Below are 144,179 nucleotides of genomic sequence, written 5' to 3'. Positions count from 1 at the left end.
GTGATTCCCAGCTTGTGGTAAATCAGCTGTCCGGCGAGTATGAAACTCGAAATAAAAAGATGTTGGCTTACGTACAGGTAGCCAAGGACTTGCTTGATACCTTCGAAAGAGTATACATCGAGCAAATTAGTTCTGGACAGAATGCTCATGCAGATTCTTTAGCTTGGTTGGCTGCAGCTGTACCAACCGAGTTCAAACGAAAGGCGTCAGTCGAATATATGAATAAGCCGAGCATTGGGAGGAGTGAAGACTTAGTCTTGGACGTGAACCAAGGACCAAGTTGGATGGACCCAATCATGGAGTTCTTACGAGACGAGATACTCCCTTCTGACAAAAAGGAGGCCCACAAGATAAGGGTCAAATCTGCTAGGTTTTGGCTGTCTCCAAAGGGTAAGTTATACAGGAAATCCTTTACAGGCCCATATTTACTATGTGTACATCCTGAGATGGTACAAAGGTTCCTTCATGAAATCCACGAGGGAACATGTGGGAGCCATGCTGGAGGTAGATCAATTGCCCACAGAGCAATTACTCAAGGATACTGGTGGCTACACATGCAAGAAGATGCAAAGGTGTATGTCAAGATTTGTGAGAAGTGTCAAAAATTCTCACCAATGATTCGAACACCCGCCGAGGATCTGGTGCCTTTGACAAGTCCCTGGCCTTTTGCTCAATGGGGGATGGATATCATGGGTCCATTGCACAAAGCAACTGGGAATCGAAAATTCCTGCTTGTAGCAACTGACTATTTTACAAAGTGGATTGAGGCAGAACCACTGGCCAAAATCACTGAACCTATGATAGAAAGGTTCGTGTGGAAAAGCATCATCACTCGCTTTGAGGTCCCTTATTCATTGATCACAGACAATGGATCCCAATTTCAGAAGAAATTCAAGGCTTTTTGTGCCCAGTATGGAATAAGAAATTATTATTCCACCCCAGCCTACCCTCAGAGTAATGGGCAAGCAGAGGCGTCTAATAAAACTATCCTTGATGGAATCAAGAAACGACTGGACAAAGCTAAGGGAAAGTGGCCTGATGAGTTACCTTTAGTTCTGTGGGCTCACCGAACAACGCCTAGGAGGTCTACGGGAAAGACCCCCTATTCATTGGCCTATGGAACAGAGGTTGTCATACCTCTGGAAGTGGGTCTGCTAACCAACATGACCGTTTTGGTTGAAAGTGGAGGCAATGACAGGGCCCTTCAAATTGAGCTTGATCTCGCCGAGGAGAGGAGAGAAAAGGCCTTGGTACATCTTGCTTCTTACCAAGAACAGCTGATGAAAAGCTACAACAAGCATGTTCATCCTCGGGAATTTGGTGTTGGGGACCTCGTGCTGCGAAAAGTGCTCGGCAACACCAAAGTGGCCAACAAAGGCAAGCTGGGGGCCAACTGGGAAGGCCCGTATAGAGTAACTGAGATTGTAGGCATAGGAGCCTATAGATTGGCAGATTTGGATGGTGATCCAATCCCAAGGCCTTGGAATGTTCATAATCTACGAAAGTTCTTTGTTTAGAAGTATTAAAATCTGTCTTAGATTTGCATTACGTGATTGTGTGGGAATTACGAATATAATTCCCTTGGTCTAGTTTTGATTATTTTTGTTGCAAGGGGTACGAATAACACCCTCTTGAGTTTTGCAGATTATGAATAAAATCGCTTTCTTAGTATAACTGTTGTGGTATTTGTTTTTAATATGAACTACGAGTTTAGTTTCCCTCATTCGTATTGGGGAGCAGGGTATACAGTTCAGTACGTGAAACTGAAACACAAGTATGAAACACTTGTAAGATTTTCAAAACTTTAAGTACGTGATACTTAGGCGTTTTTGTGTGAATACATTCAATACACGAGTAGTTTTTTTTTTGGCTCGGCAAAACGAAAACTTTATTGGCTCGAAAAGGGAACATCGAGAGAGTACTCAATAAGCAACAAAACGCTTAATGAGCATCAGATACAACATAAAACAAAAGAAAGATGGGAATGACCATCCAACAGAAGATTGGATCGCATCTATCCTCACGAAAAAAGAGCTTACACTTTGACCTTCCTCATACCATCAAGGTAACTCTAAAAATCCTCCACCCCAATACACGAGTAGTTCTAAGTACGTGATACTTAGAAGTTGTTGTGTGAGTACGTGAAACTTAACGAATGCAAGTACGAGACTCTTGTAAACGTTTATTGGCATGGCTTGAAAACATAACGAGTATATGTTAGCCACATTTGTTCAAGTACGAGAAACTTAAAAACATTAAGTACGTGAAACTTATAAATATCTGTTCTTAAGTATGTGAAACTTAAACGAACACCTATATGATTATATGAACCTTACAAGTGTTTGTACGAAAAAACTTAAAAGATTTGAAGACGAATACAAGTATGAATACACTTGTATGTACTACACTTGCAAACAGTACGAAAAACTGAGAAAACAAATGTTTCTAAGTACGTGAAACTTAGATTCAATACAACGAAGTCATGTTTGTAGGATCTGTAGGATCTGCTAGAGTACGAAATACTTATGCAAACAACGAGTACGAAATACTTATGCAAACAACGAGTACGAAATACTTATGCAAACAACGAGTACGAAATACTTACGATTAAACTATTTGCATCCGAACAAATGCAAATACGAGGGTAGCCGAACAAAACGTAAAAGGTTATGCCACGAATGGCCGAATAGCTGTGTTAATAAAGTATTGATAGTACTGGTGCCTCACAGGGCCAAAATATGTTCATAGTCACGCAGGACTGGCAATCAAATTCAAACAGTTTAACTCCTTACCAACTCAGTCCACATTTTGGACCTCTGGAGTGTTAGTGTTGATCTCAATATCAGCACCATCTTCGACTACATTCTCTTCCAAGTTAATGGGCTCAATGGATACATCCCGAGCAGGAGTTTCAGTAGGGTGCACATCCGTGGGAGTATCTTCCTCAGCATTGGCAAATTCTTCAATTTGCTGTTCAAAGTCTTCCTCTGGATGTCCTGCTGGCTCTTGAATGTCTTCAATGTTCTGAGCACGGGTGCTAGGCAGCTCATTGTCAACCCAGAAGGGTGAATCCTCTGCAACCCCTAGTTTTGTCAGACAGGCTTCCCAGCTGGCAATCCAGATCTGGTCCTGTATAGTTGGCATCTGTTCCACATAACTAGCTGTTGTGGCATCATAGCCTTTCTGGTAGCCGTCATCATATGATGCTTTCTTGGTGCTGTCGATTTCAGATAAAGCCTGGTTTAGGCTCTCTTCGGCAATTTGCAGCTTGCCCTTAGCACCATTAAAATCCGCCTTGGCTTTGTCTCTTTCTCTTTCAAGACGAGCAACTGTCCGAAGAAGTCGAGTGTTGTCATTTAGCAATCTGATCTGTTCGGCCTCAGCTTCTTGGTACTTTTGAGGGTTACCATTTTTTGAATGAACTGGTAAAAACACCGAGTGGTAAGCGACAGGTGTAGCAGTATATGATATGTGGTATACGAAATATACATAAAGACTTATATGAAAAGATTAAGTCACATTATCTTGATACCACTGACGAGTCCAGTGGAGACAAGCCGATCAGGTGTAGCCTCAGATTCCTTCTGCATGTCTACAGGAAGAAGTAGACCTTGGGCAAGGGCGAGTGCTGTTTCCGAAGAGCTGGCACTGTCCCCAATGTGAACAGGCCGATCACCCCTAATGAGATTGGGGGTCCAGCTTTCAGGAAGCACTGGAGTACTCGAAGAAGGGGGTTGTTGGACTAAAGTAGTGGATTGGGTAAGGGCGTCTCCAGTTTCTTCGCTCCTGGGACGTTTGTCCCGATGAGCATCGGTAGCCTCGACGGGACTATCTTGTTCCCGAGGAGAAGATGACGATCTAGCAGATCCCCCCCTATTGCGACGTGAACGTGGGGGATGGGCGCCAGTTGATGCTACCCTATTGGTAGCACCACGTCCTCGTGAGGAGACAGTAAGTAAAGAACTGAGGTTAATGGGTTGGTGCGTCATCGTACTTGAGGTTGAAGGTGATCGAGAATATCCGGATGAGGACGACTGACTGGTAATTTGGAGAGGAACGGGTTGTTGTTAGGCAATAACTTGCCTATGACCAGATCTTCTGAGTACCACCCGTGTTTGAGGTATACCGTCAGGAATAGCAATTTCGCCTGACTGACCGGCAAGAGTGACACCAGCTTGAAGCCTTGAATTGTGTGGTTGGGGAGCCGTGGATGTAGACGCAGCACTAGTGCTAGGGTGGGCAAGTCTTCTGTCGATGACCCCTCTGTACGAAGGATCGTATCCCAGCAGTATATCAGCGTCTCGACCCCGACCAGCAGTTCGGGTACCTGGTTCTCCTTTGTATTTTAGGATCCTGTTTATATCCTCTGTTCGGACGTAGCTCGGCTCACGTCTAGGACGTTTGTTAACGTTCTCAGCTACAAGATTGGAGTTATAAAACCAAAATTAGGCACATGGAAAGCTACGAGAAAGCAGTAAATGAAGAAATTGCAAAAGATAAAAAGCAAGAGCATACGTGGATAACCCCATATGTGGGGGCAATGGAGCCCTAGCACTTGGCCATCCTCTCCTAGTGGCTCAAAGGCTCCAGTGACATAGAGAAAATCAATCTCATGATCCCGAGCGGAGTCTGGCAGGTTGAGCACGAGACGCTTTTCCGCCCTTCTAACTTTGAAATAGTAGGTATTGTATTCAGGGTTTAGTACAATACTGTACCACCACTGAATATCCCAAATTCCTAACTGGGTCCCCAGAATCCTATTTAAAGCTATTACACCCATTATCAGCCTAAAGACGTTTGTCGATACTTGCATGGGAGTCAGACGATACCAGTTTAGGATCTGGCGGAGTAATGGGTGAAGAGGAAATCGGACTCCACCTTCGACAATGGCCACAATTAGGATACACATTCTATCCCAAGAGCCACCGTCCCTATCTGCTCCTAAGGGGGCGAGTTCGAGCCCAACATTATCAGGAATGCTATACTCAAACCTAAATGCCGTCATGGCAGTTGAGGTTTCGCAGAGTCTCCTAAACTTACTGGGTCTAGGAGGGTTTTCGTTGTCATCCGCCATGGATATATTCGAAGAAAAAACTTAAAGATGGAAATGGGGGCGACTGAAACCCTAGAAAGCGACCCACGAAACTGAGAATGGAGATCTCAGATAGAAACCTAAACAGAAGAAATGGAGTAAGAACGAGGATCTTACAAAGATGTTGTGACGATTTCCTGGAAAGTAATCGGATTTGCAGATGGCAGCGATGGCGGATAGCGGGATGCTTTCGCCTGGTTTCTAGAGAGAGAAGGAGCGCGTTTAAATTTTGGGTAAAAAACCAAAAAGAGCCCTTTCAGGGGTTTAAGGGTAAGAGACGGAGACGAAACGTCTCCTCTCACGCCGTTGCTGGTTAAAGCAACGGAAAGCAGAAACCGTTCTGACGCCGTTACATAGAACGTCAATTCGAAATTAATGCTAGGCATACGAAACGTGCCACGTGGAGTCATTCACCCCGAAATGGTATAATGACAGAGGTGCCAAAAGGCATCAATGAAATATTGAAAATATGACTGCACGGGATCAGAAGAGTCTGGTCTAAATAAAATTATGTTTCTAAGCATCATATATTGCCCCCGAACAGTGGTAAATAGATGAAGCTGGGGAGCAATTGTAGGGAGGTATTCCCGAACACATACATTTAGTTGCCGAACACGTGATAATCGGGAGCACGTGATAAGCATGACAGGACTTACCGCCGGGCAATATAGTGAACAGCAATATGGACCAATGATATGAGAAGTCATTGATCCATGCTGTTTGTTCGGCAAACTAAGGGTCAAGTTACATGTGAAGTAGATGGTCCAAAACAGACTGTTCGGTTATAAACAGCCGAACAGATGAAGCAAAGAACCAAGCACGTGATACGAGGGATCACGAGTTAAAAAGCAATGCAAATGGTACGTGGGACCATAGTTTGAATATAGGCAGGACAATCGTCATGCTAAACAAATGTTCAGCAAGATGTACCAGTGACATGAGAAGTCAATGATCCAAGCCGTCTGTTCGGCAACGAGATGGCCGAACAAAAGAAAGAACTTCAGTCAAGTATTGGAGCATAAAGAACATTCTGGAAGAGTCCAGAAACAATAGTATTCCGTTAAGGAATAAGATCCCGAGAATATAGAATCTGATAAAGATACCCAACGAGTATGGGATGTTCGGCTTGTTATGGAAAAGAGTCCTACAAGGATTAAGGTAATGAACTGATAAAGGAAACGAGAATCCTTGATATCCTGAGATTCCTATACGAGTTAGGAATCCTAGGGCAACACGGATGCTTAGCTAGCAAGCATACGCAAATCTATAAATAAGAGGTAAACCTAGAGGTAAAAGGTACGCAATACTTTGCATTCTTGCTTTCCTACTGATAATTAGGGTTTAACTGCTAGTACGTGATACTAACTTTGGCATCGGAGGGCCTTTGCCACGAGAGGCAGAGGTACGCTCACCCCTTGTCTATTTTGCAGATTAGGGTTCCGACGACGAATTAGGGTTCCGGTGAAAAGGCACGAATAAGCCGTTGCAATCCAGTTGATCCGAAGCATCAATTGTTTTCATCCCCCTACACCTAGGGCACACCACGCCTCTCCCCATATTCCACCAGTCCAGAAGAGAGAGAGAATTCGGAGAAAACGGAGCTCCAATCAATGGAGTTCTAGAGAGAGAAAGAAAGAGAGAGAAAAGTGGGTTTGCATTCCAAAGCCACCCGAAACCCGAATTGATCATTCCAATCACTTCCCTCAACCCTAAGCACCCCCGAGCATCGTTCAATTCGAGCCCAAGGTCCCCCGATCGCCAAAACCGAAGTCATCTTCCCCAAAAGTTCAAGTTTCGGTTTTTAAATCAATTCAATCCAATTCAAGGTATTATAATCCCTTCCAAACACTCCTCTAAGTATATTTATTGTTTTTATGCGTAACCCAATAGCCCGAACGAACCCATGCATCAAAACCGAGACCAAAAACCAAAAAAATCGAATCTGACCCGAACCTTGCGGCCGCAACCTGCGGACCGCAAGAACCAGTCGCTGAGTTCGCGGTAGAGGTCCTAGCCGCAAGGTCAAACCGGTCCAACCTTGCAGTTTTCACTGTTATCGTTCGAAACGACTTTTCGACCTTCCGAACATTGTTTTCGACCCCCAAACTATTTTTCCTAGGCTTTTCACACTTCAAAGATCATAACTTGTTAAGATCATATTTTTTTTATTTAATTATCTATTTATTAAATTATTTGTTCGTTATCCATCAAAGTTTACAAACGAAAAACATTTGCGACCTTTCAAATAATATTTTTAACACCCAAACTATTTTTCCTTGATTCCTCACACCTCAAAGATGTTATCTTGTTAATTGCATATTTTTTTATTTAATTTACTATTTATTATTATTTCTATAGCGTTTCCAATCAAAAAATTCTTTACGACCTTATAACCTTATTATAAATGCCCGAATAATTTTATTTAGACTCTCTATATTCTAAAGATGAAATTTTGTTAGCAGTAGCATATTTTAAATTTATAAATTATTTATTATCTATTTACTTCACTTTCGGCCACTTTATTTAAACGTCTTTATGTAAATTAATCCCGTGACCTTCCGAACCGAACTTTTGACACTCAACTGGTTGCATAGGACCTGTAGGACTCTTATTAAGGTCATGATAAATATTTCAATATTTTATTCAATTAATGTATTTAATTAGTTTTGAATTAATCTATTATCTTAGAATTAATTAATAAGAGCCCAGAAAATTTTCCTTTTAATTTCTTTTAAATATCTTACTTTATTATTGACAGTGTGACCATACAAGATTAAGGGCAACGGCCCGTCCATAATGAGTTGCGTGATTACTTTGTTTAGTAATTGTTTTAATTATTATTGATTTGTTGTATATTGCATCACTGCTTAATTGAATGCTAGATTGGACCCTAGAGACATGGGTTGGTATGCGAATAGAGTTCGCTTAGACGATGCTAGGTAATGGATGAATTGAAAAGTTTTGTTTTCTTTAGAATGCCTGCAGGCGGGATTTTGAGATGTTATGAGTTGGATGTGATGGTTTGAAACTGGCAAAGTAAGCCCAGTGTTGATTGATGAATGATGATTGGCAAAGTAAGCCTAATGATGAATGATGTATTGATACTGGCAAAGTAAGCCCAGTGATGATTGTGAAGTGGTATATAAGATAAGCGAACCCTAGTTATGATTCGGGCATGATAAGCTTTCTTTTGTTGTAATGAGAGGGATACACGCTAGGTACATAACTGAAGTGCAATCCGCGACAACAAAAGAAAGTGAGCTCATGGGACAGGGCATAGCTAGCGGTTGGGGAGGAAAGATCCCGCGGAGGAGATCTTAGATTACACGTCAAGTTAATGGATAGTAATAAACTAATTTATGTGGAACAAACTCTGTATTACTTTTCGCACTATTATTATTCTGTTACATGCTAACTGTAAAGTAAGAAGGGTAGTTGGGTTGGATTATACTACGGGGTGAACTTGTTCACTCAGGTACGGATTGCCTGGCTTCCGTGCCAGATTTTGCAGATAATCAAGAAGAGACACCAAATCCTGAAGGTGAACAGTTTTATGCTGAAGAGAACCCAGAGGTGGGAGCTGAGCCAGAATATGCTTGAGATCCGTATCAAACTTAGAAGATGGCTCTGTTATTTTGTTTAGTTTATGACCACAAAGACTATTTTCAGTATTTCTACGATAATTTGTAATAGACGAAACTTTAGGATATTATCCGTTTTGGATTTTGAATTTTAATTCATTAAATTTTTAGAAATCAATATTTAAAACCTCCGATTTTATTTTCAAAAATCGGGGCGTTACAACTTGGTATCAGAGCTTTAGGTTCAACCCGCGGCCTTGGGTAGTTTGGGTAGATCAGATCAAATTGAGTATTTCACTACAAGTTCAAAATGACACTGTTTGAAATATACCGAAACCTAACGATAAATATATTTTTCTTGCTTTTATAGATGGACCCCACGTTTGCAGACCGACTAGCCGATGAATGGAGCAGATTGCAGGATTTCTTGGAAAACACCGTAGGATCCGACTTCTCTTTTCGAGACCCTTACGTGCCAGCTGAGTTCCCTATTATGTACGGCCAGTATTAGCAGTTAAGGGCGAATTCGCCAAACCAGAGAGAGGTATACACGGCTCAACATCCAAGCTCATGGAGAAGGGCTAATCTCGAGAGGGAAATTCGTGACATACTAGAAAGTATACCAGGCTTTGACATCAGGAGCGAACCCTATTACTCACATTATAGGGATATGGATAACCAGCCCCCGATTCCTACCCCAGACCAGAGCCATAGCCATAGCCCTCCCCCCACTCAGGAAGAGGATGAGATGGCCCAGCTAATGGCCCAGCTGACTACGGAAGTAGCAAACCTAAGAGCATTCATGACAGCCACCCCAGATTTTCCGATGGGAGATGATGATTTGGCAGGAATGTTCCCTACCCTCTATCGAATGAGATAGGCCCACCGAAGGATTTCAGCTCTCGCCGACGCCGTCACCTGCTCCATCGTTGAAGACCCCGAGATACGAGGCATACTAACCTACATCCTCGGAGTACAAGTGGGACCGCGAGAGAATCCCGAAGAACCCCCTGAGGAAGAAGAAGATCCTGAAGAACCCCCTGAGGAAGAAGAAGATCCCGAAGAACCCCTCGAGGAGGAAGAAGATCCAGAAGGGCAAAATCAGGATGAAGAGATGGACGATGATGAGCCGGAATTAGAAGAAGATGCGGGAAACAGCACTGACAGTGAAGACGGATTCTTGGCAGAGCCGGAGATGGATGATTATGGCTGGCTTCTACCCATAGATGCACCAAGAGATATGGATGCCGAGCTGCAGTGGTGGCTGACTAGCCAACGGCTCGAAATGCAGGAACCTTTACCTCCTCCAGCTCCCGTACCAATGGTCTTCAGATAGTGAGTGTGAAGTCATAGATGCTGACCCTCCACCTCGTCCTAAGATGACTCGACCCGCAGGAATCCCATGGGTAGGACACCATTCTGACTATGATCCAAACACTTGGGTCTATATACAGCTGGAACCGCTATACCCTTGCCCATTCAAGATCCGATCCCAGTCCGCCTACCTAGGGCCAGTAAAGATCCTAGCCCCATACTATAATGGATACTATCTCATCGCCGTACCCCCAGGATTTCGGGAACACTACACCGACCGCATCCATTATTCACGAGTCGCAAGGTCCCGCCCCGAGCAGGAACATCGCATCATTACAGAAAATGCCGACTTCACCGATCACGTTACCTATGTAGAGGTACCCATCCGCCTAGAACCTTATAACTACCCCAACCAGCAGGAACCACTATGGCGAGTAACATGGCGTTGCTACGGGCTCACAAAGGACACAGTCGAGAAACAGAGTGTTCTGGCGGAAAACTTTCCTATGCTTTTCGATTGATCGTTTTCTTTAACTTTTTTTAGTTAGTTCACGCACAGTTCATTTTTTTTAGGAAAACAATTGTAGTAGTAGGAATTTTCTGGACATTTTTTTAGGAAAATAATTGTGGTAGTAGGATTTATCTCGACTTTTGGTAGCTACACATCTAAGTAGTGTGTTTTGTCATGATTGATGTGTTTAATTCGTTTTGTTAATAAAATAAAAGTTTCTTATGATGTTTTGTTTCCATGTATTTAGTAAATATACAAATATATATGTTCTCATAATAAATCCCCCCTTACTAAATTATAACACAACGATATCTAGATGGAGGAAACGAGAGACAACCAGAATAACGAGCAAAACAACGGACAAAATGGAGCCCCTCAACTCAACAATCAAATTGGGGCTACCGAACTAGTCCAACTCATGCAAGCGTTCATTACCGCTGCGACCGCGAATAACCAGAATCAGCGCGGAGCCCCGCACACACCTCGAGGACCAATGACTAGAAGTCAGGCACTAAATGAATTCTGCAAGCGCCGCTCGCCCTACTTTCAAGGAGAACCTAACCCCACAGCTGCGGAAGCTTGGCTAGCAGAAACCAAGAAAATTCTTGAAACCCTAGACATTCAAGAGGCCAGCAATCGAATTGCCCTAGCTACCTATCAGATGCAGAGTGAAGCTCAGCATTGGTGGGACCTGATGAAGAACACCCATGATGTGGCAACAATGACTTGGGACAGGTTCGAAGAAATTTTCCTTGACAAGTATTTTCCAGCACCTGTCAAACAAGCACTGGCCTCGGAATTCATGAATCTCGAGCAAGGCACAATGACTGTGACCCAGTACGCAGCACGGTTTGAAGAACTGTCTCGCTATGGCACAAAAATCATACCTACTGATGACGACAAGGCGAGAAAATTTGAGTGGGGACTCAATGAGACACGCCGAGCGGTAGTGGCGCAGATGCTTCCCACCTACTCACAAGTGGTGCAATGCGCACTTAAGATGGAGAGAGAAAGCTTGGATTTCAAGACAAGACGTGAGCAGAAAAAGACAATACCTGCAATTGGAGGACCTATCCGCACCAACCCTACCAACCGGGGTACCTTAACCTCCCAACCCTACCACCAAAACTACCCTCGCCTGCAACCGATACAACCCAACCCAGCTTGGAGAAATCCCAACCCAGGGCTCAAACCGAAACCCTAACCCTAATCCAAACCAGATCCAAGTATTAAACCGAGGTCCAAACCCTAATCCTGGACCAAACCACAACCTCTTTCCCCAGAACCAATACCCAGTCCGCCGTTGTTATTTCTGCCATGAAGAAGGACATATCCAGATCAACTGTCCCAAGTTGATCGGAGTTGGAAGCCAGGGGGGATAGTCGTCGCAAAACCAAGTCAGGGCTGCAGGAATTGGGAATCAGAATCAAGTTAGACCGGCTTGGAATGGTAACCAACCCGGAGGACAGAACTAGCCTCGTAGTGGGTGGAACCAACCACCAATTCAGAACAAAGGATCGAACGGGCCAATCCAGCCCAATGCTGGAAGGGTGTTTGCGCTACAAGGGACGGAAGAGGAGATGGACCCTGCAGTAATCCAAGGTACCCTCACTCTTTTTACTACATGCGTTCAAGCACTATTTGATTCTGGAGCTTCGCACTCATTTATATCTGCCACATGTGTATCTACACTTGGGTTAGAAACTGAACCTCTAAAGACAACTATGCACGTGACCTCACCATTAGGGGGTAAGATTTCGGTAGTACTAATTTGTAAAGGGTGTGAACTAGAGGTATCGAACTTACGGTTAACATGTGACTTACGAGTAATCAAAATGACGGACTTTGACGTCATACTCGGAATGGACTGGTTGACTGCGCATCGAGCTGTCATAGACTGCCATCGAAAGGTGGTGACAGCCTATGCACCAGATGGAACGAGCTTCAAGTTTAAGGGGGATAGACAAGACCCTTCTGCACCCCACGCATACAAAACGAAGTGGCATAGGAAGCTTGCTGGATGGTTAGCGAGTCTCACATTGGAGGAAACAGACCGAATGGAGTTGGGCCTCCCTCACGTTGTCCGCGAGTACGAGGACGTATTTCCAGAGGAATTACCGGGATTACTGCCACCAAGGGAATTGGATTTCACCATCGAGCTACAACCCGGCACGGCTCCAATCTCGATGGCCCCGTATCGAATGGCTCCAGCAGAACTACGAGAGTTGAAAACACAATTGCAGGAACTCTTAGAGAAGGGTTTTATCCGACCTAGTACCTCACCATGGGGAGCTCCAGCGCTTTTCGTCAAAAAGAAAGAAGGAACGCTCCGACTTTGTATCGACTACCGCCAACTCAACAAAGTCACCATCAAGAACCGATATCCTCTACCGAGAATAGACGACTTGTTTGACCAACTGAGAGGGTCGACTTGTTTCTCAAAGATTGATCTGAGATCTGGATATCACCAATTGAGAATTCGGGATTGCGATATACTCAAGACGGCGTTCCGCACGCGTTACAGACACTATGAGTTCATAGTCATGCCGTTTGGTCTAACCAATGCCCCTGCTGTTTTCATGTGCCTGATGAACCAAATTTTCATGCCGTACTTGGACAAATTTGTGGTAGTGTTCATCGATGACATCCTTATATACTCTCCAACGGAGAAAGAACATGAAGACCACTTGAGAATTGTCCTCCAAGTACTTCGAGACAACCATTTGTATGCAAAGGCCAGCAAGTGCGAATTCTGGATGAAAGAAGTCAAATTCCTGGGACACGTAATGTCAGAAAAAGGAATCTCAGTCGACGACAGCAAAGTAGAAGCCGTCATGGACTGGAAAAGACCTTCTACGGTATTCGAGATTAGAAGTTTCTTGGGATTAGCCGGTTACTACAGAAGATTCATTCAGGATTTCTCCATCTTAGGAAAACCATTGACACGATTGACCCAAAAAGGGGTTAAGTTTGAATGGAATGAAGCATGTGAGAGATCATTCCAAGAACTTAAGAAGAGGCTGACTAGCGCTCCTATATTGATCATACCTGAACGGGACGCAGGGTATACCGTGTACTGCGACGCATCCAGAGATGGATTGGGAGCTGTACTCATGCAAAATGGAAAAGTAGTTGCTTACGGATCCCGACAGTTGAAGCCGCATGAAAGGAACTATCCAACTCACGATTTGGAACTAGTAGCAGTAGTATTCGCCCTAAAATCTTGGCGACACTATCTATACGGAGAGCAGTTCGAGGTATTTACGGACCACAAAAGTTTGAAATACTTATTTACCCAAAAAGAGCTAAACATGAGACAAAGGAGATGGGTGGAATACTTGGAGGATTTCAACTTCACAATGTCCTATCATCCTGGAAAAGCAAACGTAGTCGCTGATGCGCTGAGTCGCAAGAACCGAGGACAAGTGGCTAGTTTAGCTATAAGAGAATGGAAGATGATGGAAGATCTTAACAGATTCAAACTGCAGCCTACCATAGAGGGCACCGACGCGTGTCTCTTCGCTGTAGTCGCCACCCCAGCCTTACACCGAGAAATCCTGTTAGCCCAAACCTTTGAACAAGAGTGTGATTTCATCCGACACCAATTCTCAATTGGGAAAGCAGCAGTTGGGTGGGAAATTCACGCTGACAAGAGCCTCCGCTTCCAGGGAAGAATCTTTGTACCGGACATCGGTACCCTCTGAGAAGCAGTACTTAAGGAATTCCACCATTCCAACTTCGCCGTCCACCCAGGGAGCACCAAGATGTACCAAGACCTCCGCCGACAGTACTGGTGGGCTGGAATCAAGAGAGATGTGGCAAAATACGTCTCATCCTGCCTCACCTGCCAGCAAGTAAAAGCGAAACATCAGAAACCCGGTGGGACCCTGCAACCATTACCTATACCTGGATGGAAGTGGGAACATATTGCCATGGATTTTGTGACAGGATTGCCAAGGTCTCCACAATCAAACACCGCCATTTGGGTGATAGTTGACCGTTTAACCAAATCCGCCCACTTTTTACCCATGAAGATGACGGATTCGATGGACTCTCTCAGCACACTCTACATCCGAGAAATCGTGCGATTACATAGTGTACCAGTATCCATCGTGAGTGATCGTGATTCACGATTCACATCGACCTTTTGGAGTAGCTTGCAGAAGGCTTTGGGAACCGACCTTCGTCTCAGCACCGCATTTCACCCACAGATGGATGGACAATCCGAAAGAACAATCCAAATCTTAGAAGACATGCTCCGCGCCTGCGTTTTGGACTTTAAAGGAAGTTGGGAACGACACTTATCCCTAGTTGAGTTTGCCTACAATAACAGCTATCAATCCAGCATAGACATGGCACCATACGAAGCTCTGTATGGGCGACCTTGTCGATCGCCAGTTTGTTGGGCTGAATTGGGAGAAGCAAGCTTACTAGGACCAGAGTTAGTCCGAGAGACGACAGAAAAGATCCAAATCATTCGCCAACGGCTCCTAACCACACAGAGTCGACAAAAGAGCTACGCTAACAAGAGGACCAGACCATTGACCTTTCAGGTTGGAGAACATGTGTTCTTGAAGATTAGACCACGAAAAGGAGTTATCCGATTTAGAAAGAAAGGAAAACTGTCACCACGATACATTGGCCCTTTTGAGATCCTCGAGAAAATTGGAGAAGTGGCGTACCGCTTAGCACTACCGCCACAACTGGATCGAGTTCACAATGTATTCCACGTGTCAATGCTCCGAAAGTACATGGCGCATCCTTCCCACATCATCAATTGGGAAAACATCGAACTCAACGAGGACGTCGCTCTCGAGGAACAGCCAGTGGAAATCCAAGACTATAGTGAGAAGTGCATTCAAGGAAAAACCATTCAACTCGTCCGAATCCTTTGGCGACATTGAGGAATTGAGGAATCAACCTGGGAACGAAAGGATACTATGCGCGCCAACTACCCGAATCTGTTTCCTCCTAAAGGTATACTCTAATTTCGAGGACGAAATTTTGTTAAGGGGGATAGGTTGTAACAACCTGATATTTTCTTTTAATAATAATATCATATAATTAATTTTATTGATAATAAAAATTAATTAATTAGTTTTACTGATAATAAAATTAATTAATGCCTTAATAGGATTTATTTTACAAACACAATTATCCTATTCTAATTATCTTATTTTAATTTCTTTTTAATTGCATGCATGCATGATTATAATTCCTTCTATCTCTCCCTCTCCTACTCTGTCTCAACTTCCTTTCCCTGATCGTATCTCCGCCCTTATTTTCGTCCATCTCAAGCCAAGAGTTTGAATCCCATTAAAACACAATTTTATTCTCCTTATCAAAAGAATTCTCTTATATATACCCTATAACCCCGACCCTAGGGCACACTACGCCACTCCCCATATTCCACCAGTCCAGAAGAGAGAGAGAATTCGGAGAAAACGGAGCTCCAATCAATGGAGTTCTAGAGAGAGAAAGAAAGAGAGAGAAAAGTGGGTTTGCATTCCAAAGCCACCCGAAACCCGAATTGATCATTCCAATCACTTCCCTCAACCCCAAGCACCCCCGAGCATCGTTCAATTCGAGCCCAAGGTCCCCCGATCGCCAAAACCGAAGTCATCTTCCCCAAAAGTTCAAGTTTCGGTTTTTAAATCAATTCAATCCAATTCAAGGTATTATAATCCCTTCCAAACACTCCTCTAAGTATATTTATTGTTTTTATGCGTAACCCAATAGCCCGAACGAACCCATGCATCAAAACCGTGACCAAAAACCAAAAAAATCGAATCTGACCCGAACCTTGCGGCCGCAACCTGCGGACCGCAAGAACTAGTCGCCGAGTTCGCGGCAGAGGTCCCAGCCGCAAGGTCAAACCTGTCCAACCTTGCGGTTTTCACTGTTTTGGTTCGAAACGACTTTTCGACCTTCCAAACATCGTTTTCGACCCCCGAACTATTTTTTCTAGACTTTTCATACTTCAAAGATCATAACTTGTTAAGATCATATTTTTTTTATTTAATTATCTATTTATTAAATTATTTGTTCGTTATCCATCAAAGTTTACAAACGAAAAACATTTGCGACCTTTCAATTAATATTTTTAACACCAAAACTATTTTTCCTTGATTCCTCACACCTCAAAGATGTTATCTTGTTAATTGCATATTTTTTTTATTTAATTTACTATTTATTATTATTTCTATAGCGTTTCCAATCAAAAAATTCTTTACGACCTTATAACCTTATTATAAATGCCCGAATAATTTTATTTAGACTCTCTATATTCTGAAGATGAAATTTTGTTAGCAGTAGCATATTTTAAATTTATAAATTATTTATTATCTATTTACTTCACTTTCGGCCACTTTATTTAAACGTCTTTATGTAAATCAATCCCGTGACCTTCCGAACCCAACTTTTGACACTCAACTGGTTGCATAGGACCTGTAGGACTCTTATTAAGGTCATGATAAATATTTAAATATTTTATTCAATTAATGTATTTAATTAGTTTTGAATTAATCTATTATCTTAGAATTAATTAATAAGAGCCCAGAAAATTTTCCTTTTAATTTCTTTTAAATATCTTACTTTATTATTGACAGTGTGACCATACAAGATTAAGGGCAACGGCCCGTCCATAATGAGTTGCGTGATTACTTTGTTTAGTAATTGTTTTAATTATTATTGATTTGTTGTATATTGCATCACTGCTTAATTGAATGCTAGATTGGACCCTAGAAACATGGGTTGGTATGCGAATAGAATTCGCTTAGACGATGCTAGGTAATGGATGAATTGAAAAGTTTTGTTTTCTTTAGAATGCCTGCAGGCGGGATTTTGAGATGTTATGAGTTGGATGTGATGGTTTGAAACTGGCAAAGTAAGCCCAGTGTTGATTGATGAATGATGATTGGCAAAGTAAGCCTAATGATGAATGATGTATTGATACTGGCAAAGTAAGCCCAGTGATGATTGTGAAGTGGTATATAAGATAAGCGAACCCTAGTTATGATTCGGGCATGATAAGCTTTCTTTTGTTGTAATGAGAGGGATACACGCTAGGTACATAACTGAAGTGCAATCCGCGACAACAAAAGAAAGTGAGCTCATGGGACAGGGCATAGCTAGCGGTTGGGGAGGAAAGATCCCGCGGAGGAGATCTTAGATTACACGTCAAGTTAATGGATAGTAATAAACTAATTTATGTGGAACAAACTCTGTATTACTTTTCGCACTATTATTATTCTGTTACATGCTAACTGTAAAGTAAGAAGGGTAGTTGGGTTGGATTATACTACGGGGTGAACTTGTTCACTCAGGTACGGATTGCCTGGCTTCCGTGCCAGATTTTGCAGATAATCAAGAAGAGACACCAAATCCTGAAGGTGAACAGTTTTATGCTGAAGAGAACCCAGAGGTGGGAGCTGAGCCAGAATATGCTTGGGATCCGTATCAAACTTAGAAGATGGCTCTGTTATTTTGTTTAGTTTATTACCACAAAGACTATTTTCAGTATTTCTACGATAATTTGTAATAGACGAAACTTTAGGGTATTATCCGGTTTGGATTTTGAATTTTAATTCATTAAATTTTTAGAAATCAATATTTAAAACCTCTGATTTTATTTTCAAAAATCGGGGCGTTACACCTCTTTTTACCTGTTCTCAGCTTCATATCTGGTTTTTTTTTTGGTCTACTTACGGCTGTTAATCGTTGATTGTTGTGGTGGATGGGCATGTCGACGAGGCATTTCACTTGTGGGGTGATTGAATATGCATACCCAAGATAGTTATGATTTTAGTTTGGTCCTTTTCTAAAACCAGCTTCCGCAAATTGTACATGATGTAGTTTGGTGCATTGTTGTAACTCTGATTTTTTTTTTTCTAGGTGTGAGTGATCTTGAGTTACTGTTTTGTTTAAGTGGTTCGAATGTGTTAAGTTTATGTAGTGAAGTAGTGGGGTCAATCTTAAGTAAGAATAGAAAATGAACCTTTTGGTGAAGGGCGAGCCTGGCTTAACGGTAAAGTTGCTCCATTGTGACCTGGAGGTCACAGGTTTGAGTCGCGGAAACAATCTCTCTACTTGCAGAGATAAGGCTGCGTACATCAATTCTTCCCCAGACCCAGCAATGGAGGGAGCCTCGTGCATTTAGTTTGCCCTTTTTAGAAAATGAACCTCTTGGTGACCTTATCGTACCCATCTTGATAAATTACATTTCAAACTTTTGATTTGATCTCTTCTTTTGTGATTTGTTGGGACTCTATGTCATGCCCTCGATTTTCAACATAATTAAGTAATACATTTTAAATAAAGGGCCTTGCCTATCATACATATTACCCAAAAGAGTTCCCACCTGTCTTAAATTACAAATCAAATCCCCACGATCAAAGGTTTACACTTTGGCGCTTTGGCCTCAAAAATACATAAATGCAAGTACGATCCTGTTTAGAATATTACAAACGTTTAGTCAAAAGGATTAAGATAATGAGTTACAGTTACATCTCTGTCAAAATAAAGTTAATACAAAGATGCTAAGTAACTACGAGAGGTTAACTTCCAAAAAGTCTTTCATTCCCAAGCATACATAGCATGCGAGCTATTGTCCAACATTTTGTCCTGAAAAGAAAGATCAGGTTGAGCTACACTAGCCCAGTAGGAAAACCTTTACCAGTTCTATATGTAAACATGACGAAATGTGCAGGTGAAATGAAGGCAAGAGGTACAGCTCAAACAATGGAAACAAGTGATTTAAGGATATTCCCAACGTTCAACATGACCATTCTATCACATGCATATAGCTTAAAATGTCACTAAGTTCACTCAAAGTCAAACGACTCAATAACCTCGATACGATTCACCATTGCCCTAAATCCCCTCCATCGGTATTTCCACCCCTTGCGTTACCGTATAACACCACGAGAATTACTGTGTTACCACCCCTTGCGTCACAGTGATCCCTACAACTCGGGTCACCGTATTACCACCCCTTGCGTTTCGAGACCGTCTAAGTCTTCGCATTACCACCTCTTACCTTACTAGACTTCCTAAATTAACACCCGACACAAACGACCATTTCCTCACTCGACTTACAAGTTATGACTCTCCCAAGACCACAATCCAACATAAAATATGTTACGAAATGCCAACCATATCATGAATATGTCACAAACATTCATAAACATTCAACCGATCAATAATATGCAAAATAACAAGTTTTAATTAATTAGTCCCTTATCATTTCTTACTAACGGAAGGCCTAAGGATCACGAATAACATCAATTAATCATAAGATGTCAATTAGATAAGCAAAAGATGGGCTAAAAGGTATCCATAAGCGTTTAGAATCGATTGGGGTTGAAACGATCGAAGAAAACACAAATAGCATCAAAGCTGTCCAGAACAACGAGGGGAATTGATACCCTGAAATCAGGTATCAATACGTGGCCAGCTAGAAATCCAGAGATACCCCGCTGTTTTGAGGCGATTTTCTACAGTTTTGACAGACATTCAAAACACCAAAGGGGAACGATCCAAGCACGATTTCTACACCATTTCAACATATATACACACAAAAGAGGTAAAGAAGTCCCTACCTCAAGACGATAACAAAGATCTTCAAGATTTGAACAAGCCCTAGCTTTCTTGAGCTCTAAATCTTCGATTCAAGCTTCAAAACACGATCGGAAGGTTGGAAGGTGGTCAATCCTTGAAGGTTTTGCAAGATTGAGTGAGGCTTTGAGTGGGAGGAGAGGAGAGAGAGGGAGGGATGGTGGAGAGTGGGAGGGGGACGGTAGAGAGAGATGAGGAGATGGGAAAATGTTCCCCCACACCACACACACACCCCTCATATACACATGTATCATTTAAACTACACATTCACCCCTCAATTCTCAATTCTTTCACTTTAGTCTTCAATTCAATAAATCACCTAATAAACCATATTCTTCCAATTAGTCATTTAATAAATATTTTAAAATTTTAAAATTATTTGGGTCTCTACATTCTAAGACTAGAAGTGTGGTTTTAGAAACAATAGGGTTGGATCTGCTAAGACAAATTGATTTTTATTAGTTTCAAAATTTTTGAGATGTTTCGTATCTTATAGTTGCTTTAGTAATTTAGTTGTGCATAATGATTTTGGTTTTGCATTACTTATATGCATTTATGGCCCATTATTTGCAGCAATTTTCGGGGAGGATCCTTGGAACTATCCTCATGTCAAAGCATTTATAAAATGCAATGGGTAACTAGTAATGACACATTTAGAAAAAATTGCTACTCACATACTCATTTGCTCTCCTCCCATATCACCATGAGCATTTTATAGTCTGATATAGTGAAACCGAGATAGACAAGTCATTCCTTTTCCAATTACGATTGGTTGTTATATAGGTTAGGGGTTGGACTATAATCACCCACTCTTTAAGGGTACATTTCAACGTGGTTATACTTTCATGTCTTTTATTTCATACTTGCTAATTTGAAGAGATTTCTTTATCATGGATGACATTACAAATTTTGTCCATGGATGACATCCGTTTTTTATAGGTTGCATCGGCTAACCAGTAACAGATACCGCGTTGGTTGGAGTATGAAGCTTAGAAAGTCTACAACTTTGTTATCAGTGATCAATTCAATTAAAATTACATTGCATTTGCTTACGCCACAACCTCGCCTTCAAATATAAGGTTGAAAACCCCAAGTGTAGGGCTAGATTGTCGATAGCATAATAACCGGAAAGTTTGGGATCGTAACCACAAAGAATCGAAAATAGCTTAATCGGATTGTAGGTTTTATATGGTGGATTTCGGCGTTTAAGACGGCCAACTTGATTTTACTTTAAATGGTGGAATTAGTAAGGAAAAAGGCTAGAAATGAGCTTTATAAACTAAATGAGGCAAGTCTAGGGATTGTCTTTCCCTTGACTTAGGCCGTTACCGGTTCTCAATTATAACTCAAGCGAAAGACACGACCGCGTGTTCACACTCGGAAGATTTAGCTTTAAAAACTATGTTTAACGAAAGATGTGATTATTTGGAATTAAACCAACTTATTTTTGCTAATGTATCTAACACGTAAGAGGCCATGAGCCCTCGGTATGTTGCTTGCCAAGATCGCTTGACTAAACGACATATCAAGGAGTTAACACCCCTCACTTAGACCAAAATGGCTAGGTTTATTTAATTCCGAAAACCATGATTTTAAGTCCAAAGGTTTAAGAACCAAATAACCACCTAAGTCATTGGGAAAGAGTAGCCAGAGACTTAGCCAATAACTACTCACACATAGCTAAAGAACTAGAAAGTATGCTAGAAATTATAAACATATTTAACCGATGAAAACGAAAATAAACTTGATATTAAGGAGAATCTGGTCCATAGCTACAACATTAACAAACGAGAAAATAACATACAACGATTACCTTAAGGAGTTCTTGAAAGAAATGACTATAAAGCTTGAAGAACAAAGCTATGGAAAATTAACTAGGAAGAAAGACTTAAAGCATAAATATCTACATCATGAGATAAAGCGGAGAGAAGGGTATTTATACATGTCCACTTCTCTCTCCACGAATATCTAGAAGCATACTAAAAGTAAAAAGTATTCTATAAGTGGAAAGTCCAAAAAGTAGCAAAAATCTGCAGAAAAAAGGTCACCGTATCAATACGACCAAAATGCTTGTATCGATACAGAACTCTTACGACACTTTTTCCAATCTCTCTGTTTCCTTATGGTATCGATACGACAAAAATGACTGTATTGATACCACGCTGTTATGGCAAATTTTGGCTGAACTTCGTGGGCTCGCTTCAGACACTCCCGAACTCAAATTTGGGTGTTCGTTGGACCGTTGGAAAGCTCGTTGAGTCTACTTTCTAACCCAAGTAGTTTGGATCCAAGATCATTTTCACATCAAAAAATATGGCCATTCTACCATTAGTTGGTTGAAAAATGAACAGCTTTGGTAAAGTTCTCACATCTCCTTCAATTTCTTTGACCCTTGGGCTACCCGGGCAACCTCCAAATCATCTCTTCATAACCTTTTGGGCACCACAACAGGGTGGCACATGGCCTTGAGCACTTGGTTGCACCCGGAGCATTCCTTGGCGTTCAAACGCGTCTTATTCACGTGGTTTACCTGAAAACACTAAAAACACATCTTATGTGCAAAATCGCTATAAAACTAAATAAACGCAAGTTAAAACAATACAAAACGAGATTAGTCGCACCAAATATCTATAATATTGGGTGCTCATCAGCATTATGTTTTGCCTTGTCCCCTTGATTTTACTAAACTTGATGAAGAAAAGTTAGATGTTGCTATATTATCATTAAATTCAATTACTGGTTTTGTATTCTGACATTCTGAAGCTTGATTTATTTTTAAATTCATAAAGTGAATTTTGTGATAACAATTGGATTTTGCCAGTTGTGATCAGTAGTTGGTAGCGTGGCCAACATACTATTGCTGACGATAAGTGCCTTCAGACATGAGCTCTACAATTGTTAGTTTGTTGTGTGTGGATTCAATGTTAACTAGTGAATATTATTGAGCTAATGTTTTTTGCGTAGTTCGAATTCCGCGAATGGTGCCTTGGCTTTCAAGATTTTAGAGGAACAAAACTGGATAATTTGTTGAATACTAATTTCAAACAAGCACGGGAATGCACTAGTATTCTATATATGGAGGATGAAACTCAATCATGTTCAAAAAAAAAAAAAACTCAATCCTCCATATATCTCAATCCTTCAAAGCGATATATGATGGAAAAGAGATGGAAGCGTAGCCTACTCCCACTCATGTTTATCAATACTATAATAACTCCAAATTTTAGTAAATAAAAATTTCATTAAATATTTAAAATTCATTAATTAATTCTTGGATTGCTTTATAAATTCCGTTTTACTTTCTAATAGTCCATCATAATTAATTTCAATCTTCGTAAAATTGAATTACTATGCATCGGGCTATCTAGCCATTTTCTAAAGACAAGTGGGCGTATATACACACACACACACATACACACACTTGTATATTTACTTGGTGACAAAAAAATTAATTTATAAAATTACATTTATTGGCTAGAAATCCTACTTGGCAAGTCTAGTTAATTCCTAACTAACTAGTTGGGCCAATCCAGTTACTTTTCATGGCTAGTCTCATCTAGTTGAACCTTATGATTCTTATGAACCCTCCTAATTCTTAAATGAACCTTTTCACCCACCCTTGAACCTTATGAACCTTTCCACCCACCCTTGAACCTTATGAACCTTTCTATACCCTAGTTGAATCTTTTCAACCCTAGACTAGAAAATCATTGCACTTTCATAACTAGTCATTTCAAGACTTTATTACTCATCATTACTTCTTCCAAGAATATCTTTTCTCATCATTACCTCTTTACCCATTAAATAATAGTTCATAGGGTAATTTTTATCCTTTGAGTAATAGAAATAAGACTTCCTATTGTCTAGAAAATAGTGCTGCCATGGACTTGTCTAATCAAGACCAAGACCAAGTTTGTTTTTTCAAACAACCATAATTATGCATTGTCACAACAAGAAGGCCATGATTCATCATCATATCTTTTTCTTCCATAAGTTAAGCCTTGCATAGTGTTGTCTTGTCCAAAGTCCATAATTCATCATCATTCCTTCTTGCATGGTGTTGTTAAATCACATACAAGCTTTGACCAAATAGAGAAAGAGAATTCGAATGGAGAGAGGGAGAAAGAGGTCGAGAGAAGGAGAGTTGTGCTAGCAACCCATCATTCCTAGTTAGTCATCATTCCTGCCCTAACTTGTAAGGCTTGCTATAATCCAATGAGTACCTAGATTTAACAAGACAAGTCATTAGAACCCTTCATCATGACCTAGATTTGACTTAGACTTGAAATGACAAGAGAAGGGAAGACCATGCCTTGTAATGAGTGAGATTTGACTCATCAAAAAACAAGGAAGGAGAGAGGGGGGTGTTTCGGCCATAAGAGAGGGCGGGAAAGCTTCACCTTTTGGCTATAAATAGAACCTCACTCTTGCCTTCTAACTCACACATTCAAGCATTCCCCACCTTCTCCTAGAAATTCTAAGTGTTCTTGCTTTTTCTTGAAGTTCTAGTATTTCTTAAGTTCTTCTTGAGTTATTCAAGAAACTCATCCAAAATCGCCACTATACCACCACCCTCTCGGTGGGACCTGAAATACTTGTTGAGCCAAATTGGAGTGTCTACAGTCAATAGTTTCGTAATTCATTTTAGTTGTGTTAAAAATGAGTTGCGTCGTGTCTTCAGGCACGAGCAAACCCTAGTTATCTAATACTTCCCCTCAAGCTGGAACAGAGAGGTAATTCATGCACCACTTAAAAACCAACTAATAGAAAAAAGAACGAGTTAAGGGCTTCGTAAGAATATCACTCAACCGATTTGAGCAAACATGCAAGGTAAAAATGTACTTGTGCAACAACGAACTCTAAATAACATAACAATAAACTTTAATATGCTTTGTGTAACGTCCCGAATTTTGGAAATGTTAAATAGACAATTTTATTGAAAATCTAAATAGAGTCTGACTCGTTATTACAGCATAACTCCCGTAAGAGTACATTTATTACACAAAGGGATGGGAACTAGGGTTCCTATCTACAGCCCCTCCTGCTCTTTCATCATAGCCAGCTCTTTGGCTCCGAAAGCCTCTAAGGTGTACAACTCACCCTGATCATCTACAAAGTCTGACACATTATACCAGCGTCGCCACCAGTATAATATGTCAAGGTCACCAAAGGTAATACCATGAGCTACGAGAGCTCAGCAAAATAATCACATACCCTCTAACCCATAAATTACAAACAATAGGTCATAGAATTGATATGTCAATTAGAAATTTCAAATAGCACATGCATACTTAACAATGACACATCCACATTCGCTATGCGATTAACGTTGCTTTCTATGATATCTGTGTTTCTCCTACGTGACTCATTGTAGACCGTGTCTCATTTTCTTTACCAAATCGACATTTCGAAAAGTACTTTTTAAACATGTTGCCAATGAAACTACCACGTCCGGCTCCATTGGCAACACACACACAATAGGCTACCAAGTCCGGCCATATTGCGGTTTCCAAATCCATACACACAATAGGCTACCACGTCCGGCCACATTGCGGTTTTCATAATTCATATAATGGGCTACCAAGTCCGGCCACATTGCGGTTTCCAAATCTATACACACATGGGCTACCACGTCCGGCCATATTGCGGTTTTCATAATTCACACAATGGGCTACCAAGTCCGGCCATATTGTGGTTTTCAAATCCATACACACAATGGGCTACCACGTCTGACCACATTGCGGTTTTCATAATTCACATAATGGGCTACGTCCGGCTACATTATGGTTTTTTTTGGCTCCTCTCCATGGACAACCAGAACACACCTCGAATGAGACTACCACTGTAACGACCCTGATTTTTGGTAAATAAAAAAAATTCGTTAAATATTTGAAATTTTATTTTAATTACTTGGATTGCTTTAAAATTTCTTTTTAATTTCTAATAATCCGTCATAATTAGATTTTTGACTTATAAAAATTATATCTTTTCGTACCGGACAATCTAGTCTTTTTCTAAAGACAAGTATGCTTATAGAAGCACTTGTATATTTTCCTAGTGAGTTTAATAAAGTCTTTAAATTATATTTTTTGGCTAGAAATCCTACATGACAAGTAGAATTAGTTTCCAATCGATTAGTTAGAGAAACTGAACTCCCACTTCACCTAGTTACAATCTCCTAAAGCAAGGTGGATCTTTTTGACCATCTTTGAGCCTTGTGAACCTTTTCAACCCTAATTGAACCTCTTCAACCCTAGACTAGGAAATCATTGCCCTTTCGTGACTAGTCATTTCAAGACTTTATTTCCCATCATTACTTCTTCCAAGTGTATCTTTTCTCATTGTCGCCTCTTTACCTATTGGGTAATAGTTCGTAGGGAAATGGTTATCCCTTGAGTAATAGAAGTAAGACTTCCTATTGACTAAGAAAAATAGTACTACCATAGACTTGTCCAATCAAGACCAAGTTGTTCTTCCAAGCAACCATGATTATGTATTGTCACATAATCCATCATTATTTCCTTTCTCCTTCCTACAAGTAACCTTGACATACATGTACATATATGTATGTATATCACCCTAAAAATTTCCTAGAAAGCCTACTTGGAGGCCTTATGCATTCTTTTGCATTAACAAGTCACTTTCCTAGAAAGTGTCTTGTCTTTTCTCTCCAATAAAAGGTCACTTTCAAAAGGATATTTCTTCCAAGAATATTACTTCTCATCATTTACCTCTTTACTCATTGGACAATAGTTGCTAGGGTAATTTTTGTCCAATAAGCCTTAACCATATCTCTCATTGTGTTGTCATTTCAAGGGAAAGACTCACTATATCATCATCTCCTATTTCCTAGACCTAGTGAGACTAACTTCTTATTTAAGCATGTATACTTATATATTCATAGTACTTGGGAAATAGGAGAGAGAGAGAGAGAGAGAGAGAGAGAGAGAGAGAGGCCGAAAGACTTGCCAACCTAGGCTATAATCACCTAGATTTACCCTAGAAAGCATAAGATCCTAGTTAGTTTATAGCCTTAAGCCTAAAAGGATTGGACAAGACAAGTCATGGAAGGCTTGCCCTATTTTCAAGCATGATTTGACAACGCAATGAGAGGTAGAAAGAGAGAGATGGCCAGCCATGAGAGAGGGAGGGAGAGCCCAAACTTTTATAAATAACACCCCATCCTTGCCATTCAACTCACACCTTCATCCTTTCAAATTCTCTCTCTAGAAATCCATGCATTCTTACTTTGTTCTTGCTTAGTTCTTGAGTTCTTCCTAAGTTCTTCAAGAAACTCATCCTAAACCACCCTTTGATCCATAAAGTTAGTAGTTTTAGTCAAGAACTAGTTCCGAGAGAAACCTTTCTCTTTTGAAGCTACCGAAAGCTCACCGTAAGAGGTTACTCCATCCGACGTACTTACTTTTTCCGTAGCCATACCTACTGCCAAGAAGAACGGTAGAATATCTCTACTTACTTTCTCCAAGTATATATAAAATTGTATATTACTTATACGTTTGAAATGCATGATAGTTAGTAAACTTATTTTGCTAATGGAAGCATGAGCATGTTGAATAACCGACTTTTACTTCAATAAACATATGTTGTTTTGAACTTCCCACAAAAGAGGAAAGAACGGATTTTGAAAGATAGAAACTTATCGTTTGTTTAGAAGTATTCGTTTTTGATCTTATGATGGTTATGAGCATGTATACATAATTGTTAGAATTACTTGTCTTGTAGTGTGCTAGAGTATACGTGATTTTCACTCCAAAGGCATCCGTGCATGTGGCGTTATGTTTTTAGTTGTGATTTGAGCATGATAGGTAATATGGAGTTGGATGATCTTGCTAGTTTAATTTCAAGATTACAATGAATGATTTATATTTACTTTTGTGAAAAGTCCTACCGCGGAGTCTATGCATGAAAACGTGACACGAAAATCGAGAAAGTTAGAAACATGACACCTAGGGTGTGGTTAATGAAAATGTGTGTTTTGAAAAGGTGAAATGTTTTGGAAATCGCAATATGGCCGGACGTGGTAGCCGATTGTGTGGTGTGTGTTTTGTGTGCCAATGGGAACCCGATGCGGCGGAACGGCGGAACCAAGGTTGGATGTGTGGCTTGGTTATCCGCGGAGAGGAGCAAATGCAAAGTTTGTGTGCCAATTGGAACCCTATGCGGCGGAACCATTGTGAGGATACTCGGGAGACCGGAAAGGCGGAACCGAGGTTGGGTGTGTAAAAACGATTTTGGAAATGATGATGTGGTATATGAAAAGTGGAATTTTGTGACACGGTCTACGACAAGTAGCGTAGGAGAAACTCAGAAATCACAGACACCAACGTTAATTGAATAGTAAATGTGGATGTGTCATTGTTAACCGTTTTGTCAAATATGCATTGTACTTTGTGGAATTATTAATTTATGATCTATTGTTTGTAAGTTAAGGGTTAGTGGGTATAGATTATTTTATTGAGCTCTTGTAGCTCATGGTGTTACCTTTGGTGACTCTGACATATTATATTGGTGGCGACGCCGGTATAATGTGTCAGACCTCGTAGAAGAACAGAGAGATCTTTACACCTTCGAGGCTTTCGGAGCCGAGGAGCTGGCTAGGATGGAGGAGTAGGCGGAGCTGTAAATAGGAACCCTAGTTTCCCCTCATTTTGTTGAATAAAAGTACTCTTTTGAGAGTTAAGTTGTAATATTGAGCCAGACTCTATTTAGTTTTTTAATGAAATTGTCTATTTAACGTTCCCAAAATTAGGGGCGTTACAACCACGTCCGGTCCCATTGGCAACACACACCACACAATGAGCTACCACGTCCAGTTACATTGCGGTTTCAAAACATTAATCTTGTCCTAGGGTCATGTTTCTACTTTCTCAATTTTTGTGTCTCATTTTCATGTAAGACTCCGCGGTAGGACTTTTCATGTAAGTAATTATAAATCATTCATTGTAATTTTGAAACTAAACTAGCAAGATTATTCAGCTCTATATTACTTTATCATGCCTAAGTTCACAAAATCACATTTATCACACAACGTAAAGCATAGTGTCACATGGACGGACACAATTAGAGTGGAAACCACTTATGCTTTATCACACATCAAACAAGTAATCCAAGTAATCACATATACATGCTCATAACCATCCTTAAGATCAAAATACGAATATTTCCATTCAAGTTTATGTTTCCAAAATCCGTTCTCTCTTCCTTTTTGGGAAGTTCAAAACAACATATGTTTTTTTCAGAAAATAAAGTCGAGTTATTCAATATAGTCATATTTCTTTTCAAGCCTTTAGTAAAATACTTTTCAAGTTCTCATGCATTTCAAACAATACAAATAATATACACTTTTTTGTTTATACTTAGAGATAGTGAGTACGGAAATTCTACTTATGCTTAGAGTTAGAGTGTAAGGATAATCTACATGATCATACAAATTTTATATATTTAGAATTAATGAGTAAGAAAAAATCTACCGTTCTTCTTGGCGGTAGGGTGGCTATGGAAAAGTAAGTTGACTATCGGACGAAGTGACTTCCTATGGTAAGCTTCCGGTAGTTTCGAAAGAGAAAGATTTCTCTCAAAACTAGTTCTTGGCTAAACTACTAAATTTTTTTGGATCGAGAGGGTGGTCGAGTGGTGGTTTAGTGGCAGCCTTTAATGAGTTTCTTGAAGAACTCAAGAACAAAGGAAAAACAAGTAAGAACAAAGCAAGAACACAAGGATTTCTAGAGAGACAAGTTGAAGGGTGAAGGTGTGAGTTGAATGGCAAGTGAGGGGTCCTATTTATAGCAAAACATTGGCTCCCTCCCTCTCTCTCATATGGCCGGCCCTCTCTCTTTCTCCCATGGATTTGTTCCATGGTCTTGTCCAATCAAGCCTTCCAGGCATGCCATGACTTGTCTTTTCCATTTTTAGGCTTAAGGCTATATAAGGCAAATAGGATCTTAAGCTTTTTAAGTAAATCCTAGGTAATTATAGTCTAGGATGCAAGACTTACAAGTCTAATGATGCTAAATGAGTAGACTTTCCATGTTTAGTCAATCCTAGGCTAGGTTATAGTCAAAATCTAGGGTGATTAGGGACTAGGTTCTAGGATGATTGAAGGCTAGATTTTGTGTCTAAAGTAATCTAGGGATGGGTTGTCAAGTTGTAATTAGGCTTAAGGCTAATGGGGTAGCTTGTGTAAGTGTACAAATACAAGCACACACCTCACTCTTTCTCTCTCACTCTTGGCCCCTCTTTCTCTCTCTCTCTCTCTAGTACTATATATATATATATATATATATATATATATATATATATATAGCTATATATGTACACTTAGGTATTAAGTAGTCTAATTAGGCCTAAGAAAGGAAAATGATGAGTGTAAGGCTTTCAAGTGTAATCTATTGACCATTGGTTAAGGCTTTCCTAGAAAGGCTATATATGCATATAGATACGATTATGGTAGGCTCATTTACATACAGCCATGTGTACTTAGGTATAAGTAGTCTTGCTAAGCCTATGGAAAGGGCAATGATTATGGTAAGGTTTTCAATGACAAAAACATTGTCCAATGGTTAATACTTTTCCTAGAAAGTGTATATATGTACATAGTCATGATTTGGGTAGGCTATTATATATATATATATATATATATATATAGAAAAATCTAGGAAATGCTACTTATAGGTCAATAATAAGTTCAAGGCTATTACTTGTGGAAGAAAAGATATGATGATGAATCATGGCCTTCTTGATGTGATAAAACATAATCATGGTTGTTTGGAAGAACAAATTTGGTCTTGGTCTTGATTAGACAAGTCCATGGTAGCACTATTTTCTACTCTCTCCATCCCGATTTGTTTGTCCACTTTTTGACTTTTGTTTGTCCCAAATTGACTGTCCAGTTTCAAAAATTATTGGGTCAGATTATGTACATTTCCTTTTTTGCCCTTTCTCTTTGTTTTTTTGGAGTAAGTTGGAATTCAAGTACGGAGTAATAAAAATTCAAACTTTCTACATAACTAAACAAACTGAAAACTTTTCATTGCATTTTACAAATTAGATACATAGACTCATAGAGCCAAAATATACACCAGATTCTAATAAAAGAGTTCCTATCTATAATGCCTTCATGTGCTTTATCCCTTCACCAACTTAAGGACTTTGGATCAAACACATGCATCCAAAAATTTCTTCGGCCGAAGGCTTTGCAAAAAAGGTGAAGCAAAATGTGGAGAGTCAACTTGGAGAGAGAAACAAAAAAGACAGAGTGAAAACACCTTATTGCACTAACCTAGCCAGTTAAAATTTTTCCTACTTTAAACACTAAAAACAAAAATATAAACAATTGGTTGTTTAACAAAGGGGAAAAAAACTATCCTTCTAGTTCCAAATGAGCCAATGCATTTTCCATAACATCACAATCACATTGAATATGAGATGTAAGATTACCAATTCTAACTAGTTGGCCTTTCCCTAGATGTGGCAACTTGTAATTGTTTCCACCATAAACGTTCATCACCTCAACCATACAAGTTTGTAATGTTAAGAAAACATGATTAAGAGTTTGTGACGACAATTCTTCAAAAGATTTCTCCACGACAGAAACAAGCTGGTCGATTGTCGAAGGTGCATGTTGATGTTGCAAAGATTGAATTGATGTAAAAAACCCTAGATCTAAAACATTCATGTTCGGACTATTGGGAGGTTGAAAAGATAAACAGATATTAAGCCCATCTTCATGTGCAGCTTCAAGAAACTGGGGATCCAACGGATGAATGTGTGCCTTCGCATTATCTTGTTGAATGACTGTTGTTCCATTTCGCCAGAACGCGGCCACTTAGCTCTAATTGCGGGCAGAACCTTCTCAATCAATCATGATTGTAAACATCCCAATCTGGGCTTCCAGATTAGTTTACTTACGGTATTTGATTCCCCAATGATGAATTGGATTAGGAACACCCCGGGAATGATAAGTGTTTGAGCTTTGAGTGTATGTAAAACTCTTGAACCTAATCCTAGCTTAAGCCACTTTAAAAGGCCAAAAACCCTACTGACGCGCGTTGATTTGAAGCCTGCGCGGGTAGATCAACTTGACAAGTGTTGGTCAATGGTCAAAGCCTGACCGTTGACCAACGCATGAGTAGGTGGTACACCCGCACCAGGGCACAACCATCCCACGCCGAGGCGCATCATCGCGCGACGGGCCGACTCCTGCGCGCGACGGTCAAACCGCCAGGTGGTGGTCAATAGTCAAAGCTTGACCGTTGACCATCGCGCGCCAGGGCGCACCATCGCGTGCCAGACTGACTCCGTCACGCGATGGTCCAAGATGTCCCCATCACCTTTATCAGCTGGGAAGCTTAACCACCAAGCAAACCTCAGCCAGCCTCGTGGACTGGCTGAGCTCCTCTCCTTGCACCAACCAGATTCACCTCCCTCTCCTCCCATAAATTCCCCTCTCCTTCTTCCATTAAAAGGGTTAAAAATTTTACACATCTTGTCCATAACCTTGCCTTCTTCTTTGCAAACCAAAGAGATACAAGGGCACCCAAGAACAAAGCTTGTTCTTCCATCTCACCTTTTCACACCTAAATCAAGCCTTCAAACATCAAAGCTCAAACACGTTTCAAACTCAATCTAGGTATAGCTTACTTACTGTTTTCTATTCTGATCCCTGATGGGGGTTGGCAGGGCCAAGGTTGGTAATCAATACCAGTCCTGGTCCTAAAGTTGGCAAAGTTTCAAAAATCGTTGAGGCAAGAACCAGCGTGCGATGGAGCCACTCACGCGCTCGATTGTTCCAGTTTGCGCGCGATGGTCCGCGTGGGGATTGGTGTCTTGCTGTTTTTGTGTATTTATTTACATATAGATCACTGTTAAGCATGTTAATAACCAGTTTACTGCTTTCCTTTGTTAGAATTGTTAGTCTTAGTTCAATATGTGTTTCTGCTGTTTTGGAGTACTCCTGGGATCATTCTGGACATGTACCAGAACCCAGAAACGTGTAAAATATTTAACTGCAGGGCCAGGTCTAGAACCATCCACAAACATGTTAATTCTCGAGGGAAAAATAACAAGATGGGTTGAAGATGAGGCAGTGGTTTCTTTTGGGAAAGTAATTTCCACGGTACCATCAGGTTTGGTGATGAAAGTTGGGTTGGATGTTTGGACAGGTATGGGCTTGTTTTGGTTTTTCTCATAAGCTGTAACCCAAGATTCTGGGAGAAGCTTGAGAAGCTCAGGACGGGAAATTTGTCGGGGTACATGGACACAAGAAGCTTGGTGAGGTGCGTTTATGGTGAGGAAAAGGGCTTCATCTGTGGAGGATGGTAAGGACATGTCAAAGGCATGGTTTTGGAGACGGTAGGCCATTTGGTAGTGAAGGGTTGCGGCATATGTGGAGGAGATTTGGGAGGCACCACCAATTTGGACTTGAACGTTCAAGGCAGATAGCAGATGAGGATCTGCTAATGGCATGTTGAAATTGGGGTAGAAGGTAAAAATCACAGTTCCAGCATTTAGAGTGGTTTGGACTGTAGCGATGCATGCGTGCTGATACTGTAGAAACCTGGTATCGACCAGAGCAAGTCTGGACGTAACAGGCAAACCTTTTCTACCATGGAAAGTGACAGCAAGTCGGATTGCTCCAAAGTGAAGATGGGTAAATCCTTGTTGTTGCCAAAGATGAGACAAATCAACCGGGATTTCCAAAGGTAAAAGTTGTTCAGCTTCAGTGGCTGCTATAAAGCACTGATCAAATTTAGAGGCTTGAACATACTCTTTTACGGAGGTTGGGCGTTTTGTGGAGAAAAGTTGGGTGACGGTCTTTTTTACAGAAGTTTGTGGTCTGACAAAAACATTATAGGGATTTAGGAAAGGGAGATCAGTAAGAGGAACCTTACTATCATCAGGTAGGTATTCAAATTCATACAAATATTCTAAATTAGAAGAAGAAGATGAGGAATTTCTACTGGTGGAGGAACATGAAGGGACTAAGGATGACGAAGCAGAGGAGTGGGTGGTAAACAGGTGATTCATTTTTAAGTAGAAATCTGGGTTCTCCTTTTCCTAAGTACAGCAAACCTTTTTCTTTTTCAACGTAAAAGACTTCAACCAAATTTTGATTAATAAAATTCTGTATACTAGGGTAGATAAACCGAGACACACTGCTCAATAGCCAAAAGCCTCAAGGTACTTTAACCCACTGATACAAAATTCTTTTAACCAAAATAGTTGATGAAGTTTCTGATGTGGAAGATCCTTAGAAGGCAACCACAGAGCATACGCTTCAAGTTTTTCTTTTAGAAAAGATTTGAAGTAGTTTTGGAAAAGAAGTTCCCAGAAGAGGGTTTAAGCTAGAATGGAAGACATGGCTCTGATACCAAGTTTTTCAGACACGAAGTGGGTACAAACACTAAGTAGGTTAGGATCAAAGAGAGAGAATGTAAGACACAGGATATATTAGGAAAATACACTGGCTTTCATTAACTTGGACTAACTTGATTTCATTACGGGGAGAGTCCCCCTTTTATAGGCGTAAAAGGGACCTCCGGTTACATCATGAAGCCTTCCGCTTACATCATAATACAGTGCAACCATTATTATCGGTTACTATTACGTAGGACTATTTCTACAACTTCTGACTACTAAAGTTTACAGACTACTTTTACATTTATTACCATCCTGACTTTTACCCCTCTCCGGAAAGAGGATAATACTACCACACTTTATATTACAGTACACACCAATAATATGATACAGGAACAAACAGTAACCACCAATAATTTACATCACATAAAAGAGACAGCTGGTACGAGCACGTGATTGTCACTCTGGATCATCTGAACTACTTTCTTCATCTCTGTCAGTCAAGTGATACTGGGTCAAAAGATAGCGAATATTTTGGCGTCATTCTTCCGGATAAGCATCATTGAATTTCCAGTTTGCAGACTCATAATGGAGGAGAGATGAGGGAACGTCGGCAGGTGTTAATCCATTGAGTGAACACATTGTTTGAGTCATGACCAGATAATTTCAACTGTGGATCTCAATGCTTGGGGACTCTTGATATGCTGAAAGGAATATAGTGTGATACTCCTTTTTCCAGGTGATAGAACCATCAGGATTAGGAACACATCTGTTGTTACGAGTTGTCCAAAAAGCAAATTGGAGATCTTCATCTGGACCTGTGGGACTTGATTGAACGCCGCATGAGCCAAATAAACCAAGACTGCTGATTTATTAAAACAGACACTTATAGTATACACATCGACTAAATACCATAAGAGGAGGTAAGCTTCTTTTTTAAAATAAAAGGTATTATGGTAAGAAACTTCAAACTGAGTGAGAAAAGGATAGACAGGATGAAATGGTAGACCTTTTATGGGACCTTCATCAAGACCATACTTGAAAATACAGAGATGTTGAAGGTTTTGACACATTTGGACACATCTAGAAAGAAGGGTTAACTCTAAAAGATGACACTGAAGGTGGACAGGAAAATTGACCGGATGGAAACAGGAAATCATGGGAAAACAACCAGGAACATAGGGATGTGGTTTTGTTTTGGAAAACTGGTTGATTTCTTTTTTGAGCCTTGATAAAAAATCAGGGAGGACATTTGTTTTTCCTTTTATGTGAACAGCATCAAAACTCCAATTGGAAAACCAATTTGCCCATCTGAGTAACTGTGCCTTTGGAAGGTGCTTCTGTTTGAACTTGAGCATGCTGGGGAAACTCATCATATCAGTCTCAATTAGGAAATGATGACCGATTAGATGAAATTCAAACTTCTCAATGCTCCTTTTGATTGCCAGAATTTCTTTGTAAGTAGAGTGGTAATGAAGTTCTGGTGGAGAGAATGCACCACTCTTGTATCCACAAATTCTGCGCTTTTGATTTGAATTTTCTTCCAAAAGAACTGCTCCCCAATATAGATCAGAGGCATCTGTCTGAAGGACTCTCTTTCCATCTAAATGTATGGCTAATGGAGGAAGAGTTTTGGTTAGGGCTTTGAGGTCTTTTACAGCTTTGGTACAAAGGGCTGACCAAGGAGGAGGGGTTTTCTTTAGTAGAGCTGAAAGAGGAGTTCGGTATTGGGCCAGGTTGGGAATAAAATCAGCCAGATAGTTAACAATTCCAAGGAACTGTTGGACTTGTTTGATTGTGAGATTTTCATCTGAAAAATGATCCAGTTGGGAGGCTATATGAGGCTGGAGGGTATATTGACCTTTAGAGATATGCATCCCTAAAAAATCAATTTCTGGTTGGGCAAGAAATATCTTTTTCTCTGAAAGCATGATGCCATGGGTTTGGACTAGGGAATGGAAAATTTGTAGTAGGACAACATGAGACTCAATATCTGGAGAAAAAAGTAGGATATCATCTATATAGACAAGGGCTGAGGATAGTATAGGAGCGAATACCCGAATCATGGCCTTTTGAAACAAGGATGGAGCTGTCTTCAATCCAAAAGGCATGACTGACCACTGGAAGTGGTGATGTGGAATGCAAAAACCAGTTTTGGGACGATCATCTGGATGGATGCCCAGCTGCCAAAAACCTGCTTTTAGGTCAAACTTTGAGAAAATTTGAGCTTTAGGCAAGTTTGCAAAAAGAACACTTCTCCGAGGAAGAGGGAATTTGTTATCCTGCAAAAAATGATTAAGAGGCTGGTAATTGATAACCAGGCGAAGCTTTCCTCTTATCTGCTCTGTTCTTTTGTTGACATAAAATGCTTCACATGCCCATTGAGAGATTGTGGGCTCAATCAAACCTTCTGATTGAAGTTGCCGAAGTTCTTGAAGAGCAAGCTGGTAATGTTCTGGGTTCATTCCATGATGGGTAGCTTTGGTAGGGTTGATGTCTTCATTTTTCTTAAAGGGAAGAGAAATGAAGAAGTCTGGATTTTTTCAAAGTGGGTTGGAGCATTTGGTGAGAAACTGGGAATGGGATTCAGCACAGGAAGTTTGGATTATGGCTTCTTTAATGGTGGAGAAAGTTTCTATGGAAAAGAGATTTGGTTGGGTGGTCCAGGGTAACAAATAGTTTTTGTATTTCAAACCTTTTTTGAGCCAGGAAACTTTGCTGAGATTTTGGAGAATATCAAAGCCTAACAATAAATCTTTCCCTGGAAGATCAGAACCATAGACTTGATGTTTTATGGTGTATCCAGGAAAAAGTTGAATGGAAACAGGCTTACTTATCAAAGTGATAACAAATGTTTCTCCATTGGCTGCTGTAAAGGGTCTGAAACAAGACTGCCAGTAAGACCTGGGGAGAATTGCTGGGTTGAGAATGGAGGCTGCTGCACCAGTATCAAAGAAAGCGATAACTGGTATGGGTTTCTCATATTTGCCAAGCAAAATTTTGACCTTGGCTAAAGGCTGAGCCAGCATGATGTTGGAAAACCCAATTGTTTGGACTTCATAAGGGAATGAGTTAGGATCATCAGAAGAGTCACCTGATTCTGAGGAATCATCAAAGGTAAATGCAAGGACTGCTTCATCTGTTGCTTCATCGTCGATGGAAAATAGTGATTCTACATCAGCATTTATTAGATCATCATCAATGAGAGCCAAAGAGTTCACCATTTTGTCTCTTGCTGCTTTATTTGGACACTGTTTTGCATAGTGCCCCTTCTTTCCGCATATGTAGCAGCGATCAGACTTTCGCTGCCCTCTGAACTTTTTCTTCTTGAAAAATTTCCATTTTCTCCGGTGTGGGAACTTGCCAGATTTTGGAAACTTTGAAAACTTGCCAGGAGATTGAAACTTCCATTTCTGAAAGTGTTTAGACTTCCGGTATGAAGGACGGCAAGTGCACTTCTTGTCTTTGCACTTTATAGATAGGTCAGGACGATCACATGCTTTACTAAGAAGTTTTCCCTGTTCTTCAAGAGTTCTGAGGAATTTCTGGTGATTGCACAATTTTTCCAAGGCAATCAAAGAGTGCTGGTAAATACCACCAAGAGATGTTGCATTCAGCGTCAATCCTTTTGTCTGAAGTAATCTTGTTGTCTCATTTCCCAATGGTTCTGGAAGGGAATTGAGAAAGGCTTGCTTGAGATTGACATCATCCATGCCGTTGAGAAGATAAAATCTCTGAGACATACGATCATAGTGAGTCTCAAGATCTTTCCTTTTGAATGAACAGCACTTCATGCTGAGATATTCCTCTCGAACAAACTCTTTTGTGTTGTTGTGGTCACCAAGAAACTGAGTATGCAAGACTGAGATGAATTGATCAAGGGTTGGCAATTATTTGAGCTGTAGCTGTCGGTATTCACCAAGAGCTAAGTACCATTGACGTAGGCGACCAAGAAATTTTGCTGTACACTTAGTAATGACATCACTGAGTGTAGCATTAGGAGAGAGCATAGCAGCTGTGCACCAAGCATGAATTTCATAAAGTTTATCCAACCATTTTGATGGGGGAATGGTGTCAAAAGAGAAACCTTGGGTATGCATATTAGAATGTGAGAAGGAATCAAAGGTTGGAATTTCAGGGGGTGTATCAAACTCAGGACCTTCTTCAATGATGGGATCTTCAACTTCTGGGTTTTCAGGGTTCATCATGAAAACAGTAGGAATTGGCATAGAGTTTGTGGATTCAGTATCTGAATCAAACTCGATGGTTGGTCCAGGAGATGAGGTTTCTGGTATAGTGGCTAAGGTATGTAGGAGAGTGGAGATTGGATTTTTAGTGGGGCTAGATGTTGGTTGAACCATTAACTGAGGTGACTTCGAGTTTGGATCGGATGGGTTAAGAGGAGTGGAGGTAGTTGGAGTAGAGGTCGATGTAGATGGTGGAGATGGAATTGTTGGAGACGGAATGTAGATGGTGGAGATGGAATTGTTGGAGACGGAATTGTTGGAGGCTGGACAGGTTTTATCTGGGGTTTTAGGAAAGGAAGTTTTGGTGGAGATGGTCTTTTTGGTGGAGGAAGAAAAGCTGATGAGCTTCCAAAGATATTGGACTCACCAAATCCTGAAGTAGGATTTATAGGTAAGGGTTGAGACATTTGAGGATACCCAAACAAACTTTGTTGAGAAGAAGATGTGAACATATCAAACGGGCTTTTTTGTTGAAAATTCTGCTGAGCTTGGAGAGAATGAAGCTGGTTCTTGAGATGCTTCATTTCAGCATCCTTGTGGGAAAAGGCTGCTGAAAATGCTTGGTTGGCATAGGCCATCTGGAGAAGTTCCTGGTGAACATTCTGAATTTTCTGCTGCAAATCTCTGATAAGAAGTTCCAAGGTAGATAACTTCTTATGAACTGCATTCTCCAAATTTTGTTGGGAGTTAGCAATTCTCTGAAGAATTTTGTTCTGAGCCAGAGAATTTGCTGACTGCCAATTTATTGCTGCTTCTGCTGCTGACACTGCTTTGGTACTACCATCAGGGAGAATGGTAGTAGAGTCTGGAATTTTATGCCGATGGGTCGTCCTCTCTTGGGAATTATGAAATTCCAAAGGAGGAAAATCTGCTTCTGTCCAGGAAGGGGATGAGGTGAACATGAAACATCCACTCGGTTGACTCGAAGAACCATCATCAGATGAAGGTTGAGGTGGAGGTGGAGATTTACAAGGAGTGGGAGGTGAAGAAGGACATATGGGACATGGTTCTTCAAAATCCTCGTCATCTTCTAGGAGACTGTCTTCTAGACAATCATCACAGTCACAGGTATCAAAATAACAATGACCTGTTTCTGGATTTTTGAAATAGAAGACTGGAAGGCCATAAACCAAACACTGGTTAAAAGGCTCAGACCATCGCGCGCCAGGGCGCACACTCACGCGACAGACTAACTCCATCGCGCGCCAGAGCGCCTCTGACCAGTGAGTGGCCTTGCACGGGTAACTTGGTTTTAGGCCATTATTTTGTCCCCACACTGTTTATGGGGTATTTTGTTAATTTGTAAGGCTTTTCACCCTTTAAACTGCTTAGAACTGTATATTATGCTACCTATAAACTGCTTGGTTTGTCCTGGGTGTGCATTGGTCCTTCCAGAGCCCAGAGGGTTTGAGAATAAGAGTTGTGGGTTTGAGCTCACTGGCGCGCACGTGTCTTAGAGTTGCGCGCGCAGGAGTGAACAGCATGCAGTGACTTGTTCAGTGCATGCTGGTTTCTTCCTGCGCACGTCACTCCAAAACAGGGGCCTCCTAGTTTGTTTAAACTCCCACAACAATTTGTTCTCATCCTATACTAACTGCTCATCCATGCCGTCATTCACATCCTGCAAATTGTTATAGTTTTAATCCCATTAAACTGTTCCCCCGCCCCTAATTAGCTAAAGAATTGATTAATCAAACAGAATCGCAAATATTTTTGCAAATGCCTAAGTAGAGATCGATCTCTGGATTGGGCGAGAAGGATGCCTTAAAACCCTTCCTCTCTCGCAACCTGGCTCCCGAACCCAGATATGGTTATGACAGACTGGTGCCTTCACCTTTTTCAAATCAAACAGCGCAGCGAGCGTTTCAAGTTCGGTTCCTTGGGTGTCAGACCTTCAAAACCCAAGCGGCGACTCTGAATTGAGCGCTCGTCTGCCTAAGAAAGCGCGCTCATCGATCCGCCCTCTTTTTCTGGGCAAGCTGCCCACAACGATCGACTAACATCTTTGGTTACTGTTATAGCCTTTGTTACCAAAGTACCAGCAACTCTATTCTTACTCGTGCGTTTTGCAGGTACCTTACAAGTGAATAGAAAAATTCCAATTTTCCCGGAAAATACCTCATTCCCATTTGCATCAAACTGTGGTCGAGCTACCGCCGCTAGAAACATGACTTTTATGATGAATTTTTTGCTTTTGCAAGTGCAATGCAGTTCTTCCTCTTCTAGTAGTACATAATATCTCTCCGATTCTCTCGTCAAATAAAACCATTTTTCATCAATATGCACATAGTTGTACATATCTTTGAAAAATGGTTGGCTTTCCAAACTACTAGGCTCAAGCATTGATAAACAGAAACGGAGCCTTGATCTCTTACCTTCTTTCGATAAATTTGGCTTCAATGCATTTGTATGTGGCCTCATTAAGCCTTCTTTGATTTGCCTATGCATTGTTGATTTAGGAACTTCCAAGGCTTTTGATAATGAGCGGATATTAGTTCGGCGTTTGAATTCCAAGCTGGAAATTTTGCTGAGCTCGATTTGAACTCGCTTGCGGCCAACTCTCCCGAGCAATTTCGAGGAAACATCAACCACGGACCCATTAGCAATACAAGCCTTCCCTTGTTGCCAAACTCGACTAACTATTTTCGGATGGACAGAGAACAATGCAGCAACCTCACTAATAAAACCCCCTCTTGGTTTTCCATAATCAAATTGTAGCAAAAGAGCATCAAAAATTGCTTGGCGTTGTTCATTGGTGAGATTTCTTTTTGATCGACAATTGCTTGAGGATTTCTCAGACAAAGACTCCATTAGTGACTGGAAATAGTAGTGGACAGAAAAAAAGGATTGGGATATGGAATAGGTGGAGAGGATGCAAATTAAGGAAGGGAAGAAAACGTGTTACCAGAAGAAACAGAGTGCCATGAAAAGCGAAGGATTTTTATTGGATACTTCGAGTTGCAGTGGGAAGCCAGTTCTTTGAGAGGAGTAAGAAAGATTATGACTTTTTAGGTGAGAGTTGAGTTTATTGTGGGAAAATCGCTGTTAGAGAAGGAAGTCTTTAAAATGAGGGAAAGTTTAAAATTAAATTCAAGTTTTGCCCGCCAATTAGTTTAATGGAGTAAAAACAATTTGCTCCACTGATTTTTAGCGCCTATTTTTGAAAATACTCGTACTGTACAATCTTTCTCCTAGACTTATTGTATCTAGAAGATTGCAAATTACACAAAAAAAATTGTAAATTCAGAATGATGAAGGGTATTTTTGGAAATCTAATACATTTTAGTAGCAATCATTTGGTCCCCTTAAAAAGTTGAAATTTCGAGGTCGGACAAACAAATTGGGACGAAGGGAGTAAACAATAGGAAGTCTTATTTCTATTACTCAAAGGATAAAAATTACCCTACAAACTATTATTCAATGGGTACAGAGGTAATGATGAGAAAAGATATTTTTAGAAGAAGTAATGATGAGTAATAAAGTCTTGAAATGACTAGTCATGAAAGTGAAATGATTTCCTAGTCTAGGGTTGAAAAGGTTCAACTAAGGTATAGAAAGGTTCATTAGGTTCATCTAGGGTTAGGAGAATGTAACTAGGTTGAATGGGTACTTAGGTTTCTCTAACTAATCGGTTGGAAACTAATTCTACTTGCCAAATAGGATTTCTAGCCAATAAATATAATTTTAAGATTTTATTTTACTTACTAGAAAAATATACAAGGACTTCTATAACACACTCGTCTTTGGAAAATGACTAAATTGTTCGGGACGAAAAAATATAATTTTATAAGTCTCAAATCTAATTATGACGGATTATTAGAATTTTAAAAGAAATTTTCAAGTAATTAAAAAAATTCAAATATTTAACGAAATTTTTATTTTTCAAAAATCAGGGTCGTTACACTTTGTGCGCTCATGCAAAATGCTATTTTTTTTCATAAAAAGTAGAACAGTCTTGTTAATCCATTCTCTAGGTAGAGGCTAATGCACAAATAATTCCAAACAATTTCTAATATCGATACATATCTCACGAATATTTAATCCACTTTTATAAGTATCAATACACATTTTGTGGATATCAATGTACTTTTTACTTGTTACTCTCACGAATATTAATACACTTTTACAAATATGAATATACATATTTTGCAGATATCAATGTACCTTTTTACCTAAAGGAAATTATATTAAACCCCCTTGAACTATCACACGGTGGCACTTTGTCCCCCTTAACTTTAAATTTAAACACTTAACGTCCTTGAACTATTCATAATTGGAATTCCTTTGACTATGTTAACAGATTGAATGAAGTTACGTAATTACCCTTACCTAAAATCTGTAGGTGTGTGTATACACACACACACACACAGTTGGTTTCAAGTCAGGTCTCCCGAATGGGAGCTTTGGTCCGAACCTCACGTGTAAGCCGTTGGATCTAATCCAACGGTTGGGAAACAAAACTCCATCTCGCGAGTAAAACAAGAGGACGGGTCGGGTATTTCGGATTACCCACGCTCGAATCCACCCCCTTTCCCATTTCGCGTAGAGAGAGAGAGAGAGAGAGAGGAGGTGATTTCCAGAATGGCGACAAAGAGGCAATTGAAGAACGACGACCACTCGAGGTACCTTCTCTCTCTCGAACTTGATAGAACTCTCTCTCCAACTCGATCGATTTTTAGGGTTTCAATGAAATCGAATAGTTTAGGTTTCTCTCGATCTCTCCTTCACCACTGATTTCGATTAGGGAACGTGATCACCATGTCGCTGATTTTGGGGAAATTAAGGCTTTTTTGATTGAATGCGAAATTAGGGCTTGTTTGGGGATCTGATTTTGATTATGCTTTGGGGCAAGAAACGTGGAGATTTAGGTGAGTTTAGAGTGTGTAAAATGTTTTCTTTTTTTTTTTTAGCATCAAGGGCTAGCATTTCCAAATCGTTCACAACAAAATCGTCAATATATTCATGTGTTAAGACTTACAACCAGTTTTGGTGGAATTTTTGAACTTGAGCTCTCAACAATTATTTTGCAATGAGTGAATTTGCAAACTTACCCAGTTAATTTGGTGCTACGACAAAGTTCAATTTACATTCAACTCTCTCGATCCTAACATTTTTTTAGTATGAGTTTCTTGCATTTCTTTGAAAACTCTCAGAGTTCACCAACTCACATTTCAGAGTTCACTAACTCACATTAGGTTTGAATGCTTTCTTGATTGTCTTGTGACACAGCCTCTTATTTTGTTTATTGGTGGCTACACTAGTTGAATGTTTGATGTGGTTTGTCTTTGAGTAGTGAGCTATAATTGAATAGAAATAAGGTCACAACTCTAAGATTTGTTCATTGGGATTGGGCATGGATGAGCCTCCTTTTCCCCTTTAACTATGTTAATTCTTGAATGAACATTTTGTCACCTATTTTGTGCTTTGCAGATTTTTGATTTGTTGGGTTCTGTAGCTTTTTTCTCCCGCCTGGTAGAGATGCTATGGCAGAATAATTAGTTATGGTTTGATTCACAACAATTACCTTTCAAATAGAAGTTTACTTTTGAATTTTGCAAAATGTGCCTTATGTCTTTGTCCCTTCAAAGCAAGCCCTTGGACGACCATGTGGAGTCACAAGACCAGTTACTTTGGTTTGGGGAGATGAATAACAAGAATTTGAAGTTTATCGATGAGAAGAAGTTGATGGACTCAAAGCTCAAAATGATGGCCAAAAGGGAAAAATAGTTTTACGTCACTTTGGTTTGGGATTTTGCGGCTATTGCGATTTCTGTTTATTTGGAACATGTAATGACTTCATTTGGAACATGTAATGACAGAGGACATATGAGCTAGTAAAGTACTCTTAAGTCTCAAAACTTGAAATCTGGTTGCATGCTTTTTTAGCTATTCTCATTTTTTGCTATGAATGTTAACATAAGCTTACAGCAGAGAAGAGAGAGGACTTGCTCCTAAGTTAGTTTTTTGCGAGTAAAGACTACAGAAAATACAATGGTTTGATGAAAAAATGGAGCCAAAAAATGGCTGCCTAATGGTGCTCTCTAAAACAGCAAAAATTGAGCCAAAACTTGTTGCTATTGACGTTTTTAAAACTTCACAAATCCAATTTTTGGAACAATGACACTGTCTATTGCCTTGCCATTTCCTTTTTGGCCACCCAATACATACATACACATTAAAGGAAGGAAATTACTAAATCCAACATACAAACCACTATTAAATGCCGAACTTAAAGTATAAAATACAGTTTGTCATCACACATTTCACACTAAAGAACCTACAAACCACAATCTCAATTCTACAAGTATGCTAGGCAGATAAGTTAAGTTATAACTCCACAATCTCAATTCCAATGAGGAACCTCTCACTTCCTTGAAGCAAATTTACCAAAAGTAGTTAAGTTACAATATGAAGAAAGCTACAAAAACATAAAATTCATCCCCTTTATATCTCTCTCATACAGATTTTCAAGAACCAAAACCCTTCAACATTAAAAGAGGCAAAGTGACAAGCATGCATGAAACAAGTTCTGTCGTTCAAAAAAACAATGAAACTAGTCTACTTTTCCAGCGAGTAACCCATACCTAATACAGTTATCTTTCCAAAATAAATTACAAATCACATCAAATGTATCTAAATTACAGTTCATTGATCTTCCAAATGTTCAAATACAACCTCTCTATTGCCTTGCCATTCCTCCATCTCTATCTCCGCACGTCGCCATCTTGTCAACCTCGCGTTTTCCCATCCTGAAACACAATGAACTCATAATATAAAGAAAGCTACAAAAATGAAGACGACAATTATATTCATAAAAATAGTCAATTACATTCAACCCCCTTTTTTTTTATACACATTTATATTCATCATCATTGTTGGACACCACGTCGTCGTCGTCGTCATTCAACCTAACATCTTGCAAAGAGCTAAGAAAAAAAGACAACAAGTAAAACTTAAACAAATAAACAATTAAATTGAAATTACAAATGAACAAAGTTAGATGCATAGACAATTAAACAATTAAATTGGTGAACTTTGAGAGTTTTCAAAGAAATGCAAGAAACTCATACTAAAAAAATGTTAGGATCGATAGAGTTGAATGTAAATTGAACTTTATCATAGCACCGACTTAATTGGGTAACTTTGCAACGTTTTACCCTCGAGATGGAGTTTTATTTCCAAGCCGTTGGATTAGATCCAATGGCTTACACGCGAGGTCCAAACCAAAGCTCCCATCCGAGAGACCTGACTTGAAACCAACTATGTGTGTGTGCATGTGTGTGTGTGTATATATACACACACACACACATATACATACATACACACACATATTTCTGGCAAGATTTTCCTTCATGGCTACCACAAAAAGCCCAACCTCCGAATCTTACCCCATTCTCAGCTACCTTCTCTCATTCCCCTGCAACCGCCGACCCACCCACCACCTATCCACGACTGGGTCACCCACCTCCTTTCCACCCTCACCCACCCATCCAAGTCAACGACATAATCGGCCTCTCCCACAGCGTCTGCACCGCTGACCCCATCGTCGTCAACCACCTCTTCCGCTCCAATTTCTCCAACATGAGCACCATATGTCAAAAAGAAGTCAACAGCAAAGAATTCTGGTACCAATTCGGGCATCCAAACAGCCATTGCCATCCCCTCATCACCGAAGTCTAGTGGTCAATCGACAGTCATTAAAGCCTTCGAGGCCTTTGAGAAGTCTATAGCAAAGCAAATCAGAGCCAAATTTGTTGACCATCGGAATCGTCAACGAAATTATGTTCATAGAAATCTGACGGCTCCGGACACTGTCCTTTCCGGCCTCTAAAATGTCTTGTGGAGATAGAACCAAAAGAAAATGTAAAGCAGTAGCAACTAACTATGACAATTACATTAAGACAGAACCAGAATGGATATATGCATATATTAGTCTTTATCCCACAAGATATTTTCGAAACGTGTTGTGAACTTTACCATTGGTGCGCTCTCTTTCTCTCTCGCACACACGAGCCCATCTTCCGCAAAAAATCTGCAACTTATAGGAGAGGACCATCCAACGCTACCTAGCTGTTTTAGAGAGAGAGAAAGAAAGAAGGGTTGTCTGGTATGGATAGAAGAGTGAGAGAGGATGTGAGAAGGGAAAAGACAATAATGTCTCTATCCTCCAAATAAGTGAACATGTGACTTGCATGTGCTCATTTCCATCCAAATTCTAACTGAATGCTAACGGAAGTGAGCTAGGAATGGATTTCTAGTAGTTAGAGGGGGTTAAATGTCCAATTTAACAGTTAAAGGAGGTTAAGTGTCTCCGAGTGTTAGTTAAAAGAGGTTAACTGTAATTTACCCCTTTACCTAGGGCGCTGCTATTCGCAGCCCTCTATTTACTCTCATAGCTCGCTAAAAATTTTCAATTATACTCAACAGTTAGTTACCGAAATTAAGATATATTTTCAGCATCCAATTACTGAAATATAATATTTTTTTCAACAGATGTTTACCGAAAATGCATGTTCGGCAGTTGTTTACCGAAAGTTGAACATATTTTCGACATGTAGTTACCGAAATATAATCTTGTTTTCAATAGCAATTTACCTAAATGTTATTTATAATTTTCAACAACCATTTACCGAAATGTAATGGGCTACGGAAGAAAATAATGGGCTGCGAATAGCGGCACCCTTTACCTATTATCCTATGCCTTCCTGGCGTGGGTTAGAATTTTGTGAAAGTCGAAACGATAATGGGCCGGGTATGGATTTGGGTCGACTGCTGTTATCTAGGGCTCGTGTACTTCTATCACTTGACCCAGAAACCAAACCTAGCTGGTCCAACTGGCCATGGCAGCTGCGGTAGCAGCAAGGAAGCTCCTCCTCCTTCGCCCCCAATTTTCTCACCCATCACTGAAAACCTTCTCTAATCGTCATTCTATTCTTTCTGCTGCTACCAATTTCTCAACTCCTACCCGTTCCACCGCCACTACTTCCTCCGCTTCTACCAGTATTCGCAATTGCAATAGCAAACGGAAGAAAGTCAAGGAAAATATCAGAATCAAGGAAGCTGCTGCTGCGGTGGTGAAGAGGCGAACGCGGTCGGACAAGGAGTTCGACGAGGATGCTGTTCTGAGGTACGGAGACAGCGCCACCCATATCCCCGTCATGCTCGGCGAGGTCCTCGACGTCTTCGCTTCGCTCCAGCTTCGTTCCTTCGTCGATTGTACCCTTGGCGCCGCCGGACACTCCTCTGCAGTTAGTACTTTTTCTCGTTTCTCATTCCCCACCCCATTTGGTTTCTTCTTTTCTAGTTGGGTCTCGCTAACCACCGCAACGCATGGCGGGCGGTGGATAATGTGCACGAATAACATAGAAATTTATGCTTTTTCGCAAAAATGATACTCCATTCGTCTCAATTTTTTTACCCATTACAGGAATTCTTGCTTTTTACTATTGACTAAAAGTTTTTGAGTTGAAAAGTGTTTAAATTTTCACAAATACTCTTTTGCTTGGTTTTGAGTTAAACCTTAGTATTTCCTTCACCTTAAAACCAAAGGGGAAAAATTGGAACTTTGGCCTTTTGGTGGTTCCTAATTTTGGAAAATTGCAAACAATTTGGGACGGCTCAAAAAGGAAATGTAAGCAAACAAAATGGGACCGAGGTAGTACATTTTTATGCGCATACAATGGCAAGCATGTTAGGTGTGTCAGCGCTTCACAGCTTATGCTATTGCTAGAAAATCTAATTCTTTTGTATGTTGTGTTTTTCTTATGGCATGTTTTTGTTAATTTGATTTTTTGCGGTTATTGGCCAACTAGTCAGTGATACCACAACTGGATGGCTGTCCTTATCGCGAGATGTGAGTGTTCAATAAGTCGCTTTATAGTCATGTTTACGGCACTTAAATACAACATCTATTGATTCTGCTACATACTTTTCTTTCACTTTGCTACATTACAGAACTAGCAAAAGTCCACCGAAAAGTACAAGCATGGTTATGGATGTGGAATTGATGTCCAAGTTGTGTCTTGTGTTGGTTAATCTCTTCTGTCATTGTTGTCTTCACCTAGTTTCTTTTTAACTAGCATCGGGCATGTGCTTCGCATCTGCTCAATACCAGTCATCATAAGATATTAAAAACACTCACCCTACGCATGATCATATCAGACTAAAAAGGATGTAATCATTGTCTGCAATTGATTTCCGTTGATATCATTGATCATCTCTTTACCATTAAGAGAAAGAAAGATTAAAAATAGAATTTTTTTGTAGCTGTAATCCAACATCACTTGTGATGTCCGGTGTCCACTAACATCGTCTGAAGCACGATAGACACTATTTTCTCTGTAATTATGATATTCTTGTATGTATGAATATTATCATTGTTATGGATCATCTTTGTATATCAAAATAGTTCATTCTTTGTTTATTGTTTGTCGCTTCCATAGAGTTTGAAATTTCTGTTCGCCAAACAATCTATTACATATTTAAATTTAAGCAACACTATATTTGTTTTTTAGTACAACCAATCTTCTCCATCAGCATCGATGGCTTCCATCACTTTTTTTTTTAATTTTACTTTGCCAGTACCTTATTAGAATGTTGTGGGTCAGCCTACCTCGTTAAATACTAAGTAAAAAGGTAGCGTTGTGGAAGGAACCAGGCGTGCACTGTGTGCAAGAACAACCGCAGGTTGAAGTGGTGAGGCGGTGGGCGGAGAGACCACATTTGGGTTTTGTGATTTGGGTTAATTTTGATAAAAGCTTGAAAGAAGAGGGATACTCGTCTTTTAGTGTCTCTGCAGGAGATGCCTCCCACTGTTTCTTTCATATTTGGTGGTAGATTAACCATGTGTTTCTTCACTTTATCTTTCCCTCTTCTCTTTGATTGAAATTACCATTCACTTGTCTTTGAGTCCTGGTGACTAATTAGCCAATCACACTACAGCTGAATGGCTGCTATTCTGTGTGAGTGGTCAGTAAGCTCACCTACAGAAAGGTGTCAGTTGTCTTAAAAAGTGAATGGGTATTTGATTTCACTCATAGACTATTGACTACATTTGTATTATAATGGTTATTCTCAAATAAATCATTTTCTTTTGCTGATTATGTTGAACTTAAAACAAGTGAAAGGTGATATCTTGACTTAGCAGAACAGTAGAAGCTAGTACAATTGGTTAAAGTAATGGAAAACTTAATGGGTTCTGGGTTTGAAAGGATAGGATGAAGGCACCGAACTTGTTGATGTAACCCAGTTGCATGCCTCAACTTGAATCTTACTAGTCACTGTAATTTCAGAAAAATAAGCTTCTGGGTTTGCTTCCTCCTTGAAGAGCAGTGGCTCTCGTGTTTTAAAAGCCTATAGAGAGAAAAAGGGTCGACCTTATTCTTTTCCTACCTACTCATATGGTGTAAAGTTGCTTATCAAGTTCCACCCGCCGCTCATCTATATCTCTCTCTAGATGCTTTTTTTTTTGGGCCTCTCTTTTTCTCACTCTTACGCAGTTGCTTTCTATTATAGAAAAGCAAACCCGGTCACTTAATGGGTCTTGGGTTTTGCAGGTCTACTATTTTTTCTGATGTTTCTAATTTTGGAATTCTTGCTTTAAATGACAGATAATTCAGGCGCATCCAGAAATGCGGCTGTATGTTGGCCTTGATGTTGATCCTGTTGCATTTGACCAGGGTCAAGCTTTGATCAATACAATGTTGCTTAGTAATTCCTGTGGTTCAACTTCAGAACTGAAAGCACATACCTTTCTGAAGAATTATAGGGATATCAAGCATGTGCTGGATGAGGTTGATAAGACATTGTTGACCTCCAACGTTGATGGGATCTTAATGGACCTGGGAATGTCATCCATGCAGGTTTTGGTTTCTAAAACATCCATTCTTATTCTATTTCTTAGCACTTTACTTCATGACGGCGATGTTATTGCTTATTAATGCAATGATTACTTTTGTAGACTTCAATGCATTTTCCCCTCCACTCTTGTGATTCAATTTTAATATGGGGATGAAGGGCAACTCATTTCTTTTTTTTTTCCAGACAAATCCAAATAGATAAGGAATAATGGACTAAAATTCGGGATGGAGGGAGAATGAAAAAACTGCCACGTCCCGTCAGTCCCCACTTTGCCTGTGTCCTCATTTTTTGAGAATTGCCCTGTCGCATGTCCGTGCTACATACAAATTAGTGCTGGCCACAAGCCGACAACACAGATTACTAATGCATATCCTATGTAGTCTAGATGTTCCAACTTCCACCGGTGTTAAATAATGTGGTTCCTTCTGATGTCTCCTCTATTGTTGTACAGGTAAATAATGCGGAAAGGGGATTCAGTGTTCTTAGTAATGGGCCTCTTGATATGCGGATGAATCCTCAGGTATTGTGAACCACAATTCTAGTTTTGCAAAATGTGAATCGAATCAGATTGGAGATCGTAAGATACATATAGACAATGTTAAACAATTCTTATATATGACACATCATTAATTTTATGTAACGAGTCATATTAGGGAAGGCATCTGCCTTTATCTCAACAAATGCATGTCCAAACCACCAACCATATTTCCAATTGAGGATAGGTTATTTCAGTGCTCTGATAATGGTAATGTATGCATGTCTTATTAAATATATTTCGCATAGATGGGTTAGTAGGACTTGCTTTTCTCCCCTATGTTTACTGTTATTTCTGACTCATTAACTTCTTAAATCCTCCTGACAGTTGTTTTGTGTCCTCATGAAGTTTATTCTGACATAGATGTATCTTTTTTCCCTGTATTATATATTTATATTGCTTCATTGTGATATAATTCCCTACTTTCTTCACTTAATTATATGTGTTCCGCCACTTGCTTGCAGCAGAACCTCTATACACCTCTCAATTAACTGATTTGAACAGGAATGTGACAGGCAAGTCTTAAAGCAGAAGACATACTAAATTCTTGGCCAGATAATGAAGTGGGGCGAATACTACGTGATTATGGGGAGGAAAGCAACTGGTATTCTCTTCAGAATAAGATTCTTAAGGCCCGTCTAAAGGGTGGATTGCACTCTACTGGTGATCTAGTACATCTTATTCAGGGTTCAACTTCCAGGTCAAAAGGTGGGCTTCCCTCTCTTTTTTTTTTCCCAATTTTTTTAGTTTTTTGTTCTGCGATTACTGGTATTTATTCGATCTAATATTGAGATACCTATTGCGGACACATTAAAACACCTCATGCTTTATGGGCATTGGATTTCAAGGTGGCTTTATTTTCTTGGCATCTACTCGAGCGCTTTATTTCCGCCTCAACAAATCATCTTTTTGCCACAAGGGCTCATAATGTCTTTCTATGGGATTGCGGGTCTATTTATTAGCGCATATTTGTGGTGCACAATTTTGTGGAATGGAGGTAGTGGTTATGATAGATTTGATTGAAAAGAAGGAATAGTGTGTCTTTTTTGTTGGGGATTTCCTGGAAAAAATTGTCATGTCTTCCTCCAATTTCTTATAAAAAATATTCAGTCCGTCAGAATAGAAGTTAAAGATGGTATTTAGTTATACGATTATACTAAGGAAAATCTCGAATTTGGATCCCAAATAGACGGCTTAGTGTGAGCTTATCTATGTGCTTATGCCTTTAGCCATTCTTTTTCTGAAATATTCGGTCTTTCGTGCTTCCCTCCGAGATCCTTTCGATGACTTCCTCCTTCAGAATTTCGAATAGTATTGTATTGAAGATCCTCTGTATTCGATTATCTAATTTGTTCATTGACTTATTACATTTTAGTAAGCAAAAGTATGAAAATTTGAAATTCTATCACGGTTAATTTGTTTTTGTCAAAATTTTCCTTTCTACCATTTTTGTGACATTGTTTCCATTTGTAATGTTTCATGTTGTTTGTCTTATCCCTAAAATCCTAGGAAAATGTTAGTTTCAAGTAATATATAAAAGTTGTACACCTATTTATTATTGCCTCACTACGATATTTTGTTATTTCCGCTGCGTAATTTTCATATATATGCCCATATGTTTGCGATCTTCTTTAGTAATGTTTTCTATATTTAGGGACTTTCTTTAGTTATGATTTTGGATATTAGGTTGTCAAATAGAGAACTTTCATGTTTATTGTTTGGTTTGGGAAAAAATTCAGAACTTCTGGCTCCGCCCTTGCTGCTTCTATTATACAGTAACAAATTGACGTGGATTATGAATATCTCTGTAAAACAGGAGGAAGGCAAGGCTGGATAAAGACAGCAACGCGAGTATTTCAAGCTCTGCGGATAGCTGTTAATGATGAGCTCAACACGCTAAAAGAAACTCTTTATGCTTGTTTCGATTGCCTTGCACCTGGGGGCAGGCTTGCTGTGATCTCTTTTCACAGTTTGGAGGACAGAATAGTGAAACAGACATTTATCGACATTATTAACAATGGCAGAGGAGGTGGTGATGATGAAGACGACCAGAAATACGAAGGGGAGTCTGGGGTCATCAACGAAGACAACGATGATGATAAAGAAGCATGGATTAGACGGAAAATACAAGGATCGAATGGAACAATCTTGACAAAGAGACCCATAACACCATCGGAAGAGGAAGAAAGATTGAACCGCCGGTGTAGGAGTGCTAAACTGAGGGTGATTCAGAAGCTTTGAAGAATTTTGTGTCTATAGTAAATCAAAACGGAAAACAAACACCTAAGAGAGATGTAGCCTATAACCAACCAACCAAATACATGTAATGTCCCTGAATCTGTGTCCTGTTATTGATGATGATCATCATCATTCTTATTGTTATTTCTTGGATGACATCATTTTACTTGTGGGTTTTTTACCTTTGCCTCATGTAACAATAGCTTGTTGGCTCTTCTCCCTTGGAACTGTTCATCCCTGGGACCTCGAGGCTGTGTTTGGTTGGCAGATTTGAGGAGCGTTTTCCAATGTGATGAATTTCTATGATCCTTTACTGCTGCTTTTCTGCCCACAGACCTTCTACAAATCCAATAACCAGTTTGTTGATTGATTCAGCATCGTCTGTTGGGAAAGAGTCTTTCCCAATGGTAAGTTGGGGGCCATAGTTGTGAAAGGCGCACCTAGGCCTGAGGTGCATCAAGGTGCAGGTGGTTGCCCAGACGAGGAGGTGCAGGTGGGTGCCTGGAGGAGGAGGGCAGGAGATGACGAAGAGGCCCAGCTAAGGTGCACCAGGCGCGCCCTGCATCAGGGGCGCTAAACAGGCGCAAGAGCGTCTTTGAAATCAGCGTGGATGCCTCAATTTTGGATCTCAACCATTGAAAGGGAAGCCAAACGGATCCTCCAAATAAGAAAACAAGGATTGAAATACTAAATAAAACGGCTTGCTTGAACTTTTCTATTGATATCATGCTTAAGGATGAGTTTGGACTTCCGTGGGTATCGAGCGTTTGAGCTTTGGTAGCACCTTTTTGTGATTGGGATGTTTTCATTCTTGGATGTTCTATGAGGTGTCTCATTGACTTTTTTGAATCTCGCGCTCTCTACTATTTGTAGGCATTCTCATGCAACTCGTCTCTTGTGATGTGTAATGTATCTTGATTCATCTTTTGTGGAATTTTTTTGTGATGCTCCACAGTGGTATTAGGGCATGGATGTCCCATAAATATGAACCTTTAGATATTAGGGCATGGATGTCCCATAAATATGAACCTTTAGATTGAAAAATGGATAAATCTCAACCATTAGATCAAAACCACACACAAAAACAAGGTGATTTTATGATTTTTTTTTTCACAAGACTTACCACAAATCTATACTCCAACGGTTGAGGAAAAATGGGGCATGGATGCCCCAAAACCGGATTGGGACATCTTAGCCGGATCCTCTTTTGTGCCAAATGTGAAGCTTTATCTACCCATTAGTGTTAGTATTATCTGTGACACTCATAGTAGAAGGCTTAGCATTGGTGTTGGACACACCAAGACTAGCAGGCATGTCCAACTTGTTTTCAATATTAGTAACTACTAAAGTAGTAATGCTTGTGCCATCCGAAAAATTACGTGGTAGGTCTTGGAACACTGCCACGTGTTGCCCAACACTCTTATTCACCACACATTTTGGGCTCATACCCATTGTATTAGGCCCACAAAAATATGTGGTGGACAAGAGCTGTGGTGCCCCAAAGCCACTGAATGATTACTCGTACCATCCACCACAAACACTATTATTCCTTTCCACCACCAATAACGAAGACATCAACTGCAGTTGTACCAGGTTTATCCAAGGGTATTTGACTAGGATAATATTACAACCCTAACAATAAAGCTCTTGCACGTTGTCAGGAAGAGTGGTCCCAAGTATGATCTTTCGTTTAACCGGAAGGTTTAGTCACTCTTAATCTCTACTGCATCCACACTTTTAACTATCCAATTCGTGAAACACACTTGATGAGCCGTTGCGAGCCGGAAAGCGGACCGGTAGTTTGAGTCGTGAAAGGTCGGATCTATGAAGCTTACCTTATTCGAATTAAATTGATTTTCACCAACATCCACAGACAGATACACTCATACAAATAAATATCCTCATAAACTATTCACACTAATCAATTTGGTAGAAGCAACTCTATATATGTATGTAAGAATCAAAGTCACACATGGAACATCAATAAAGAAGGAGAATAAAGGAAAATAGTAGTGAAGAAGCACTGACCCAAACTTTCTTCTTATGCTCTGCTTTCAAGATACATCTCTAATGTGTTTGTGCTTTATAGAGTATATATACTTACACACTCCACCAGCTTAACACAATTCAAATTCCTTACATGTCTAACCCATTCCTTTTTGATAACTAGATCTTTGGGCCAGTTTGCACGCATCTCGGCTAGTTTCAAGGCCTTAAAGTTAACGACGAGGTAAACCCTGCAGTGGGTTCAAGATTTGAAATGTTTGGCCTCCATGGGATTCAAACATGCGATCTTATGCAAGACAAGCACTTACTTTCTCATGTCCACTCGGCCGTACTTCTCGGTTATATGCTCCTATCCATTTCAATATGGTATATGTATGATGTACATATACAAAAATAGCCACTAGTTCAGCAAAGCAAAATTGCCCAAACATGTACCAGAAATAAAAAAAATATATCATCTTTGCAAGGATAATATTGGTTCCAAGTAAATGTAAATAGGCTTGTTGCAATATCATAAGCTTGCGGGCAATGCACCAGCTGCAGTAATCCTTCTATTTGCACTAATTTGAGATGATTTATAAAAGAATATCATACTCTTACTGTATGTGAACCTCACACACCATGTGAGCATGCGTGAAGTGTACGTGAATACGTGAACCAAACACACCATTGTGAGTGAGTGTGAGTGTGAGTGCTTGTGAGGCGTCAAGTGTTTGTCGATTTAGAGTTTTCGATACTATTCAAATTGCGCCAATAATACTGATAGTCAAATCATGGTCTTCGAAGTACTTCATGCGGTAGACTGAACAGTTCTGTTGCGTCTTTGGCTGTTCTCCTTTTCAATTGCGTAAGTAAGACCGAAGCAAAAAATCCATACGAGGACTGCGTACATCTGGTCATCCCCTCTCATGTACCATTTGAAAGCGAAGTTGTGGATATACGAAGCTTTGCAAGTGTCGCAGTTGTAGCACAATTTTCCATTTTCACTGCTCCACATGACACAATTTGCATCATCAGAATACAGTCCAGATTCCGGGATCACCCAAGTTTGATTCTTTTGTTGGAATCCGCAATAAATGGGTGGAACACAGCAACCTCCCTACAAAGGAAAACATGCAAGAATAAATTTGATTGACGAGATTTTCAACAAATTGCCCATGAACCTTGTTTTTATTTTTTTTATTTTTTTTTATCGGCAAAAATAAATGAACCTTGTTTTTTTTTATTATGAAAAGGCTAAAACATGGTCACATTATGGGCTACAAATCAACTCGTCATTGCTCATAACCTAACTAGAATTGCAGGTGTAACCATGCATCCATTACGTTTAACACACCGTCAAGGCATACATCACATGCAGGAAATTATTAAATACTAAATTATTTGAAATTAAAGAATTGTAACCCGGAAATATGTTCTTAGATGGACGCGATTTGAAAATAAATTCACGATATACAACAAACTTGGTTTAATGCAAAAGTGTAATCAAGACTTATGCGATGATACCTGTAGTGGCCCGGAGTAAGCTGACTCGGGCCGACCCCAAGACGCTTCACACCATGCATCCCGATTCGGATCCTGGTGTCCAACAGCGCATAGGCTCAAGGCAATATTATTAAAGGCTTGGGCAGCCTTTAGGATGTCACCCGGTACATCACGAAGTGACCACGCACGGTGCCTCGGGAACGATCCCCTGTCTCGGTGAACCAAGTCCCTCGGGCAAACGCGTCACCATGACGTAGGCTGAGAGGGTTACTGCACGCGCGAGGTTCATCTTTGGAGCTGACTGGGCCATGTGCTCCGTAACCTCCTTATCCCATACGTCGCCTATGAAGTCACCCGAGGCGGTTACCCCAGCGTACCCTCCACGCGCTGGCTTAGAGACCAAGCAAAGCAAGGTCTCTATAAATACAAAGGGACTCTAACCTAGAGAGGTATGTCATTCTACCCTAACCCTAGACCTACTCACTTCTCCCTACATCTATCTAACTTGATCATCGGAGGGTCACTGGGCTTACACAGCCCTAGTGACTTGTTGCAAGTCCGGCGGCGGGCACGCGGAGCAACGGAGGAAGGAACCAAAACCGACCCACGGTCAAGATCCCGATAATCCGAACCCCCACAATCCCTTTTCTCGCCATATTTGTTCCTGAGTATGTCTATTTTCTCGCGAAAGAATAGTCAAGAAGCCGATGATTTCGAATCAGCAAAGAAAAATTTCAGTCTTCATGGCTCATGAAGTAGTTGAACACATCGTCAAAGACTTGTATCATAGGAATCAGGAAGGACATACAACATAGTCGAAATAAGGATATATGTTGTTAGACGAACGCGATTTGAAAATGCAATCACTATTAACAACAACAAAAATATTAATAACTGAACACTCAAATTTCATAGCAAAAAGATTTAGAGACGAAATATTTGGTCAACAGTTTTCCTCACGTAGAGGTCATCGCAGAAAGATCCTAGCGATGAAAAGTGAATTTCTTGCCCTTTTAAGGATCCTGAAATGACAATTTTTTCTTAATGCAATTTCTCAGCATGCTTATTTCTTTGCTAAAACCAATTGAGAAACTTATGGTTTCAAAATGGGCAGCAGAAAATTTTAGCGCAAATTAGCCTCAAATAGGCGAGGAAATTATTTCGACACAAAATGATTCGCAAATGGATATATGAACAATGATTTCCTCGCAAAAACCTTGCTCGATCTTCCAAATGGAGCTGAAAGAAAGAGAGACGAGGAGAACCTGAAATATCCCTTCCTTGTCAACGTCGTCACAAACTTTTCTTTCGATGATACAGTTTTGGAAGGCACGCCAGTCATTGTCCTTCAACAGAAACTTCTGGGACCATGACGGATAAGTTTCGAGACGATAGTACTCCTCTATCTTTTTGGAATCCTTAGGTTCATTTCCACCGAATAAGACATTCCTACTCACCCCGCCAATCAACGCCATAGTGAGAACCAACAATGCCATGCAAGCTATCTGGAGGGCAGTCACCCTCCATGCAAGGCTAAGCGTTCCCAAGAGGAAAAGAGTAAACAGGAAAAACCCGAATGCCAAATCCCAACCCGAATGTGGATCTGTACAATCGGGTTTTTGGCCAAGGAACGAGACGTTTTTCAATACAAAGTACCCGGAGAGGACCATCGGAATGGCACTCACGGTGACAAAGAATATGTGAACACCTTGCTCTGGAGATATTTCTGTAGCCATGATCCCGTGAGAGAATATGAAAAACAAGGTACGAGAGAAAGCGGATCGAATGGGAATGAGGAATTACATGCAACATTGTGGAGGAATGGTTTTATAGAGTTTTTTGGAGACTTCTTAATTGAGGATGTCCAGAGTTTGCATTGACAGATTTGGAACGCAATTCAAGCTGGACCGATGTCTTATTTCGCTGAAAGTTGAATCTTTTGGTCATGGTCATCGCGCGAAAGCAAGAATAGTATCTTTTGGTCTTGGTCTTGTAAACAACTTTGACATGCTATAAATATCTATGGTCGACGATTAAAATTTAATCGTACCTTTTAAAGTATGCCAACGATTAAAATTTAATCGTACATGCCAACTGCGCATATCTTTGTTTGAGCTTATAGGGATTTTGTTATGGAAGGTTTTTAGCAAACAACGGTGAATTGCCATGGTATATTTTTGGCTAATTACATGCTACCTAATGTAAAATTCCATGTACTACACATATAATGTCAATATATATAAATTTTCGTAGTCACATAATACTCATCAATTTGATCTAATATCAGTACCCATGGGCTTTTTCTCCTCCAGACTAGTTTGCAGTTGAGGTTCCAACCTTCCATCCGTTTTCGCCTGAGTTTATAATTCTTTCTTTGACTCCGTGAGTGCATATGGTATTAGAGGGAGGAAGCTATAGTACACAAAGTATACCGTATGTCTAAATTACGACAATTTGTGATTTTCATTATGCCGATTTTTGGTTTTTGAATGCATATTTATGATTCTAGTTACGACTTGTACATTAAAATTTATCTGTTGAACAGGTCATTAGCAGATTACCCATAATTAAAAAATATTGCTATTATGTAACCATAATTATTCGTACCGAAATCCATAATACTTATACCCTAACCAAATATATGCATACAATATCAAAAATTAAATAATGTTACCCACAAATGTTATAACAATACCATAAATTGGCATTATCTTACCACAATGAATCGTACCAAATTTTATTTGACTCGTATGATATTCCGTAACAAAATCAAAATATGTCGTACCAGAATCAACAATTGTTATACTCAAGCCAAAAATATTTGTAAAATGCCACAAATTTTATAAAATATCCACAATTATTATGACAACACCTAAAATTGTCATTTTCTTAACACAAGGTGTCGTATCAAAAGAAAACATATTTAAATACCACAAATTATATAACAAACCATAATTATTATGACAATACCATAAATATATTGACGTTTTCTTACCACAATGTGTCGTACCAAATGAAATTAATTAAAATATTCCGTAATAACACATGTTTAAAATACCACAAATTTAGTAATATAATCAAATTTGTTATGACAACACCATAAATTGACGATTTCATACCCACAACGTGTCGTATAAAAAAATTCAATCAGAATATTCAATTAACGAGTTATAATCAACAAAATATGATACCATAAATTGGCGTTTTCATACCCACAACGTGTCGTATAAAAAAATTCAATTGAAATGCTCAGTTAACGATAGTTATTATTAACAAAATACCATACCGCAAATTCAATAATATAACCAAATTTGTTGTGACAACACCATAAATTGATGTTTTCATTCCCACAATGTGTCGTATAAAAAAATTCAATCAGAATGTTCAATTAACGATAGTTATAATCAACAAATTCAATTCCCGCCACATTATTTTTTAAAATTTTATTAAAATTTCCACCATATTATCTTAATTTTCGATTCCCTCCATACTATTTTTTCAAATTCTTATTTGTCCCTACACAATACCTCAATAATTTAAACTAAAAATGAAGTTCTCGCATAAAATTTTCATCCAAGAAATTCACCAAAAAGTAAGTACTATACCCAAATTTTTTAATACAACTACAATTTCCTCTCAAAATATTGTCTAAATCAAATTATTTCTCCACAAAATTTAATTCAAAAAATCAAAATTCCTTCGTGGAAAAATGAGAGGTCACTAAAAAAATAATTATCCTACTGTTTCAAATGCATACACTTTCGACACTAAAATGGAATACAAAAAAATAAGTGTGAATATCAAAAAATAGATTGTGAAAATTACTCCCCTTTTTGTAATTGGTGAAATTAATTACTCCCTCCGTCCCTTTTTAAATGTCCTACTTCGTAACTCCAACTTATTAAAAAAAACATCATCATTATACCTTTCACATCAACTTTTTCCTCCACTTTCCCTACTTATCCATCATCATTACACTTTTTACTCACTAACTTTTCAAAATAGAATCTACTTTTAGGGACAAAATAGATAATATACCAACTTTTACCCACTAACTTTACCAAATGGACACTTATTAAAGGACAGCCCAAAATGGAATACTGGACTATAATAAGGGGACGGAGGGAGTACATTAATACCCAATCTTATTAATATTCAGGGCGGTGCACTTAACAATTGGCACTATATATTTGACACATAGATCGGTGTCAAATCTTCACCCTATGCATACCAATCAAAATTTAATGGTGGTCCTTGGAACTAGGTCGTGGAAGTAAAATCTAAATAATTTTGTAAGTTTATTGTCATTGTACTTTCTTTCAAAAAAAATTATTATAGTCGACATATTGATTTACATCAATAACATAGGCTATAATATGATCTACAAGTGTAGGCTTAGCACTAGGACAGAGGCATTTGAGGTCTCTATCTTCTCAAATTTTTAGCCTGAAAATAAAGCTCCTACATACAAGAAAATATTATATAACTAATAGCCTTTAGAATTACAAATTCTAAATTGTATACCATAGTGATAAAGTGTTGGAGTTTGGACATTTATCTAAAAGATCTGGGGTTCATGTCTTACACCCTTCGTTCCTCTTTTTTTTTTTAAAGAATGTTGTTATTTTTTAGAATAAATTACATAGTTAGTCCTTAAATTTTCATACTTCAACAAATCTCGTCGTTCAATTTCAATACAACATTAAAATATAATAATGCACCATCTGAGCCCCACGTAAGGTGTTTATTTTATTTTATCAAAATCGTCTATCTTTTACATAATATTAATTAGGTCATTCGTACCAAGAATGAAGTTGATGGTTTATAGCTAGACACTTAATTGGATGGAAAATATCATTCTATTATTCAATTTGTGTGCCAATGATGGAGCTTTCTAAACCTGATTGAGACAAAAATTTACGTAGGTGACTTAATCAACAAACATAAAAAAATTCAACGGATTTGATCGTTATTATTGTGTCACAGTCGCATGGCTACATTACATTCAACTATAACAGAGGACTAGGTTTCATACCAAATACTATAAATTGACTGTACAATCTAAATGTTGTTAGTGAGTGTATTTTTAAAATGATCAATCAGGATTGTTAGGACGTTAAGTTATACAATATTTAATTTGTGATATTTTAGACATGTATCTTGTTTGGGTATAATAATTATTAATTGTGCTATGATATATTTTGGTCGTGTATCTAATATCTTTTGATCGATTTCTTCTGGTACGGCACATTGTGGTAAGAAAGTGTCAATTTTTTGTATTGTCATAATAACAATTATGGTTATGTTATATAATTTGTAATATTTTACACATGAGGGAAAGGGAGAGAAAGTCAAGGAGGAGTGAACAACCTGTTACTTGCTGAGCCCTTGTTTTATTTTATAAATTGATTTAATAAATGGGTGGTTCGGATTATTTACTTTGAAATCCAATGGTTTAAAATCATGATGCGTACGGTACACCCCCTAATAAGGGATGAGTACCATAGAACTACCCTTGATTATGACTCTTATAGTGTTGTGAGTTGCAGCGTTAGAAGATTCTTGTGTACCCCTTGAAACTCTCTATACAATTTTGCTTTCTTATTGTACTAATTTCATCATTTATCTTTGTGATAATAAAATTTTCTTTTGCCGATAGAAAGAAAACATGAGCATTTTTACAACCAATACATGCAGTACAATACGTTATGAGTGTTAATTGAACTTGGTCACCATCACTTATCTAAAGCTGCCCAAGCTTGAAATACAACCTAGATATGGTACTCCACTCATTTTGGATTTGTTTTAAGTTGCATATGCCTAAGAAATCTCATGGTCTCCCTCTTACTCCTCTAGTTTATTTGTTCCCACTTGTTTTTTCTAAGCCAGTAAGGTTTTTATTTTTTTCCCACTTCGTTTCTAACCTTTAAGCGCTTTGTCTCCCTTGGTTTGTTCAAAACTGTTAGACTTTATCCCACATCCATCGCTTATTTAAAACACCCAAGATTGGTTAACATAATTTAAATGCTACTCCACCTATAGCCAATTGATTTTAGGTTGGAACCCTCAGAAAAATCTAATATGGTATCAAAGCTAGGTCTTTGGTAGCCTCATCAAGTGGTCTCTATCGCCCCCAAGTCAAATCTTCTGGTCTCCTTAATAGCTCAATTTGTATCTCCACGTACATCCGGGCAATACGTGAGAGGGAGCGTTAGACTTTATCCTACATCACTTGTCTAAATCACCTAAGCTTAACATATTCTAAAGGCTTCTCAACCTATAGCCAATTGATTTTAGGTGGGAGGTTGGAACCCTAAAAGAAATATAACAGAAACAATCTAATTTGAATGATGACCCTGCCTATTCTAGTCTCGTGCTCATCTTGTCTCGACCTCGCCACTGTTCCCTCTCATGTCTCTCAGCTCACCCTCCAGCTCTCTCTATTAAGAAGAGAAATCATGAGTTTAAATTCTTTCCACCATTGTGGGCTCCACCGTTCTTTTTTTTTTTTTGGGGGGGTTATAATCTCAACCGTTTATTTAGTAGGACCCGCAAAATAGTATAAACACGCAAAAATCAGCTTCATCAGACATCAATTTACCAAACCAAGCCTTACGTCCCAATCACTTGGAGTCGGCCACATGAATCTATTTCCTCCATTGGACTCTGTCAAGTGCCACTTGTTCACACAGACCCATTATACTCATATCTTTGCGCACTATAGCATCTAATGTCAATTTAGGTCTACCCCTCCCCATAACATTGCTACCTAGAGTTATCCTATCCGCTCTCTTAACTACTGCATCTTCTGGTCTACAGTAGATATGCCTAAACCACCTTAGCCTATTTTCCTTCAACTTTTCCTCTATAGATGCTACACCTACCATCTCACGAACTGTTTCATTTCTAATCTTGTCTCGTCTAATCTTACCACACATCCACCTCAACATTCTTATTTCTACTACACTCATTTTACTCACATGTTGTTTCTTAATAGGCCAACATTCTGTCTCATAAAGCATCGCTAATCTTATGGCAGTTCCATAGAATTTTCCCTTCAATTTTGTAGGTACCCTCTTGTCACATAGTACACCAGTAGCGCTTCTCCACTTGAACCACCCCACTTGGATCCTATGGGTCACATCATCAGTAATCTCTACTAATAATTGAGCATAAATACCTAAAATGATCACTCCTTAGTATCTCCTGGTCTTGGATCATCACTCTTTCTTTATGCGCATTACTGATACCACTAAACTTGCACACCATATACTCAGTGTTACTCCTACTTATCCGAAAACCCTTTGACTCTAATGCTTCTCTCCAAATTTTTAGTTTCGTATTAACACCTCTAGCGGTTTCATCTACGAGGACAATGTCATCTGCAAACATCATACACCATGGAATATCCTTTTGAAATTGTTTAGTCAATTCACCCATAACTAAGACAAAGAGGTATGGGCTCAGGGCTGACCCTTGATGCAATTCTACAGTGATAGAAAATTCACTCGTTTCCCCTACTGGTGATCTAATGGTAGTGACGGCACCTTCATACATGTCTCTAATCACCTCAATATACCCTTTGGTCACTCATTTTCTCTCCAAAACCCACCATATGATGTCCCTAGGCATCCTATCATAAGCCTTTTCTAAGTCTATGAAAATCATATGGAGATCCTTCTTCTTTGCTCTGTATTTTTCTACCAATCTCCTTAATAGGTAGATGGCTTCTATGGTTGATCTTTCTGGCATGAACCCAAACTGTTTCTCTGACACCGTAGTCACTATCCTCAAGCGATGCTCAATAACTCTTTCTCACAACTTCATCATATGACTCATCAATTTAATACCTCTATAGTTGTTGCAGCTTTGAATAGCTCATTTATTCTTATAGATAGGTACTAAGGTGCTCCTTCTCCATTCGTCAGACATCTTCCTAGTTATAATAATCTTGTTGAACAACTTCGTCAACCAAGTCACCCCCAAGTCACCTAGACTTTTCCACACTTCAATAGGGATACCATCTGGTTCTAGGGTCTTACCTGGTTTTATCCTTTTCAAAACTTTAACCACTTCGAACTTTTGTATTCTTCGATAAAACTCATGTTCTATATTCTCACTAAGTACATACACTTCCTCCCCACCAAAGCCTCATTCATATTTCTTGTTTAACAACTTATTGAAATACGACTTCCATCTATCCTTGATCGCCTCGTCTTTCACCAACTCAACCGAATCAATATCTTTTATACACTTAACTTGAGAAATGTCTCCAACTTTCTTTTCTTGTAGCTTAGCAAGTTTATAAATAATCTTTTCTTCATCTTTACTGTCGAGTGTAGCGTAGAAATTTTCATAGGCTTTCAACTTAGCATCCCTAACGGCTTTCTTAGCTTCCTTGTTAGCTTGCTTATACCCCTGAAAATTTTTCACATTTCGGTCCTTTTATCACTTTTTAAAGCACTTCTTCTTTGCTTCTATCGTGGTTTGAACCTCGTCATTCCACCACCATATCTCCTTAGAAATTGGACATTTTCCCTTGGACTCGCCAAGAACTTCTTTTGATATTCTTCTAATACCATCAGCTATCGTATTCCACATATTGTCACTATTTTTAATATATAAATTGATCAGACATCAATTTATATATCAAAAATCGAATTTAATTTTATAAAATCTACGGTCATGGACTGTTTAACTTCAAAATCTATAACCGTCCCTTCTGTAAATCACCAAAATTCAATTTTTGATACATCTATCGACATCTAATAAAAATGATTTTTTACATGGAGATACTATGTAATTACTATGCAGGTTCTACAAGATGACTAGTTCAACTTATAATAAAAAAATCTAGTGGGGCCACAAGTTGTGATGGAGACCATGGGGTTTCCACCTCAAGCGGATAGATTTTTCTTCTTTTTGGCCAAGTGGTATACATCAACGGAAGTTAGAGGGTAGTTAGTAAGTTAGAGGGTAGTTATACAAACACCCTGACCGGGCTCAAACCCTAACCTTCCACAAGGAAAAGACCAAGAAATACCATCGAGCTACATGCCCTCTGGCAGACTTATAGAATTTAACCCCGAGAAACATGTTTGACATGCTATAAATACTACGGTCAACGATTAAAATATAATCGTTCATAGTAAATTACGCCAACTACACATATCTTTGTCTGAGCTTAATGGGTTTTTGTTATGGAATGTTTCGGCAACAATGGTAAATTGCCATGATACATTTTTGGCTACTTACATGCTACCTCGTGCAAAATTCCATTTACTACATGTATAGTTCCTGTCAAAAAGACGAAGTAGACTGCTTATGCATAGCACCAAAGAATACTAACTACTAATTCTCCCACGATAAATGTGAAACCTTTGATAGTTTACGTGCTCCAGCTAGGCACAAGAGAGAGATCTGGCATATCAAAAAGGTAAAAAATGTAATCCTACTTCCAATGAAGAAAAAGGGCAAAACATAAAAAGATTACATTTCGCAAATGGCTTTTATAAGTTAACGAGGATTTTACAATGGTATGCAAAATCTGCAACTCACAACCGCATGACCCACTTTTGGGTACCTAGTGAAATTCTTCTATTGAGAGTCCTAGAGACCAACCCAATACGAACGGCCATTGCTGTTGTGAATAGGAGATGTGCTTGGACAAGTTACACACCATTCATACCAAACCTGTATTCCATTCAGAAACCCAAAATACTGGGTCATATATCAATTGCCAGATACATACATACATAGATATACATACACAGTCCCCTTCTACTAAGGGATCCCTCATTTGTTCACCAAAAAAAAAAATGGATCCTCATTTTGTTAAAATGCGGACTTTCCATTTTCGAGTCATATTGACCCAAACCGTTCAACTTGTTTAGAACATATTTTTAAGGGTACTCGCGAAAAATCATATCAAAATATGACCGGGAAGTGCTTGATCCAAACAGTTTTTCATAAAACTTGACAAGAACTTTCTATGTAAAAACTATTTGGATCAAACACTTCCAGTTTATATTTAGGGCCGATTTCTCAAGGATAACCTTAAAACCATGACAAGTTGAACGGTTTGAATCATCAAAATATGACCCGGAAGGCTCCAAACTATGAGGTTTGCATTTAAGGTTCTTATTAGAAGCTTGCTGATACATATACATATATATATATATATCGGGACGGTTCAAAGAACACCCAAAAAAACACCCCAAATCTCAATCTCATAGTTCCCGATCAAATTTTTATGATTCGAACAGTTCAATGTGTGCAGAATGTGATTTTAAGGGTGCCCGCGAGAAATTAGCAAAAAAAATGACCGGAAAAGGCTTGATTTAAGCAGTTTTTATTTGAACCATTTAATAAAAAACTGTTTGAAACTATGAGGTATTTTTTTAGGTGTTTTTTTGGATATCTTCGGAACTGCCCCGTATAGAGGAATTTTCAAGTGAGGGATCCCTCATTTTGTTAAAATGAAATACTTTTATTTCCCGATCAAATTTTGAAAATCCAAACCGTTCAATGTGTGCAGAACGTAATTTTAAGGGTCCCCACGAGAAATCAGCAAAAAAAATGACCGGGAAGGGCGTCATCCGAGCAGTTTTTTTTGAACCGTTCAATGAAAACTGCTCGGATGAAGCCCTTCCCGGTCATTTTTTTTGCTGATTTCTCACGAGAACCCTTAAAATCACGTTCTAATCACTTTGAGCGGCTCGGATCATCGAAATTCAATCGGGAAGGGGAGTCCCGCATTTTAATAAAATGAGGGATCCCTTACCGGAACCTAACTCTATATATATATATATATATATATGGAGAGAGTTCTTCCAACTCTTCTGTTTTAATGCAGTTCATGGACGAAGCTAATGAATTTTGCACAGCCATGCAACGTGTTTTACCTTGGTTGAACCACAACACCGCCAAAGCTGTAATTCTAAAGGCGAACCTGGTCGTACACACACTGGTGTCCTCAATGGGAAAAATATAGGAAACCTGATTTCAGAGGAAGAGGAAACAACCAAAATCCAGTTATATTCGGGAAAGAGCCATGGTATATCAGTGTAATCTCACAACACCATGGAGATTAATGAAGTAATTGAGCCACACTATGTTCAAATAGAAGCCTACAACTTTGAGCAGAAATTTTTTTTTAGATGTACCTTCTTGCCTACAAACTATACACCACTAATCGCAAATAAGTTCAATAGTTTGGCAATTATAGTGTCATGCAACATTCCCGAGAGAGAGAGAGTCTCTGTTAATCAAGGGTATTGGAAGAGGTGGACTAGGTGCGCTGTGAATACTGGAAATATTAAGCACAGGCATTCTTACACTTAACAGGCTGAGCATTAATGATCCAAACTCACCCAATAACACCCTGTCCGGTACATTATTTTTCTGTTCTCTTTACATTTCTCCACCTCCCCCTCAGCCCCATATGCTGGAAGTGCCTGTAGTCTGCCAAACTGGATTGGGTCAGACCAAATGGGTTGAGCCCATGAATAGTTGGCCAATTGGCCTTGGCCCTTGCCAGAGCCCATGAATAGTTGGCCAAGTGGCCTTAGCCCTTGCCATTGCAGTGGACTATCAATGGGTCAGGCCAGACTCAATCAGGTCCGAACCAGGAGATACACTCCCTACAGGTCGGCGCCATGTGGACATTGAGTGGCATAGCTCGGCCATGTGATAGTGGCCCACGTGTTATTCGGTGTTATTCGGCAATCGTTGCCATGAGGGCACGTGCTCGACACAGAATCACTTGGTGCCCAAGTACAGGTTCTCCATAAAAGGTACACTATAAACCCAAGAGAGACACGTCGTGACTTGCTATCTTAGCACTGCGTACTTTCCTCCCTTCTGGAATGAGAACTGACTTGTGGCTGGAATACCTTGGCACTAAGGCACTAACCAGTTCTCCCGTATTGCAGTTGTACTCAGACAGTGAGAGCAGCCTTCAGCATCATCCAATCAAGAGGAATTGTGAGGAATGAAAATCCGAAACCCCACAGCCTGCCCCCTTAGTTTAGTTTATCTCTTGTTCAATAAAGTTTAACCCCAAATACATCCCATAAGCTCTCGAAGGTGAAAGATCCGGCAACTGAGGTGATTTCAGTATCGGTGGTGGTGGAGGTGAATACAGAGGAGGCGGCAGGGGTCCTAGGAGATATATAACGAGGTCACTGGAAGATTGGGTATAGCAAATCGAGTATTTTCAAGGATCTGGTGAGGTTTGAGAAGAATGCAAGGCGACGGTCGTAAGTGGCGATTAGGATGTCAACGAGCAAGTTATGGAAGCACGCTTTTCTCTAGTAGCTTTTTGTTTTCTTGTTAAAAGCTATGTTACATAAACTCAGGAGCGAGTATCGGGTGCAGGTGCAAGTCCAAGCATCGGACCTTTCTAAACTTAAATCTTAGGATACGTGAATATGTGTCCCCAACTTGGGTACAGGTACAGAAACACGTCCTGAACTCTTGTTTGTATTATATATTGCATAATTTTCTGAGATTATGTACCATAAACTATGTTTACAAATGTATTTAAACAAGAAAGGGTTAAGAAAATTATGTTTTTGTTATTTCCCTATTTTCTGTCTATGTGAAATACTCAAATTATCGGTTTTCTAGCTAATATGATCCCCTTTTCTGTAAGTATCTTAACAAGTAGAGGATCTGAGTGTCCAAAAGGATACAGGTGTCGGACACATCGACACGGGTACTTGAGCCAAAATGAAGGATCCATGTTTAAAAGTCGATTGCTTGAGGGGAAGGTTGAGATTTTACCAGTAGCAGCATTAGAAGCGTTATCTTCTCCCGAAAGCCACTCATGCATTTCTTTGGCTATTGTACCAATTTCAAGTTTCGAAACTTTTGCAATAAAGATACCTTTTTTTTACCATTAAAAAAAATATGTATAGATACAAAACGAAAGAGAAACTAATACCAGCTGAACATGTTGGGCGTCGCAGTTGATGGCTCAATACCAAGATGGACATCTTCGTAAAGTGTTGCATCAAAATACCCCGCAAAACCTATTAATCAGGTACAACATGATAACAATTAAAATCTTTGCATGAGTTTTGAGCATAGTTATGCAACCTAGGTAAACTAAAAAGAGCAGCACAGAGAGAGAAAGAGATAACAGTCTGCTCAGTCCTGCAGTCGATGGCAATAAAGGAGCAGAACAAATGCCACATCACAAGCTGTTTTCAAAATCAACTACTTTAACAATTTGAACTTTGAGGGAAAGTTAAACAAAGGAATCTTTCTTATATAAACTAGTATTTAATTCCATGTGGATTGCAGGGAGATTTTCACATTCACCCATTTAAACTTATTTTCCATAAAGTGGCATTTGCTTCTCATTATGTTGGTCGTGACATTATGGATGTTGAGAAGAAATAAAAAGTAGAGGAATACTCAAACAGGCAGTTCAGTAGCTTTATTCATTGTAATCTGATGAATTTCCTTTGTAGCCAGAATGCTAAAACCATCAAAGAATGGTAGGAATAGACATAAATTCTCGAACGACCAATCGAAAAGATTAAGAAAAGGTACCGATGAAATTAGTAGCACTTATCTGTCAACTTGAGTCACGTGACAGGACTTCTATGGGTGCTTCTTCGAATAATTTCCACAAAGAATAGTAAACCTTATCCATTTTTAACAGAGTTTTAACTCTTGAACCATGAGATGAAATGAGAATTAGGGTTAAACCTTGTCCATTTTTAACAGAATTTTAACTCTTGAACCATGAGATGAAATGAGGATTAGGGTTAAACCTTGTCCATTCTTAACAGAGTTTTAACTCTTGAACCATGAGATGAAATGAGGATTAGGGAAAGGTTTACCTTCCAACTGGATATTGTTGGACAGGATGGAGCACCAAATCTTTGTGTCAATATCAGGGATCCAAACATGGTTTCAAGTATTTTAGTGAAAGCCTTGTGGAACTAACCATCTTGCTGGGTTTATATGGATAAAAAAGAGGTGGCTACCAGTCAAAACCACATTGGAGAAGCAAGAAGCACAACTAGTCTTCTCGTCTATGCACGTTGAGGATAAAACCTAATGTTATGCTTAATGTTACCATCCATAATGTCCTTGGATGTTCAAACAAAAAAAATCCATAATGTCAGTAATATAAGCTAGCCTTGGGTGAAATAGGCAATGGGATGTTGAGAGAAACTACAAGACTAGGTTACCTTGTATGGTAGCTTTAATTAGGGATGTTTTATGGTACTTAACAGCACATTTTCTGCAATTTAACAATGCACTTTTGGGGTGATAATATCGACAACTTATCACAATCGGATAATCAAAAAAAATTAACACATATGGAAGTTACCAAGCATGTTCTCCTGTTTTGGTTAAAATTAGTGCACGCAGACCGTCCTTTTTTATATATGATGAGAAAAAAGTGTTTTGGTGTCTTGTTGTACAAAGATTCTGACACCAAAAGATTACATTACCCAATATTTTGCTCAAGTAGCACTATTTCTCAGGTACGTTATTTTCTCACCCCATTTCAGACGGATTATCTGCACATATATGACTGTTTTCTAATTTTTATTTGTTTATTCTCATTTATTTAATCTGTTCTCCAAGAGTGCAAACAATATAACTTCAGAATTCATCCAATCCCCACTTATCTGTTAGCATGGCAAGATAAAACCTACTTTTGGCTTTGTCTCTCCACTTATCTGTTAGCATGGCAAGATAAAACCTATTTTTGGCTTTGTCAAAATTTCACAGTTGCCATCCTATATTCCTAATCGAAAGAATACCGACATTCAGTCCAGCAGTAACCATGTATCAGTGAGATTAGTATTGAAGTTCCAAATCTTCTGTAGGTGATACAAACATTTTCTTTTAGTAAACTCCTTTTGCATACAGAACAGTGATAAGGCTTAGGCCCGCATACCATGAACCATGACTGATCCAGAATCATGGGGAATCTCAAACTGAAGCTTTTTATAGCGCTGATTGTCTTCTGTGGTTGAGTACTTGGGATGAGTAAATGTAAAGACCTGCATAAGTGCAAGACAAAATGTAATTTGCAGAAACTGGTATCATATGCTACAAACCAAAAACATCTTACAAATTTACAGTGATGTCCTCCAAAAGGAAAACTCACAGGTTGAGAGGGTGCAAGCCTTGCAACACGGTGCAGTTTGACAACATAAGCAGTTTCAAAATGCACAAGATCTTTGTGTGACTTAACCTGTAATATAAATAAAATTAGTGCCTTTGACATGCTTAGAATGAGAGCCGTTGACCAATTACAATACAAAAAGTCAAAGGATTTACATCATTGTACAGTTTTGATGTTGTAACTGGTTGGATGAAACTTGTATAGCTGCAGTGGGCACACCAGCAGAAAAGAAAAACTGTATTAGCAGAGGAGAATATGGCTGGACATCGGGCATTTTGAACAGAAAATCAATCTTCTTTTAGCATGACAATACCACATTAGTAGGTATTTAAACAGAAATCATATGACATGCAAATCGGAAGTGGGAAAGCAGATCCATACAGCAGCTATGCTAATTACTCAACCATTATGTAAGAGAAACATTGACACGTACGATGATGGAATTGAGATCCCGTCCGCCTTCAAAAATCTTTGAGCTCCATCAAGGCACTCAGGTGACAGTTCATTGTCACCAAAAGACCCCAGCAATTCACTAACCTAAATAAGTAGGAAAACGGGAAAAATAAGCAGCTGAAAAAGAAATGAGCAAAAAAGGAAACAAGACAGAGTGTCCACAAGATAATCTAAGTACCAAAATATCAGCTTTCTCAGGAGCATCCCAACAGCGCATGTCGCAAGATACTATTGTAACAATGTTTTCCCAGCCTTCTAGTTTAACCAAGTTCTGTTGCAAAAAATATATATATATCAGTGTCATTTCACCACAAGAATCAGTGGGGGGAAATAACCAAATATGTAATCTTCTGCACTAAAAAAGTGTCTTCAGCATTAAGTAAATAATTCAGCTATCAAGAGAACATGAGGGTTTTAAATGACAGAAAGCCATCAAAGAGCATCAGGTGAGGAAACACAATTTTGACAATCACAGTAACATGTGGACTCACACCAATAGCCAGCAAGACCATGCTAAAATCAATCTGATCTGCCTGGACATTCACAGAAAAGCATCATCGTGGCACCACAAAAAAAGCAGACCATGTTCTTGAAACAATATCTCATGAATGCTTTCTGAAATTTTCTTATGAAGTTCTAATGAATGTAATCAGTACATGTCAAAATGCAACATTGCAGAATACATTTGTTTCTAGACTTTGGTATTGCATTTCTACATACACATGAATGTATATCAATTGGCATTCAGTCATCCAATCACCTTATCTTGACCATTTTTATAGTATGACAAAGTGGGCATCAAGAAGGGGTTGCACCCAATTATAAAAAGGGAAAAGCTATACCGAAAGAGCATAGGAATCTTCCTTTCCGGATGGGCCTGTTTTTCTAAATCCCATAACAGATTCCCTGCCCTCTAGGCTCCAGAACTTAAAAAGGGTGCTGTCTTGATTGGAAAAAATTACTCCCTCCGTCCCAAATTGGATGTCAATTTTTGATATTCGTGCAAATTTTAATTTCTTATATCTTTCAATATGGATCTCAAAAAATATGCAATATGAATCTTGTTTGATTTGGTTTGGTTATGAATCTTGTTTGATAGTTCTCGATTAATTCTATTATAAAGTTTTTAAATTCATGAAACACATTATAGATCGAAAGATATAAGCAATAAAAATGGCACGAATTTCCAAAATTGACATCCTTTTTGGGACAGAGGGAGTACAAGAGAAAGATACAAATAGAGATTCTAAAAGTAGACATATTTTTACTACCCTAAAAAAGAAATGAACATCTTTATTCCTCAACCCATGTAAATTTAACTTCAACTCAATCCCAGGCATAATTAAATCTAAGCACCATCTACCGGATTATTAGATAATAGCCAAACTCATTATCTTTCTATGAAGTTGGTAAACTTACAAATCTTGCTATGAAGTTGGTGGCACACAGCTCGCCGTTAATAGGGGCAAGAGGCACGTATCAAAAGTGTCTCATACAATTCGTACATCTTTAGTAATCGTTAAGTGTCCAATTGCATCATTCCATATTATGTATAATTCTCAAAATAAGAGATATGTCTCGTTTTACGTCTCAACTTTTGCTCCACAATATTGGCTGGTTTACAATATGGTTTATAAAATGTTAGTCCAGTGAGGGCTCTTAATTCTTGATTTTTTTATTTTTTATTTTTGTTTCATAGACAAATATTTTTCAAAAAATCACAAATAGTACCATCTCATACTAGAAACCCTTCAAGGTCAAGTGTATAAATATACTTTAGAAATTGTATTGATGAATGTCTAGGTTTATGTGCTTGTTTTCAGACACTTTTGTAAAAAGTAAGCATTCCAAACTTTCATGGTTAGTAAACATTATCTTGTTGCGGTTGATTATTGAAGCAAGTCCAAGGGTTTGATTAATAGGGTACCCCCATTATGTTAAATTCTTAAATCCACCACACTGGTCATTGACTTAGAGTAGAAGAGAAGGTTTTTGCTATAGAAATGCATAAAGTGTAACTGCATTATCGGAGAAGAGATTGGCGATGTCTTAGTTATGTGAATTGGAAATATATACTTAATGAAATTGAGAGTGTTGTTAGCACGTTACTATCAAAGTTGTCAATCCCGTACCAACAAGCATACCGTTTTCTCTATTGGGACAGTACAAGTGCGTCTCTCGGTACCGTTCCGGAATGACCGCAACATATATTTTTATATTTTTATATATTTTTAATATATTTACGAATAACCAAAAAACAAATCGTAACACTTTGATATATCTTAACATTAGTCCTACTAACAAATTAAGGTAATTACTAATTACTGATTAACATATTATAGAGTCATAGACTCCAAGTTTTGTTGAATTGTCTTAAAACTCAACCTTTTTTTAGCAACAACAACAACATAACATAACCCATCTAGTCCCCAATCATTGGGGGTATGGGCGGGGAATGATTGGAGACAGACCTAACTTTTGGCAATATATGCACAAAGTGGCTGCTCTCAGAATACCACTGAAACAGTGGCCCCCTAAACCTCCTAGAACCGAGGAGCTACAGGGACATTTTGTTGTAGAACCATGCCCCCAAATCAAAGCCAAATGACATCAGAGAGAGCAGGCATAGAAACCCAAATCAATTTATGTGCACATTATCATGCTACCTTCATTGATAGTCCAGAGCATTGGTATGCACATAAATTGATTTTATTTTAGCAAGATAAAATAAAATATACAATTTTTTTTGTACCGGCCGAGATACCGATACAAGCTCGGTATCGGCTGGTACAGCCCAGTATGCCCAAGATTGACTGGAACAGGTCGGTATTTTGGGCACTACGGAACACCGAGGCATGTGTACCGTTTTTCAATTTAGTAACTTACTATACAATAACTTCGTGACAAAATGTAGGCAAGGGCAATTGTAATATTTCTCATCGCATTAATGCCAATACTTTAACCTTTTCCTTGGTTTACCATCTCTAATAAAAGTGAAACTTTTGAGCTTTTAAAAGACTGCAATATCCATAGTTGTCAATGGCGACACCTAGGCGAAAGGCTCCTCAAGGTGATGGATTGTCGCCTTGAAGGGCGCAAGGCAATGGATTGTCGCCTTGAGGGGTGCAAGGCGAGGCAACTTCAACTAAACTCTACCTAGGCGAGAAAGGCGAGACTGGCGATGAGGCGACAAAAGGCTTGCCTTTTTCAAACTCAATCACAGCTGTAGGATTTAAGGGTTTATGTTGTTACCTTTAAGTGATTGAGTCATCAGCTAATCGAACAATAATCTATCTCTGTCGGTATCTCGAACAATAGCAGTCGAGTCAATCTCTGCAGCAAAACTCTCTCTCTCTCTCTCGACTGAAGATTTCATTACAGTCAACTTCATCAGTCGAGACTTCAACAAATTTCTCTCGATCAAAATCCTCCTTAGAATGAATGGAAGGCCAAGTGGGACAATTATTTTTTCTAATTTTAAGTGGGACAATTACTTTTTCTAATTTTATTTCGAAAGTATAATGCTTGCGTTTTGTTGATTTTAACGGTATAGTTCTTCTCTATGTGAGAATTGTTCACTATTTGACATTTGGTGGATGTTTTTATGCATCTCTGGGATGATACACTTTCTAAAATTCATTTGCTTAGTGTTTATTATTTGTAAGTATTAGTGTACGCTATTTTTGCTATTTCCCTCGTTTAGGATCGCCAGCCTTCAAAAAGGCTTTCACCTCGCCTCTCGCCTAAACCCCAGCGGACTTTATTGCCTCAGAGCGCCTTTTGCCCTTGACAACTATTAGGGCTGTTACGAACCCGACCGGACCGAAAAAACCGACCGATCGGTTCGGTCTTCAGTCGGTCCAAGGGAGTTTTTTTTCGGTTCGGGGTGGACCGAACAGAACCGAACTTAGGTCGGTTCGGTCTCGGTTTTTTGGAAATCTATACCGACCGAACCAAACCGAATGTGGACCGAACCGACCGAGGACCAAACCGACCGAACCGACCGAACCATATATATTATATATATTTATATAAATTGTTTTAATCTTCTGGCTCTTATTGTTTTGAATTGTTAACTTCAAACAAAATTTTGAATGGTTAACTTTTGGCTCTTACTTCTTTTTTTTTGGAATTTCATTGCTTGATTTATTTACGTTTTTGCAAAATTTTCCAATCAATTGCTCTCTGTTCTAAATTACTTTAACTCCTCCAAGTTATACACACTAGTGTAGAAAATATTTCCAATCGATTGAAAAAAAAAAAGGTGGAAGAGTACTTGTGAAAGTTGTAATTGTTTGAGCATACTTGTTGTATTTGAAAAAAAAAACAAGTACAAATTACAATGGCCCAAATGTGAAAAAATGGCCCAAACATGGGCGATTGACTTAAGGTTGAAAATTGCCCAAATATGGGTGAGAAACATGTGAAAATGGCCCAAATATGGGTGAAAAATGGCCCAAACATAGCCCATAGTCTATTGTTAGTTTTTAAAAATGGCCCAACTAAGGCCCATTTCGGGCGGACCGAACGCCCCAAAATCCCCGAACCGAACCAAAATTAATACTGGTCGGGATCGGTCTCCGGATTATATACCCCGAACCCGATCGGGGTGCGGCAAATCCACCCCAAACCGAACCGACCGAATAACACCCCTAACAACTATGAGTCTATGACCATGTGGTCCGTCCCCAATTATGATGCATTACCCTCCCTGGATACATGGTGACTGGTCTGACTACATGCATACCGAATGGGGATCGGTATTCAGCGCCCCGTCCTTACCCAATGTCTTGAAGGCTCAAGAGTAATGGTTCAAAGAGCAATCGATAACAAAGAAAACCAACCACCATATTCATCACAATCTTCGGGTTTTGCTCTTGGGTCTTCCCATTTCGATTTGTGTGTACCAAAATTTTTCTGAAATACATCTTTTTCTAATAAAAAAAAGGACATCTTCTCAACTTGAAAAGTCGTGGATGAAATTACTGTTTTCCCGAAAGAGAATTGATTAACCATTTTGGTGTAATTTATTGCAAGATGAATTGATATGAAAGTCAACCCATGGTACCCACCTCTGATGCATTTGATGATCCTGACGATATGTGAAGGGGACAATAGGTTGGCACCCCTCGGGACAAAATCCAAGTTTAGTACCGTGTCGTCATACTAATGAGTCAACAACTAGGTATTTTAAGCTTTTGCCTGGCTGGCCATTCCAGAAATTTTCAAATTCAAGACAAACAGAAAGTTTGGTAATTCATGCCAAAACTATACCACAGTATCTGCGAGCCGCAATGAGAATTACCTCATCTAAGTATCTTATTAAAGTGTTAACATTCCAGAAACATAAATGACGAGAATTAATGACTTACATGTAGTGTGATAACAGCATTTGGATTTTTCTCCACTGCATAAACTCTCAATTTGCGTCCAGTTTCTTCAGCTGCCTATATTACAATTACATAAGAAATATAAGGTAATTAAAATTAAATGACATGCCAAAAAGCGAGCACTGTTCGTCCCTTTTGTAAGTCAAGAGGAGGTGTAACACACAAGTGGCGTGAAGTGGAATTTTGAGTGAACTGGATATTTCCTAGTAGGGGTAGTAGGCAAGTTGTGGGCGTCCCACATGTCCTTGACCAAGTCTCTTTTTCCCTTTACTACGTGTTAAAATAAACAAGAAACCGATATGTGTCCCTTCAACCCCAGCTTCCCGAGCAAATGATGGAATCACACTTCTTCAAATGCCACGTGTCCCAACTCACTCCTTGGCCCCAAACAAAGAAATAACGACTAACATATATACACGCAAACAAGTATCATCCCCATTGACTAAGGAATGTAAAATGGCCATATATACATGCACGAGCAACTCACCCCCACTCCACCAAACGAAGCACACAACCGTGTGGAGAGAAACCTGTAATAACTTCCCGTTTTTAAGGGATGTACGGTTAAGAGATGTCAACGTATCTCATAACATCCCAATCCCTATGAAAGACAATAATTATCTTTATGACCCATAATCCGGTGGAAAGAGAAATTGCAACCACCAAAACAAACCCTAATGACTACTCATGCCACCAGCACCTTCCCAAAACCACAGAACTACCACGCGGCATAAAATCACAGGTGGGTCCAATTTTGGCGTGAACAGAGATGTATGCCAAAAACAGATTCTCAAAAACAAAAACAGTTAAAGTACTGCAAGCACCACTCTCAGGGCTCTAAATATTTTCAGTTTTTTGAACAGCAAGGATTTGAATATTGACATGGGGGTAATTAGGACACCTCTGGCCGTGAACAGAAGAACACCAAGATGTGTAAAATAGCTTGGCTAGAAAAATCAAACACATTAATAGAAACTTTTCCTTTCCACTTTTGGACATCTGTATGCAACATAGACACAAGGGTAAACCTGTAGCGAAGCTCTAACAAGAGGTCCCCTTCCAGCTCCCACAACCATCAATACCTGCAGCAGATGAGAATGGAAAGCCCACAACCTTAGCAGCCGAAGTGCACCATGCCATAATTTGATTCCTACAGAGGAATCCAGGGCTTAAAATCAGAGAATAACACACAGCTTACTGTAGTTTTCGTAGATGCTTCCTCGTCCGAGATCCTGTCCAGCAAAGCTTTAGAGACTGCTCTTTCGTACTACCAGAAGACAAGTAAGATACATGAGAACATAAAAAGTACACTACTAAGAAGTGGTTTCCAAAGTAGCGAATTGACAACTACATCCCTAACACGTAAATTAAAAAAGAACAATTGACTACAGTTTCTGCAAATTACAGAACACAATAGGATGTACCTGGATATATTTAACCGTATCTTTTTCAAATGTTTCATATGTTTGGGCCTCTAGGTTATCCATAAGAGGCTGCATTGAAAAGGTCAGCAAATACATCATGAAACTCATTTTCTATAACAAAAGATTACACAATCCTAGAAAGTATGGCAACAGGAAACTACGATATTCACATATTAACACTTACTTGCAAGGGCGACTGTAAGAAATCTCTGTAACCAAGCTGAGAAAAGAAAAGGAGAGATCATTATAAAGATATAGCAAAGTAAAATTAAAATCAAGCATGAACCATGCAATATCGGGTGGGAACTGGAAGGCTACCTCAAAGCGTTCTTGTTCAGGAAGGGGATCCATCTTTTGATATAGATAAGAAACATAGTCCAAATATGGGCGTAAGGAATGTCTCTGAGTACCTGAATGACAAAGGCAGCTTTATACTGTAATCTACCAGACAACATACCAAAAATAGCAGAACTGGAAAATAGTGGAACATCAGTTAAAATAACTCATTCTTTACACAGTTTGTGCAGTGACAATGAAACGGGAAATAGGCCGACTTTTACGCACACGCGCACACACACTCATGAAGTCTTATCATCTTGTAAAAGGAAAATTGGGCACCATCGCTAACGGCATTCAATCCAGACAGGAAGGAATTAGAAGCATGTGAACCCCACATGTCCCCTCTTTCAAACTTGGTCCCATGTTTGGTGCACAGCAATATTAGGGGGGTCAAAGGTTCTATGAACAATTTAGTCTGTTATAAGACAGATTAGCTAATACCATGGGCAAGGTGGTAAACCTAGCCACTCCCCCCCAGATTATCTTTTCTTCCAGTCCAAGGGTCAAATTAAAAATCTTTTTATCCCAGTTAGGCAATCGTAGTAAAACTAATCCAAAATTAATTTATCCTAAAAACGAGGGATATAGATGCTTAGTGATTCTTTGTTTACCTTTTCGTAGGAGTTTTTGGTTAATTATTTGTCTTGACAAGAGAAATTGGAGAAGTACAAAGATATGCACTAAAATTGAAGAAAATCCAGATAAGACAATTCTTAAGAGTAAAAAAATTGTCTTTGGAAATCTTTTCCATCCTTAGCGAATATTTTGTGACTTTTGGTAATAATTTTTACTTCTGAGATTCTATTTGTCAAGACGAGAATGACTAATCCAAAAACTTTGAGGCAAATGAGACAAACATTCAGAAAAACGACCAAAAATACAGAGAGAATAATAGCAAATAATTTTGTTCAAACACACCTGTACACATGATACTTCAATTCTTATACTCGTAAACATGTCATCAAAAAACATAGAGAAGAACAAAAAGTTGGTAGCTTCCTCCATTCTAACATTTGATTACCTTATACAAAGTGTAGTGCTGCTGCAACAAATATCAACCACAATATATCAACCATCATCAACTCACCGTCTATATGATTATCAGTATGGTCAGCAGCCAACTCCGAATTTCCCATGGGAAGGTTGTGCACTGGTGTTCCAGAAACTACGATCTGAGGAAACCATTATATGGAAGAAGAAAGATCAGCACTGCTGTCGAATGACAACAAAATATTAACAAAAATCATGAACAGCCAATCTCGAAGTCCACATTGGCCACATTTAATTAACTGGTATGATCCAAGTTACAGCTGACAGTATGAACTGATATGAAAAGCAGACAAAGAAACAAAAGAAAAGCAAGAACTACATATTTCACTATCATAAGTAAACGAATAACATAATTACAAATTTCATAATTGTTGCATAATCTCTATAAGATGCTTTTCCAGAAAACAATTTATGTGCGCCGCTTTGAACCACCGATATCAATTTTGGTGCAGTTAAGTAGATGCATATGACTGAAGTGATCCTGCCGGGGTTTGAATAAGAGTCATCTGAACACAATCTGGTGAACCAACCCTTTCAAGAACCGTCATTTTCCTGGCCTTTTATTGCAAGGGTAATACAGGAGTTACTGTAACCCGCCTAATAAAGGTCGTACCAGGCAAATATCTTCCACATCTCAACCTTCAAACCCAAGACAAGATACACAACAAGCCACTTACAACACAGTTGACATGTTCCCGTCTGAACACACTAGACTAACCTGAATAAATTATTTGGCTTTGGTGTTGATGACTAAGAGTCCAAGTCTAAGATGTACTACCTTCCACTAGGCATCTATCAATGGCAATCCTCACAAGGGCTAGAATCTAGATGCATTGCAATTTGGCATCAAACTCTCCTCTGCTCCAAAAATGGCGCCAAAGCTGAACCTTTATACAATTACCTACCAAAATATCACCGGAGCTCGTGCATCTCCTTCTAAGACCATTCCAGAGTCACTCCAAAAGACACATTAACTTCCAAAGGCATCCAATCATAGCTCCACAGTCATTTGTGCAAGAGAGAATGATTGTGTATAAGCTCGAAAGCAAAATCGTGGTCAATGTAAACCTACAACCTTATGAACATTGATGTTATTTTTCCACCGCTTTTAGAACTTTTCCATTCCAAGCATACTGGGCCTTGAAAGTAAATCAAAGGATTCCAAAATAGTCGCAGGGTCATCAAGAATGAGAACATCACACCAACTTCCTGAAATTCACTTTCAAACCAGAGACAGCATAAAAAAAATAAAAAAAGATGGGAGGACGCACGGAAGATAGCCATTTGGAAGGGCTGGCTGTTGGCACAACAAAAACTGATATGTAGTCTGCATACAACAAAAGAGAAATTGATAAAGGGGAGCCTCCAACAGTCACCAGACTCACCACCCCAAAGCCTCCCAAAAACCACCCAAATCTTATCAACCATCTTGGTTAACACTTCCGAAACGGAAATAAACCGAGGTGACTGCCTTATTTTAAACTGATTTTAACTCATTTAGCAACTATTTACCAAAACAGCACGACTTGTATAAACTTGCATCCACCTCCGTCCATCCACTGAGCAGGAGAGAAGCATCGACATGGAACTTGCTAAACCATTTTAAATCTTGTGTCTCCAAAGTCCAACCAGAGTCTTCTCATCTTCTATAGAAGGCCTTTTATGACACTATGATTAGTGCACAAAAAACTAAAATGCTTATCGATTGGTGGCACAAAAATAACAAATCACTTCTATGCCTCCACAACAACTTAAAGAATTACGCAACCATGATACAATAATCTTCATTCTCACACTTAGTCATTCATTATCAATTTATCACCATTCAGTATCCTCTTCTGACTCTCCCACTATCTTTTCCCGTTTGACTCAGGTGACGGATCCAAGGTAGCACTAGTATAGAAGTTTCGTCACATGGGAACTTGCTTCATGGAGAGTGAGAAGCGGTAAACTTGTGATAGACCTTTATTAGAAAAAGGCTCGGAAATATTGCAGCTGGACCAATAATGGTGCGTGCTTGAACCTTGAAACAGAATACAGAACCTGAATCAAAAAAGACGCCAACTTCCAGAAGAGTTGCAAAATCATCCTTTTTTTACTAAACTCCAAGAGTGACTTTATTACCTAGATTGTACTGGTCTTGTAGCAATTGTGCTAAAACAAAAGAAAAAGATAAAAGAAACTATCTTAAGTAGTAGGCTGGATCCTGGAACGACACCTTACTTTTCTTCCTTCCCCCAGCAGACAACAACACTTGTTTATTTTGTTCAGGAAGAGGAAAAAAATAAAAGTTACCGGTAAAAGACTAAACTTCTTAATTTTATGTCCATGTGCATGCGTACCCTCTGTCAAAATGTAGTTCAAATATGAGTCCCCCTCCAGGAAAAATTAGGATAAGCATCCTCAGGTGCTTTCTTTAGGTGTTTAAAACTGAAAATCGGATCCCCACAGGTTCTTTTTCAACAATCGAGACCATGTATCCCACACCTTCCTTCTTCCCTTTCCTTTCTCTTGCTCTGCATACTAATATAAGGACACTAGGAACAACATCCACTGTGGCATGTGAATAGGAATCAGTATGTCATCTTCTGCAATGCTATCCAAAAGTGTGATGGGGCTGGTATAGTGTGCTAAGACCATAGGGATGCAAGAGGAAAGGAAAAAACAATTTGAGTAGACCCTTTTGTGGGGCAGACTTTTTTTAAAAAAAACAGCATTATGTAGCCGCGGAAGCATAAAAGGCTTGTCCAGGATCAGCGGCACCTGCTAGATACGGATACGATAGGTGCCAGTTATGCCATTAGAATCTGAAACAAGCAAAATGGTAATAACCGTAATCGTTATTACATTCAACAATCGCACATGCATTATTTAGTCACTCGAAAAGCATTGTATACAGAAAGGACCAAAAGGTACCTGTATTGAGTGGTTGAAAAATGCAGTCATTAGTCTTTGGTGACGCTTTGACAAACATGGATACCCCCGAGCATTTGTAAGAAAAGACTGAAAAATTAAGTCAGATTCATGAGTGTTCTAGTCACAAAACTCTCATGCAAGCTATGCAACAATATATATTGGAAAGATAAGGTCAATAAACCTAGTTATTTTGCATACATTTGTATGAATTATTGCAGCTCTAACAGGCTCTCCAAACCATCGTCCAAGTGAATTTGCTGAAGGTAGCGAACACCTAATGAATAGAAAGTTTCACTTAAAACCAAAAAGAAATTACTGGCACTGCTGGAGCAGCAATAAATGAAACACTCTCTAACTTGATGACTTAAGCATTAAGAGAAGTAGTACTACAACAAACAGTCTAAGAAAATAAAAAGAACCAAATAACACAGACTATATACTTTTCAAACAAAACAGAGATATTAAAAAAAATGATTTAACTCACAAAACATCAAGGGCAATTGACAACTGGCTGTGATGTTCACAAAGAAGGCGGAAGCAATTCCATGTTTCCCAAGAATCAACCTGTACTTCACTCTGTTAGTAGATATAGAAAACTTTGTAAACATAAAGCTTCTACTAAGTGGTTAATTTAATCATGCTCATACCAGCCACTAGAAAGCTCTTTGAATTAATATAACCAGAGAAACGGGAGAAAAAAAGGGTGATTGTTTAATCAATCAGTCCACAGGTTAAAACGTTACAAGGCCTGTAAGTAGATCATTCAATTGTAGGATTTGTGAACCAAGTTAACCAACAGATATGAAGTACTTGTTTGTTTAACTATTTAAGATCTTTAACTTCAGAAAGCCATTTAAGCAGAGAATTCACACTTTCGATTCAAAGAGAGTTTTAGTTTGGAGTTGGAGTTGGAGAAGAAAGAAAATAATAATTATCCAGCCAGTGATGAGGAAGGCTGTGAGAGAGATGGAGAAGGGTGCACAGTCCCCAATATAGCGCCAAAATCCTCGAAATCAACCCAGATAAGCAAGAATGTAGGATCAACATTGGGTAGCTGCTTAGTCGCATACAGCAAATTCAACGGCAAAAGATGTGGAAAGCAACATATTGAACAGTATAACTCACCAAATCATCAGAGTTCCCATTCATAGCATCGTCATCAGACTTATCCAACGGAATCCTAAGCCACAACTTCAACATGAAAGTAAAATAATCAGAGCAATACAAGAGGAGGGGAAAGAGGTATAGTGGTATGCACGAAGCAATTGCTTAGACTAACATAATGAAAGTGCGGCAATAGACACAAGATTGGCACCTGCATATTATTCAGATTTTGTAGAATCTGATTCACACATCTAGCATAATTAGCACAGGATGCTCCTTTAGGAGTAGGAAGAAGACATGCCTGCAGGAGAAATGCAAACACTAAAAGCAATAAGCTTCTTACGCAACAAGCCTCCAGTTCAATCAGCAAGCACAACAATCAAAACAAAACGTGTCCATCATATATTACAAGAACAATAAGATGTGACATATGTCACATATCTCATTTGCAATGTCCTTATGAACATACTATCATAGTGCCTTATAATAGAAGGCATTTACATAAACAAGTGAAAGAACGCATTAAAAATAAATGGGAATAATGAGTGACTCAAGAGCACAATCAGCCAATCATAACTTTATAATATTGTTTGAGCAAGACATCTCCCAAATTTTCTTTGCATTAGACCATAACATAAGGCTCAACTGGTTGAACTGTCTTGGTTTGGGTACGAGCTTATTTACCTTTTTGGTCCCCAAAGTATTAGCTTCATCTCATTTTCGTCCCTAATGTAAACATTGAAGACATTTAATCCCCAACGTAGCAATTTTGTACCAATCAAGTCCCCATCAAAATGAGGGATATTTTAGTCATTTCACCAACTCCAAATTTTTGTCCAACAAAAATGGAAAAAAAAAAGGGGGGGGGAGGGGGGGAAGGGAAAAGCTGTGGTCGTCAACTGCCCCCACCATCCTCCTCTCCTTTTTCCCCTCTCCTCTTCTCTTCTTTCTTGCACCCCTATGCAAGATTCTACCACCCACAATGCAACTATCATCATACTCCATTAGTGGGAAAAAAAAAAAAGAAGTGAACAATCAACATTACAGTCACCTTTCTACCAATGATCCAGGTGAAAAAACTCAATTATTCAGTTCCTAGCCATAGAGACCAACATCAACAAAACTCAAAAATCAATTTTAACAAAGCAACACGAAGTGGGAAACTCATCTGCTGGTTAGAGATTTTTCTCAGTATTTCCCCACGAAAGGCATAAATTGGTTGGAAGGCATATATGAGCTTTCTGCCATGAATTTTATTGATGTTAGTCTAAAATTAACAAGTGGAAACCCATCCTCCAGCAGCCGACACTCCCTCTTGATCAAGCAATGTAGCCGGACCCAATCGAAGTGCAAACTGGGAAATGATGTCATCGAGGTCAGATTTGGGGAAGTTCAGGTTGTGGCAGTGGAGCTCGACGGTGAAGAGGGATCTGTGGCTTGGCGGTGGGCCAGGAGGCCGGTCGCGGTGGGGGTTTTCAGTCGTGGTGGTAGGAATGGTGGTTTGGCAGAACACCGTTGCTGAAGGGGTTGGTGGTGCGCCTGGGGGTGGTCGGAGGAGGACGGTTGTTGTCCCTTTTTCCTTCTTTTTTTTCTGTTTATGTTGCACATAAAACTTGGGGATGGGTGAAATGGCGAAACTGCCCCTCTTTTTGACGGACGGAGCTGACGGCGTTAGCATTGGGGACTTGATTGGTACAAATTTGATACGTTGGGGACTAAATGTCTTCAATGTTAACATTGGGGACGAAAATGAGATGAAGCTAATACTTTGGGACCAAAAAGGTAAATTAGCCTTCGGATAAACCCACAAAAACACTTCACAGAAAAGAGAGAGAAAAAAAAAAAAAGCAAAGTTCAACAAGCTCCGATAAGCCCATCGTGGATCATCTGATCCGGTTCGGCAAGAGTTGAAAATAGCATCAAGCTTTTGCAGGAAAATCTTGCCGAAACCCTACAAGTTTTGTCTCCTTATTCACTCAGATCTGTTGAATTTTGGCAGACGCCGCAGACCCAACCCCAAACTCGTACCCTACAGGGCCTACACCATATTTTGAACCCAAAACACAACCACAACTTATTTTGGTTAACTCTTAGTTCTTAGAAATTTATTTTTGGTACGGAACGACACGATCACTTAATGATCCAGTTTTCACAACATTAGACCACATTTCTCAAAGGAATAAGAGAGAGAAATCATCCCCAAACATTTTTCTAAAAAAAAAATTTATGCAATAACCTGTAAAGAAAGATGAGAAGCCCAAGATATTTCTTGCTTAAGTACAATTTCTGAATCCTTCCTAAGAATCTCATCTTCCGAATCCAAGTCAATCCATGAGCTAATTTTCCCTGGATAACAAGCAAAGGTTTATTAAAGTGGCATAACAGTGGAGATAAAACTCACAAATCCTGTGAAAAGAGAAACTTGGGATAAAGAATGTGCCAGGCTGCCAGCGTGTTCAACATATATGTGTGGAAGTTTTTAAAATAAACTTCAAATGCTCAAACCATTGACTTCCACAAAATAAAAGCATGAGGTCGACGAAATAATGTCCTTTTGTGTCATTCCAAGATCATGCAGTTGACCAACTATTCCAATTAAAAGAATAGAAGTGAAGATGGTATGACAGTCCATCGTACTTGCATCATTTTTGTGAAGGGAGCACCTAACTTTTTAGTGATCTCTTTGTGCAAGTAGTCATTGTGCATACAACAAGGTCAGCAGAACCCATCATATTTCCATAGCTATGCTCCCATGCCCCACCACCCGTAGTTAAACTCATTCAAATTCCAATGTAAGACAACTAATGCAATGTCCATTTTTATCACTAAATTGATTTATCTAATGGTACCTCATCTAGTCTAGAAGCTAAGCAAAAGTCAAATGGAAGCCATAACATCCAAAAATATACACAACCCACCCACCTTATAAACAAGAACCAGATAAAATGACCCTTTAAGCTATTCACTTACCAACAACATGACTACTCCACTGAGAAGGGCTCAAAACTAAGTCTGACCCAGCGAATGGTGCAATTCCACATCCCTTGTAACCAGTATCCATTAAGCTAGGCCGATAAGACGGATCCATCTGCATCAAATTGAACAAATAAGTAACGAAAGGTGCTCAAGTGAGAAAGAAATTTTGTAGTCTACCTTAATATTGACCAACTAGCTTTGCCAAAAGGTTGACCTCAAGAAATAAAAACTTTACAGGTGTATTCCGAACCAACCACAACTCCACAACCATAAATGCACTATCAACCTAAAGACAACAATCATGTGAACTATTTCTACAGAAGCATGAACCATACCTATTAGTCGATCCATTGTACAGTCTCCATTTTAGCCCCTTACAAATTATATAACATATGACCAATATCCATTGGAGACAATAAAAAAAATTGATTCCAACATTCCCTTTCTTTTCTTGTATCTGCGTTTTAGGCGCAGGGATAAGAAAAAAAAAGCGAAGCATTGCTGGCAGCGTCGGTAATTGTGAAGGGTGGGGTTATTGGATAAAAGAAACAAATTGTAGTCAGATCAACTTTATTTTCAGACTTTACTGATTTGATTTCTTTTAGTTTATCCCTGAAACGAATCTATTCTATTAGGATTTTATCATTCTTCAATAAGAAAGGCGAACATATAAAATCTGCTTTGATCTGGAAGTTCTTTTTACAAGGGTTTGAGACATCGAACCATACCAAAATAATTCTCGAAGGCTAAATGTTCTAAGTTGCAAGCGCGACTTTTATCTCAGTGATAGCCTTACTAGTACACATTTGAAAATTTAAGCCCAAGCAAATCAACTAGCCAACAAGGAAGAAGTCTTCACTCTCTCACCCTCCATTTATACAAACACACATGCATATAACTGTGGACATGAGCTAATCCTGTCAGAAAATAATTAGAATCACTTTTCCGACAATCGTTGAAACTCCTAAAAGTTTTCACAACTCAACTAAATTCTGTTGCCAGTCTACCCTAATTCATAGCAGTTCAAACTCTTTGTCCAACTACAACCAGCCTGCATAGGCCAAAACGGCCCTAACATCGAAATTCCCAAATAGTAACTATCCCACCTTCAAACATCGACCAGCAAACTGTCCACACATTTGATCCATTATTGAGCTTTCAATTTAGTGCAGGATAACAATCAGAGCAGAACAACCTCTACCACCATTTTTCTTTTCATGTAAGCAAATAAATCATTTAGGAAAGGCACAAAAAGGGGCGAAAACTCAATACAATAGGTGTATAGAAAAAGGACAAAAAAGCATCAAAAAAATCAAATTCTCGTACAAAACCAACCAAAGGGAAAGTTTCACAAAACTTCCCATGAAGCCAAATGTAGTCAATAGCCTTTGAGTGAAACCAAAGTCTTCATTCACTCAGCAAGGCAATTGACGCCTTGTTGTAGGTGAACTTACTGACCATTCACACAGAATGACCATTTAGCCCAAGTGTGATTGGCTAATTAGCCACCAAAATCCAAAGAAAACATGCATATCCGTACTGAAAAAGACAAGCTAGACTTCCAACAAAGAAAAAATAGTGAAGGAAAAGCAAAACTACATGCAAGGTGCATGAGGATGGCACCAAAAGAAAATAGTTAATTCAGTATAAATCCCACAAGTCCCATAACCTTGTTGTAGAAACTTTATATCCATCTCAAAGCCAATTGGCAAAGAGCGGAGAGGTCCCAAATGTTATTAAGTGATCACCCATTCCAAACCCAAGCAATGTGGGACTCTATTTCCTTAACATCCCCCTCACGTGCAGCCGCGTTTGAGGTCTGTCACGTATGGCCACTTTTGGGTCGTATCATCGTGCAGCTTTTTTGCTGGTCTGTCATCGCGGGGTGTGGATTGTGAATTTTATAAAATGTGGGATGGAACGGGCCCCTCTCTGATACCATTTTGTTTGGAATGAGAGAGAATAAGAAAGGTGTATAGAGTGTTAACTAACTCTAACACAACTACACAAGTAAACTTTATTTATATTATGTGGTGACTAGTTACATAACATAGACAACCAATGTGGGACAGCAGACATCTCAGCCTCCATTGCTGTCCACCACTCAGAAATAGATAAGGTCTCCTGAACAGTGTTACTTGGGAGTTGGTTTCTCTTCTGCCAGGAAAGTCTACTGTTGGCTATCGGTGGGTATTTACCGTCAAGTATAATCCGGATGGTTCCGTAGAACAGTACAAGGCCCGTCTTGTGGCCAAAGGCTATACTCAAACGTATGGCGTTGATTATGCCAAGACTCTCTCCGGTGGCCAAGATTAACTCTGTTCACATTCTTATTTCTCTGGCTGCCAATCTTGGTTGGCCCTTATTTCAGTTGGATGTCAAGAATGTCTTTCTACACGGTGACCTGCTTGAGGAAGTGTATATGGAGCAACCTCCTGGGTTTGTTGCTCAGGGGGAGCGTTCTCAGGTTTGTCGTCTTCGCAAAGCCCTCTATGGTCTTAAGAAGTCACCTCGAGCTTGGTTTGGCAAATTTAGTGATGTTGTGTTGCAATATGGTATGTGTCGCTCCCATTCTGATCATTCTGTCTTCTCTATTCAGTCAGATCGGGGGAAAGTAGTGTTGATTGTGTATGTGGATGATATCATTATTACTATGGATGATCAGAAAGGTATTGATGAGTTAAAACAGTTTTTACAGCGTCAATTTCACACCAAAGATTTGGGGAAGCTTCGATATTTCTTGGGTATTGAGGTAGCAAGATCCAAGGAAGGGAACAGCTTGTCCCAAAGAAAGTATGCACTGGATATTCTAGAGGAGACTGGTTTATTGGGAGCAAAGCCTATAGAGACCCCTATGAATCCAAACGTCAAATTGTGTGTTGATCCGGGGGAGATATTTCCTCATCCAGACCGTTATCGTCGCTTGGTAGGAAAGTTGAATTATCTCACCAACACACGGCTTGATATCTCATTTGTTGTTAGTATGGTAAGTCAGTTCACGGCAGCCCCTCGTCTTCCACATTGGGAAGCTTGTCTTCGTATTGTGAAGTATCTCAAGGCTCATCGTGGACGCGGTTTCTTTTATCGTTCAAATGGTCATTTGCGTGTTGAGGCCTTTACTGATCCTGATTGGGCGGGATCACCGTATAGACAATCCACAATTGGGTACTATACTTTTGTTGGTGGCAATTTAGTTACCTAAAAGAGGAAGAAACAAACAGTGGTTGCTCGGTCCAGTGCTGAAGCAGAGTATTGTGCCATGGCTCATACTACTTGCGAGGTTGTATGGTTGAGAGCTTTACACGAAGAATTAGGGTTTGACGTACAATTACCTATTCCTATTTATTGTGATAATCAAGCAGCAATACATATCGCTTCGAATCCAGTCTTTCATGAGAGAACCAAACATATCGAGGTAGATTGTCATATTGTTCGTGAGAAGATAGAGAGTGGCGTGTTAGCTACCCCCTTCGTGTCCACAAGAGCTCAGTTGGCTGATATCTTCACCAAACCTTTGTTTAAACCACGTTTAGAGTTGTCATGTAACAAACTGGGATTTTGTGATATTTATTCTCCAGCTTGAGGGGGAGTTTTACAATAGAGTTGGACTAAGTCCCACATTGGTTGTCTATGTTATGTAACTAGTCACCACATAATATAAATAAAGTTTACTTGTGTTAGGGTTAGTTAACACCCTATACACCTTTCTTATTCTCTCTCATTCCAAACAACACTTGTCACAAAATTTTTGCTATTCATCATGAAATACCACCAAACTGAGAGTAAAACCACCACCCAAAAGCCATATCACAGATGCTTTAGATGTACTTGGTAGGTTGCCTCAAACTGAAACTGGAGTCACACAATATGTAGAAGCATTACTTAGCACTTTTTTAGGTGACATACTGACCATTCACATAGGAAAACAGCCATTCAGCTGATGCATGACTAGCTAATTGGCCACCAAAACTGCATAAATACAAATGGAATAACATACAAACGTGGCATCAAGAACATACCGGGAAAGCAAAAGCAGGAAGGCGTCTCAAGCATGAATAGTAGAAAAATGAATCCAAATGCAAATTATTGAGCTCAAACTGATAAGACATATAACTTGGTCAAATATGTAATTGGTAAACTAACCTGCCATGAACAACATCAAAGTTAACAACACTAAAAGTGCGGCTAATATATGCGTGTGTGTACACACACACACACATACACATATCCTTTTTTACTAAGTAAAACCAACATATACACATTTTTTGCAAAATGTCCGGCATACATACAGAGTAGCATTCACACCCATCCAATCACATTTTCATGGTAAGGGTCGTAGCCGGCAGATCACTTTTCTGAGTTTTCTCAAATACATTGAGCATCTCTTACATTTTAGAAATGTATCCCCATATTTCCATATATCTTCCCTACTTGAAAAAGTAACATACGATTTTCTATAAATGTTCTCTCTGTCTCTCTCTCCTTCCAGTAAGAAATGTATCCCTGCATTTCCATATATCTTCATTGAAATGTCCAACAAAACCTACTAAAGGGAAAGAATATTCACAAGCTTACCTTCAAGCCAAATGTAGTCAATAGCCTATGAGTAAAATCAAAGTCTCCATTCACTCTACAAGGCAGCTGACAACTTATTTTAGGTGGACTCACTGACCATTCACACAGAATGACAGCCATTTAGAATGTTGTGTGATTGGCTAATTAGCCACCAGATCACCAGAACTCGAAAGAAAACTTGAAACAAAGAAAAAAAAAGTCAAGGCAAAGAGAATCCAAACAATTGCAACTACATTAAAATAAAATAAAAAAGCAAGTGGATTGTACCATACATGATACAAAAATCACCAATACAATGTATATCCACGAGTCTTGTAGCACAACAATATCTTTTCGTAAGTCATGAACTCCATCCGTCTCAAAATGTTTGTCAGGGCCGCAAAACAAGGACTTAAAACTAATACAGTTTTTCCAAAAAACAATTCAAACTTTTTTCATAAAATAGAAGAAGTGAAGAACCCATTAATATCTAGTAGGAGAAATTGTTAAAATTAGTTTGAATTTTTCTTGAAAATTTACATTATTTGTAAGTTCTTGTTTTGCAAACCGAACAAAAATAATGGGGTGAAGGGAGTAACACCGATGTGAAATAATGCAACTACATAAAAAAAATTCAAGTGGATTGTACCATACATGATACCAAATTACCAATATCTTGCAGCACAACAATATCTTTTTGTAAGTCACGTATTCCCTCCATCATGTTTGCGCGGTTCGCCAAAAGAGTCCTTAAAAATAATACATTTCTTTCGAGAAACAATTCAAACTTTTTTCATACACTAAAAGAACTCATTAATATCTAGTAGGGGAAATTGTTGAAATTTTTTGGATACATTATTTGTAAGTCTTGTTTTGCAGACCGAACAAACATTTCGGGACCGAGGGAGTAAGTAACCATTGTTCTAAAAGTCGGCTGCCTAGGCCCACTAGTCCGTCCAACGCCTAGATTATTTTGCCGACTCCTAATCCCCCCCTCCCCCCCCCCCCCCCACCCCCCAAACACACACACTAGAGCCCTAGCGATTTTTAGAACGTTGGGAGTAACACCGGAGTGAAATAATGTTTATTAATGTTTATTTTCATAAATGTAAATTATGTGTAGATAAGGTGTATGAGAAGTTACTAACCAAAGGGGAGACGACGAAATCGAATCCACCATTGATATTGGTGGAGAGAAGCTGAGGCATGTCATCGTTGAACTCCGTCTCCACCCCACAGTATCGTGAGTCGCTTTTGTCCCCTGACCTTTCTCCGAGCGGCATCTTCGGAAGGCTTTAGAGAGAGAGAGAGAGAGAGAGAGAGAGAGAGGGAGGAGCGGCTCTTGTCTCTGCCCAGTGACCAATGAGGACTTTATTATGAGTGAGACTGAGGCTTTTCTAGGGTTTAAGATTCAAGCGTATTCTCAGTTTACCCCAAAAAGATTCAAGGGTGTAGTTGCAACCAAGTCCATTGCGCACGGTTTGATCGGGTTTCCGTCACACGTGTGTGTATGGCAAAAATGACTTTTCACCAAGCACATTAATAGTTGAGTTCAGCTTAATTTTTAGGACTTTTTGAAAATTTTGTCCTTATTTATTAAAAACTTGTGTTCGTTAGTTTTGCGCAAATTTTTTATAAATTATTAATTCGTCCCGACAAAGCTTACTTTTTACTTGGTAGATAAACATTTACCGTACCACTGAGGTCTAGTAATCTCCTAGTGGATAATCCAAGGCTCCATTGACTCTTGATTTTTTTCAGTTATTCACAAACTTTTTCTCCACCGGAGGTTGGAGCTTCCTTTTCTTTCAAACCTCACCACATTACATAATTAGCTCACTTTATTATGCTTGTTGTTGGTATAAGTAGTTTTGAAATTAACTTTCATGCTATGATTAAGAAATGGCAGGAAAATAAGATTATTGTGTTGTGTTTGTGGGTAAGACCTCCAGTATTTATGAATCTTGGCCAGCTTGTAGCGAACAAGTGTCTGGATTGGCTCGTGTCTATGCATAAACAATATAGCTCTTTGGATGATGCACAGTGCTTGGGTGCAGCACACAACATCAGCTAAGGAAGCACAATTCCCTCCATTATTGGAATTTGTTGAAGGAAGTTCAAGCGAAACAAAAAATAAAGTTTTGTTTTTTGATATGGCAAAATATTATTTGGAAAAACTTGAAAATGGGTATATCGAGTTGGGGGGGAGGAGAGAGGGATCCAACCTAAGTTGGATATACACCTATAGGGACGAAGCCCAAAACACCTAAGGGCTAAAGCCCAAAAGCAAGCCAAGCCCGAACACCTCCGGACCTCAATCCGCCCAGATCGATAGTTTTAGCCCAATAAACAACCCAGAAAGATAATGGGTCAAGCCCAACCCAGAAGCCCAAAGCTAACCCTAACCCTACTCAAACTAAGAAAACAGCCGCCGCCAGCTTCAATAGACCACCGGCCACTGTCCCAAGCATAAAACCAAACCACCACCGGAAACCCATCTGGAATGTGGAAAAATACGTCACATTATTGTGACCAAAAAATAAAGTTGGATGCGGACTGTCCACATGTCACATTATTGTGATTAGTTTTCTCCTTGGTGTTGTATTTGCTGTCGGTTAGATTTATTGTGCTCAAATTCATGGCATAATGTCAGTCATGATATGCTAACATAATGTTTTGACAGTATATAATGATTAAGGTTGAAACTTTTCACTTTATTGGAATATCAAGTTGTGGTATGGTGGCGTAACCATGATTTTCAAAAAGTCTGGAACATACATATGTGGTTGGTGTTGCAATTGTTGCAGATTTTTTGCTTGTAAATTACTCTAGTTATTGGTGTTGCAATTGTTGTCACTGTTTTTGCATGGCATGAGTGCTATAGAATAAAAACCATAGGGAAAGTAAGACAAAGTGACTGATTTTGCATGGCTGCTATAGAATAAAAACCAAAGTTGAGATTTGTACACTTGAAAGAAAGTCAGTTAATGGGAAGGTGAGGAATAGGAACCTTATTTTGCAGACCCCAGACCCCATTCATAGTTTCCTAATTAGCACCCAAACAGGTTTCTCCATGTATGGCCAGTTGTTGTGTCCCCTCAATCTTCCTTTTTATCATCTCTCTTTATTTTTTCCTCCCTGATCCATATAGGCTTGGGCGAACTCCATTTACTAGACAGATTTGTTTTAGGACTGTTTTAGTGCAGAAATGATGTGCAATTGCCATCAACTGACTCAATCATAACATGATTAATAAACCACTAACCTCAGAACTAAACCTGCGTAACCCTTTTTGAAAATGTAGACTTCCCGGAAGCATGCGGATGAGACAAGTAAAAAGGCAACACATGTGGATTTTCCAGAAGCATGTGGATTCTCATCTTAGGTAACCCCAGTGACTAGCAATGCAACACCAGAACACATTGATAGCAACAGAACATTGCCAAGAGCATACTTGATATTACTTCCAACAAAAGATAACACATGTATCCTGCAATTTTTAACTAACGCATCTCATACAATTGGGGCTCATTGATCCAAGAGAAACAAAAAAATCCTAACAGAGTACAATTTCCCCCCATCAATTTTGCTACGCATCAACAAAACAAGTTCTAGAGGACTTGGCAGACTTGGTCTGTGAGCTTTCCAACTCCAGCACCTGCAAATAAGCATTAGACCGAGAACAGTCAGCAAGCATACAAACCACATGGGAATGGAATTTCTTCATGTGCCAAAAACTCAATAGGACACGACACAGATATGGACAAAGCAATGAAGCAAAGCATGGGATAAATACATGGCAATGCAAGCTGCATTCCAACAACAAAAAAACTGCGATTACATCAACAAAAAACTTCAATTTCAGCACCAAAAAACTGCAATTACACTAAAGTTATACATTAGATTTCAAATCAACCAGAGATTCATTAAGGTCTATGCTACACATATCAACATATCCTACACTCCCACGTGATGGCTAAAAAACATAACCAATTGTCATTCGATTAACATGCAAAAAGCAAATAAAAATGGAAGGACAAGATGTAGCATAAATAAAGTCACACTTACATTAACGTTTGCACTCTGTTGTGATAATCTCATAGTGCGAACATTCTGGGCTCAGCCATTTATTGTTTCCTCTTAGCCGGCAGTCGCCCTCTCCGAGGACCTTTACTTGGATCACCCACGGTAGCTTCATATTCGCCCGGTGTTTGCTCCCAAAAAAATTGTGGGAAAACGTCAACGTTTGATAGTAATTCTCCAACCATAGGCATATTGCTTAGACACTCCTCATCGTATAAGTCATTCTCCGCTTTAATTTCTCGCAACCTAGCCGCCATCCTATCAGTCTTGGCAGTGGAATACATGGCCTTGTCGGCGGCCTTATTGAATAACTCCAACAAACTATCATAGCGACCAAATTCAGGCTTGCGTTCCCAATTAACATAACTCACCTTAACCTTTGTGTGACTCCTCGCCAAGTTTTTCCTCCATCTTCGTAGAATGTATTTATCGGGCACTACTTCAAGCTTCTTTTTTGACCAAACTGAGATCATATGTGTGCACACCATCCCCTTACTCTCGAACAACCGACAATTGCAATTAGTTTCTCTTGACTCCTCATTAAAATGAACAAGGAAAGTAACAGTTTTAAATGTATCTTTTCTCTTTCCAACTAGAATGTCTTGTTCAATGTGAAACTGTGAAATACCATTTACTACTAGTCCAATAGTCAAATTGCACCCAATCTTTTCGGCTACTTGCACTCTGAATTGCTTGTATTTCGCAACTGTGTATGCTTGCTGAAATTGGTTCTCAAATCCATAAGGGGACACATTTTGAACTTGAACATTTAAGGAACGGGCGTCTGCCTCTTCTTCTTCTTGCACCTTCTTACGCAAGGCATTCTCATATTGCTCCACAAACTCCTTCAAGGTCGTATTCGAGTGGACATAACCATCAAAGAAGGCATTCATGCTCTCGCCTCTTTGGGTTGTTGACATCCCTGCCCAAAAGGTATCCTTAACAAATGCCGGTACCCATCGGTGCCTCTCCTCGTACAATCCAGCTAACCAATCATTGCCCTGAAGATCATATGCATTGATGAGATCCGCCCAATTTTGTTCAAACTCCTCTAGATTTAAGGAATCATATACAACATTCTTCAATTTGCGTTTAATCTGCTTATACTCGTCGTACCCCTTTAACTTTTCAGAAATTTTTTTCATGATATGCCACAAACACCAACGATGTCGTGCATTTGGAAAAACTTGACTTATCGCGTTTTGCATGGCCCTACATAGGTCTGTGATGATGGCATTAGGGTAGCAATCAAACATGCAAGAAAGCCAAGACTCAAACAACCATACAAATGAAGCCGTGTCCTCCCATGATATCAAACCACATCCAAACAAAATCGACTGTCCATGATGGTTGACCCCTACAAATGATGCAAAAGGCATGTCGTAGTTGTTGACAAGGTAAGTGGTGTCAAAGGTAACCACATCGCCAAATTCTTTGTATAACTCTCTACTCCTAGCATCGGCCCAAAACACGTTTCGTAATCGGTTATCTTCATCAAGATCGATGGCATAAAAGAAGTCCCCGTTGTCTTTTTGCATTTTGACAAAGTACTTATGCAATGCATCGGCATCCCCTTCCTTGAGCCATAAACGCCCGACTTTATCCTCGTAATTCCTTGCATCCTTTTCTAACCACGTCAGATTCTCAGGGGCCCGAGCCTCAATCACACATGAGGCAATGGTTTTGTTTAATTTGATTTCGGCTGCCCCGTTCAATTTCCTCATCGCATGTGATCGGTTAGTCCGATAGCACTTAAGATATTTCACTTTATCTAGGTCCATTTCATGGTTATGCTTCAGTTCAATCGAATTCAACATCCACTTCCCGTCAACTTGCAAAGAGATATTCATTTGGGCTTTACAATCTATTTTTGTTGTTGGATGGGATTTACCAGGATTCAAAGCAGTTGTCCTGGGCTTTCCACTCCGATGACAACCATAAGTTATATTCGACTTTAGCCCACCGTCACGCTTCTTAGAGGTTTTAGTGACCGAACCGAAACCTTTTGCTTTCGCATATCTAGCGTAACATTCATGGGCTTCATATTCAGAATTGAATATTGTTCCAACCTTAGGTTCCAATACGACCTCCAAATTCTGATTTTCCTCCAAATTCATATCTTGTATTTCCATGATTCTACAAATAAGAAATACAAGGACTTAAGAATACACACACACACACTCAAGGTTTTTTAGCAAAAATTAGTGTACAGTTAATACAACCCTTTGCCAATTTACAGTAAATGTGCTTACCGTTGGATTTTGGGTCCCAGCAATTTGTTGAATCAACTGATGGGGATCAGAGAGGAATAGATTCAACTTCTAAATGAGGGCTTTGTTATCTCCATACTTGTCACAGTACTGCAACAAAAAAATCCAAACAAGAACCAGAAATCAATCTTTAATCAAGCATACTATCATATTTATGTCATTGAAGATAGAGAACTCCCAATAATTCTCTATAGAGAACCGATGGAAAATGTAACAACCCACTCCTGCCTTGTACAATACTAGAACGAGAGCATCTCTTCAAGCATACAAAACAATGAGTAAAACAAATCTTTAGGCTTCTTAGTTCAACTCAGAATAGGGATTCATACTTTACCAGACCCCAATCTCCAAGATGACTTTATCATCATCTGTTTTCCATCATGTTTCTAGTATGCTTCCAATCTACAAAGCATAATTCTTTTGGCTTTTCATCCATGTTTAACTTTCAAATTTCAATATTCATAACTTCTGTCTTTAATGAGTCAAGTAGACATCAAACACGCAAAGCCGATCACTCTACAAATTTCTTAAAGCATTGACCCATGTAATACTATAAACTCCACTCCAATCAATCTACCTATATGAATGTGTGTGACCCACCACTTAAACAAAACATGAGTGACCACGAAAATTTATTCCTTAGTTATTTCCTTTCTAAAGAAACTCCAAAATTCCTACGATCCACTAAACAAAAAGCTGTACACATTTAAGTTACTTAGAAATAACAGAAGACAAGTTATTAGAACACACACCAAAGCACAAGTGGCTAAATATGTTGATCCTCCCATTATTTAACACCACTAGAATTTGAAGCCTAAGCCAACTGTTTATGCATAGATATTTTTGGAAAAGAAAACCCGGCCAGATTCAAACTATAATTATTACAATCATAAAACTAGCATAACCGAAATTACTTTACCCTATAAATTTCACTTGGCATCTTTTTGAGTAAATTTTTGTAATATTAAACAACCAATTAAGGTAAACTCAAAATGAACCAATGGCATACAGCATACTTGAACCCATAGTATCAAAATACATACCTACTTATGTTTATTCTTTTTCTTTTTCACACATAAATAAAAGTTTACCACAATAAGTTACCTACCAAAACTCGGTGATGTGTTCCTAAGCCGTAAAGGTATCTATACCAAATCCCAAATATTACTAAATAAACAAAAGGTCTTCTTCCCAAGTTTGATCTTGAGACTATAGGAACCCAACCCAAAGTTTATCAACACAATTGTTTTGCACTATGATTAATTACCCAAAGATCTCATATAAGACCTACAGCCCATGGTCTGGTACCAATTGTAACAACACGCCTCGACAAATTAAGAACTCTACTCAACAAATAATTAAGAAAATCCTATTCCAAATCCTCCTGCAAATCAGAGCTACAAACATAGGTATACCCATACACTAATGGGGCCAACATACCACTTATATTCCCCTTCCTCTCCTCCCCCTCTCCCTTTTCTCCCACTCCTCAAACTAAACCATGCTGGCTCCAAAATGGAATGTGAGAGCACCAAATTAACATTTCCTTTCGTTTCTTATTTAACAAAAGGATAAGATTACTATAAACAACCTCTTTTACATTAAGTAGTACACATACATACAAAAATATTTCATACAGGTGCTTAACAATCTCTTCTTAAAACTTCTTCTTTTTCCTTTTCTTTCACCATGACTCATATTTTCTTCTAGACTCGTAGTGGACTGTCCTATCGCGATCACCAGACAAAAACATAATAACTTTAATGCACAGTCATAAAAAGTGGAACATTATAGTGACCCTCATCTAGATCGAACATTTAACAAAAACTTTTAAAAGGTTGACCTTGTATGCTTATCCCACCCATAATTCAAAGAATAAGCCCTTCCCATTATAACTAACTCTCTGAGTACAGCAGAAACATAATTTCAAGTGTATCCCCTTTGTGACACATGGGTATCACCTCTCTTAAAATGAAGCTAAAACTACACCATATACATAATCATTTAGTCAAATTCGAACCCTGTGGCTATAGCAACCCTATTGGTCATTTCCGACCCTTACGGCCATTCGTGACCCTCTTGGCCATGATGATCCTTACGGCCACGTGCGACCCTTTTTGGTCATTAACTCATTCATAGCATCAAACTCTCGCAAAATATAGCTCCACTCATAATGCTCAACACAAATAACTTGAAAACTAATTACTCCCATCAAAGTTCATCTAGGCAAAACGAATAGTTCATAGTTGTAACTAATGAACCTGTACACTTACCTTGAGGACCAGCAAAACGATATCAACACAAAGTCAACCCGTGCATGAAGTTGTGGCACCCGTCGTCGCGTCTGAACCTTGCACAACACATCAATCCGCACATATGAGTACTAAATCTAGATACTCATGAAACTGAGCAATTGCAACCACTTACTCTATACTCTGTTCTTAACTAATTTCCAACAATGAAACACCAATTCCAACTAAATATAGCGACTGATTTTCACTTTCAGTAACAATGAATAAATATTTTTTCACTTAGATTCATATTTTCAGAAAATACGAGTAGTTTCCATTCCAGCATCTATCACTGAATTTATGCACTTGAACACCCAGTTTAAGCATCCCAATCTCATTTCCAGCAACCAGTTTACAGTTTCAGCAACCCTGAATTTATATTTCAGCAATCAGCATTACCAATACAATTTCAGCTTCCAACAACACAGTTAAAGCATTTAACAGAGGTGATTTTTAGCCTTAGAACATCATTTCCAGCATCTAATTACACCCACAGGAGGTTCAACACTCAAAATTTTAGTTACAGAAATTGTTTCTAGCATAAGAACTGCACTTTAACCAAGCCACCTATAAGAACAAAATCAAGCAACTAGATGTCCAATAGAAGAGAAGGTTTAGCCCTAGCTCTATATTTTTGGCTTCTAATCGCCTTCCAGTAACTATAGAGGAAGGAAACCAACTATAGCTCCTGTTCATTTCTAGGGTCCCTGAAACCCAATTGATTTTCAAATCCCAAATCAACCCCATTTGTGAACATGTGGAATTATTTGAGCAATTCAAGAAAAATATCAAAAATTACCTCACAAGATTCAAGTTCCAACTTCCCTTTCCCGTTTCCCCTCCTCCTTCACAGCGCCTCTCTCTCTCTCTCTCTCTCTCTCTCTCTCTCTCTCTCTGCAGCTTCAAATCCCACTGTTGTTTTTTTTTGTATTTTTCCTTTTCCTTCTCTTTGAACACATATATCCATTATTATTACTGTACATTACGAGTAACCGCGATAGGTATAGAACGAAAGTTTTCGCCCACGGGCCATGGCGAGATTACTTTCTTGCCCTTTCTATAAAACACTCACCTCTATTGCTCTTTGGGTTCTTTTGGTAAAAGAAACTTCATTATTGTCTTCTAATTCGGGCCCGTTCTCAAATAAGTACTTAAAAAATAATAATTTATTTTCAAAGTTAAAAATAACGAGCTTACAAAAAAATTTTTTTTGCAGGGTTTGATATGTCTGTCTCATCGACATCTACCAAACAAGATTTATATTGCATATTTTTTTTATTTCAGTAAGTCTATTATTTTTAAGCTTGAAAATTGTAAATAAATAATTATTTTTTAAGGGGCGAAAGCAAAACACCCCCTGAGAAAATTAGTGGTCTACCCCAACATTGTACTTTCAGTATGCTCCAAGTCCCAAATAATATGGATGCATGAAGCATAATGCTTTCATTAAATATGAACCTTTAGATTGAAAAATAGATAAATCAGAACTGTTAGATCAAAACCATCCAAAAAAAGATGAAGGTGAACTTGCAAAAAAATGATATGATTTTATGAATTTTGGGCCAAAAAATGCAATGTTATTTATCACAGTGACATGTTTTACATATCATTTAATAAGGTAACATATTTTTTTGGCTAAGCTTTAATAAGGTAACACTTACTGTGTTATATGGCTACACTTATTATATAGTATGACCACACTTACTGCAATCAATTCATCAGGTAACAAGTTACCACTTTTTGGCGGAAAATGTTCGAGATTTTGGGAATTAAAAAATTCACACCTTTTAAGCTATATCCATCCTACTTTTTGTCTTTTTGCTAACCATTGGAGAGTGAACAACCTAAAAAATGGAGTGAGATTATAAATACCATGTGGACACTTTTAATGTAGGAAGTATGATGTTTCACAATGTAATTGTAACCTTAATTAGTACTAGTAAGTATAGTCATTGAAATGGTAAATACTCCCAACTCATGGCGTACCGCTGAAATTGTCGGTATTGTAGTTTTTTCGATGTTCGTAGTAAGAGTATTTCCAGTTTTTAGTAAACACACATTGTATAGTCATTCAAATGGTAGGTACTCTCAGTTCAAAAATTCGGGCTTTAGAAGGTAAACAGGTATAACCCTTGACGTTTGAGATGAAATTGTAATATCCAATGACCGGAAACAATTGGGAGCATTAAACCACTCGGGAGCGTCATGTGACAGGTACAGTTTACAATATTATGTTTTTTATTGAGTTCAAAAGAAAAAGATTTATAAATAATGTTCACATAAAATAATAAGGTAGCGATAAATCCAAAACGGTACTGGAAAATGTAACGGTACCGATACGTACCAAACTATACTAGCAATGAAAACGGTATGCTAGCCGACACAAGATTGATAACTTTGGAGTGCATAGGTCCTTTTATATTTTGACATTATCTTTTTTATTCATTGTTTTGTTTTGTACATTGGTGTCATCCCCCTTGATGCGTTTTCAATACAATTCTATTACTTATTAAAAGAAAAATAATGGAAAGAGCATAATAGCCTGATAGGCATCTGTAAAGGAGGGAAATGGATAATCCATCAACTTTTTTTATAGTGCAAGCTCACATGTGACAGTACCTGTGTATTTTGAGAGCAAATATAATATGAATTGGACTTGATTGCAACTATGTCAATTGTTTATTGATGAGAAAACATATTCAAGCTTCATTCCGATAAGGTTCTTATTTTTTACTTTACGAGTCAGGTCATTCTCTCATAATATGTCATCTTTAATTCAACAAATAAGTACTTATTTACGAGACATGTCATTCTCTCACAAATAAAGTGTTTATTTTCATACCCTAAAAAATAGACTGCTTATTTCCATTTTCTTTTAATTTTTGCATTCATGAAAATTCTAATATATATTGGGAAAAAAAGAGAGGTTTTCACCCTCTCTAAATAATCAGTTTCGGTTTGGTTCGATCTGTGGAACCAAATTTACTGGTTTTTAATTTTCCAGGTCCAAAACCTAACCATTAAACCGTAGAACCAATCCATAAAGCACGGTTTGGTTCGGTTTACCGGTTTTCGAATTATTTTGGGCACCCCTCCCAAAACCATGCTGCATCTATTTTGCAAGCAGGATTTTCAGACTTCTAAATAGTTGGCGGCCCGCCTCCTTCGGAAATCCCAATTTCTACGCCCGAGTCAACAGTACAAGCAGTAGGCTAACATCATAACATTTCCATAGAAATTCCATGTCAATATCTATCACAAATAGAACAGCAGATCCACCATAGAGCGGCAGCGATATGCAAAGCAAATGATGTTGGATAAACTTATTTACAATGGAAACACATTCTGTGTATTGCATGGAAAATGGGAAAACCAAATCGATAAGCTAAAGACATGTCAGGTTTTCTGACACAGAAAACCACTTAGGCACTGTTCTTTAAGGCTCCATCTGCAGCATCATAATCAGTCGCATAAGCATGACCGACCTCACCTTTACCATCAACTTCATCAAAGTAGTCCTCTCGCGCATTGTCAGCTAACATTAGGGAAACCAACCAGAAGAGCGAGGCGTCAAGGGATATAAAGGCACCGCCACCAAGGAGCCCAGTCTTAGCAGTTGGGCATTCAGTATCCAAGTTGTGATGGACGTTGCGAATAATGTGAAGTTGCTCCGTAATTGTTGGCCACAACAGAAGTGCTGCTGCCAATCCAGCTGAACCCCTGCGATTTCACCATAAATGGTTACAAATGACATGGAAAAAGAAAAAACAGAAATCAAATAGAGGAAAAAGGTCTTAGAAACTCATCCAGAGGCACACAGTTGCAGGCTAAGCACCAAGTCATCGACATGCCTAAGCCGTCGCCATACTGTGTCCCCAGCATGACACTGGCTGGCCAAGCACCAACATTCCTATTTCGTTGACATACCATGACCCCAGCAAGACGGCGGGATACATACAGGATGCACAACTTTATCAAATTTTAAGCAGGGGAAGCGTCATGAACATGTGGGTACACGCAGACTTATACGAACATGCCAACATGACAGAAGGTCAATTCTTAACGTGACCAATAAATTATGGGGTTAAATTCCAACAAACCTGTTACAACAGGTTGCCAGTACTGTTAATTTCCTTTTATTTTTATTGTGGAGGATCCAATATTCAGATTAATAATATGTGAATTCCATCTCACAACACACACACATTGGCCTTATTCGTGTATCCTTTTTTCCAAAGTTTCCGTGTCTTCTATCAGTATCCCTACTTCTTATCTCTTCTTCTTTTTTTGTCAAAGTTTAGAGGTGCTTTCATTGATACGAAATACATACATCGAGAATGGGTAGCCACCCCCAAGGAGGGAGAAAAGCAACCACAAAGGAGGCCTAAACTCACAAACGAACTCACACAAACAAGACTCCTCTCCAACCACGAAAAGCCATCAAGACGATCACCACAAAAACACCCACAAGGAGTGAGAGAAAGTCCCACGCAGGGAAAGAAAATCAACCAAAAACAGCGAACAAAAACTAAAGCAAACCTGTAAGAAAACAACACAACAAATCCACAACCCCAAGTCCAGCCGCCCAAAAACGCCGACCCTCTCTGTCACCGCCACCGCTGCCACAAGGGTGGCCGAGACACAATAAAGACCACGGAACAGAACTTGATCACCACAGCAGCCACACCCCCACCGTACAGCACCATCAACTGCTACCTCTGTCCCAAGAAACTACGCCCTCATCGGGGCGCGAACCTATGTGAAGCCCAGAACGACAAGAATGGGGCCGGCCTGATAACATCGATGGAACTACAGGACGATCGGAAAGAAGAGCGCACGGTGAGGAAGATCGGCCTGATACCCTACTTCTTAGCTTGCAAGTTTGCTTTTACGAGACTCAAGTAAATGACCTAATTCACTTGCTACAACATACTTTCAAAGTTGGGTTAGTTTAAAAAGGAGACTAAGCCAACTAACTAACGGTCTATGGCCATTATTTATTTCTTGGGTTCTTTTTAACAATTGTATCCTAAGAAAAAAAGGATATGGATATGGATAGAGAACACGGACACGACAAAGATACGCAGACATGTGATTTTACCGAAAACAAGAACATGAAAACAGATACGTAGGGGGATACGTTTATCCTGGGGTTGAAGAAGGTCCCAAGGGTTCAGGTTTTTTTAAGTACATAAATAAATAAATACTTATATATACATATAAAACTCAGATTTCACATCAAAATATCAATTTCTTTCCAAACTAAAGATGAAAAATCCAATGAATGAGAAATAGAAGATTGTGTTTTCATCTATAAGTTCTTTAATATTAGTTTTGAAAATATTACATTTTCCCGCCGTTTCAAGTTTTAAAAATTACATTATGACCCAAAACATGTCTATCTGAGACAAAATAATTCTATACTCGGGCACATATTTTCACGTGTCAGCAACCGTGTCCGACACGTCTACTATACAGATACAAAAGGCCCGGAGACGTGTTTGTGCTTCTTAGATTGCATCAATAAAATTCCACCAGGGACGAAGTGAGTGAGAGTGCTACGGGTTGCCCCGCCCCCCCCCCCCCCCCCCCCCCCCCCCCCCCTCAATTTTCTAACTATCACTAGATTACTCCTAATTTTTTTTATAATATTCATACCATCTCTCTCTCACTCTCTACAAGTACTCCTCCAAATAAATGGCATCACTCCACTTGTTACATTACACAATAGTTTCAATTGGAATTAAAGGATAATTTTCAGAATGTTTTATGCATGAATTATCTTTTACATGTTACCTACTTTTTTCTTTGCCACAATAATCTTCCTCCAAGGGGAAGTCCAACCCCTGGCCTTGTCTCTGTTAGTCACCAAGTCCTGAGATGCCTTGAACAAGATCTTTTCATCTTGTATTTTCCTACTTTTTCCACAATTTTTTGGAAGGTGGAGTTTATTGGAAAGTATTTTTTAAGATACAGACATCATCCACACCTGAAAATACTTTTAAGAAAATATAAGATACAAAAACATCTTTTTGGTCCACTTTCCTCTCATTCCCAGTGGACAATTAAAAATTCCTGAAATATTAATAGGCGCCATTTGAGTTGTTGACCCTCTTCTATAACCCTAATAATATCAATAGTTCCACTCGTTTACTTATCAATTATGAGGCATGGGTACTTCTAAACCAACATAGGAACTGTAACATACTGGGTAACGGTACTTCCAAATACGTACAGGGTTTGTGTATCACGTACCAAAATTTTTCTCTTGTTTTCGCCGTACCCAAAATTATCGCAATATGTATTCAAGCCATACCCAAAACAGAAATGACGCTAAGTTTATAAGGCTTCTTTTTTCAGGTTCAGCATGTCTACATGATAAAGATTTAGGTGTGTAGGTTCCTTAGTGTAACAACATTAAACTCTTTTATACATTAAGTTTGGCATTAAACTATTATTTCATGTTGGATTCTTAATCACCAAGTAATTTTGACTATTTTGTTTATAATAAGAGCAATTAAAAAAGTAGATTGAATACAGTCGCATTACAATGATTCACAGTCCACAGATTTCTTTCGACCATACTCTCTATTAGTATTAATAGAGTATATTCTACAATAATAAAAGCTTAGTATCAAAACCGTACCCGTACCTCATATTTTTTAGGTTTAGTTGTGTCAATGTACTCGTATCATATCAATACCCGTACACGTTCTTATTTTATCCGACATACTAAACAATTCACCGTGGAAAATATTGAACAGTAGAAGAAAACTTCTTTACCCTAGATTTTGCAACCATTTGCTCCTGATATTTTAGTTCACCCAGAAGTACAATACTCCAGGGTGCTTTCCCATTAGAAGGTGTGCTAGAAAATTCATCCCAATTATTCAGTCTGTAGGCACAAGGAAGCAAATTGAACTAAAGAAACAATAAAGAAAGACACCAGAATACCAGATTGAGCAAAACCTCAGATACTTACAAGGCAATGTTGAAGAACACAAGGAAGCTAGTGCTTCGGAACAAAGCAGCTTGTGGAACAGACTTGCCTTTGTAAGGGTAAAACAAAGACAAGTATCCAGCCACAGTCGAGGCCATAAGAAAAGCAACAGACAGATACCCCAAAGCAACCGTAGGGTCAGATGGATACTTGCACACAACAACCCCTTTCCCTGTGATTGCAGTTCCAACTGCAGGCTGCGAAAAAGCAGACAGAGAAATTAGATGGTAGGCTGGGAAGTACTTAGATATTCGAGAAAGGGCATTAAAAGACAGGAAGAATATCACATGCCATGCTTTCCCACTTTCTTTTCCTTTTTATTTTAAAGACCGGGGTGACGGATTAGCATTCTCTGCTCTTTGTTTTTTGCATTTTTATGTCCGCAACATATAATAGTTAAAAGAAACCTCAAACATGTGGTTTAAAACCACAAAACGAAACAAGATAAACAACAGTTGCCTCTATGTAGCTATGGGAGAGGGATAGAGAGACACAAAAATAAGTAGCCATATTAAGTTACGAAAGCGATACCAGATAGAACTATTAGACTCCATTTAGAGTCTTAGACAGATGTGAGATGTGGATTTCAAATGACGGGATTTAGTGTTCAATTTCCCGAGCTTTAGTTATGGGTGGCTTGTGAAACTCAAGGGAAAGATGAAATTAACAGAAGAGAGATGAATTTTATTGGGACCCAGTTTCGAATCCATCATGATGACGCTCCGTGTACTCAAGGTCAACATTAACAATAAAATCCAAGTTTAAGCTATTCTTATAGAATAATAACGTCAATTGCCTAATTTGTTATCCACATCTCTCCAACGGAGCTTACGAGCTTTGTCTACACATTTAACGAGTGTCAAGAAAAATCACCTTTATCATAACTAAATAAACTAAACTGCTGCACTACCCACAGTTTTTATCATATCAACTGACTTGAAAAATGACGAGCAACAAAGCATTTACTTATGAAGACTTTTGTTGGGAATTGGTATTGCATTTAACACAGATATACGAGCAAATGGGACATTATAAAACTGAAGACAGAGAAGCACATTAAGTTTTCCATACAGGTACGGACAGCGTTCAAAAAGTCGGCCGCCTAGGCGCTAGCTCATAGCGGCCAACTAGTCAACGCCCCTTTTCCACCTGACTAGTGCCTAGCAATTTTTAGAACATTGGATACAGAAACAAAAGAAGGCAATAACGATGAGGAAAGCTTTCAATAGAAAATAATCAAGTTGTCATCTTGTTTGGAGCAGAAAATAACCTTCTTGTTTTCAGCAACAACTCCAAAAATGAAGGACAATGCGCCAAAAGTTGCTACAATCAAAGACATCTGTTTGGTAGTAAATGCCATTGCACCCACTTAGTCTCAGCCTGCAAATTAAGCCATGAAAAAATTGGAGATCAGATGGAAAAAAATTACATGGAATTAAAGATTAGAGTTGCAGCAAACTTTTTATGCAGACAAAAACCAAACACAACATAGACATTCCAGTTAATAAATCGATCATTAACTATGACTCATAACAGCACAGCAGAAAAACCACATTGCAAAGCATTTTTTTTTTTTATCAGAACAATAGACTGAGATTTCCTTCACAAGGTGGACTCCACCTGTCTTCTTTTCTTTTTCCATTATTTGAATATTCAATAGGTGTGTGTGCGTGCACACACACTCACACAGTATGTTGTGAACGTAGAATTAGTTGGTGATGGGAAAGTTTTCAAATAATAAATTTGATCATCAGCATATATAATGATACCAAAGCCGCACAACAACATTAGATAAACAAATAAAAAATGGAATATTTCATCAAAGGATATGCAGTGAAAGATCATGTTAACAATCCACCAAATAAGACATTAAACTTATAAGTTATAAAACCCAATTCTAAGCTGTCATAGACTCATAAGATCATATCTCAAGGAAAATACACTACAATTCCAACAGTTTTCACAAGAATAACCTCCGAATAATGGAAGTCCCACCATCAGGTTCCAACCGTTCCTTAAATTTGATGGAGAAAACAAGGGGACTAAAATCGGGTTCCAACCGTTCCTGTAATTGGTACTTCCTCCATCTCAAATTGCTAGTCCGCAATTTTTGGATCAAAAAATAAAAATATACGTTCATAATTTTTCCAATTTCTTTTCACCAAATTAAAGTACTTCACGTGTTCTTCAAATTGGTGTACATTCAAGAAATTTGGCACGGAACTACTATATTTTTTAACCGGAAATTGAGTGACTTTTTGCACAGGACAAGTAATTTGGGACGGGGGAGTATGTTATATTACAAAAAGGGAGAAGTGGAGAACGTTTTTAACCAAATCAAGGGAGAACAAAATTTTCACCAACTTTGAGAAGCTAGCTTTTGAGATACTTGCCAAAACATAATAAAAAATACATTTAATGAAATGTTTAAAAGAGAAATGACTGCAACATTCTATTCATTGATAAAAACTGGTTGAAATGGGTTTTTGAGGGACAAGTCGGAAATTGTGTTAAAAATGATTTGATGAAAAATCATAGTATCAAAATTCAAAACACGCTTTTGACCAAATTTGCACACAACTATGATCTGTGAAAAAGGAATTGGGTCCGGAGGATGGAGGAAATCCTAAATTAACAGTAATCACGAGAAGCCTGAGGAAAAACCTGTTGGTTTCATTGCACATGCAGAGGGACAAACAGAATTCAAACTTAAAAATCATAACCCGTATTAAAATAAAAATACCGAATTTACAAGGAAATCCTTCAAAACCATAACCCATATTAAAATAAAAATACCCAATTTACAAGGAAATTAAAAATAAAAATACCCAATTTACAAGGAGATTAAAAATAAAAATACCCAATTCACAAGGACATTAACAGTAATCACGAGAAGTCTGGGGAAGAATCTATTGGTTTCGTTGCTCATGCAGAGAGAAAAACAGGATTCAAACTTCAAAATCACAACCCATATATTAAAATAAAAACACCCAATTCACAAGGAAAATCAATACAAAAGAGATGAAAGAGCGATACCCAAGATTGATTCTTCAAACGGAGAGAATCGTCGAGACGGGATCTGGGTTCCGGCTCCTTCGCCCTGTGTGTGTGTGTGTGTGTGTGTGGGCGATTGAGTAGTACTCGGTAGTATATCAACGTGTGGAATCTACAAGATATGATGAGCTGTAGTTGCCGTATGCAGACAGGAGTTGTGTTGACTGAGGTAATGGGGCCTGATTTTGCGTTGAAGATATACAATGGGCCTGAATCCAATGGAATCGCGTATGGGTGTATGGGCCCGCTTCGGAATCTTATACAGTTACTTGGGTAATTTCCTTATCTGCCCTTACAGTTACTTGGGCCTGATTTTTTTTTATATAATTTGTTCCTGCTCCGATTTCTTAAAAAGTGAACTTTTAGAAAATGAAGATAATTTCAAGTTCAAAAATTATGTATTTACGCAAATAATTTTTTTATAAATATGGATCTTGTTTCATAGATCTCATTGAGATCTTTTAAACGGTGCAAAAAAAATTGAACTATTATTTTTTATTTTCGTTATATTTGAGTTTAAAATTACATTCTTTTTGAAAAATAAGGTTTAGAAAGAAAATGGAACAGTGTCATCTCATAATCAGCTCCATTGAATAAGGTAAGTGTTTGATTTAACATTTTTTCGATAATTCAAGGGTCTTTCATTTCTTTATTCCGATTTCAGAATCTCAAATTCTGAATGACATTGGAAGAAAATTTATAGAATTTGATTAAAAACTGACAATTATTTGATTGAGCTATTTTTTTTAATGCATAAACGATTATTGTAAAATTATAACGTCTCAGATCATTTATGTAAGACCCATATAGATAATTTGATTAAGCACTTACAATTATTCCATTGAGTTTTTGTTTTAAATGCAATTCAAACTTTCCCTTAAAATATGAACGATTCAAATCATTTTTGTGGAATTCAAGACCGTGGCGCCAGTCTTGGAAAAAATTACTCAATGTCCTTGGGACATTGTCACGTGGTGTTCCAAGGCTTCATTCTGCCACATATTTTGGAATCAATAGGATCCGGCATGTTTGTCTTTCCAGTATGGACGACAGAACACGTGGTACCATGTCTTGATAGTTATAGTTAATGAGTTTTTTTTTGGTAAATTATAGTTAATGAGTTTTTTTTTGGTAAATTATAGTTAATGAGTTTTTTTGGGTAAGTTATAGTTAATGATTTAATATGTCAATAGAAAATTTTATAGGTACGAATTTGACAATAGATTTAGATAATTTCAAATAATTTTTTAAAACCAGATTCATCAATAACAGAGGGCCGAGGGGATCGGTGATTCCTAGTCGTTGCATCGTTGCACCACTTTTGCCTAAATTCACGTGAATTCCTTGTCTTTAGGTTAAAAGTTTTTTTTTTTTTAGGTTAAAAAAATTGAGAGTGACTTTTTTTTTTGGTTTTTATTTAAATTTTTATTGTATTTGTAAGTTTTGAATCAAACTTTTGTGACTTATTAATTCGTCTTGATGAGAGCAATTGAAAAGGTAAAAAAAAAATTATCGAAACTTGTAATTTTTTTAAAAAAGACAAAAATATATTATGTCAAAAAGCTGTCCTTTTATTTTATTTTGTCTTTTTTAAAAAATTTATGAGTTTTAATCAAAATTTTATATTTTTTCGATTTCTCTTGCCAAGACGAATCAATAAGTCACAAAAGTTTGAAGTAAAACTAACAAATGCGAAAAAAATTGAATAAAGATAAAAAAATGTCACTTTAACTTTTTAATCCAAAACCACTCTATTTTTTTTCATGTTTTACCTCCACTCCAAATCCCCAATTTAGTGATATTTTAATTTTAAATTTTTTTAATCGATAGATGTCTAACCTACTCTTAAAGAAATGTGAAAGAAGTACAATTAAGTGGCATATGGGTGGGGCAAGCCCAAATGACATCCACCATCACACTATGCACTTGCGCTTCTAGAGAGACTCGAACCATCACTTTAACACGTTCCATGTGAACGAAGTGAGAAAGTGTCATTGAACTACAAGCCCATTAACACTTAAAGAAATGTGAAAGAAGTACAATTAAGTGGCATATGGGTGGGGCAAGCCCAAAGGACATCCACCATCACACTATGCACTTGCGCTTCTGGAGAGACTCGAACCATCACTTTAACACGTTCCATGTGAACGAAGTGAGAAAGTGTCATTGAACTACAAGCCCGTTGACAGACATTTTTTAATTCAAATACCTATTTTGTTGTATTTGTCAGAGATTTGACCCGACTGATCTCTCAAATGAATATGCCAAATCAAATTAGGTGTACCAAATTTAATTTGATTTGAATCAAAACTTACCCTCTACTATCTATAATTTCTTTTTTGAAGATTTCTGTGATCTAGAAAGAAGATCCCAGTAATGTCCTTTTGACGATCTGAGTTTGATTGTTCCCGTTGTTTTGATTTGATTTGTTCCCGATGTCTTAATTGTTCGTATGAAAATGCTAATTAAAGGTTCTGTTTGGTAAAGTTGCCAAATTTTTATTTTTTGTTTATGAAAAATAAGAAATAATTTTTTGTTTATATATTAAAAAATAAAAACAAAAAACATATTTGGTGACCATAATAGTTTTTGTTTGTTTATTATTTGGGCTGCCGAAAGTATTTTCAAAACAAATGAAAAACGCAATTTTTGTATTTCTAGAATTTCCGTAAACTAGTGGAATTGATTATGTAATTTGTAAACAAAAATAGCAACACAAACATGTTTATGGTACTTGTTTCAAAAAATATTGAAAACAAAAAACTAGAAATAAAAACTTTTCCAAACAGAACCTTAGTAAATCAAAATATTCGAGTCAAAATTGTGATAGTCTAGTTTTTAAAAAACCCATACGATTTGAGCTCATAACTGATAACTCCTTGTGGGGTTTTTTCATATCCCGATCTTAGATTTCGAAGATTTTCTCTTGTTCTCCCTTCACCGCTATCATTCTCCTCCCCAAACCACCATTCGCCGCCCCTCCTCCGCCACTTCCACCATATAGTCCGCCGGAGTGGGAGATTTGGGTTAGTAGATGAAGTTTGCTTCGGTTTCATTACCGGTTTTTCTCTTCTTTTTTTTTCTAGTTCTCTGTGTGGGATTTCTCCCCGTTTGTGGGGCTTCTATCACCTTTGTGTGGGTGTTTCTAGTTGTTTTCTGCAGTGCTCTGTCTACTTGGAGCAGTGGGTTTAGTTGGAGTAGGGTGTCTATGGACTGAGAGTTCTCTCCTGTTTGATTTCTTGATCTCTTGTTTAGGGATGAAGTTTCCTTCTGATGTTCTGGTTCTTGGATCTATAATATTACCTGTTATCATTTTGGCAAAAAAAAAAAAACTGATAACTCTATGAACAATCACGGATACATGAACAATACATGCTCCTTAAGAATGTTGAATTGAAGTCGCCCTATTTGGTATGTCATGTTATTGGCTTATTTGCTTAAAATACGAATGAATCTCGTGAACCAAAAACAAAAATGAATGAAACTGGATACAAATTTGTCTAGATTCATCCAAAATTTAAATAAATAAGCTAACAGGATGGCATACCAAATCATCTACTAATTAACTAATTGTGGCTGGTTTATTAGTTGGCCAGAATTCTTGCATCTCACTAGGAGATCAGGAGTTCGAATTTCTCCACCTACGTGTAAGTGTTCTTCCTGTGGGCTCGATTGGATGCAGGATGATAAAAAAGTACATAGTTGGTTTGGATGATGTATTAAAAAATGAGCATAAAATATTAATATTTAATTTGGATGAGGGATAAAATATGGGGATAAAATTACTTTGTAGTTGAAAAACTCGAAATATTGGAGGTCGAGGGCCTAATTCGCCCTTATTAATTACTAATAGCTAGTCAAAACTCATTAGGAAATAATACCTCAGTCCCAACAGTGACTTGGGATGATTAGTCTGGGTGTCAATTTTATTGCCAAACCAAGTCAAAAGTGTCGCATTAACAGATTAACCCCTCACCCCCTCATTACTTCATCCCCTCCTTCGTCCACCATCCAATCAGGGTCTTAGACGGGTTTTTCCTTTTTATTATTTGTTTCTATTCTATAATCAATTTAAATATTGTATTGGTTGAGTTGTTAGATTTGATTGTTTCGTAAATTCTCAAAATTGATGTAGTTTTTGAGTTTGTTTTGTATTTCATATATGATGTAAATAATTTCTATATTGATTGAAAAACATAATAATTCTAGTAATTAACCATAGTAGAAAATAAGTAGATATGCTTTTATAAAATGTAGTAAAGCTGTATGGCAACCAAGTTCTAAAGTAGTTTCCTTCGCCATTTGCGAACTTTTAGGACAAAATTAAATTTAGTTATTTGTTTGTAAAATTCCAACAATGTGAATGCGAGAAAAAAAGCTCAACATCATTAATTAAGTGGGTCCTGCGGGACCCGCATTGATAAATGATGCAACAGGTTATACATTATCAATTGTATAGACTTACAAAAATTAAATTTCGCGAACGGTTATTAAATTGTGCCCTTACAAATCTATATCTATAAAATAAAACGGTCTTTTGTCTACCCATAAAAGCATGAGCATCCTTCCAACCATTGGATTGCAATTTCAATAGGTTACGGCCGTTGGATTGAATCATTGATTCCAACCTATTTCCCACGCTTGTCTACCCAGCAGTTTTCCTCTTCTCCATCATGTCTCCTCCTCTTCTCCATTGTGTATCCTCTCTTCCTCCATCGTTACTCTCTCTATCTCCCCCGCAAAATCCACCCTTCGGCGCTCCCGGAAAAAAAAAAAAACAGCGCCCACAAAGCTCCTCCACCAGTCAGCCATCCCGCACACCTACCAATCAGCTGTCCACGAAATCGATTTGGTTCTCCCTTTCCAGTATGACTCCCATCATCCTTAGGGTCTTCTTGCAAAAAAAATAATGTGGCCTAAATTGCTGTTTAGGATGAGAATTTTTTTTATGGGAGTCTTACAAGAAAAAAAATTGTTGTTTAGGATGAGAATTTTTTTGCTGTTTAGAAAAAGAAAATCGATTTTGCTGTTTAGGATATAAATTTTTTTGATCTATATATTTTGGTATTTGTCTTTCAAAGATGCTCACTTTGTGTTTGTTAAAATGCATGTTTGACAGAGTGAAAATAGTGGAGAGTGAATTAATTCTTTATGCCCACTTTTGTGTAGCTCTCTTAATTTTTGGATAGATTTTGTGATCCGATACTGCGAGGACAAGCGACATAACGGTAACAACATGTGGAGACATGTTTGGGGAAATGATGGGGACACAGCAAAGTGGATTCAACACTTTTTAAAAAGAATTCCAATTGAGAGTTTATTTGTTGTGGACTTTGTTCCTCTTTCTTTTGAATGGTATTGTTTGATCAAATCAAATAATATTAGGACCAGCACATCCCTTTTTCTAGGTAACAATGTAATCAAATCATTACAGGACCAGCACATTCATTTCCCACGCTCTCTCCCCTATCGCCAAGTGTATGACAAAAACGTGTTGTGCTGTGCCTTCACGCACGGACATGCACCTGTACTGTATTGATAGGCGCGTAAATGTTCACATAAGCGCCCCTTGATTTATCCTTACTAAGTCCGTTTAGATTGTTACTCCGGAGATTAATGCTTGATTTTTGTGTCATAGGTATTTGAAGACTTATCATTTTAATGGACTTTATTATTGCAAAATTGGGTCAACCGATCAACTCCATTGGGGTGATATATGGCCTACCAGGCCAGCATGTGGACTTGGGCTTGCAATCAAGTGTAAGTCAGCAGGACTAAGAAGAGAAACGAAAAGAAAAAGAATTGGCCCATGCCAATATTTCTCGGCAGTGGGCATGGCCCTCATGTTTGGAAAATAAGGCTGTGCTACCGAAGGTCGGTTACGACAACATATATAAAGAGTCGGCTACAGCACTTTAAAGGGGGTATTCGGAAGAGAACAGAGAAGAGGGCAGCGCATATTGGCCAGGATACTTTCCGAACCACGACGCTGCACGTCACAGCTGGAAGCAGTCCATTTACCCATACGTGGTTCCTAGACACGGCAGTCAACAGGAGAATCAGTGCGATGTTCTTCCTTCCGATGTCCGGCTAAACTCGTTTCTAGGGTATAGATGAAACTCGATCTCTGAGTAATAATTTTTATGTTCTGATTTAGTGTTTTTATTATTCGAATCGTGGTTGTATGACTTAAGGATTTATTTGCGGTATTAATTTTCTCTATCAAATCTTGTGTATGATTTTCTAGATTTTCATGCATGTTCATACAACAGTTCTTTATTGTTTTGTGATAGCTGAGTAAGATGAGTTATACTCCGTAAGACGCGCAGTGCTATTAGACGATCCGTGCCATAGAGACGGATCGTACTAGTAAGACGGTTCGTGCTAGGCGGCGATACCCCATGCTATTTGGTAATTCATAAATATCTTTAGGCGATATCGTGAGGGCCCGCGAACCCTAACGATATCTGGATTGATTCGAATAATAGACTTTTATCATCGTATAGAAATTGTTACAACGAGTCGAGTGGATTCGAAACCCTAGATCTTTTCTCTCATAAACTCTCACTTTTTATTGCTTATTTTTATTCAGCTTTAAATATTTTAGAAATCAACAATCAAATCTCTTTTCGAATTAAGTTAGAAATCAATTAAAGCAATCGCAATTTAGCCTTCGTAATCCCTGAGGATGATACTCGGAGTACTTACCGCTATCTTTTAGGTAGTAATAATTATTCTGTTTTATTAATTATTTTTGATACGGAAACGACACGATCAAATTTTGGCGCCGTTGCCGAGGAACCACAGTCTTTGACAAGGGAGAAAAGTAGTACCCGTGTCTTTCGCGTGAAGAAAGTGGATGGAGTTTTATTTTATTTTTACTTCTTGCCTTTATTTATGTTCTTTAGTTGTTTTTCTTGTATATATTTTGTTGTTTTGGAGGCTAACATTTTGCAGGTTGTTCGATCCAAGTTGGGGGGTCTCCCTCTTGCTATAATAGTCTGCTATGTTCCTCCTTTTCGAGGTGATACCTTTCCTCTCTTTTGCGTTTTTGTTCTATCTTTTTATTTTTATACTTTCAATGAGGGCATCGAATGGTTCAAGTTGGGGGGAGGGACTACTTCGTATTTTAAAAATCCAAAAAAAATTAAAAATTTTGAAAAATTAAAAAATAGTGGGACCCTTTTGCATGCGGTTTGAACCAGTTGTGATTATTTGTTGGAAAACTGAGTTGAGGTGTGTTGCCTACCTTAATGATATCTGTTTTTGGCATGGTAGTTCTACTTGCTAGCTTGTCTTAAGAAGTTGATTATGACACTTTGGTTTGGCACTCTTGCACTTCACGTATACTTGGGCTTTGATCACTAGTGAGTTGTGAATTGACTGTTCTTGATGGCTAGATTAGTGGAGACTTATGCCCTAGTGAGCTTTTGTGCCTTATCTTTTTATTGGAGTGGTGTCAAGTAAACTCTTAGTTTGTCATGAAAAAAATCAACTTATTGAGGTCTCATTATTCTTGATTGCTAAGCATTGAAATTTATTGAAAATATCTCTTGGGTTTGTTTTGACATATGGATGATTCACCCTTTGGAGAGGATTATAGGCCGTCTTTGTTATTTGAGCCCGTTCGTTCTTTTGTTTCACATTTATCCCTTGCGAGCCACTTTGAGCCTTTTATGCTTAGTCTTTTCTTGGTTAGCTCCACCTTCCATATTGTTTGGAGAAATACGAAAAACATAGAGGTGTAATTTTTGGATGAATTGTGAAATATTTTGTGCTTGAATTGGTGATACCCCTTTAAAAAAAAGAAACACACAACACAAAAAAGAAAAGAAAAAAAAAAAAGAATGAAAGGGGCACCAATATGTTTGAAAATGAGGAATCATGCTTTATGGTTGGAAAATATTGAAAGGGTAGAAGGAAAGATAAGGTGGAGTTGAAAAAGTGAAAAAATTTGGGCTCACATTGTTAAATTAGCCCTAAGTTGTTTGCCTATTCTCGGACATGTGATATTTTACCCTAACCTTGAACTATTTTTCCTTACCCTGCATTACAACCGAAATTAAAGTCCTATTTGATCCTAGGGGTGATGGAAAGTAGATTGATGGATGAGAGAGAGAGTTCCAATGCTTGGTGTTCCATTCATGAGACCGTGTGTCCACCATATAAAGCGTTCTTTTCGTGTCACAGTGTACGAGTGCTTTGCTTTCATTTATATTACTTCTAACCGCACACTTGAGAGTTCAAAATATGCACCTTTGTTTCGAGTGATTTTTCTTTGTGAGTGCATGACTTGGTAAGAATTGAAGTCGAGACTCGGTCCGGAGAGAGCGGTTAGTCATTACATACTTGTGGTTGAAGCCCATATCACACAAACGCTAAGCCTAGGTGCCATGGTTTATTTTTGGACTTGATAGCGTTTGGAACTATTTGCTGCCTTCTTATATCTTTGTGGTAGCTGCATTCTTTGCTGGATAGATCAATGAATTGCATGGCAAGTTGCGGATTCCATGTGGAAGGGTTCCCTGTGTTTTGTGGGTAATTACTGCTGAAAACCCTCACGAGACTTCACTCGTCCTACCGGGGCCGCCTGGGGGTTTAAAAGAACTACCGGTCTTAATTTGTTTTCTGTAGTTGCATTTGTTTTGGTTTGCTAGGGACTAGCAAAGTGTAAGTTGGGGGGTGTGATAGGCGCGTAAATGTTCACATAAGCGCCCCTTGATTTATCCTTACTAAGTCCATTTATATTGTTACTCCGGAGATTAATGCTTGATTTTTGTGTCATAGGTATTTGAAGGCTTATCATTTTAATGGACTTTATTATTGCAAAATTGGGTCAACCGATCAACTCCATTAGGGTGATATATGGCCTACCAGGCCAGCATGTGGACTTGGGCTTGCAATCAAGTGTAAGTCGGCTGGACTAAGAAGAGAAACGAAAAGAAAAAGAATTGGCCCATGCCAATATTTCTCGGCAGTGGGCATGGCCCTCATGTTTGGAAAATAGGGCTGTGCTACCGAAGGTCGGTTACGACAACATACATAAAGAGTTGGCTACAGCACTTTAAAGGGGGTATTCGGAAGAGAATAGAGAAGAGGGCAGCGCATATTGGCCAAGATACTTTCCGAACCACGACGCTGCACGTCACGGCTGGAAGCAGTCCATTTACCCATACGTGGTTCCTAGACACGGCAGTCAACAGGAGAATCAGTGCGATGTTCTTCCTTCCGATGTCCGGCTAAACTCGTTTCTAGGGTATAGATGAAACTCGATCTCTGAGTAATAATTTTTATGTTCTGATTTAGTGTTTTTATTATTCGAATCGTGGTTGTATGACTTAAGGATTTATTTGCGGTATTAATTTTCTCTATCAAATCTTGTGTATGATTTTCTAGATTTTCATGCACGTTCATACAACAGTTCTTTATTGTTTTGTGATAGCTGAGTAAGATGAGTTATACTCCGTAAGACGCGCAGTGCTATTAGACGATCCGTGCCATAGAGACGGATCGTACTAGTAAGACGGTTCGTGCTAGGCGGCGATACCCCATGCTATTTGGTAATTCATAAATATCTTTAGGCGATATCGTGAGGGCCCGCGAACCCTAACGATATCTGGATTGATTCGAATAATAGACTTTTATCATCGTATAGAAATTGTTACAACGAGTCGAGTGGATTCGAAACCCTAGATCTTTTCTCTCATAAACTCTCACTTTTTATTGCTTATTTTTATTCAGCTTTAAATATTTTAGAAATCAACAATCAAATCTCTTTTCGAATTAAGTTAGAAATCAATTAAAGCAATCGCAATTTAGCCTTCGTAATCACTGAGGATGATACTCGGAGTACTTACCGCTATCTTTTAGGTAGTAATAATTATTCTGTTTTATTAATTATTTTTGATACGGAAACGACACGATCATGTATAAAATAGAACTAGTATTTATGAAGGGGCCTTGTGGAACCCCAATAATAAGAACAAAATATCCTATATATTGTCATTTTGGACCTTAGAAAGGACAAATTTGATAAAGTGTTGAATCATGACTGCATGAACGGATAATTAACATTATTAAAAAGCATAATGACGTTATTGTTATGGGCCCGTGGGCCCCACAACAATGAATAAAACCATTGTATACCATAGAACACAATATGAGACTCGTAAGATACAATTACCATCTAAATGATAGACGACGGTCTCACTTATCAAACTAAAAGAATAATACTTCTAACATGTTTAACAGAACAATACTAGAAAAGTCATAATATGTCTAACTAACTGATCATTGTAAATGAATCAAATAAACTTGAAAAATATATCATGATAAAACTCAAATGTTGTGAATGGAGGTGAATGATATTGATGATTAAAGAAGTGAACTCAAATGATTAGTCTTCAAAAAAAAAAAAACTTTTCTCTCTCCCTCTCTCTCTCTCTCTAGAAAGCGATAAGGGCGACTTACAGGTCGTTTAGATGGAGGGGATTCGAGAGAAGAAAAGAAATTGATGAAATTGGTACTCTCTTCCTTGTTTGGATAGCCAAAAGGGTGAGAAATGGTGAGAGAAGGAGGGGGAGGGTGAGAATGAGGAACCCCTTAAAACCCCAATTTTGTTTCTCACCGATATTGATGAGATTCCGTGAGAAAAGATGCTGGCAGAAGTTCAAATTTTTATGTTTCCAATTTTACCCCTCCTAATTTAGCAAAATTGCATCAACGTTTCATCTTCTCTCATTTCACCTTCCCTCCATTTCTTCCCTCCACTGCTACATACCCTATTTATTCCCTCCACCCGCCATTTTTTCTCCAGCCTTTTTCCCTCCATTGCAAAGAGAGCTCTCACCCTTCTCAGGTTAAACCTCTTTTCTTTTTTGCTTCACTTTTTTTTCCTGATCGGCAATTTTTTTTCCGCAAATTTTTTTAGATCGCCTTTTTGGTTCACTGTTTGTGTTTGTGTATATATCCATATATCTATACATACGCCTATATTCAACAAAGATTCAGTATGTGATTGTGATTGAGTAGTGATTTTTACCTCGACTGTTTTACTATTTTCGATTGACATTCCTCTGTTCGTGTGTGTAAATGTGTGTTTTTGACTGTGTGTGTGGATTTCTCTGCTGGATTCGACTGAAATTGTTCACTTAATTTTTTGGTTGCTTTTCTTAACTTTACATGATGGAGTATCGCAAGGAAACTTTGGAGTACATGATGTTTGATGCCCAACAGAATTTCTAACTGAGCTACGGAGGACATAACCTTGGTGATAATCTAGTAATTGAGACAGTTTACGTTGAAATATTGCAAGTATTTTGTGGAAACATTGCAAGTATTTTGTGGAAACATCGCAAGTATTTTGTGGAATTTTTTTGACTGTTTTGTGGCAACTAGTTTATCTCTACTGAGGTCTGGGGTAATTGCAGACATTATATCAGAGCTTACTTGTGTTATCCTTGGTGATACCAGGATTTTTTGTGGTATCCAATTATATTAGAGCTTGCTCCAGTACTTTTGCTCCTATGTAGTATTGTTGCTTGTTTGTGCCTTATCTTAAAGCAGCTGGTTGTTCGTTGTTACATTTTCACTTTGGTGGAGTGAGAGCAGTGGAAGAGCAATCACCATTTTTGCCTTGCAAAGAAGCAAGGAAGTCGTATTTGAAAAGAAAGGTTATATTGGGAAAATTTTATATGGCACTCTCTTTTCTTTTCTCCCATATTGTCCAGCCAAATAAGATTGGTGTGAAATGATGAGAAACCATTCTCTTTTCTATTTGTCCATCCAAATGAGACGGTGAGAAACCACACTCCTTTCTTTTCTTTTCTCACTAGTAAGGGAGAACACACCTCTTTCTTTTCTTTTCTCACCCCTCCATCCAAAGGGGCTGTTAGGGTTTTTGCTGCTTTGGGGAGGCACCATCTCTCCCCTCTTCCCTCCCGGGCGATTGTCCTCTCTCCTTCTCCTCTGTCTATCCCTTCCGCCCTCCCTCTATTCCTTCCCTCTTCTCCCCTTTCATTTCTCCTTTTCACCTTCTTTTCTTTTCTCTTTTTCTTATTCACAAACTTGATTGGCAATGGCAATGGCAATGAGATTGTGGCGGCAGCAGCTTTTGGTTGACGATGCTAGTGTTATGGATCTCAACATCCGTTTACACATTTTGCCACAAGATACCGATAATGAAGTTTAAGGTTTTTATTTAGTTAGACTTCTTTCGACGCCTCAACTCGAATCCTCAACCTCTTTTATCTTACTTCACATATATATACTAATAATGTGTAGTTCGTGTGTCAACTCTCCACAAATTCTCTCTGTTATACCCCGTCTAATCTAGTATTGAGAGGGCATCGATTGAATTGTAATGTTGAAAGGGGACGAAATGCTGCCTAAGTTGGAACCAACCAGTGTTCATCAATAAAACCCCCTTTTCTATCCAAATCCATTTCACTACTCCAACAAAAAAGGGAAAATATTATGAACCCATCAGAGAAAGTTTGCAAAGCTGTGTCAACAGAAATATAGTTTTATTTAAAAAAAATCTTTTTGAGTGTGTTGCCAATCACATTGCGAAATACACAGGAATTTATTCTTACCTAAGATTATACATTAGCTATGACAAAGTAATGCCGAATCAAATTTATCTTGGTCATGAAACATGGATTGCATTTTTGCAATCACACTGCTGGTAGATACAGATTATGGCTGACACCAAACTTGAGTTCGAAAAGCAGAAGCAGATTTCGAACTTGATTCATTCCAGGGTTTGGAGACTTTGGACTCCGGAGTCATCTCCTCGGTTTGCTTTTCTTTTTTCTTTTTGGTCAAACGGAAATAGATGCATTAATTTAGACGATCAAAGACGTCATCAAGTTAGATACATGGTATACAAAGAGAGTTCAAAAAGGCTACAAATGTCCTTGGTTTGCTTTTCGCCCCCTGAAATCTCAATAGAAACAGACACCAACTAGGCATACTGATGGCCACGCGGGGTCCAGAGTAGATCCCGCACGAATGATTCGAGTCATTCAATAATTTTAAAAAACAAAACCAAGTGGGACTTTGAAAAATCATATCAATCCAATATGTGTAGGAGCCTATATGTCAATTGTACGAGAAACTCTCATATACTTCCTCCATCCCTACATAAATGTCTGGACCGTAAACCTAGGCCTCTAAAAAAATGCATTTTATTCGTTAAAAAATTCAAATTTTTTTCAAAAATCAATAGATATCAATGAGATCTTTCAAGTTATGAAAAAAGTTTCAATTATTTTAACGGAAAAAAAAAATGCATATTTTTAAAGACCTAAGTTTACAACTGAACATTTATTTAGGGACGAAGTATATGATAGACATACACAGACATCCAAACATTCTCGTTCAGTTCCATGAAGTGAATATCAGCACCACCAAAATGACGAGGATGAAGAAACAGAGTATTTTTTCCGACAAAAAAAAAAAAAGAATATTTGTACCAAATCTTGTTCGATACACAAGAACCGAGGTTTAATTCTCGAAAGGCTTATCAAAAAATATTCGAATCTGGAACTGTACTCCGCCGCAACCATTTTACGTTGCTCCAACCAATTAGAGGCCACGCTACAAGCAGATAAATAGTCTAGTGGAGCGCCCGCATCTTTAGACTCAAATATGTAACGAAGCGATCCAGTGAATGCAAATACAAAACAAATTGATACACTGCCAGAATTTAAGAGCATTGTAGGCCAATGTCCACGCACATTTTGGCTTTTCCGGTGGATAGAATGGAACTAACTATAAACTGTTGAGAGGTTACTGCTCATTTCCACTAAAAAATTGGGTAAGAAGGCCTGACTAATACACAAGCAAATATATTGTACAAATGGTAATATACAGGAGGCACATTTATGCTCAAAAAGTATGAGTGCTCGTGTTGAGCTATCATAGGACTCCTCGTCTGCAAAAGTGAAGGGTCATCTTTTCAGTTTGGCGATTATTATGAGATCAAGTGACGATTCTTTACTCCACGCATTAGGTAAGCAGCTACAGATGTTTTAAGATTCATTCTCATACGTCTGGCTCGTCACTGGTAGAAAAGAACCAAAAATATACCTACAAATACCAGGTAGTCCAAAATTTGTTAACGCACCATATCATCCAGCAGATTGATGCTTCCGAAGGTAGTCCCTGGATCTTATATCAGCCTACAATTCAAATAACAAATGGGATTAGGAATAAACATATATCTTCAACATCACAGCAAGAGAAATCGACTTTCGTGCACAAAACTGACCGATTCTAATGGATACGGATCACTAACGGAAAAAATAACCTTGTTGAAGATTCACAGTAGACATGGAGGCAGAAATTGTTTTCAAAAATTTCAGGTGTTATACACGATCTTCAGATCTCATCGAGGTAATAATAGAATGTTATCCCATTTACGATGAATTTGATACAAAATTTTGGGATACTCCAGAATGCCATCATTGATGTCACCAATCAGTTTTCTGTGAAGGAATGTCCATAACCATTGGTGCTGTCACAATGCACATATAGGTTACTTTTCCATGGGCTAAAACAAAAACATGCCCTTCACCTGAGCCTAAACGTTCTAGAGCATTGGCAGTAGAATAAAATCAGATACCCCCAACGTTGATTGGTTAATGAAATAACTGTGCCAACTTCATCTGCAAATAGCGGTCCAAAATATATGCATCATAAAACAAGGGTTGTTCTAAGAGTCCTTAGCACAACTATTTTGTGGTCGACATGCAACAGACAGAAGCATTGGCAGTAGAAGAAAATCAGATACCCCCAATGTTGACAACTAGTTTGTACCTAGCTTCCACTATTGGCTTTAATACATCATCCAATTGGAAACAGTACCAAGGGGAATTTTTCAAGGTTACAAGAAGTACAAAATCCTACCTGCCTGATAGGCTCTGGAACGCGATATTTGCTAGTCATTCGAGCAATTTTAACAGCAGTAGCAAGAGATACACGGTGACCAACTGAGATGTAAATGGGTTTAAATGACCCCGGATTAGACCTCATTGCCTGCATAAGTTTTATTAAGAATTGCATTACTGCTTATAATGTTTGGAACTTAAATAACAAAAAAGATGGTATACAAACAAGAAACCCTAGCAGCAAGGTATACAACTACTCATATTCGAATGCTGCATCCTATGCGGGAGTTTTTTGTAACTACCATCAAGGACCTTTTGTGGCAACTCTAATCAGCAAGACTAGAACTAACTTCATAGTATATTGCTATTAATTTCAACATGTCTAATGCCGACACATTTGTACTTTTTCACCTTCTGTGGCATGACCACTCACAGTGAAGTAAACAGGTTACAGAACACTCATCACAGGCACTATAAGTTAAAAATTTGAGCTGGCATGATGCTAAAAATACTGAGGTTGATTTGACTTTTTTTATACTCAAATTGTTAATGTTCAAAAACCACAGACCCAGTAGGGTCCCGATTGATTATCTTGCAATTTAGCCTGCACAACACAATACATGAAACTACACGGAATGATGGAATGATTCTCATTAGTAATTTAGGATACAAGACCTGACTAAAAAGTATCACCATCCTACTTCAACTTGCCTCTATAAACAAGAAAATAAGAAAGAAAAGAGAAAGAAGAATGAAGGTGTCAGCAAGCTCCACCAGAAGCTTCTTGACTGTGTTGGGCCAGTTGGCACAAGAATTGCTGTTTTCACATGCACCTATATCGTTAGCTATGTCCCTATAGACCTTTTATTGATGTATGAAAGGGAGAAACAGTTCACATTAAATCCTTTACCGCTCCCCATGTGCGCCCAGAGTCACCTCTTAAAGTGAGAATATCGTCATGCGTTCCTTTGGTTTCAAGAAGCTGTCTCACTGTAGATTGCGTAAGACCATCAACATGATGCAACTGAAACATGGTAGAACTTGATATAAAGACAAAATAAAAACAAGTTGCACTGCATGAACAAGAAACATGGTCATGGGAGAAATATATTATGCATACATATACATATTTACATGTATATGTATATATTTAGTAATTGACGTACACACACATAAGGTATTATACCGGGTGATTATAAATTGAGGTCCACTCCAGATCTAAATTCCAATAAAATATAGATGCCTAGATGGTGAAAAAGTTAAAACTCACATTCTTTCCTATCCCAATAGTTGGAAGATTTGCCAGAACACCCAGATGACAGGCCAACCCAAAGCCTACACAAGAAACTTTATGGTTTAGAATTATTCGGGGGTTAAAATCCGTCAAAACCGACAAGATAATTTAGTCTGTGTATGCAATTAATTGTGAAGAATAAATGTTACTGAAGTGCCAGGATACACTACTTGTTTGTTGACTTAACGATCTATTTAAGTTGTATTTTGCGAGGGCTGACTAAATGATTAATTGAACCGGTTGGTCAAATGATAAAAGCCTGACTAAGCATTGAAATGGACCTTATAAATACTAGCAGACTCCTTGCTAACCAATACAAAAGGTTAAACATTTTTAGTTTGGTGCCCTTCAAGGAGGTTCTCTAAAAGTATAGTTCGCATCTTCTTCACAACCAAAGACTAATTAATGAATGAGAACTCATTAGCATTCAAATTTGTTACCAAGAATATTTCTCATTCTTAATAACACGTGTTCTACCCCCATTTCTTAAAACGCGATGAATTTAGAACTCGAAAAAGAGTGCAACCAAGTGTTGAATTTACGACACTAGGAAATTCGCCTAGGCACACCTTTCCTAGTGTTCAATTTACAACTTGAAAAAAGAGCTTCCCAACTAAGGATGGCCATGTATGGTGATTTCACTTTGTAGGGGATCATGACTTCAGTTCAGTTCAGTTCAGTTCATATGCATAATACACCACGTCTTATGATGCCAATGTAATCTTGGCCGTTCCCTTCCCTAGACATTTCGAGCATATAAGTGCAGCTCACTACATTTCTTTATGCATTTTCAATCTTGTGAATGGAGGTTCAGAAAATGGATATTACATACATCAGAAGGGGATCAAGACTTTTCCAGTATGACTGAGAACCTAGAGAGTTTGTCCAGTCAAACGAAAGAGAGAATCCAAGTTAATTTTCCTTTTCGAAGAAGTCCACAAAAAAGAAACATTTGCCATAATTGGGCAGAAGAGATTTAGCTGGTACTCTTGAAGAAAATGAAAAACTATAGATACCATTCAACAAAATTGATGAGCAATATGCAAACACTGGAAAGAAAATCCAGCAAAAGGTTTGCCAATGTGGAGGACACTTGCCTCGAGGATGAAGTATTCCATTGCCATCAACCATCAACATCTGCTCACAGTCGAAAACCATGACAATACCGCTATTACTGCTCAGCAGATTGAACGGAAAATAAATACAGAGGAAAACCTAAAGTGCAAAGAACAACTTCTAACTGACATATTACAAAATCTCCTTCAAAATTGGTCTGCTGAAAAGTACTTTAAATTTAGGGGAAAAAACAAATTACCTCCCTGTGATTTGGCTGTTTGGCACTTCACCTACCTGGGTTTTTCTAACGACCGACTTGCCTCCTCGTGATTTGGAGTCAAATGCTATGTGGTTAACTCTGCTAATAGAAGATTTAAAATTACCTTAGGGTGGTTTTGGCTTAATAAGTCAAAATGCCTCTTCTTCTTTTTTGTCTTTATTTAATTTTTTTCCGTATTTGTTAATTTTGCGTCAAACTTTTGTGACTTATTGATTCATCATGTCGAGAGGAATCAGAAACGTAAAAAAAATTGATCGAAACTCATAATGTTTCTAAAAATACAAAAATAAGTCAAAAAAACAGTCTTTTTTACTTATTTTTGTCTTTATTCAAAAAAAATTGAGTTTCGATCATAATTTTTTATTTTTCCGATTCCTTTCGTTGAGACGAATCAATAAAAAATTACTTAACTTATTATGCCAAAATCACCCTTAATGTCCCCATCTTTTCTTGGCTATTCTTCTCCTATTTTTGTCCCTCCTATCTATGTAAGTTCAACTATGCATACTGTAATCCCTTGTAAGTCAAGAAGACACATATTAGTAACTATGTAAGTTTAACTATGCATACTTTTCAGTTTTCTAATTTCTATCTTTTTCTAAAAAAAGAAAAAAAAGCACCAACCCTGATACTTGCATTCTTGTAGCTCAAAACAAATAAGGTCATCAATGGCATGACCACACACAGCACTCAAAATCCCTCATTTCTACTCCCCAAACTGCCACTACTTCCCTCCCTCGGCAGTTATATTGGGGATGCAATTCTGAAAATCCAGTGAAACCTAATGCATATATGAAAGCAAACAAAATTGAGTCGTGAGAACTGGTATTTTGTCCAGCATTGCAGCTTTGTTTTTGTCAGAAGGCATAGTAGAGGTTCCCCTTTGTAGGTTTTTTGAAGTCTACCACCAGTCTTTCTCCCACATCCACAATACATGGGCAAAAACCTTAAATCAAGTGTTTCCCCAACCCCATGTTGCTTGAAGAAGACATGTGGCAAAGCTAAATTAAAATCAACAAAATAAAATTGTACACTCGAAAAAAATAGGAAACAGTAGAATGGTTAAGTGGGAGAGAAAATATCCTAGAGGAGTTGCTTGGCTTCTACAGGTGCTATTGGAACTTGGAAGTGAATGTAAGGGTTAGCATTTTATAAACCATGGGAGGGGCATTGAGCACATTCAGTCAGAAGTATCATTTGAAGGGAAAACTATTTTTACTCCCACAGACGTGCAGTAAGCATGTAGCACACGCACAGTTAATGTGGATGGAAAAGCTAAAGGAACGTCACTACAAAACAATAGGGAGGCAAGTCAGTCACTACAAAAATGCAGGGAGGTGAAGTGCCATGGGAGCAAACTACAGGGAGGTTATCTGCATTTTGTCTTTAAATTTAATTCAAACTGCATTGTGAAGGGAAGAATTCAGCAGAGCTAAGTTAGTACACTCTAAAGCTTCAAGTGACTAATCAAAACAAACTGATCAAATGAAACCCCAGGGACATTCACATGATTCCACTACATCAAAGAAAAGACAATAAGCGGATCAAAAAAAGAAAAAGAAAAGAAAAGACAATAAGCACCTGGGGATAGAAAGGATGATCACAAGTCTTCATTTTCTCCAAAAGTTGTAGAAGGATTGGTACCTAAGATGAAGATTGAAGAGAGCAATTGAATTCATAAGAAAACAAAAACCGCTCCTCACTTGTATAATTGTTCAACAAAACTAACAGCCAGAATTATCAGATAAATAAATTTACCTAACTGTCGCAATTTGGTAACTTTACTACTAAGATATTATACTCTGCATCATGCGTTTAAACCGATTCTCCGTGTAGCTTGGTATCCTTGTATTAGCAACCTAGTTTCCAAATCTAAGGCCTTGTTTAGTATTGCTTTTTTGTTTTGCTATTTACTCGCGCTTTCAGAAAATTTATAAACTTATTTTGGCAAGCCATTTTCAAAACCTGTTTGCGAAAGAATTTTTTCAACAATTCCTCCACGAAAGCACCAAAAAATAGTTCTGCTCAGAACTGTACAATATACCAAAACTGATTGGTATTTCTAGTTCAAACCTAGTTTCTAAAAACTACTACACAATATTACATTCTAGAAAGATAACCAAACATGCCCAATGGATCGTCGCCTCATTGGTGTCACAAGTAAAGGACCAATAAATTATTGGAGGACCTCCATCAAAGTTATGACAGAAATACACTTTTTGTATCATTAATGGAAGGCACAAAGATGGGGGGGGGGGGGGGGGGGGGGGGGGGAGGTGGAAGAAATTTATGCTACTTGGTTGGTCCCTATTTGCTTGATGTGGCCTCTTTGATGAGAGAGGAGCTGGCCACAGTTTAATGGCCAATTACCTCAATTCTCTTTCAAGCATTTTACTGATATGGTTACATTTTTTATGCACGTGTAGTATGGAGCCTTTTTGTGTATTCTCTTAATGCCTTCTTGGAATAGTAAATTTTTTGAACTAATGGAAAAAAAGCCCGTGGACATAAAAATTAGTAAACTACCTTAATATGTGAGCTAGCACCTAACATACAGAAAATATCCGGAAAATGGGAGAAAGAAAGCAACGATACATTTTGGTAGGGCTGATAAAAGAACCAAGCTACTCAAGTTCAAGCTCGTGATCGTTCATTAAAAAGCTCATTAAGCTCTCAATCCAAGCTTGAACAAACTACTACTTTGCACGTTCGGCTTATTATTTGTAAAAAAATTAAAGCTACTAGAGACCGGCTGATTAAAGCTCGTTCAAGATCGACTCGTTTGATAAACAAGCCGAGCTTGAACATGTTTCAAAGCTCGCTAAGTATTCAAACCAAGCTTGAACAACTAATTGCGTGTTTATCACCACTGCATTTTGGGGATCAAACAGATTTAATAAATAAAAGAGGGGAAGGGTTTTACCTCTCTGAATGCAAGAAAGCCAGGAACATATGGGATATGGAGGGTAACAGCAGAGTAATCCTCATACACAACTTCAAGAGTCTGAAGATCCAAAACAACGAGCGTGCCACAAGCAACGGATGGGTCATCCTTTGCGAAGCTAATGTCAACCCCACCCACGTACTTCAATACTTCACACTCCCCTCCTCCTCCTACTAAGGTGGTCGCGGCCGCGGTGGTTGTCGGCAATTGCCATCTGAAATCATCTTCTGTGACTAATCTTGTCTTCAGTGAATCTTGAGCCCTAAATGAAATTTGTATTCTTACGTCGTTTGTGCAAGCCTTGGGAATGAAGTACAAATTGAAGACTGTGAAAAAAAACCCATGAATGATGTACATACTCGACCCAACTGTTTTGAATCTCTGCGCTAGATGATGCTTCCTTCGAATCGCCTGTGTCTCTCTCCAATGTCTCCATTGCCTACACCTTCTGGTTAAGTCAAACGGTTGACCTTACAAAGAGTTATTTCAGGCCATCGGTATAATCAAAAGCGAATTGTTTTTAAAGTTAACAATATTTGTGCAAAAGGTAGCTCACAACTAGGGCTGCAAATGAGCTGAGCCGAGCCGAGTTTAAGAGTGTTCGAGCTCGGCTCGCCAAAAATTTAGTTGGCTCGAGCTCGTGACGAGCTGCAGAACTCGAGCTCAAGCTCGGCTCGAAAAGTATTTACAGAGCTCGAGCTCGGCTCGTTTATGAAACAAATATATATAAATATATATATAAATAAATATATATATATATATATATATATATATACACACACTCAAGAGTTAACTCAAAGATATTTTAGATACTCTTCTACAAAGTTATTAGAGTTCTGAATATACTCTTCTATCCCAGTTAATTGTTGAGTATCAATCTACTCCAGCTTCCTTTGTAAACCGGTAAACCATTCATGTACTGTTTTAATTCAGCAATTGAATTACAGTTCCAGTAATAGTAATTACTTTTGTTCATACTTTGTTCATTTTATTCTATACTCAGTTATATAACTGCACTATTCATCCGAATTACTATTTATTACTGTTCATAGTACTATTCACCCACAGATTTACTATTCATAATTGATTCCTTTTTAATTAAACGTATCATTCAACTTTTGCTTTTACTATTGTTGATTAACTGATTTTTTTAGTCACTTTCTATAAATATCTCAGTCACCTCCTCCTTTTGGATCACCCCCCACTCTGTATCTCTCCCCTACTCTGATAATACCCATGTTCCTCTATTGTGTCTGTGCTTCCGCCCCCTTTTGGTATCAAAGCCAAGTAGGAAATTGTTGAAGGATTAACCCTGAGTAAACTGTAAGTTGATTTGTTCCTCTTGATTTTTCGTTTAGTTCTTATATTCCTGCTGTATTTTAAATTGGTAGATTAATTCTAGTTGCCTTCAGTCGAGCACCTTGCACTGGCCACCCACTTTGAGCCACCCTGTAGTAATCCGTAAAAGTCCCCGTGAGTAAGTCCCAGGTGGGCAGTTAGGGGTTGGGAAAAAACTTAGGGTATGTGTTCAGTAGGCTATGGGTATGTGTTAAGTGGGGTATGTCTTTATCATGGTAATTTAGGATTAAAATACTAAAAGAGAAGATTTTAGGAATAAATTACTAAAAGAAGAATCTTTAGGAATAAACACAATGAACAGATTATTCAAGTGTAGTTCTTCAGCCAGTTCTTCAATGGCTAATTTATCTGAGTTGTCGGACATAGTCAACCAAAACGAACATGAGTATCAAGATCTAGATACAGGATTAACTAATTGGAATATTCCCAAAATCCCAGTAAAAGAGATTTACAAGTCAAGTTTCCTTGATGATACTTTTCGTACGGATCAAGTATCAAAAACTGCAGAACATGTTTATGCTATTACTAAACAAGAAGAACGATGTTCTCTTCTCAATCAACAATCAATTAAAAGACATCTCGAAAGAGGATATAAATATATTCATGTAGGATTAATACAAGTAGCTATTAAACCACTTACAAGAAAATGATTAAATTCCTCAGTATTACTGTCTCTAAGAGATAGCAGATTCATAGTCTATAGTGATAGTTTGTTAGGATTAATGGAGTCAAGCCTACATAATGGTCCAGTCTACTCCAACTGTTACCTCGATTTACCCCTTAGTTTAAATGACAAGAATATTTTAAAAGCATTAACTTTAAATATCCAAACTGCTGGCGCAATCACTCAAATGCTTGAAGGAAGTCAGTCCATTGCATTAATCTACCGTCTTTATTACAAATGTATGAAAACTAATTTAAATATTCACGCATTAGTCAAAAGTCCAAAAGACAAAACTGTCCTTATTCAAAGTAGTACAAATGCCAATATTCAAGTACCCAAAACCATTTCTTGGAATGACATTCAGTTACCAGCTAGTTGGCTTAGTGAAAATGAGAGTTTCCCACAGAAACTCCAGAATGACACGATTGATCTAGATTATATTCAACAATACCTAGATGGTACGGTTAGGATAAGTTTTGATCAACAAATAACAAACCCTCCTCTGAGAATCAAAGAATTAAGTCGGTCAAATAGCTCAGTTACTATTGACAGATCAGTCACCAAGCCTAGGAAAGACAAAAATTTGCTTGACCCTAACATTAAACTAAAAGGTGTTGAGTCAAGCTCACAAATTAGTAAACCCTGTTATTCTACCCAGTCAAAATTTGAAGATGAAGACACCTCCCAAAGGTCTCCAACTCAAACAGATTTTGAAGAAATAGTTGACCAAAGTTTACTCGTTTTACATAAAAATTTTGAAATTAATTTTGATAAATTATACAAAAAATTTAAGTCTAAGAGAAATAAACAAAAAAGGAAAGACTATGCTACTAAATATTCACAATCTAGACAAACAAAGATAATTGCTCAATGGGAGAATTTCATGAACGAAATAAGAACCGAAATCTATTTTTTTCATTACCTAGAAAAATATTACAAAAAAGTTAATACAGTTACAACAGTCACAAAGAAAACAACGAATTGTATTCCCCATAGCACCCCTGGTCAATCCCCTACTAAAATAAAATCAAATCAAACTATTAAACAAACTACTGTACCAAATCTCAGACAAGAAGTTAATCTTATTAAAAAAGAAATTACCAAATTAAAAGAATCTGACAATCAGTTAAAGGCTCAGAATGAAGAAGATACTAATTACCAGGATTGCTACCAAAAATGGTATACTAAAGTTAAATTAGTAGTACATGATTTCCAAATAGAAGTTAGTGCTCTTATTGACACAGGAGCAGACCTTAATTGTATACAAGAAGGTTTGGTTCCTACTATGTATTTTCACAAAACAACTGAACAATTGAGTTCTGTAAATGGTAGTAAAATGTAAATTAATTATAAATTACCCAAAGTACATATTTGTCAAGATGAAGTTTGCTTTAGAACTTCTTTTGTGTTAGTCCAAGACTTAACTGATAGGGTGATTTTAGGAACACCTTTTATTTGTTTACTTTATCCTTTCACAACTAATCATGAAGGAATTACCACTAAACCTTTTGATCAACAAGTATTGTTTAAATTTTTAACGAAACCAGAATTTCGTGAATTAAAGCAAATTAAAAACTACCCTGTACCTTCTTTAGATCAGAAAGAAAATCAACTAAGATTCCTACAGAATAAAATCAGATATAAATTAGTTGAACAACACCTTACTGATACAAATCTTATTCAACAAATTGAAAAATTCAAAGAAAAATTAGTAAAAGAAGTTTGTTCTAGCCTCCCTAGTGACTTTTGGCATCGGAAAAAACATATAGTAACTCTACCATATGTAAAAGAATTTAATGAAAATCAGATCCCTACAAAATCTAGACCTATTCAAATGAACCCTGAAGTAATGGAAACCTGTAAGAAAGAAATTAATGAATTACTAAGTAATAACATCATTCAAAAAAGTAAATCACCATGGTCATGTCCAGCTTTCTATGTCAATAAAAATGCAGAAAAAGAAAGAGGTGTACCACGACTAGTTATTAATTACAAATCATTAAATGAAGTACTAGAATGGATCAGATACCCAATACCTAATAAAAAAGATTTAATCAACCGATTAAGCAATGCAGTAATCTTCTCAAAGTTTGATTTAAAAAGTGGATTTTGGCAGATCAAGTTACATCCCAATGATAGGTACAAAATAGCATTTACTACACCTTTTGGACATTACGAATGGAATGTAATGCCTTTTGGATTAAAAAATGCACTAAGTGAATTCCAAAATATCATGAATGAAATATTTAACCCATTCAGTCAATTCATCCTTGTTTACATAGATGATGTTCTCATCTTTTCCAATTCTATTGATGAACATTGGAAACACTTAAATACATTTGTCAATACCATTAAAAATAATGGTTTAGTCATATCTGCCCCTAAAATTAAATTATTTCAAACTAAAATAAGGTTTTTAGGATACGACATTCATCAGTCTACCATAGTACCAATTAGTAGAGCAATTCAATTTGCTGATAAATTTCCTGATGAAATTACTGACAAAAATCAATTACAAAGATTTTTAGGATCTTTAAATTACATAGCAGAATTCTATAAAGATCTTAGGAAGACATGTCAACCACTATTTGAAAGATTAAAAGACAAATTCCCTCCTTGGTCATCTCTACACACTTCCATAGTCCAGCAAGTCAAAAAATATGTTAAGACATTACCATGTCTAGGTATTCCTACAGTCAATTCTTTTAAAGTTATCCAAACTGATGCCTCAGATATTGATTATGGTGGCATCCTCCTCCAAAAAGTCAATCCTAGTACCCCTGAACAAATTGTTCGCTTTCATTCTGGTCTTTGGAATAAAGCACAAGGCAATTATAGTACTATTAAAAAAGAAATTTTAGCACTAGTCTTATGTATTTCCAAATTTCAAGATGATATATTAAACCAAAAGTTTTTAGTCAAAATTGATTGTAAAAGTGCAAAATATGTTCTGGAACAAGATGTTAAGAACATAGCTAGTAAACAGATCTTTGCCAGATGGCAGTCAATTTTAAGTATTTTTGATTTTGATATTGAATATATTAAGGGAGACCAAAATTCTATCCTTGATTTTCTCACTAGAGAATTTTTATTTAACAAATAATAATAGTATCTCATTCATCAAAAAGTACTTCTCAGCTATTTAAAGCCATTTTCTAGCAGCATTCATTATTCATCATACTTACAAACAACCCAAATTTAGTCTTACAATGACAGACAAAAGCAAGAATCCAGCTTTACCTACAAAAAATCAGCTTGCACTTCCTCCAGCAGATTGCGGCAACAGGTACCAAGTTCTTGGGCAAATCCCCAAGACCAGTTACAGTTCTGCGCTTGCATACACTCCTTCCTCTAGTCACACTATTATACCATCCATAATGAATCCCTTTTCTTCAAACCAGTCCATCCAACTAAGTCAACTAAAATTCACTTACCCAGCAAGCACCACTGAATATGTTCTCAAACCAGTTGCAACCAATTTATTTTCTATTGAACCAGTCCACAAAAATATTCACAGCCCCCTCGAATTAGTCAAAGCCTTTTTTCTTCCAGGTTGGCATTTCATTCCTGCTCACCCAGATAAAACCCTTTTTTTTTACAAAGACATTCTTCTCCACCACAAGTCAATTGTAATCAAACCTATTACTGATAGAGTCAATCCAAATAAAGTCATTTACCATTCTCTCTACATCCACAATATAGTCAGTCTTGATGAATGGGGACACCCATCTTTGCTCAGAAATCTTCCTGGTCACCCAATTCAATATAATTACTATGATTATATTGATTCTTGGTTCAAAGTCATCCTCCATGAAAATGAATCATTTACCCACTCCTGGTTTTTCTCATTTGATCACAAATTCAAATCAGTAATTCCATCTTGGTTCTCCAGATGGTGGCACCAAAATGGAGCCATTCCTGAATTATTACCAATTGAACTTATGGATTAAGTCAATTATATTTCCACTTTATACCCAACCAACCATCACACTGGTCAATTTCCTATTCTCCTACTATTCATGGCAAAATACAAGGTACCATGGATCTTCAAATGGAGATACAGCATCAATAATAAAACAGTTACTCGCCAGTATTTGGTAAAATGGTGGAGTGCATACAAGCATCACCGCATCATTGAACAAGTCAAAGAATTCCCAGTCAAAGTCCCAACTCCAGTCAAAGCTCCAATTCCAATTACACAGGTTCACCCGAATAAACAGAAGCCAGTTCTTCCTGAACCAAGTTCACCGACATTTTCTACAATTAGACTTGGAAGTCCAACTCTAAGTTCTCTCGTACAGTCAAAATCCAAGTCAAAAACCAAGTGCTCACAGTTATTGATGTTAGCTCAACAATTAATTGCTCAAGCCAGTCAAGAAGAAGAAGACAATTCATCTGAAGAATCAGCCACAGCAACATCTTGCAAAAACCCATATGGGTCTGCTTTTCAAGATGCTCAAGACCCATTTGCCTAAACATAATGGCATAGTCAATTATTCAACAGTCAATTATTGCCCACCGAAAGCATCAATAGTCAGCAGCCAATTATTCCTTATTGGCCATTCTCCACCAACTGTCAACAGTCAACAATTGCTTTTGGCCATCTGCACCGAAAGTAGCAACAGTCATCAATTATTTCTACTTTTGGTCCCACCAGCACCGAAAGCAGTCACCTACTTTAGTCATCATTTCTCCACCGAAAGGGAAAAAATCACATGCTAGTACTATTTGTAATACTCGGGACCTTAGTCTATAAAAGGATCCAAGAGTAATGTAGTCGACAGAGGCAATTAGAGGCAAATTAGTTGCATACTTGCTCTCAAGAGTTAACCCAGAGATATTTTAGATACTCTTCTACAAAGTTATTAGAGTTCTGAATATACTCTTCTATCCCAGTTAATTGCTGAGTATCAATCTACTCCAGCTTCCTTTGTAAACCGGTAAACCATTCATGTACTGTTTTAATTCAGCAATTGAATTACAGTTCCAGTAATAGTAATTACTTTTTGTTCATACTTTGTTCATTTTATTCTATACTTAGTTATATAACTGCATTATTCATCCGAATTATTATTCATTACTGTTCATAGTACTATTCACCCACGGATTTACTATTCATTCTCAGTCAACAATCAATTAAAAGACATCTCGAAAGAGGATATAAATATATTCATGTAGGATTAATACAAGTAGCTATTAAACCACTTACAAGAAAAGGATTAAATTCCTCAGTATTACTGTCTCTAAGAGATAGCAGATTCACAGTCTATAGTGATAGTTTGTTAGGATTAATGGAGTCAAGCCTACATAATGGTCCAGTCTACTTCAACTGTTACAGTACTATTCACCCACGGATTTACTATTCATAATTGATTCCTTTTCAATTAAACGTTTTATTCAACCTTCACCTTTTGCTTTTACTATTGTTGATTAACTGATTGATTTCTTTAAGTCACAGTCAAAAGGGGGCGGAAGCACAGACACAGTAGAGGAACATGGGTATTATCAGAGTAGAGGAGAGATACAGAGTGGGGGGTGATCCAAAAGGAGGAGGTGACTGAGATATTTTATAGGGGCGGAAGCACAGACACAGTAGAGGAACATGGGTATTATCAGAGTAGAGGAGAGATACAGAGTGGGGGGTGATCCAAAAGGAGGAGGTGACTGAGATATTTTATAGAAAGTGACTTAAAGAAATCAATCAGTTAATCAACAATAGTAAAAGCAAAAGGTGAAGGTTGAATAAAACGTTTAATTGAAAAGGAATCAATTATGAATAGTAAATCCGTGGGTGAATAGTACTGTGAACAGTAATGAATAGTAATTCGGATGAATAGTGCAATTACTAGAACTTGTAATTGAGTATAGAATAACTTAAAAAGTATGCACCAAATGTAATTACTGGAACTGTAATTCAATTGCTGAATTTAAACAGTACATGAATGGGTTACCGGTTTACAAAGGAAGCTGGAGTAGATTGATACTCAGCAATTAACTAGGATAGAAGAGTATATTCAGAACTCTAATAACTTTGTAGAAGAGTATCTAAAATATCTCTGGGTTAACTCTTGAGAGCAAGTATGCAACTAATTTGCCTCTAATTGCCTCTGTCGACTACATTACTCTTGGATCCTTTTATAGACTAAGGACCCGAGTATTACAAATAGTACTAGCATGTGACTTTTTCCCTTTCGGTGGAAAGTAGGTGACTGCTTTCGGTGCTGGTGGGACCAAAAGTAAAAATAATTGATGACTGTTGCTGCTTTCGGTGCAGATGGCCAAAAGCAATTGTTGACTGTTGATAGTTGGTGGAGAACGGCCAATAAGGAATAATTGGATGCTGACTAGGACTCCATCATGTTGTCCAAATTCTGCAATTCTTCATTGGGAAGATTATCCCAATAATCTTGCCCATCGTCTTCATTATTGATGTCTGGGCCGGATTCGAGATCATCTTCAGACATTGGGTTCATATTGTGATCCCAATAGAATTTGTAGTCTTTGACTAGATTTTGGAATTTTGTATAAAAAATGAATGGAATTTCTTGGAGAGGATCAGTGGACTTGATTTTTTGAATAAGGTCTTCACAAATTAAATGGTACTTGCCTTCTTGGAAATAATCTTCATTTCCAAGATTGCTTGCAATTGACTTGGCCCTGTGATGTCTGATTTGTGCTCTAATAGGAGCAGAACACAGCCACGGGCATTCATCTTCAATAAGATCAATAGGTGCATGTATTCTGCTAAAAGGCCAATTAGTGGAGAGATACATGATATGTTGTGCTAGTATCACATTCCCTGTGTTGGTCCAATCAGGCATTTTACTAGAGATTAGAACTTGGCATTTCATTGCCCTATGTTTATTGAAAACATTGTTGACACGTATGGCTAACTTTCTCGTGACTCGGTCAGTTTGGTCTGGGTTGGTAAAAATGAGTTGCTTAAGAAAACCATGGTCTAATAGGGTCATTGGGCTGATTTGAATGTCTTGGCCTTTGTATGGAAGGACAAGGTCTTGGAAGTGTTGCATATGGATGCAGGCTTGGGGAATGCTAAATATTAACTGGCAGGGACAATCATACCTTTCTAAAGGTATTTCTAAACATAGAGGATTAGTTTTGGGGCAGGTAACTCGGTCTTGGTTTTCATTATAGTGAGTTTCCCAAGTGATTGATAATCCTGGGGTTGGTTGACTGGCTAATTTAGTAAGGGTTTCAAATAGGAATTCTTGAAAATGGTGACCAGATTGCCTGGCCAAATGTTGAATGTGGCTGACTACATCTAATGGTAGGGATTGGGATTGTGGTAAAGCTATGGTTTTGAAAGCTTTTTCTTGAAAAGTTTTAAATACACTTACGCTTTCACCATCATCCAGTAGGGATGACTGCACATGTACACCTTTACTACCATCCAGTGGGGATGATAGTTTTTTCTCTTCTTTTACCAGTGGGGTAAAAGAGGTCTTCTTGGCTTCAATTGACTGATTCTTCAATGCAGTGAGTTCTGCTTTGAGCTGATTATTTTCAGTTGACTGCTAGTAATACCTACAGTTTAAATCAAAATATTTGCAAGCCATTGAATCACAATGCTTACAAGAAAGGAGGTTAGTAGATGAACTAGTGCTGACTAAAGATGGGTTAATTGAAACTCCATCAAGAAAATTAGGGAAAACAACTCCACTAGTTTGCTGATTAAAATAAATACTTAAATAATTTAAGCTGTCTAATAATTTACGGTGATCCCCTCTCGTATTCCAGAGGTTATCTAAAAGACATTGTTGAGTTCCATCCATGCTCTTTAAGTAATTTAGCTTCCTAAATTTTGTGCTTGCTCCTTCAGGGAATACAGGCAGAAGGAGTTTTCCAAAGGGAATTGTTTTCTGTTGACTTTGAGCCATCTGTAAAATAATCAAATGAATCATTAGTAGGATAAATAGAGCAATTTTGCAATTGACTTAATTCATTTTTTTCTGGTGTTGATAAAAATTCAAAAGTGACTTGTTGATCACAAAACATGATGTTGTTACTAGTGACTGTGAATGGATAGAGTAAATAAATGAAGGGCATTCCTAGAATTACTTTGTCAGTTAAATTTTTGACTAAAACAAAAGAGGTTTTGAAACCAATTTTATTTTGGCAAATATTGACTTCGGGTAATTTGTATTTAATTATCATTTTACTTCCATTTGCAGAACTTAATCGTTCAGTTGTTTCTTGATAATATTTAACAGGTATCAAACTTTCTTGAATACAATTTAAATCTGCTCCTGTATCAATGAGAGCAGTAACTTGTAACTTATAATCGCCTATTATTAATTTAATACGGGCATGCCATTTCTGTATGTTTATTTGATTGATTATATTTAATCTGTGACTATTTTGGTTAATGTTTGGGTGGTCAATATCTTGATCACCATTTGGGTCGTCAATATCTTGATTTTGCCTGGGATTTTGGTCTTGACTATCATCTTCGAAGATTTCTTCAGAAGATGAACTGTCTTTCTTTTTTCTGTGGAATTTGTTAGTTAGTGCTGATGTCTGAAGTTGGTTTTTAATCTTTATAATTTCTATTTTAATAAGTTTTATTTCATGCTGTAAATCATGCAGAGTGACTTCTTTATTAATTTTATTAAAACGTTCTATAGTAGCATTGAGGCTTACTGTTGGTTTATTGTATTGGGGTTGTTTCCCTTGTTGTAACAAGAGCTGTTTGAGTTTTTTAATATATTGTTGTTTTAATTCTAAATCATCTATTCTGCTGATTAGATCAATTAATAATTCTTCTTCTGGTAATTCTTTAGTAAGTACATTTAATTTTTTACAACAATTATCAGTACAACCGATTTTAATTTGATCTTCACTTGGACTATCACTAAGGGAATGGTAATCAGAGGATGAACTAATATCTTCTTCATCGTCAGAATTGTCCAGATTTGCAATTCTGAAAATCTCCAAGATATGCTGTTTATCAGTATCAGATATATTAAGTTGACTGATTTTAGCTTGGACTTTACATTCAGTTTTGTAATGTCCCTTTTTACCACAGTTATAACACGTAATGTTACTTTTGTCATCATTCTTCTTTTTATTCTTTTGATTCTTGGGTTTTTCGTAATATTTTTCTTTGGATGATTTGGGTTTACTATTTTTTGAGTATCGGTGACTTTTCTTATTGTAGGTTGGTTTAGTATGATGTTTGGGTTTCCTTCGTGATGGTGCTATTGGCGGTAGACCATATTGTTCACAAAAGTTTCCTAACTCATACTTGGCTTTATTTTTATCTTTTTGGGCTTGTTTACTAATTTTCATATCAATGCACATCTTTAGACCTTCTTTTTGAATGGTACTAATAATGTCACCGTATGTTAATTTATCATATTCAATGACGCCTGTTGGTTGACTAAGAACATCTCTTATTTTGTGAGCAAATAAATTAGGAAGTCCGTTAATAAATTTTTCCTTCCAAAATGATTTTGTACAATCATCTCTAAGCATGACTCTAGATGTAAAAATATCTTTGTACCATCTAAAATCACTTAATGTTGGACAATGCAAATTACTTAGTTGATCATGTATTCTAGAAGTAATATTACTAGGTTGTCCAATAAAATGTTTAATGATGGTATAAATTAAAGTATTTATTCCATCTGGTGCTCCCATTCCAATTTCATTGTCAAAAATTGGGAGACCATTTTCATCCAGTTGGACAGCATGTTTAATTTCTTCTCGTGACTCATGGGTGAGATATTTGTCCCACCATGCTTTTAACATTCCAGTAAAACCAGAAGTTAGTAGATCAACTATTTGTAGTTGATTAAGATCTGTATTACCTAAGTAGCTGTTAGCAGCCATTGACATGTGGTTTAATTTTTTTAATATTTGGTGTTCACTCAAGCCATCAATATTCCATTCATATAATTTATTAGAAGAAACAGAAAATTGATTAGATAGATTATTCTCTTCATATTGTAAATCAGGAGGAGTTGGTCTAGAATACCAATTTTTGGTAAGAGTGGTATGATTAATTGAGAGATTAATAAGACGGTTGATTCCTTGACTGGAGAACTGGTTTTGGAGTTGTGTGATTTCTTCATCAGAAGAAGATTCTTCTTTTTGACTAGAAGTACTAGTGTCATAATTTTTTGTGATCGTAGAAACTTGGGGTGACTCTTGTTCAGATTTAATCGTTAATTTTGTTAGTATGTCATCAATCATTTGAATATTTTGATTCTGGTTGATGTTAATTTTTTCTCTTTTTTCTGGAAGACGTATAAGGGGTACTTCTATTTGTTTACTAGAGGATGGGAAACTGCAAAAAGATCTTTCATCAATTTTGGTTTCTATTTTATCTAATTGATTACCTATGATTTTGAGACATTGATTGGTGTAATTAATTTGTTCAACAATTTGTTTGCATTCTATTCTTTCACTGGGTAATTTGAATGGAGATGCAGTAATAAATGCATTTTTGTAATCACTAATAATGGGTTCTAAGGGAGGATGACTAGAGTTTGTAGTGGTGTTATCTGATTTTCTCCATCTCGTTTTTGTAATGGTGTTGACTTTTTTATAAAATCCTTCTAAGTAATTGAAAAAGTGGCTTTCAGTCCTTGTATTTTTCATGAAATCTTCCCATTGAGTAATTATCTTTGCTTGTCTAGATTGTGAGTATTTATTAGCATGGTCTTTTTTTTTTGTTTATTTTCTTTTGACTTAAATTCTTTGTATAATTTAACAAAATTAATTTCAAAGTCTTTGTGTAAAACAAGT

At 38.2% G+C, this 144,179-nt stretch overlaps 7 protein-coding genes, 2 long non-coding RNA genes and 1 other non-coding gene across 23 annotated transcripts; 2 read left to right on the top strand and 8 right to left on the bottom strand.

The window, feature by feature from the left end:
* Positions 1–31,493: 31,493 nt before the first annotated feature.
* Positions 31,494–41,547, bottom strand: LOC131332888 (uncharacterized). The gene is made up of 3 exons (XM_058367198.1): positions 40,776–41,547; positions 37,584–37,661; positions 31,494–31,927 (listed from the first exon to the last, which is right to left on the bottom strand). Exons 1-3 carry the CDS (start codon positions 41,545–41,547, stop codon positions 31,494–31,496), a joined length of 1,284 nt encoding a protein of 427 aa, XP_058223181.1.
* Positions 41,548–47,512: 5,965 nt separating this feature from the next.
* Positions 47,513–53,538, top strand: LOC131332355 (uncharacterized). Its single transcript, XM_058366534.1, has 5 exons — positions 47,513–47,984; positions 50,346–50,597; positions 51,047–51,115; positions 51,646–51,838; positions 52,947–53,538. The coding sequence occupies exons 1-5, from the start codon at positions 47,577–47,579 to the stop codon at positions 53,369–53,371; spliced, it is 1,347 nt and encodes a 448-aa protein (XP_058222517.1). The 5' UTR covers positions 47,513–47,576; the 3' UTR covers positions 53,372–53,538.
* A 1,978-nt stretch (positions 53,539–55,516) lies between these two features.
* Positions 55,517–59,254, bottom strand: LOC131332353 (protein TORNADO 2-like). Its single transcript, XM_058366533.1, has 3 exons — positions 58,948–59,254; positions 58,126–58,910; positions 55,517–56,474 (listed from the first exon to the last, which is right to left on the bottom strand). The coding sequence occupies exons 2-3, from the start codon at positions 58,594–58,596 to the stop codon at positions 56,166–56,168; spliced, it is 780 nt and encodes a 259-aa protein (XP_058222516.1). The 5' UTR covers positions 58,597–58,910; positions 58,948–59,254; the 3' UTR covers positions 55,517–56,165.
* Positions 59,255–66,189: 6,935 nt separating this feature from the next.
* LOC131332350 (protein arginine N-methyltransferase 1.5) lies at positions 66,190–93,671 on the bottom strand. 2 transcript variants are annotated; one of them, XM_058366532.1, is made up of 24 exons: positions 93,372–93,635; positions 87,664–87,781; positions 86,930–87,039; positions 84,905–84,994; positions 84,715–84,780; positions 84,074–84,153; positions 83,788–83,863; positions 83,590–83,676; positions 80,711–80,795; positions 79,603–79,694; positions 79,469–79,504; positions 79,285–79,353; positions 79,059–79,127; positions 78,889–78,942; positions 77,843–77,917; positions 72,649–72,741; positions 72,451–72,554; positions 72,173–72,221; positions 72,000–72,086; positions 71,787–71,892; positions 69,807–69,894; positions 67,765–67,858; positions 66,444–66,553; positions 66,190–66,280 (listed from the first exon to the last, which is right to left on the bottom strand). In XM_058366532.1, the coding sequence occupies exons 1-23, from the start codon at positions 93,504–93,506 to the stop codon at positions 66,470–66,472; spliced, it is 1,947 nt and encodes a 648-aa protein (XP_058222515.1). In that variant the 5' UTR covers positions 93,507–93,635; the 3' UTR covers positions 66,190–66,280; positions 66,444–66,469. The 2 variants fall into 2 exon arrangements, with proteins under 2 accessions (XP_058222515.1, XP_058222514.1); XM_058366531.1 differs by having other exon boundaries at positions 66,248–66,553; positions 93,372–93,671.
* LOC131332351 (uncharacterized) lies at positions 67,865–69,732 on the top strand. The gene is made up of 2 exons (XR_009201656.1): positions 67,865–69,184; positions 69,599–69,732. It is a non-coding gene; the product is annotated as an uncharacterized LOC131332351 (long non-coding RNA).
* LOC131335017 (small nucleolar RNA snoR100) lies at positions 75,037–75,144 on the bottom strand. Its single transcript, XR_009202410.1, has one exon. It is a non-coding gene; the product is annotated as a small nucleolar RNA snoR100 (small nucleolar RNA).
* On the bottom strand, positions 81,160–83,009 carry LOC131332352 (uncharacterized). The gene is made up of 2 exons (XR_009201657.1): positions 81,452–83,009; positions 81,160–81,312 (listed from the first exon to the last, which is right to left on the bottom strand). It is a non-coding gene; the product is annotated as an uncharacterized LOC131332352 (long non-coding RNA).
* A 1,978-nt stretch (positions 93,672–95,649) lies between the features above and the next one.
* LOC131332349 (protein FAR-RED IMPAIRED RESPONSE 1-like) lies at positions 95,650–101,809 on the bottom strand. Of its 4 annotated transcripts, XM_058366529.1 has the most exons (6): positions 101,667–101,809; positions 100,850–100,926; positions 98,559–98,666; positions 96,292–98,442; positions 96,122–96,199; positions 95,650–95,881 (listed from the first exon to the last, which is right to left on the bottom strand). In XM_058366529.1, exon 4 carries the CDS (start codon positions 98,436–98,438, stop codon positions 96,351–96,353), a length of 2,088 nt encoding a protein of 695 aa, XP_058222512.1. In that variant the 5' UTR covers positions 98,439–98,442; positions 98,559–98,666; positions 100,850–100,926; positions 101,667–101,809; the 3' UTR covers positions 95,650–95,881; positions 96,122–96,199; positions 96,292–96,350. The 4 variants fall into 4 exon arrangements, with proteins under 4 accessions (XP_058222512.1, XP_058222511.1, XP_058222510.1 ...); XM_058366528.1 differs by lacking the exon at positions 96,122–96,199 and having other exon boundaries at positions 100,850–100,920; XM_058366527.1 differs by lacking the exon at positions 95,650–95,881 and having other exon boundaries at positions 95,946–96,199; positions 100,850–100,920.
* Positions 101,810–104,075: 2,266 nt separating this feature from the next.
* Positions 104,076–121,368, bottom strand: LOC131332348 (uncharacterized). 2 transcript variants are annotated; one of them, XM_058366525.1, is made up of 5 exons: positions 121,355–121,368; positions 110,904–110,969; positions 109,138–109,247; positions 107,850–108,064; positions 104,076–104,587 (listed from the first exon to the last, which is right to left on the bottom strand). In XM_058366525.1, exons 3-5 carry the CDS (start codon positions 109,225–109,227, stop codon positions 104,290–104,292), a joined length of 603 nt encoding a protein of 200 aa, XP_058222508.1. In that variant the 5' UTR covers positions 109,228–109,247; positions 110,904–110,969; positions 121,355–121,368; the 3' UTR covers positions 104,076–104,289. The 2 variants fall into 2 exon arrangements, with proteins under 2 accessions (XP_058222508.1, XP_058222509.1); XM_058366526.1 differs by lacking the exon at positions 121,355–121,368 and adding an exon at positions 115,643–115,657.
* A 3,343-nt stretch (positions 121,369–124,711) lies between these two features.
* On the bottom strand, positions 124,712–131,872 carry LOC131332345 (uncharacterized). 9 transcript variants are annotated; one of them, XR_009201653.1, is made up of 10 exons: positions 131,746–131,872; positions 131,366–131,648; positions 130,024–130,086; positions 128,204–128,243; positions 127,939–127,978; positions 127,083–127,147; positions 126,723–126,802; positions 125,836–125,960; positions 125,013–125,104; positions 124,712–124,857 (listed from the first exon to the last, which is right to left on the bottom strand). XR_009201653.1 is itself a non-coding variant. In XM_058366520.1 (10 exons), exons 1-9 carry the CDS (start codon positions 131,820–131,822, stop codon positions 125,054–125,056), a joined length of 828 nt encoding a protein of 275 aa, XP_058222503.1. In that variant the 5' UTR covers positions 131,823–131,872; the 3' UTR covers positions 124,712–124,857; positions 125,013–125,053. The 9 variants fall into 9 exon arrangements, 6 of the variants coding, with proteins under 6 accessions (XP_058222503.1, XP_058222502.1, XP_058222505.1 ...); XM_058366520.1 differs by having other exon boundaries at positions 125,832–125,960; XM_058366519.1 differs by having other exon boundaries at positions 124,712–125,104; positions 125,832–125,960.
* Between the last annotated feature and the right edge of the window lie 12,307 nt (positions 131,873–144,179).

The sequence above is a fragment of the Rhododendron vialii genome, chromosome 7a, assembly GCF_030253575.1.
Source record: "Rhododendron vialii isolate Sample 1 chromosome 7a, ASM3025357v1".
Classification (NCBI taxonomy): domain Eukaryota; kingdom Viridiplantae; phylum Streptophyta; class Magnoliopsida; order Ericales; family Ericaceae; genus Rhododendron; species Rhododendron vialii.
The sequence above is the reverse complement of the archived record's forward strand: the minus strand, read 5'-3'. Positions and strand labels throughout refer to the sequence as shown.

Bases quoted from the DNA above. Each gene is read 5' to 3' on its own strand.
- LOC131332888 (XM_058367198.1), bottom strand. From the start codon at position 41,547: ATGGAGTCTTTGTCTGAGAAATCCTCAAGCAATTGTCGATCAAAAAGA. The intron at 37,662-40,775 runs GTACTTTGGTAA...ATGCTGATGTAG, and splicing joins GAGTAAGAATAGAGTTGCTG to AATCACTATTTTCCATCGAC. The intron at 31,928-37,583 runs GTGACTCTTCTG...ATGGAACAACAG, and splicing joins TGATGATTCCTCAGAATCAG to TCATTCAACAAGATAATGCG.
- LOC131332355 (XM_058366534.1), top strand. From the start codon at position 47,577: ATGGCAGCTGCGGTAGCAGCAAGGAAGCTCCTCCTCCTTCGCCCCCAA. The intron at 47,985-50,345 runs GTTAGTACTTTT...TTTAAATGACAG, and splicing joins CCGCCGGACACTCCTCTGCA to ATAATTCAGGCGCATCCAGA. The intron at 51,839-52,946 runs GTGGGCTTCCCT...TCTGTAAAACAG, and splicing joins TTCAACTTCCAGGTCAAAAG to GAGGAAGGCAAGGCTGGATA.
- LOC131332353 (XM_058366533.1), bottom strand. From the start codon at position 58,596: ATGGCTACAGAAATATCTCCAGAGCAAGGTGTTCACATATTCTTTGTC. The intron at 56,475-58,125 runs GTTCTCCTCGTC...TTTCCTTTGTAG, and splicing joins ACAAGGAAGGGATATTTCAG to GGAGGTTGCTGTGTTCCACC.
- LOC131332350 (XM_058366531.1), bottom strand. From the start codon at position 93,506: ATGCCGCTCGGAGAAAGGTCAGGGGACAAAAGCGACTCACGATACTGT. The intron at 84,995-86,929 runs GTTATTGCATAA...TTTCTCCTGCAG, and splicing joins CTTCTCATCTTTCTTTACAG to GCATGTCTTCTTCCTACTCC. The intron at 80,796-83,589 runs GTACCTTTTGGT...TGGTTTCCTCAG, and splicing joins TTTTCAACCACTCAATACAG to ATCGTAGTTTCTGGAACACC.
- LOC131332349 (XM_058366529.1), bottom strand. From the start codon at position 98,438: ATGGAAATACAAGATATGAATTTGGAGGAAAATCAGAATTTGGAGGTC.
- LOC131332348 (XM_058366525.1), bottom strand. From the start codon at position 109,227: ATGGCATTTACTACCAAACAGATGTCTTTGATTGTAGCAACTTTTGGC. The intron at 108,065-109,137 runs GTTATTTTCTGC...GCTTTTTCGCAG, and splicing joins TTGTTGCTGAAAACAAGAAG to CCTGCAGTTGGAACTGCAAT. The intron at 104,588-107,849 runs GTAAGTATCTGA...GTGAAATCGCAG, and splicing joins GTGTTCTTCAACATTGCCTT to GGGTTCAGCTGGATTGGCAG.
- LOC131332345 (XM_058366519.1), bottom strand. From the start codon at position 131,822: ATGGAGACATTGGAGAGAGACACAGGCGATTCGAAGGAAGCATCATCT. The intron at 126,803-127,082 runs GTGAGTTTTAAC...CGCAATCTACAG, and splicing joins CTATTGGGATAGGAAAGAAT to TGAGACAGCTTCTTGAAACC. The intron at 125,961-126,722 runs GTAAAGGATTTA...AAACTTATGCAG, and splicing joins CTGGGCGCACATGGGGAGCG to GCAATGAGGTCTAATCCGGG.